The sequence below is a fragment of the Jaculus jaculus genome, chromosome 15 (assembly GCF_020740685.1).
Source record: "Jaculus jaculus isolate mJacJac1 chromosome 15, mJacJac1.mat.Y.cur, whole genome shotgun sequence".
NCBI classification, from domain to species: domain Eukaryota; kingdom Metazoa; phylum Chordata; class Mammalia; order Rodentia; family Dipodidae; genus Jaculus; species Jaculus jaculus.
Window position 1 is genome coordinate 61,519,378 of NC_059116.1, and position 144,179 is coordinate 61,663,556.

Below are 144,179 nucleotides of genomic sequence, written 5' to 3' on the forward strand. Positions count from 1 at the left end.
ACTGGTAATAAGCTTCCAATGAGTCCTTCAGTTCCAACTGATGAGCCTAGCCTATGCAGTGAGTGACTGGCAGCCTGTGACCCTGGCCTTTACCTCCAGCTCTCTAACAGAGAGCCTCTGAGCCCTTCTTAATCTTACTCCCAACCTCACCGGGAACAAGCTCACTTTAACATGAAGCAGCTCATATCCAGAATTTCAATTAAGATAGTCTAAGCTCCTTTATCCTGCAACTGTAAACAGTATCATCCCTCAGAACTGTTCAGTTAAGTTGGCATAAATGAAGGCTCAATGTCAAAAGCAGAACCTGGACACAGAAACTCAACGAGGCAAGGGCAGGTTCTTCTTGTCTGCCACCGCCACACCAAGGCCACCTGTACAAAGGGATGTTTGCTCAGCTCCAGTTTACTGTCTGCCCAAAGCAGGACAAAGCTGTGTGTGTGTCAAATCTGCTTACTTCTCTCAGCAAAGATATATCAAAGCCCAGAAGTGTTACCAGTGTAGTCAAAAACACACAGCTCCTAGGTCCTGTCTGTCTGTCTTTCTGTCTGACTGACTTCTGTCATGCCAGTGGCGATCAGAGTTTCAGACAGCAATGTCAGCACTGCCTTCTGTTCAAAGTGACGATCTCAGGACTCTCACCAAAGCCACAGCATCTGAAACTATAGGGAGTAAGTGGGCTCTCTGTGTTTTCCAAGGTTAAGTCCTCCAGCTATGCACTAGAGTGTGTAAGGACCTCAAACACAATGATGCCTGTTAAAGCAAGGGCTACTGACAACTGGAGAAGAAAGCCACTTCATTTTGAAACTTAAAAAAAGGAGTTGAAAAAGATAGTGTTTGGGTGAGGGCATGGCAGAGAACTTCTACCACTTGGTAAGAGGTGAGAGGTATATAATTACTTAAAGAGTAAAATAGTCTTTTCCATGGTCAATACATAGCATTGAAAAAGATAAGAAAAACATTAGGTTTCCATTTTTACAGAAAAAAAAACTAAATCACAAGTTGTTTTCTCTTATAATAGTTTTGCTAGTTTATTAGTAATGTTGCTTATTCATGAACTTGCCTACTAAAATCCTGTTACAATCTCCATGCATTCTCAGAAATAATAGAAAATACATCTCAGAAAGATCACTCCTGCAAGTGTGCCCTGTTACACAAGATGTGTGAGTTTAGACATTAATTTCCTGCCTGACTCTTTGTTATTTTAAAAACTTTGGAACTTGATCATTTGTTTCCAGTTCTGCTTGCCTGGAACAGACTTCATTTGGTGACTTGTACAGATTAACAGATATGTTACCATAACTTTTAGGCTTCCCAAAATACTACTTCAACGTTGCTGAACTAAAAGGCGAGACTTCTAAGTGGCTTTGTTAGAGACGACTTGTAATTTGACTCACAGTAACAAGGCATAATACAAACCATTCCATTAAAACTACTTTATTACATTTTAATGTAATTTTTGATTATGGCTTATAAATATTACAGAAAAATGCATTATTGACATCAAAAAAGTCACATCTAATTTTATCACAGCAGGTATCTATTTCAAATAATACAAAAAATTCTTATATAAGGAAACTGTATGTTTTGGTTTACTAGCATTAACTTGGAATTTACTAATACTAAACATTTCTGTATTCCATCACAGTGTCAGAAACCAAAAACAAATTTCAGTGAACAAAAATATATGTGTGCAAACAAAATTTGATATGAAATTAATAAGTTAAGACACACTATTTGCTTAAAACAAAAATACCTAATTTACTAATCATGATAGACATAGAAGAAATGAAATGTAACCACAGAAACTCATTTCTGAAGGAGTTTGAGAATCTCAACTTATATCTTTATATTTTGTTCATATACAGCCAATAGTAAGAGAGAAAGCCAGCCGAGGACCAATCCAATATTTTGCAGGAGAAACATCACCCAAGGCTGTCGTGTCTGGACATGAGTCATTTCAGGAAGCTAAAAAAAGAATGAGAAACCCGAATAAGATCCAGATATATTCAACTGCTGGGAAAAACTTGGTGGGAAAGCATGAGAGACTCTGTTATTCAGAACTTAATAACCTTTAAAATTCCCCAAATAGTTACAAAATGTTTAATACCTATTCTTGCCACAAGTTTGAAATGTAAGCTAAATTGAGTGACTTTATCATGGTTCTAAGGACCCTGGTATTGGCAGAAGTCTTAAGATGACACAGCTGTCAGCAGAAATCAAGTTCTTACTTTTGTTTTCAAGAAAAGTATAAATTAGGAACAGATAAGACATGAAAGGTATGATTTTCAATTGCTCTGTTAGGCTTATAAAACTGCTAAATGCACCAGCCATTGCAAAGCATCTATGTTTATTTCTTCTCAGAGATGACCAAGGTCTCAATGACCTTTATAACATTAAAGGCATCATTTTCTAGGACTGTAAGAAACAAGTAGAAATCACTTCATATTTGTCACATGTCATAACTCCACGGAAAGGAATGTGCACTTGGGCATCTTTGTGAAGGTCATTGGCTATTTTTTTTTTTTAGCTTGTATTAGTTCAAATGCCTCACCCTGACAAGGTCAGAGAGAGAATATCACACTACAGTCATTTTTGTTGGTGTATGCACAGGCTCAGTTCAGGTCAACATGGACTGGGGATCTAACTCAGTCTTGGCACCCTGACATCTGGGCCTATCAGGTAACTGCCCTCTGTTGGATGCTTAGCTGTGTCCTTCGACTCCACTAGATGGCAGCTGGGCTAAATGTCATGTGCACCTCTGCCCCCAGTCATGATGGCCAAAGGTCACCTTAGAGATAAAAATCACCTCTTTATCTATTAAATAAAAGGTCCACATGTAGCATCTTCAAAGACTTTGAATTCCTGTAGGGAAGCACTCAAAGGTCTGAGTGCACTTGGAATGGGCATCTCTTCCTCTTAAATACTGTGCTTAGAATGTCATCTCTTCCTATTAAACAGGCAACTCAATGGAATAGGATTTGGATTTCTGTGACTTGCTTACCACAGTGTTGAGTAGTGAGTAGACTAAATGACAAAGCAGAAGCCAGAACTGCTTTCCTGGATAGACAGCCTTCAACCAATTACACACTGCTGTGGTGACTCATGTATTTATTTTTGCCATGCTTAAACATGCAACTAGCGAAACCCCATATGACGGATGCCCTTTGAAAAAACTCTAAAGACTAGGTATAATACATAATCTCATATTTCCAACTTTATACTAAGGTAACTTAGTAAAAGGAAGGTGAAGCATTTAATTCTATTGTACATTTTTAAAAATATTTTTAAAAATTTTTTATTTATTTATTTGAGAGCGACAGACACAGAGAGAAAGACAGGTAGAGGGAGAGAGAGAATGGGCGCGCCAGGGCTTCTAGCCTCTGCAAATGAACTCCAGATGCATGCGCCCCCTTGTGCATCTGGCTAACGTGGGACCTGGGGAACCGAGCCTCGAACTGGGGTCCTTAGGCTTCACAGGCAAGCGCTTAACCGCTAAGCCATCTCTCCAGCCCTAATTCTATTGTACATTTTACATATCATATATTTTCAGTTACATTGAATGTTTAAATTAGATGTAACCATAGCAAGTTCTTCATACAGTTAACTATGGATTTATGATAAACTCTCCTTATGTATTCATACATGGTGAATGAACATCTGTTAGCAACACTATTTGGGTTTTCAGTACCTTGGCTTTAATGTACATCCCTAGTGGATAATGGCAATTTTTACACATCTGGATTACAACATAAAACTAGAGGAGTGGAAATGACAAGAGTATTTCATTAGCTAAGTAAAAGGATGCAAAAACAGAATTTTAGCAAAACAGTCTATCCCAGAGATGTGCAAAGAAGAAAATTCTGTAGACTTATGTCCAAACTTGGAAACCTTAGAGTAGAGAGGTAACTTACTTTTTGTTTGTTTTTTTTCTTTGTTTTTCAAGGTGGGGTCTTATTGTAGCCCCAAGCTGACCTGGAACTCACTTTGTCATCCCAGCTGGCCTGAAACTCACAGGCACGTCTCTACCTCCTCCCAGGGCTGGGATTAAAGGCATGCACCAACAAACCTGGCTAAACATAACTTACTTGTTTTGTTGGTTTGTTTGTTTTTTGAGGTAGGGTCTTACTCTGGTCCAGGCTGTCCTGGAATTAACTATGTAGTCTCAGAGTGGCCTTGAACTCATGGTGATCCTCTTACCTCTGCCTCTTGAGTGCTGGGATTAAAGGTGTGCACCACCACGCCCGGCTATAACTTACTTTTTTAATACCATACTTAACAATTTACTTAGCTCATATCAATATATGGAAAGATACTACCTACACCCAAAGAATTGTTAATTATCCAGAGCTCTTCACTGTCAAATGGACTGTGTTTGTCATCAATTCTGAGTGTGCCTCTGAGGATGTGTGCAGAAAGGTTAGATGGAGAAGTCCCACCCTGAAGGTGATCAGCGTTAACCCATGGGCTGAAGTCCTTGACTGGGTGAGAAGGAGAAAGTGAGATGTCCACCAGCACTCATCTCTCCTGACTGAAGACGCAGTGGAGCCAGGTGCTTCACCCTCCAGTGTTGAGCCTTTCCCACCAAGATGGACTGTAACCGAACAAAGCCTTCCTTCCTTATTTACTTCTGTTGGGTGTTTTGTTTCAGCAATGGAAAAACAAATTTTTTTTAAGCCACAGATAAGAAATCCCTTAAAATGCACCTGAGTAGACACATTACCTGATTTGTCTACAGATAGTGGTCAATGCAAGTTTAATACCTACCCAAGACATAGTTACAGCTACTAGCCACTAAATGGGATTTCTGATTGCATTTAAAAAAAAAATTCGGTAAATGTCTTAAACCACCATTATTTATGATAGTTGTGATCTTAATAAAGCAGAAATTGTAAAGTAAATCTCCATGTGAAAATTGTGAGGAACATGAAAGAACAATGCAGACGAAAGCCCAGGACCGACGTGCAACCACACAGCAGGGAGGACATATCACAAAACGAGAAACACCCTCAGGAGCTGGCACTTGGTCCCACTGTCGTGCATGTCGACAATCAGACTGGCAGCCAGCACGGCGCTCCCGGAGCAGTTCCGCCTGCAGTCAGAACCAGTTCCTTGTTGGTACCACTAAAGACCCTTGGTTGAATGTTTCAGTATTTATATTTGTCTTTCCTAAATGTATATTCTAAGGGAGATCAGAATACTTCTAAGATAAAGTTAACAAAAGAGGGCTGGAGAGATGGCTTAGCAGTTAAGCGCTTGCCTGTGAAGCCTAAGGACCCCGGTTCGAGGCTCGGTTCCCCAGGTCCCACGTTAGCCAGATGCACAAGGGGGCGCACGCGTCTGGAGTTCGTTTGCAGAGGCTGGAAGCCCTGGCGCGCCCATTCTCTCTCTCCCTCTATCTGTCTTTCTCTCTGTGTCTGTCACTCTCAAATAAATAAATAAATAATAAACAAAAAATATTTTTTAAAAAAAGTTAACAAAAGACCTTTTATTATTAAAAATGTGCAATTCAAATGTATGAATTTTTGTCTGGGAAGATAGCTCACTTGGTAAAGTGCTTGATGTGCAAACATGAGGACTTGAGTTTGATCCCCAGAACCAATATTACAAAAACAAAGGTGGGCTTCATGAAGTAAACTTGGAATCCCCGTGCTGGGGAGGTAGATCCTGGGCTCACTGGCTATCCCATCTAGTGTACTTGGCAACCTCCAGGCCATTGAGAAAATGTGTCTCATAAAAGGTGGCTGGGGGCTCTAGAGATGGCTTAGCTGTTAAGGCACTTGCCTGCAAAGCCTAAGGACCCATGTTCAATTCTCCAGATCTCAAGTAAGCCAGATGCATAAAGTGCAAGGTCGCCCATGCCCAATAAGTGGCGCAAGCGCCTTGAGTTTAATTTCAGTGGTTGAGCCTTGACTCACCAATTCTCTCTCTTCCCCACTTCTTCTTCTCTCTCTCTCTAAAATAAAAATTGTCAAAAAAGATGTCTAGTACCAGAGAAGTCTGAAACCCAAGGTTGAACTCTGGCTGCTACATGCACACCCTCCATATATACTTATGAATCCCCCCACATAAGAACACATGCGCTCAATCACACATAAATATAGAAGCTCAATATTAATTATTGAACATACCTGCATATATTAGTTATGAATATAAAATTGTATTCCTAATAGTTTTCTGTCTTGGAAATACACGTCTTTGGCCATGTCTTCAACCATCATTTGTTGAGAAATGATTTACTTCCCTATTCTGACAGCCTGCTTGAGAGGTGATATTATCCTCCTTTCAAGAGGACTACTAAAACCCACTGTGCACATTTAAGTGGGGATATTTTGTATTTGAAAGGCAGAATCATCTTTGATCCTCAGAATGATGAAGAGATCACAGAAATGTACTTTAGAGACTGTCCTAATTTGCATGATCTCCGGCCAGCTGGTCAAACTTGGCCACATTTGTAAGTGGCAGACTGTGTTCTTACTGATGGTACACATCTAGGAACTGAGCCAAGTTGTGTAAGTCACCATTCGCGTAGCAAATCTTCAGGTACTTGTTTGCACCGTGAGCATACACTGTAGCGTTCACCATCACGGCAGGGACAGATTGGCTGCATCTCTGTGGCCCTCCATCAGGCACGAGGCATCAGGGCCCCCAAGGTAACTCATTCAAAGAAGTTAGTTGGATATGTTCAGTGTGGTAACAGATATTACAAACTTTCCTTTTAAGAATTGTTTTTATAACAGACTCAAGGATACCACGTTGGAAACTGTCTCCATGTGACATGATAAATGAGAAAAGTTAGAATAACAAAAATAGAATCTAAAGATGGAGACATTTGAAGAACACCAGAAGTCACAGAGGAGGGGACAGGATGGCTGAAAACTGAGGAGAAACAGAAGAACCATATAGCAAAAGAACTAGCAATTCACAGATCCAGTCAGCATCTCCTCCAAAAGACAAACCAGGCACATGTGTGTGAAAAGAGGCTCAATAGCACTAGCAACAGGGTAAGCCCAAAGTCATTTTAAATCTCAGACCCACGTGTAAGTTTTAGTGACGCACAACTTCTCTGATGGAACCTGTCAGCAGTGGAGATGAGTTATATTTGACCACTCCTCATGTCTCAGAGGTCTGTGGCCAGGTGCCATCCTAAGAAAGATCCTATTATTTAACACTGAGCTGTACTTAAGGCCTGATAAGGAGGAGTCAGTCCATGTATTTTCAGTCATCTGCCACTCTACAATCAAACTGCCACAGCCCAGCTCCACAGGTAGTTGTGGAGATGGAGAGGGCTAGATGCTAACAGGAAAAAAAGTTCAAGCCGTTAGCGGTTTGGCTCAGGCAGTGATGAATAACATGAGTGGTAGTAACCATTCCCTTAATGGGTAGCAGCTGGACCTTTTAGCTGAGACTGACTGCAGAGTCGGATCCCCCTGAGCATGAGGTAGTGGGTGTCCTGGCACAGGGAGCCACCTGTCTGTAGCAAGTACTCTGATATCTATGTGCCATGTGATCCTGCAGCCGCATCACTCCACAGGGTACACAATGCTGAGAGGCTTGAAAGCATAAAGACTGGTCCGCCTATACACCCCTAGTGCCGTGTACTTTCTACACTCCCTACACGCTCAGGAGATGTCCCCTGGCTAGAATGTAAGCCACTAAAGTGTATGCAAACCGAGGAATCTCAAGAACAGGAGACAACCTGCCCAGCCTACAGACTACAGAGCTAAATCCTGCCAACAGAGGCATGCAAAACAGACCTGTGGCTTACAGAACACATCTATGCATGTGGCCCAACACAAAACCATAAACTTACTTAAAACGGTATGATTTGTTTTTGCAATTTTTTGTAACTTAATCATGCAGTTCTTGTGTGAGAATTTTGGAGGTAACAATTCTATGTTGCAAAGATTTGTTGGACACAACTGAATATAAGAGAGAGAAAACTCTGGGAGGCTTCTGGCACACAATTGGTCAGGGTTATAAAAGCCTAAATTGTAGGAAAGTCAAGAGTAGTGTCTTCAATTCCCATTAATCCTCCCCACTTCCCACCTGGCAAGCTGCAACTTACACACCTCAAAAGATGCTCTAAGACATCATTTTCCTCATTTCTGTTTGCCCTTTTTCCTTTTTATAAACTATATTTTGGTAGTATTTTGTCATAAAATTTAAAAATTGTGTGTTTATTTTATTCCTCTTTTGAACATATCTAGTTTTGTTTATACAGTTTACTTTGCTGGGAATCAAAGTTTCTTTTAAATCTCTTTCTCTTTTCTCCTCATCATAATGTTCTTCTGTTCTTCTCTATATTTCTTCCTCATTTTCCTTCCTTTTTGGCTGGGGGGCGTTGAGGTAGGGTTTCACTCTAGTTCAGGCTGACCTAGAATTCACTATGTAGTCTCAGGCTGGCCTTGAACTCACGGCAATCCTTTTAACTCTTCTAATTCTGCCTCCCAAGTGTTGGGATTAAAGGCATGTGCCATCACGCCTGGCTCTTCCTCATTTTCCTACTGAATCTTGCTTCTCTGTTCTTTTCTCCTTTCCCTGCTTTTTCCTTCATTTCACTCATTTACTATTTTGCTTCTACAGTGGATAATTTTTAACTTCATAGTCCTCTCTCTCTCTCTCTCTCTCTCTCCATGTATGTGTATAGATAGATAGATAGATAGATAGATGGCTATGTTCTGATCTAAGGTAGTTTATGGCATCCTCGTCAGCTTGAGTCACGAGTAGATGTCTTCTGTGTCACGTCGTTTTGGTTGCGTTGCTGTCACAGTGGTTGCTTTTCTTCTGAGTGGGGCTGGGGACTGAGCCCACAACTGCTGTCAGGCTGCCTACTCAGAGCATTCTCAAGTGGAACTCAAATTGCACATCAACAGATGTGCAATTACAGCTCAAAAACATAAGAATCACGAGAAAGCAAGACCACATGGTGCTTCAAGAGAAATCATTATTTTTCAGGTAATCCAAAAATATTGTGATGGTTAAAATGACAAAGACATGGAAAACTGACTTCTAAAAATGAATGATTATAACATTAATTGATAAGTTCCTTCAAGGGGAAAACAAATAAGTAAGCAGATAAAGGAATTAAGGAAAAAATTCATAATGTAGCTAAGTAAACAGTTTAGAAGAACTACATAGCAACATGGAGGAAATTTCAGCAAGGAAATTGAGACCTTAAGGGAAAAATATAGAAATATTGGAAATGAAAAAAAAACCAGTCAAATAAAAAGCACAGTGGGAAGCATCACCAATAGACAAGAGCAAACAAACAAACAAAAATATCAGGAATATATGACAAGAGTGAAGAAAAACCATATTCAAACATGAAAATAAACACCCTAATGACAATAATTCTGGAACATGATCAAGTAGTCAAGAAACAACTGAGATAAAACTAAAGCAATGGGGCTGGAGAGATGGCTTAGCAATTAAGGCAATTAAGGCACTTGCCTGCAAAGCCTAAGGACCCAGGTTTGACTCTACCTAAGCCAGACACTCAGGTGATGCAAGCACACAAAGTCACACATGTGCATAAGGTAACACACACATCTGGAGTTCAATTGCAGTGGCTAAGGCCCTGTTATGCCAGTTCTCTCTCTCTCTCTCTCTCTCTCCCCCTCCCTCTCTCTCTCTTGTTTTCTCCTTAAAAAAAAATTATCATTTCTGAGGAGTACAGACAGTAAGCCAAAAAATTTTTAAATAATGAAAATAAAACAACTAAAGATAGTAAATTCTAGCAACTTAAATTAGTAAGAGCTGGAAATATTTTTCAGCAGTTAAAGGTACTTGCTTGCAAAACCTGATGGCCCTTGTTCTATTCAGTATTTATATAAAGCCAGATAATCAAAGTTGCACATGCAAGAGGCCATGGCTGGCATTCCCATCTCTCTCTCTCTCTCTCTTTTCCTCTCTCTCTCCTTTCAAATAAATAAAAGTACTTAGAAAATTGAATTTCATGGGCTGGAGACATGGCTTAGTGGTTAAGGCACTTGTTTGTGAAGCCTAAGGACTCATGTTCCACTCTCCAGGTCTCATGTAAGTCAGATGTAAAAAGTGATACAAGTGTGCAATGTTGCACATGCTCACAAGGGATGCATGCATCTGGATTTTGGTTTCAGTGGCTGAGGCCCTGGGAAGGCCAATTCTTTCTCTCCCTCTCTCTCTTACTCTCTTGCATTAAAAAAGGCTAGTCTCTTGGGCTTGCCTCAAAAAAAATGGATATCACAAAAGTTACCCACATCTAGGAGAAGAAAGAAATATCTAAGTACAAGAGGCATTAAGAATGCCAAATATACATGACCAGACAATAAACTCTCCATGATACATTTTAGCTACAATGCCAAAACTTCAAAATAAGGTATTAAAAGCTGCATGAGAAAAACACCACTTCACTTACACAGACAAACCTATCAGATGAGATCAGGTGCATTCAGGGTGGTGAGGCAATAGACAGACAAACTTGTCACAATACCAGACCACTAGAGGAAATACTAAAAGCCAGGAAATCCGAGAAAGGACACATTCTGAGCCTTGAAAATAAATAATTGTCAAATGAGATTATCTGGCAAATTGTTCTTTAGGAGCAAAGAAAAACTAAAAATATTCCGAGACAAGCACAAAGTAAAGCAATCCATGACCATGAAGCCAGCATTACAAAAGATCCTCAAAGCAACACGATAAAAGGAAGAGGAAGAAAGACAATTTCAATCAGGATAGCACAGGAAAGAGTAAATTTTATTACAGGAATGGATAAACAAAGGTGTACTAGGGAAAAATCAACCACATTCAATTTAATATACCAGCAAATCCCACCAAGAAAATCTTGGGACAAAGTAATTAATAAATGACTGAATCAATGAAGAAACAACTTACCAAGCAAAGGAGTCAGAAAACTCTTCTCAATAATAACCATACATGTAAATAACCTCAGCCACTCAATTAAAAGACATGGATTAGTTCATTTGATTAAACAAGCATGATCTAATCACTTGTTTCTACAATAAACAAACACACAGTGACTGGAAGTGAAAGGATAGAAAATGATACGGTAAGCAAGTGGAAACTAGAAACAATAAGTCGCACATGTATTTCTATGTGTCAAGTTAGATGTTAAGACAAAATTAATCATAAAGGATAAAGAAGGTCACTGTATATGACCAAAGAGAACCACACAAAACACAAATACTGGGCGGGGTACAGCTAGGCACTGGTCCCTGGCTGTGCTCACACATGGAAGATAGGGAAGTGCTGGTTCTCCTGCATGCTCACATGGGGGCAAGGAGGGAACGATCGGATCCCCATACAAGACATGTTGGGGCAGGTTCACGAGCAAGGATCAGCCTGCAATCATGGATTCCAGATGATCTCCACAACATATGACCCAAGCCAGACCAGTAACCAGGGTGATGGCGATCCACCCCAGCAAGTGGGAGCCCTGGTATCTGCTCACCCTGCCTGCTACCAGTAGTCACAGCCAAGCCCGCCACCAGGGACCAGGAAGCAAGTGTCAGAGAGGCAACAGGACCCTGGTCATTGAGTTGGCCAGGCATTCCAGGGCCTCCCTCCCCAGAATTCCCAGGAGAGAGAATACACAACAGAAACCTGGCTCAGGCTCAAGAACACCTGAATAAAGCAATCAAAATAAATATATTGTACAAGAGACTAATTGCACACTCCTGGTAAAACAAGATGACTATCTCAAGATAGGAAAACCCCAGCACAAAACAAAGATTGCAAGACACCAAGCTTAAAGATCCCCACCAAGTACACGTAGCCCTATAATGTAAGCCTCCGTTGCAAACCTAGAGGTAACTCTGGCCATAGAGCCCTCAAAGGAAACTCTGATATGCATATTTAACAGACTTACTGAGGCCATGAATAAAAGAGTGGAAAAATCAGTTGAAAACTTAAGTAAACAACTCACAAAAGGATTTAGAGCAAGGCTGAACAAAGTAAATCAATACAAAGAATTCAAGAATTAACTCAAAGCATAGCTGAAGGAAATGGAAACAAATCAGCAAAAAGAATTCAATACACATCTGAAAAAAATTGAAGACAATAAAAAATAACTTGATAGAAGGATAAAGGAAATGGAGTCAAACCAACAAAAAATGACCTCATGGGCAGTGGAGTAAGCTCAACGAAGACATAATCAAAAGCAGGAATGGACTCCAACGAGCAACAAGCAAAGCTAATCAAGAAATGAAATTGGGGGATTTCCGGTCAAGATGGTGGACTCATGACCACACTAGAGCTCCTGGGGTGATATCACACAAGAATTGTGGGGCTTGAGTTATGGGGGTGACAAGGTGCACAGTCAGGAATGTGGTGATTCCTTGCTTTCATGTAGCCTACTAGCCCCTCTCATGGGGGCAAGGGGTGATCTGTTGTTTGCCTAAGTCTACTCAGGTGGGCAATCCTCTGGTCCACCTTGGCCTACATGCCCTACACCCAGGGTCCAGCCCACAGAGCAGGCACACACAGCATGGGAACAGGGCCCATGTTTCAGCCCCTTCATATCTGTACTGCCCTTGCATGCACCGCTCAGGTTCCCCCGCCTAAAACTACTCAACCCCTGTCTTGCTGCCCCCACACACCAGTCCCCTGCATCCCACACTGACTGCAGTCACCCTTGGGTCATGCCCATGGAGCCCCTGTAAGTCTGCCACACCAGGTGCCTGCTAATCCCCAGAACCTGGGCTGCCAGCATGTGCACTTGGGTTGTGCATACCTGCAAGCTCACGCCTGCAAGTCTAACACCCCTGTCCCCACACATCCTGTACCACTTTGGGTCACCCATACTCACAGCAGCTTTTTCCCATGGCCCTTGTGAGTCTGACACAACCCATACTGTCCACACATGCACTTGGGTGGCACACGCCCCACGCAGCACCCCACACCCTGTTAGTCCACCACACCCCATACCACCACTGATTGCTCCCTTGGGTCACACACACACCCTGGCATAGCCCCCTTGAGTGCCCTGTGAGGTCCCCACAGTCAGCCTCACACCCAGTGCCCTTGGGTCACACACCCCCCAAGAAGGCTGTGCAGGCCCTGCTTGCTACCCCTCCCCCACACACACACCAGGATTTCCACCTCTGATTGCTGGCCACCACCATATACCAACACCCCCAGACTGGCCAGCTCCCTGGTCTGGCCTGGTCTATGAAGCTAAGTGAACTCCACCACCTCCTCACCATCCTGACCCTTCCCAGCAACGACTTGGGGCATTGCATCTGCCCCCAGAAGAGGAGCATAGGAATACCTGGCAACCACTTGCCAGGGAACAAGTGCGTCCACCATAACTTCCCAAAGGGTACAGTAGGGGAGCAAGGGCAGGTGCTACTGGCCCTGAGCCCCATCGGTACATCTGTGGTTGGGCAAACAGATTCCAGACTTCCAACCTCAGGTACGGTATCAGCCACCAACGCAGGGCTGTTTATGCACTCACAATCTTCACAATCTAAACACCCATGGATTCAAAGCCATCCCATTCCTATCCCATTCAAACACAAAGCAGAGCACTCACTGCAGATGCTACAAGGGAAAATTCTTGCTTCCTTCTTAATTAAATAATACTTTCACCCTAAGATGGGCAGACCCAGTGCAAAAACAACAACAGGAGACAACATACTGAGAGATCTCCAACAAGGTTGGATAGTCTTCCAATTTAATACATGTTTGTTTCTGTGACTCAGATTCCAAATAAATCTCTATATTGCAATCGGCTGGACAGGTCCTGTAAGACCTATCACATCTCTAGGTTATTTTATCTTTCACTTTCCTTTTCCATGTCATTGCTCCTAGTTTCTTGCAGCCTGTATTTTGCCTTCATTGCACACTCAAGGTAGCAAAACAGGTAGCATAATAGCATGTTTAGTACAGTTTCAATAAACAAATCTCAACATTGTGGATAAAACAAGAGTTGGGATAAACTACCACTCGCACTCTAGCCAAGCCACAGCTGAAACCACAGGGGAATTGGGGAGTGAGCAAGAGCGCTGCTTCCACGTTGAACCTGATAATCAGCACCAGGGTGAAGGAGACAGACCCCGAGGATACTCAACACCTATCAAAGCAGAGATCCAGAAGTTCCTAAGAGCTCATTGCTGAAGTAAACTTAAAACTCACCCACCATGGCTCAGGGGATTTTGTGGAAGAGGAGGTGGAAAGATTGTAAAAGCTGCAGGTTGAGACATCATGCCCAGAGGCACTACCTGTTCCCTGAAACTACTGACTGCTGCTCCCACGATGCATAAACCACAACTCAATGGGGAATATCTGCAACCCCAATGAGGAGTGTCCCCAGTGGAATGGAGGCAGGGACGAGGGAAAAGAGGGTACCAACACATGATGTATCCATACAAAATATGTTGTTAATAATTACTATAATAGTAATAGTAAATTAAAATTTTAAAAAGAGTTGAGGAAAAGAAAAATGTAAAAGCCATGCCATATCTGCTCTTAGGATATATGGATGAAAGCACAAAGTACTCATACAAAGAGAACTGTATGATCCCAGCATGCCTGGAGAAGAAATTACCCCATTTTCTGTTGCTGCAACTATATACCACATATCGAGCTAATGATATTGCTTTGATTAGCTGTTTATGTCTATGGCTTATTGTGATATTCAGTAGCTAGCATTTGGATTATACCTAAGAACCTATGTGGTAGGAAAAAGTGCTATTGCCTGATTAAGGTTCATTGCCATTGCTTGTGACTGAAAAAATCAAAGTTCAATGTCATGTTTTGGACTCAGTCTCAGAGTGTAAACTGAGCTCTAATTCTTCATAATGAATCACAAAATTATCCATTTCTAGAGTGCTAAGCCCTTTCTTCTAGTAATTTGTTCTGCTGTCTGTTTGGGATTTCTCTGTGCCTGCCCACATGGACAAGATGGAAAGGCTTTAGAGTCACCTCTTCCTTAAGTGTGATGAGAGTGGCTGAAAAGGTTTCCCGTCTGCACAGATTAAGTTTTATCAGCCATAAAAGCTCAGGAGAGGCTTGAGTTTCTCTTTTTACAACCGCATCAGTTAATTTTGTATCCTATAACCAAATTACCTGACAGAATCAACTTCAGCCAAGATTTATTTGAGCTCATGGTTTCAGAGGAGTATCAGTCCATCATGTTGGGGAGGCAGCGAAGCGCTAATGACAGTGACGGTGAGTGGGGAGATAATAGGATGGCAAGCAGAAAGTGGTAGACACTGGAGGCCAGGTGCAGTCTTCAAAGGCCCACCCCCATGAACTACTCCCAGGGACAGGGCCCACATCCTAAAGTTGGGGTTCCAGACTTTGGGCTCCTCTAGGTCACATGGACATGAAGAATTGTCTTGGATCAGGCCCTAATTAAATAATCACTAACAAAAGCTGATAATGTAAAAAAAAAGTCTCTGCATAATGTTCATGATATCAACCACCGTAGACAGTAAAAAATATCGTCACATAATAATTCCTAATTATGTAGTCCCCATTCAGACTCCTTTACCTCATGAAGCAAGTCCCTTGCAATCACTATTAAAGAAAATGAAAATATGTAAGTAATACATCTTCATTGATTTTATATAATTTATTATAAAAGAGAAAACATAAAGGTAGTGGCCTATTTGACATTATATTTCAACTGGAAGTTGAAATTTGAACTTAATGCACTATCTGGTTGGATGGAAGTTGTTGGAATTCTCAGTGAATTCCCAAAGTGCTCATCAGATATTTTACTTCTAATCTTACTCTTATGGTGCTTCATTCTTGAAAATAGTTGCTCACAAAGAGGTGTTGCCAAAAAACCATGACATGACCAGTGTGATTGAGAGGTAAGAGATGCTGTCTTTGGGAAGACAGTTCATATAAAGGTCTAGAAGAGAGACGAGCATCATATTTTCTTGAAGTTGATGTCAGATAAAATTTCTGTGCATATCACTAGAAAATTGGCAAATAATGTATATATGTCAACTGAAAATGGAGTTGCCCATATATAAAAATATTATTTTCCCAGAAACCTTAAAATCTGTTTTCAAATTTGCATCAAACAAAAAGCAAAGCAATGTAGTATTTTTTTTCTTACTTTTCACAAGACTGTGTTTAGCTAATACACTAAAATATATAAAACTGCTTGATCTAATTTGAGCTTTCAATAATTTAATATTCACTGAAATGTGATGATGTGAAACATTGTATTGATAAATTTTCACATTGAAGTTATATATCTAACTTATTTAAATAAGCAGTTAAATCCATTATGTATGCAAAATCTATAAGCCAATTTTGTCTTTTTTGACATTCATACAAAAGATATTGTATATATTCTATGTTTAGGACTATATTTTATTAGTAATAGTATGGGCTTTTCAACACAGATTGCTGTGTGACTCAACAATACCCTGAAATTGGTAGTTTTGTTACCATTAATAAAAAGCCTGTTTTGAATTGGGATTTTGTTGTTGTTGTTGTTTTGTTTTTCGAGGTAGGGTCTCACACTAGTCCAGACTAACCTGGAATTCACTCTGTCATCTCAGGGTAGCCTTGAACTCACAGCGACCCTCCTACCTCTGCCTCCCAAGTGCTGGGATTAAAGGCGTGCACTACCACACCTGGCTTGAATTGGAATTTTTTAAAATTAGTAACTATGCTTTTATTTAAGTAAAACTAACATAGCAATTTTCACGTTTCTTATCAAGCAAAAAGCCAAGGGCCACAGTACTCAATATATCTGTGATGGGTCAAATACAAACACTGGAAATTTTATTTGTCAAATACAGTATATTATTAGAGGCCAAGGCAATTCATATAGCAGAAGATAAATGAAAACTGTCATTTGAAAACAGGGTTATATAAAATAAAGATCACTTCACTGCTGTATACAATTAGGAGAGACAAAACATTACCTGCTTTAAGATTGTATTAAAATTCATACTTACAAAAACAAAATCAAATAAATAATTCACACTTGCGCTTTTTGCTAAAAGTCATGCACTTACATAAATTATTTTATTTATTCACTCATTTGTTTGTTTGTTCATTCATTTTAGTGGTAGGGAATGAACATAGTTCCTCAGGCATGTTAAGCAAGCCTTTCCCATTGAGCAATAGTCTCAGACCAAGACAAATCCCCAACTGTAGAGTCCAACAAAGACAGCTATTAGCTAGTTAGTATCTTAATGAGAAATAGGAAGCTTACATGATGTGTGCTTGCAAATACTCATGGGCATGCACTAGAAGGGTTTTAGAGAGAAGCTAAAAGAAAAGAGATAGTAGCAACAGGAACAAGAGATATCTCATAGGGCTTGTCTTAAAACACAGAGTAATTATGTTTTTACTAAAATAAAAACAACCTAATTCACCAAAGTTAGGTCTGTTAGGTATTATCTCATCCTTAGGGAAATGCAAGTTCAAACAACTTGGAGATTCCATTTCACTCCTTTCAGAATGGCTTAATTCTGACAGAAAACAAATGACAATAAATGCTGGTGAGGGTGCAGATAAAGAAAAGCCCTTCTACACTGTTGCTGGGAATGTAATCTGGTAAAACCATTATGGAAATCAGTGTGGAGGTTCCTGAGAGAGCTAAAAGTAGAACTACCATATGACCCAGCTATAGCACTCCTAGGCATATATCTTAAGGACTCATCTCATTGCTTTAGAGAAACTTGCACATCCATGTTTATTGCTGCTCTATTCACAATAGTTAGGAAATGGAACAAGCCTAGTTACCCTCAACTGATGAATGGATGATGAAGATGTGGTACATTGATACAATGGAGTTCTATTCAGTGATAAAGAAAAATGAAATTATGGAATTTTCAGGGAAATGGATGGATCTGGAAAGGATTATAGTAAGCGAGGTAACCCAGGCCCAGAAAGCCAAGCACTGCATGTTCTCTCTCATATGTGAATCCTAGCTACAAATGTTTGGATTTGTATGTGAGTTGGAATAAAACTCAGTAGCAGGGCTGGAGGGATGGCTTAGCGATTGAGGAGTTTGCCTGCAAAGCCATAGGACCCAGGTTTGCTTCCCCAGGACCCACGTCATCCAGATGCATAAGAGGGTGCAAGCGTCTGGAATTCATTTGCAGTGGCTGGAGGCCCTGGCACACCCATTTTCTCTCTCTCTCTCTTTCTCTATCAAAACAAAATAAATAAATAAATAGTAAAAAATTTTAAAACTCAGTAGCAGAGGATAGTCAGGTATAAAGTGTGGGAGGATACGGGAGGATTTAAGGGGATGGTATTATATATATGCAAGGAGAAGAACAGATTACAGGGGTGGAAAGGCCTAAGTGAGGTCAGAAGAAGAGATTGAGTAAAGGAAAGGTGGGGATAGGGTTAATAAATATCTAAGATGGTATGAATAAGTCATATGGAAACTTACTTTTTTGGACAATGACACACCCAGAAGACATAGATTATTACTAGAAAAGTTTTAGTACCAGGTATGGGATAACTTCCAGTGAGTTGTTAGCCAGGGAGGACCCTGATGCCCCCAAAACATTAGGGCTATTCCTAGGCTCTTGGTTTCCCACCAGGAACAGATGGTAAGACCCTATTATTGAACACTCCACATGCTTGGGCTATCAGGTCACTGAGAAATCCTGCTGGAGCTAAACTGAAAACCATCTCCCTGTAGACCAACTGACAAAAAGCTGGAAAAAGCTACGCTAAATGCAGTTCAATGGGAAAGAGAGAGGTCTCATCAGTGGAGATAAACAACAGTGGACAAAGCAAGTCTTAAGTTTGTCCAGCATAGGGTGCAAAGTGGCATGTCTTTAATGGGGGAAACCAACGGCTCTGGAATTGGACTGGAGGCCCACTCCATGGAAGGGAATACATGACTGATATTAAAAACCTATGATGGGGACTTCTGGCCAAGATGGCGACCGCCTAGCTGCCCTGCAAATCCCAGGGAAAGAAAGGCAAGACATTAAGGGTTTCCTGGGACTTCTTATCAGTGGGAGGGCACAGAGTGGGGGAACAGTGAATTATGGATCCCATGTGGGCAGGTAGACCACCCCAACACCAAGTAGCCTTTGCAACCTGCCACCGCAGCCCTGGTCGCTCCTCCGCAGTTCCGCACCCACCTCAGTTCTGCGACTGCTGGAGGGAACATGTGCCCACCTCCACGGACCTGCAACCCGCCATCATGGTCCCGCACCCTGCCGCTGCGGCTGTGGCTGCGGCTGCACCTGCACCTGCACGCACAGATCAATCCCTGCATGTGGAAGCTTAAACCACTCTGCACACTTGCCCACAATACTGTTCAGTGAGCCCAGTCCCACAGCAATTGCCACACAAGCCCAGAGTGTCTCTCGCTTGCACCAGCTCAGGTGCCCTCTCCTACCTGTCTGCCATGCCCGCCATCATACATTCTCCTGTGGCAGGGGAGCACAGACTGTTTCCAGGACCCAGGGTTGCCAGCCAGAGTTTGGGCTGCTTCAGGGCTTTGTACCTCAGTCCCCCTCTAAACTTGAAGGCAGGCAGCTTTGGCACATTACCGCTTCAGAATTCAGGCAACTTTGGCACCCCTGTCAGGCAGTAGATAGGCGGCTTTGGAAAGTGGGAGCCAAAGCCCAGACTGCCTGACAACTGACAACTGCCCCAGCCTGCCTCAGATTCCCATTGCGCTAGAGCCCAGGCTGATCCAGCCACCTACCTGCCCATACATTGTCATGGGCAGACCACAGCACAAAAGAAATAACATGAAAAATCAAATGCAAGAAAACCCAGTTAGACCACCCAGTCCTACAATGAATGCCTACAAGAAGCAGATCACAACAACCAAACCCAGAGTAGGCACAAAAAACTTCAAAGCCCATGAAAACAGCAACACACATCTACCACCACAGTATGGCAGGAATCAAATCAAATCTCACAGTCATTACCCTAAATAGTAATGGCCTTAATTCACCCACCAAGAGATACAAGCTAACAGGATGGATCAAAAAATTAGACCCCTCAATCTGTTGCCTTCAAGAAACCCACCTCACCACTAAAGACAGACACCTCTTCAGGGTAAAGGGGTGGAAGACAATATTCCAAGCAAATGGGAATAAGAAACAAGCAGGTGTAGCTATATTAATATCAGATAAAATAGACTTCAAACCAAATATAATCAAAAAAGACAAAGAAGCTTATTTCCTACTCATCAAGGGAATGATCCATCAAGAGGATATTACAATCATAAATTTGTATGCACCAAACCTAGGGGCACCACAGTTCATAAAACAAAACCTACTTGACAATAAAACAGAAATAACCACCAACACCATCATAGCTGGGGACTTCAATACACCATTATCAGTAATAGACAAATTATCCAAACAGAAACTCAACAGGGAAGTAAGAGAGCTCAACAAAACCATAGAGCACTTAGACCTAATGGACATCTACAAATCCACAGACTACACATTCTTCTCAGCAGCCCATGGAACATTTTCTAAAATAGACCATATACTGGGTCACAAAGACTGCCTCCACATATTTAGGAAATTGACATAATTCCCTGCATGATATCAGATCACAATGCTATATTGCTAGAAATCAACAACAAAAGACCCACCAAGAATCCCAATGGCACCTGGAAACTGAACAGCACACTTTTAAACAATAAATGGATAGTGGATGAAATAAAAAAAAGGAAGTTGCAAAATTCCTGGAATTGAATGACAATGAGAACACATCATACCAAAACTTATGGGACACAATGAAGGCAGTCCTCAGGTGAAAATTCACAGCACTCAATGCCTTCATAAAAAAGACAGAAAGATCCTAAATCAATAACCTAACCATCCACATAAAGGCACTGGAAAAACAAGAAAAATCCAACCCAAAGAGCTCCAGAAGGAAAGAAATAATTAAAATTAGAGCAGAAATTAATGAATTGGAAACCAAGAAAACAATTAAGACAATTAAAACAAAGAGCTGGTTCTTTGAAAAAAATAAACCAGATTGACAAACCCCTGGCCAATTTGATCAAGCAAAAAAAGGGGGAAGCTCCAAATTAACAAAATTCAAAATGAAAAAGGAGAGAGCACAACAGACATAAGTGAAATTGGGAGAATCATCAGGACTTATCTCAAAAACCTCTACTCCACAAAACTAGATAATGTGGAGGAGATGGATAAATTCCTGGATGCATACCATCTATCAAAGCTAAACTCAGAGCAGATTAATCACCTCAATGAACCCATCACACTCATGGAGATTTAAAAAGTAATAAAAAACCTCCCCAAAAAGAAGAGTCCAGGACCAGATGGCTTCTCGGCTGAATTCTATCAAACCTTCATGGAAGAAATCAAACCAATCTTTCTAAAGCTGTGCCACACAATTGAATAACAGGGAAAGCTACCCAACTCCTTTTATGAAGTGAGTATCACCCTAGTCCCAAAACCAGGCAGAGATGCCACAAGAAAAGAAAACTACTGGCCTATTTCCCTAATGAACTTAGATGCAAAGATCCTGAACAAAATACTCGCAAACCAAATCCAACAACACATCAAAAGCATTATCCACCTTGACCAAGTGGAATTTATCCCAGGAACACAAGGGTGGTTCAACATACAGAAATCTGTCAATGTAATACACCACATAAACAAGGTTAAACATAAAAACCACATGATCATTTCGATAAATGCAGAAAAGGCCTTTGACAAGATACAATATCACTTCATGATCAAAACATTGGAGAGAATTGGCATGGTTGGTTCATATCTTAACATAATAAAGGCAATATACAAAGCTCCAAAGGCCCAAATAATTCTTAATGGAGAGAGACTGGAGGAATTCCCATTAAGATCAGGAACAAGACAGGGTTGTCCTCTCTCACCTCTGCTTTTCAATATAGTACTGGAAGTACTGGCTCAAGCAATAAGACAGGAGAAGGAAATAAAAGGAATACAATTTGGAAAGGAAGAAGTTAAGTTAGCTCTATTTGCTGATGACATGATTGTATATGTAAGAGACCCAAGAGACTCCATCCCAAAACTCCTGAAGGTGATTAACTCCTATAGCAAAGTAACAGGATACAAAATCAATGCACAAAAATCAGTCGCATTCCTATATGCAAATGACAAAGATACAGGGAAAGAAATAAGGGACATAGTCCCATTTTCCATAGCAACAACAACAACAACAAAAAATACCTTGAAATAATGTTAACCAAGGAAATGAAAGATCTATAAGAAGAAAACATAAAATCCCTCAAAAAAGAAATTGAGGAGGACTTGAGAAAATGGAAAGACCTTGCATGCTCCTGGATAGGTAGAATTAACATTGTGAAGATAGCAATCCTACCAAAGGCAATATATAGATTTAATGCAATTCCAATTAAAATCCCTACAGTGTTCTTCACAGAAATAGAAAAAATGATCCCAAAGTTCATATGGAAAGGCAGAAGGCCTTGCATATCCAAACATATCCTCAGCAAAAGAAATACCTCTGGTGGCATCACCATACCTGATCTAAAGCTATATTACAATGCCATAGTAATAAAAACAGCACAGTACTGGCATAAAAACAGGAGTATAGACCAATGGAATGGACTTGAGGACCCAGGCTTTGGGTCAAGCAACTATAGCTACTTGATATTCGACAAAGGCCCAAACAATATAGGCTGGAAAAAAGACAGCATCTTCAACAACTGGTGCTGGACAAACTGGATTACCATGTGCAGGAAACTGAAACTTGATCGACACATTTCACCATGCACTACACTCAAATCCAAATGGATCAAAGACCTCAATATAAGACCAGAAACTCGAATACTACTGGAAGAAAATCTAGGAAGTACTTTCTATGATATAGGAATGGAAAAAGACTTCCTGAACAAAACCCCAGTAGCTCACGATCTTAAACAGTCACTCAACCAATGGGATCACATGAAGCTGAAGAGTTTCTTTACAGACAAGCATACAATAAGCAAAGCCAATAGATTATCCACAGAATGGGAGAAAACACTCACGGGTTATTCAACTGATACAGGCCTAATCTCTAGAACCTACAAAGAACTCAAAAATCTAAACAGTAAGAAGTCAAACACCCCACTCACAAAATGGGGCAAAGAGCTGAACATGCAGTTCACAGAGGAAAAAATACAAAGGGCAAACACACACTTAAGAAAATGTTCATCATCCCTAATCATCAGAGAAATGCAAATTAAAACAACTATGAGATTCCACCTTACCCCAATAAGGATAGCAAACATCAAAAAAAATAAACGAAAATAAATGCTGGCGAGGATGTGGAGGAGTAGGAACACTTACCCACTGTTGGTGGGAATGTAGGATGGTACAACCACTTTGGAGAGCAATATGGAGACTCCTGAAATAGCTGACTATAGAGTTACCAACAGACCTAGTTATTCCCTTACTGGGCATCTACCCTAAAACCTTCAAACCACAGGCCAGAGAGATTTGCTCAACCATGATTGTAGCTGCTCAATTCATAATAGCTTAGAGCTGGATTCAATCCAGATGTCCATCACTATAAGAATGGATAACTAAGATGTGGGATATCTATACAATGGAATTCTACACAGCAGTAAGAAAAAATGATACAAAGAAGTTTGAGGAAAAAATGGGTGAACCTGGAATAGATCATCCTCAGTGAACTTACCCAATCACCGAAAAAAAATCGCCACATAGTCTCACTCATCTACAGCACCTAACCTGAATCTACCCAAGATACCTTACATACCCAGCAAGCATCTCATGGACTACACACTAAGATGGATGGTGAGGGAGGGGAGGGCATAAAAGGGGTGAGAAACACTAATTTAGACCCAAATGGCAATGGTACCATAAAATTCTACTTCCTAGAAGGCAGACCAAATGGTTGAACCCTCACCAGGCCCATATAGGAAACACCTGAAAGACAAGACACTAGAGAGGGTAGGATCAATCTAACCTAAACCTTCAACATCTTACTTCCCTCCTTCTCCCTCTCCCCCCGCCAACTCTTGTATATTAGTTATAGTCTTCCTCATTTTCTTAGTGGGCACTGACCTGTGACTCCCAGGACCAGCATGGGGCTATCATCCACAATGAGCTTTTGATCAGAGAAACCTACAAGGTTTCCTAAAACAATGACAGATTTCTGTCAGAGTACTTGACCCACAGAAGGTTAGTGGTAAGACCCTATTGCTGAAGACACCATATGCAGCTGACACAAAAAATGGAATGGCATGGTTGGAAGCCAAGAGAGAGTCAGTCCCCAGACAGTCAGCATATCTAGTACCAGAAGGTGCTTCACGGGCGACTGGGGGAAATAACCAATATCTGTCCAAGCAACTCATGGTCTAACCTATTTAGCAACAAATAACCAGTTGTAATGCCCACACAAGTGCAATAGTGGCACACAGCCATGGTGGGGAACCAACTGCTCTTGATTTGGCTAACTGATCCCCTCAGTGGTATGAGACCCATAGCTGGAGCTGGGAAACAAGTCAGAATCATATACAAACATAAGCCCTCTCTCCAATATCAAGCTACCATCAATCATGGGCTACAAGAGGGCCTACACCTATTAAACTCTCTATTAAAAAAAAAGTAAGGGTTATTTCATTTGTCCTGGAACTAACTTACTCTCCGTTGGAGAATCTGCTTTTTTTTTTCAGATAGATGCAGATCCTAAGGAGAGAGCCACCCCATCATATCTCAAAAGGGCTCTGGCTGAAACTAAGGAAAATTAGCGAAACAAACAAGGGTGCTGATTTCCTGATGAACCAGACACCAGCACAAGGGGGAAGGAGACCAATACAGAGAAAAATCAACTCCTACCAAATCAGAGAGCCAGAGCCTCAGAGGCCCCCAACACCTTATCATTGAAGCAGACCAAAAATGACCCCAACATGGCTCAGGGAAATTTTGTGGAAGAGGGGGGTGTAAAGAATGTCAGAGTCACATGTTGGATCAGGATATGCAGAGACATTTATCATACCAATAAGTGTGGGCTAACTCCACAAGACATGACCCATATACCTCAACAAGGAGGGGCCAATGGGGAGGGGGTAGGTAATGGATGAGCCTAATAATGGTACCAATGTGCCTGTATTTGCTGAATAGAAAACTAATAAAAAAAATACATTTCCTTAAAATTAAAAAAAAAAAAAAACTATGATGGAGCAAGTCATGAGCCCTAGGGGTATAACACCTGTTGGTGTTTGGCTAAATAACACTAGACTCACCAAACTGCCTGGTAAGCACTTTTCTTAATGTTCATATCCATATACTAATGCTACTCTCATTTTTGGTTAGAGAAGCTTTTCTTTTCAGATGGTAATGACCTCTGGAATGAGTTAAAAAGCACCATACCACTGAGAAGAAGTGACAATGGAGTGCTCAGAACTGAAATATCTCAATAACACCTTCCAAGGAGGTCCAGAGTTCATTGCAGAAGTGGTGGTGGAAAGAATGTAAGAGCCAAAGTAAGGGATAGGACTGCTTACAATACACTCTTCCTGACACATAATGGCCTTGATATCCATGACCTCACAGTGTATGGCACTACCTACACAAGGACCTCATAATAAGAGGAAAAGATGATGACATCAAAATTAAAGAGAACCTGATTGAGAGGGTGAGGGTATATGATGAAGAGTAAAGTTGTGAAGGAGAAAGTTTGGGGGGAGGGAACTATCATGTTTTATTATCTATAATTATGGAAGTTATAAATAAAAACAGTTATCAGTGTTTGGGAGATGGCTCAGCAGTTAAAGACACTTGCTTTCAAAGCCTGCCAACCTGGCTTTGATTCCCCAGATCCCACATAAAGTCAGATGCACAAAATGGTATATGTGTCTAGAATTCATTTGCAAAGGCATGCCCATACACACATTCTCTCTCACTTTCTATCTCTCTTATTCAAATATATATTTTTTATTACTTTTATTTTTGAGAGAGAGAGGGAGACATGTCAGGACTTTCAGCCTGCTGCGAATGAACTCCAGACATATGCACCCCCTTGTTGCGTCTACAGTACTGAACACTTGCATCACTGTGCTCCTAGCTATGTGGGACCTGGAGTTTTGAACATAAATTCAAGCGCCTTAACCACTAAACCATCTCTCCAGCCCTCAAATAAATAATTTTTTAAAAAATTATCAAAATATTATTAAACTGCCTCCATGGTATGATATGTAGTAACAAGTAGTTCATGGGATAATACAAGCTACAAACTGCTCCTCTGAGTGGATTCCACAATAACAGTAACCGGTGGCTTGCATCTTAAGTCTTTATTGTTCACTGCATTTCTGTATTTAAAAAAAATCATTAATATTTCATCTGAGTTGCTTTGTGTAGATTTCTCCCACTGTTGGAATATGAAATTGGAAACTCATTTAGATAAATAGTACATATTGACAAAATAAAATTTCTAAATGTGTGTTTAATTTTTTTCCATAAAAATGTATTTCATATTTGTTGGTAATTATGATTCATACTTCTTACTTTTGTGGAGAAATAATTTTCAATATTAAGGTATATTAATTTCACTGTCTTAAATGGTGTTTTAATACTGACCACTTCTTTATCAGCAAGAGTATTAAGATGATAACAGTTATGCTCATTGTATTCAAGTATTATAAAATATTTGTCTTAGAGAAACTGGTATATAAAAGTTACTTCACATGGATTTTTCAAGCAAAATAGCTCCTTCCTATGAATGGATAATATCTGACATTATACTTAGTTGTTGCCAAACTTCCAGAATGTATGATTTTATAGACTTTCAGATGAGAAAAGTATCATTTTTCAGACCACTTATTAATGGTAGACATTGAATTGAATTGTATATCTGTAGATTTCTCTGAGGTAGAAGAACTCAAACTCAGTAAGATGAAAGAGAGAAAGAGTGACACGAGGGTGGGATGAGGTCAAATGCCTGAGAGCGTGGAGCCCTAGTTGACTCTCACAGTCACATGGTGAGGAGAGGAGAAGAGAGGCTGCAAAGGTTTGCTTCCTGCGGCCAAATTCACTATCATGAAGCTGTTATTATTTATTGAAGTAAAATAATAGTACAAAAGCCCAAACTAAATTATTAATGACCTGTTTTATTGTTTGGATTAAATAATTAAATCTCTTTTTTACACTTTTGCATATTATTTAAAGGCCGATAATCTTAAGTTTGAATTCAAAATACTATTTATCCCCCAGCCTCTCACATGAGAAAAATTAACTGGAAACTGGGAAATACTACAGAAAATGGTCTTATTGTGATGGCACTTCTGGGAAGCACTTTCTGGAAGGAAGTGGACATTAACTGTTCTAAATGAATGATACTTAATTTTGGCTTTTCCTTCCATTGTTTTGTAAAAAGAATAGGTTTGAAGTAATATAAATAGTAGTCTTTAAGAGGTTACATCCCAAAAGAGCATCCAAAACGCAGTGGCATAGGGGAGAGAAAAGATTCAGAAAACATACAAAGGCATGGGAAATAGTTGGGAGGCTGAGGTTGGAAATGGGCACACCATCACTGCTCAGTTCTCAGAAGCCTCTATTCTAGAACCTCCCTCGGATGCCAAGATCTATGGATGCTCAAGACCCTTGTGTAAAGTGGCTCAGCACTTTCATGTAACCTGCACAGTAAATAACTTTATGCTGGATACAACTATATGGGGCATGATTGCTATACTGCTTGTTTAGAGTAGTAACAAGAAAACTGCCAGTACGTGTGCAGTGCAGAATAATGCTTTGGCTACTTTTGCTCAGCAGTTGGCTGATTCATGTGTGTGGAAATGGCAGGTATGAAGGACTGCTCATGTTCTCCACTGATTTGCCGGAAGCTCACATGGAGAGGGCACCTGCACCTTCTTTGGCTTGCTTTCCTCTTCTGTAGGTCAGCTCTATGAGTTTTCACTTCTCTCATACCCACTTGGGTTCTATTAATTGAGTGGACCCTGGGCAATTGTCCAGTTCTCTTGATTCTAGGGAAATCTCTAGTTACATCTGCATTTGGAGTCCCTTGAGGTTGCCACATGCCTGTTGCTATGGAAACAGTCTGCAGAATCTAAAACCATAGGGGAAAAAGTGCCCTAAGATTTGAAATGTGGTTACATCTGCAAAAGTAAGCCTCCATTGGCATAACTCATTTATGTTCTTAAAAATTAATTAATTTATATCATAGTATAAATCATATTAGTTAAAAATAAAGTGTCTCTATCCATGCTGAAGGAACAATACTGTGTGGGATTATCACTTTATGTCCAATTGGGTTTTTTTGGTGGGTGTATAGAGAGGCTGAATATGAGAAATCCTATATACTTTAATTCTGAGAATTTTCTTACAGGGGGTTTTGGATTCTCAGACAGAATGAGATGCCTCTGCATAGCTGTCTCCATTTACAATTAAATGTAAATGTCAGCGAGTAACAAATGATCACAAACTCGTTGCCCTGAAGCAACACAAATTTTCTATCTTATAGTTCTGTATGCCCCAAGTTCAACATAGGTCTTGCTAACCTAAAGCCAATGTGTTGGCATGGCTGTGTTCCCTTCTATATTGTATTAGGTATAAAAATAATATACAGTTGATTGTAACAGACACTAGTTATATTAGTTTTAGATGTTATACACCTGACCCTACCATTTTGTTCCTAAAAGATAGGTTCAAAGGACAACAAAATGTAATTGGTGGGAGTGAGTAGGCCAGAGCTCTAGCTTCCTTCCCCATCTCCTAGTTCCCTGGTCTTGGTACCCCTGCTGCTGGCTTGGGACAAACTGCATGAGTGCTGCCAAAGTAAGCCTTTTGTTCTGGATTCGTGATTGAACAGCCCCTGGGTCCTCAAATCCCTGTTTCCATGAGACAGAGGGTACATGGGACACTGTGGGGGGTGGCCTCATGACCCTGGCTCCCTAGGTCCTGGTTCCTGGTCCCCCAGTCCCTGGTTCCCTTGTGCTAAAGAGTGTGCACATGTGGAGTGAGTAGGACAGAGTCCCAGCTCCCCAGGTTCCTCTGATGCACTTGCAAGCTCCACAGTCTGTGCCTCTGTGGTCACAATCCCACTCTACACCAATCTGGCTCACATTTAAAACAGAACACTCAGTGAAGATCCTACAATGACGAATACTTGCTTCCTCTTCAATAAAATAAGACTTCTCCCTGAGATGGGCACACCACAATGCGAAAAAGAAAGTTAGAAAACTGAGAGATCTTCACTAAGGATTCCTAGTCCCACAATGAAAGCCACCAATAAAATCATACAGAAAACAACAGAAATTGAATCCCAAAATGAAAACACAAAAACATCTCTTGGAGCACTCAGCTTTTGTCACTATACTTATTAATTAAAGAAAACCAGAGAGGCTTCAAAAGAGACATAAATGAATTAAAGGTGATTGAACAAGTAGAGAAACTCAATAACAAGCTGGTTAAGCTTAATGGAGACATGATCAATGCAAGAAAGCATTCTAGGAACCATCAAAAAAATCAGACCTTGAACTGAAATCATACCTCAAAAGAGAGATGGGGACATGATAGAAATAACACAACAGAAAACAAAAATAATATAGAGCTTTTAGAAACATCTATACAACCACTCACAAACAGAGTCACTCATGTGAAAGAAAGAACCTCTCAGTTGGAAAACAAGACAGAAGTTTATCAGGAGTCCAAAAACTGCTAAGTTCAAAAACTCATACAAACAGAATATGAAGGAACTATGGCAAACCCTAAAATAGCCAAACATCTGTATCATGGGTATACATAAGCAGAAAAGAATCCAGGCCAGAGGCAAAGAGAATATATTCAATGACTTTCTTGAAGAAAATATTCCCAATCTCACAAAAGAGAGGCCCACCAAGAAAAAAGAATCTCACAGAACACCAAATACACAGGAACAAAGGAGGAACTCTCCAAGGCACATCATAGATAAAACTCTTAACAATGAAAACAAAAACAGAGTGCTAAAAGGACCAAGAGAGAAACAACTCACTATGTACAAAGGCAGTCCCATCAGAATTACCTCATATTTATCAGTGGAAACCCTGAAAGCCAGAAGGACCTGGAGTGGAACACTTTAAAGTCTAAAAAAATGATGGCTTCCAAGCCAAACTACTGTGTCCATTGAAAGTATCCCTCATAACAGATGGTAAAAGGAAAACTTTCCACGAAAAAAAAAAAAAAAAGAGCTCTTTGATTATATCAACACAAAGCCAAACCTACAGAGAATACTTTAGGGAAAAATCCACACAGAAGAGTCAAATAACCAATCTCCAGAGCCTACAAGAAGAAGATCACAATAACTAAAACTAGAGCAGTCTCAAAAAAAAGACAAAGCCCAGGAAAGCACCAAATCCTGTAAAACACCCCACCATGGCAGGGGTTAAATCAAACCTCACAATTATAATCTTAAACACTAATGACCTTAACTTACCCATCAAAAGACACAAGTTAACAGGGTGGATCAGAAAAGTGGACCCTTCTATCTGATGTCTTTCAGAAACCTGCTTCACCACTAAAGACAGAAACTTCTTCAGGGTAGAATGATGGAAAATGATATCCCAAGCAAATGGAAATAAGAAACAAGCAGATGTTGCTATATTAATATCTGGCAAAATAGACTTCAAACCAAAAGTAATCAAAAAAGACAAAGAAGACTAATTCTTACCCATTAAGGGAATAATCCAACGTGAGAACATCACAATTATAAATCTATATGCACCAAACACAGGTGCACCACAGTTTATTTAACAAAACCTACTTGAAAATAAAAGAGAAATAAACATCATCACCATTATAGTTGAGGACTACAAATGTTCCAGTATCATCACTAGACAAATCATCCAAGCAGAAAATCAACAAGGAAATAATAGAGCTCAACAACACTACAAATCAACTAGACCTAGTGGACAGAACTTTCCATTCAAATTCCATAGAGCACACATTCTTATCAACAGCCATGGAACATTCTCAAAAACAAATCACATAGCTGGGTGTGGTGGTGCACATCTTTAATCCCAGCACTCATGAGGCAGAGGTAGCAGAATCACCATGAGTTCAAGGCCATGCTGAGACTACATAGTGAATTCCCAGTCAGCCTAGACTAGACTGAAACCCTACTTCAAAAAACCGAAAAACAAAAAACTAAATATATATGTGTGTGTGTGTGTGTGTGTGTGTGTGTGTGTGTATACACATATATATATTAGGCTATTAAGCATGCCTCAATAAGTTCAGAAAAATTGATGTAACTTCCTGCAAAATAACAGATCATATTGCTTTAAAACTACAAGTTAAAAATAAGAGTCATCAGAAATTCCACCGGCTCCTGGAGACTTAGCAACACACTTTTAAATAATGAATGACTTGTGGAAGAAATTGCAAAATTCATAGAATTGAATGAAAATGAAAACACAACCTACAAAAATTTATGGGACACAATGAAGGCAGTCCTAAGGGGAAAATCCATAGCAGTGAATGCCAGGTGTCCATCATTGGATGAGTGGATAATGACGTTGTAGTACCTATACACAGTGGAATTCTATTCAGCAGGTTGGTTTTTTTTTTTTTTTTAAGATACAACAAAATTTGTAGGGAAATGGATGGACTTAGAACAGATCATACTCAGGAAACACATGCAATCACAGAAAGACAAGCATGTTCTCACTTGTCTGTTACTTCTAACCTGGACCAGCCTGAGCTGCTGACATATGGAATAAGCAACTTGAGACCTAGACAGTAGGCATGGGAGGGCTTGGGGGGAGGGGAGTGATAGGGTGGGAGGAATAAATATAAAACTAAACCCACAGTAAACTGGTACCATAGAAACCTTTCTCCTTGAAGGTAGACTAGAAGATATACTCCTCAACAGGAGTTTAGGGGGAATGCCAAAAAAGAAGAGCTCTGAAGAGTGTGGTATGAAACCTAACCTTAACAACTTTGGCTCTGACCTCTAACTTGCAGTACCAGAAGTGGGTGCTAACCACACTGAGCTGTTGATAGGAGAGACCCATGAGGTCTGCAAAATAAGACAGGCTTCTGTCAAAGCACTTGATTACCAGTCTGAGGTGAAAGGTAAGACCCTATTGCTGAACACACCATATGCTGCTGGCACAGAACACAGAGAGACCTGGCTGGGATCCAGAAGAATGTTAGTCCCCAGGCAGTTTGCCAGTCTAGCGCTAGAAAGTGCTACATGAACCACTGGGGGAAAGTAGTCAACAACGGTGTGAGCAAGCAGGGGTCTAAGCTGCTCTAAACCAACCAGCCTGACAGGAAGTACACACCAGTGCAGTGGTGGCAGACAGCCTTGCTGGGTAACCAGTGGCTTTCTGATTGGCTTAGAATCTGCTCATTGGAAAGGAACCCATACCTGGCATTTGGAAGCAGGTCTGAATCCTATGGAGACAATGATTATGCTCTCCAATGTCAAGCTCCCATTAGTTCTGGCTAAAAGAGGGGCTACACCCATCTAACGCTCCCTAAATTAATAACATTTATCCAATTTAACCTATGATGACTTTTACTCTCCATTGGAGAATCTCTTTTTCTTTTTCAGAAGGTAGCAGGACCCAAGCAGATAAATCGCCCTTTGCATCTCAGCTAAAGCCCAGGAGAAACCACAGAGGAATTGGGGAGATGAGCAAGAGTGCTTCTTCCATGGTGAGCCAGCCTGACCAGCAGCACCAGGGTGAAGGAGATGGACCCTGAGGATATACATCACATACCAAAGCACAAATCCAGTAAGTGCTGAGGGATCATCACTGAAGTAGACTTAAAACACACCCACCAAGGCCCAAGGAATTTTGTGGAAGAGGAGTGAAAAGTGTAAGAGTCACAAGTTGGGATGTCATGCCCAGAGGCACTACCTCCCCAAAATAACTGATGGCTGCTCCCACAATGCATAACCCACAACCCCATGAGGAATACAAGCAGCCCCACTGAGGAGGGTCCCCTGTGGCATGGGGGCAGGGAAGAGGGCAAAGATGGCACAAACACATGATATATCCATATGCAAATAATAGAGGGAAACAGATGTGACTGTGACAGTAGCAGAAATAGCAGATTCCAATACAAGGAGTTTTTTACCAAAAATTAAAAGGGAAGTATCATCAGGACATATAATATCCATGCTGTGAACTGAAAGTTTGTGCACCCCCCATTTGTTGAAAGCCTAATATCCATTGCAAAGGTATGTGAGTAAAATGTAGAGTCTCCTTCTGAACCCAGCTCTCCTGTAAGCTTTGAGAAAGGCTTTATTTTAGCTCAGTTTGAGAGGGCTCATTTATGATCACTTAACTTCATTTTGGGGTCCATTGTGAAGCTGGACATTATGGCGGGGGGGGCATGTGGAGAGGTCGTTCATCTCCTGGTGGATAGGAAGCAGGAAAGACAGGAAGGGGGCAGGGCAAAGCATGTCCTTAAAAGACATGCCCAAGTGATCCACTTCCTCCAGCCAAGCCTCACTTCCTAAAGTGTCCACTACCTCCAAGAGCGCACCACCAGCTGGGGCACCAAGTATTCAATATATAAAAGCCTGTGGGAAAAAACTTCATATTCAAACCACACCAAGAGTAATTATGTCATGAATTAGGTCCTTGTGGTAGGATGAGCACCTTCATAAGAGACTAGAAATCAAAATTTTCATTCATTGCCTTGCTTCCAACAGCAGGAAGATGCCTGTCTGAAAACCAAGAAAGCCCTTATCGCGGATCAAATCAGCCAGCACCCTGGTGCACTTCTCAGTCTCTAAAACTGTGACACATAATTTTTTTGTTTTAAAGTTCACCTAAGCTATGGTATTTTTGTGATATGAACCCAAACTGGCTAAGAAGATCTTTAAATATGCATTATCAAATGCCAGAAGTTCAAACACATTAAAACAACTTATCAGAAAAATGGGAAGACTCACATGTATAGGCTGATTTTTAATATCAGACATGTAGAGAAAGAAATCAAGGATTAATGTGACAATATGATCCATAATACCAAAAACACCTCATCTAACAACTTACATATTCATGCACCATTCAAATATATGTAGAATCATTTATTCAATCAATAAAACAAGCTTAAAAACATTTCTGTGGACTAAAATAAAATAGGACATACAATTGCTCTAAAAACAAATTTTATTAAAATCAATAACTAAAGGGTATTTAGAAATGTTCCAAACACTGATTAAGCAGCATACTTTGATACAACCCATGCATCAAATATGAGGGGGGGAAAGACATAAGATATTTAAAAACATTTCAAAATGGTTAGTACTGAAACTACAAAGTATGCAATTATGGACTGGGGCTTGCTGTGCAAGCATAAGGTCTTGAGTTTATAGTGTCTGCAATCCTAGTTCTGGGGAGGTGGAAATGGAAGAATCCCAAGGTTCAGTGGTTAGCTAGATCAGGCAAATAGATGAGCTCTGAGTTCAGTGAGAGACCTTGTCTCAAAAATACAGTGGAAAGCAATTAAGGAAGACACTCAATGTCAAACTCTTGCCTTAAAACACATGCACATAAACATACATCTGCACCCAGATGTGCACCACACATATGAACTCATATATACATGTTTGTGCCACACACATACACAAGCAAAGATATATGTAAGAGTCAAATATAGCAGTACTCCAGGAGAAGTTTATAGCTTCAGTTGTGTAATACTGTCCTCCGAGGAAACAGCTACCTTTTCTAGAAGAAGCTAAGATGGCATATGAGAGACTCTCTGGATTGGATCTATTCTTATTTCCCCCATAGAAGAAGGGTGGGGAATGATGGTCTTCACCTGAGATCTCAGGTGAACCTGTGCTGGCTGCATGCAATGCTGCATGAGGTCTCATGTCCTCAAGGGAGGGTAAGCACACCTACCCATCCATGGAAAGGCTGTTATTCAGGCTGGAATGAGACCCTTTATTGTGATGCTTTGGAGTCTCCATACTCCTATCAGTAACCCTTCCCCAGTGCTCTAAAAGAAAGCCAGATAAACTCACTGGTTCACCAAATAAACAATGGTAAGGATCTGCCTTCAGTTCCTGTGGTGTTCTTTGCCTGGGGGAGCAAACACATGTTGCTTTCTTTCCAGAAAATACTTCACACAACACTTGGCACTTGAACAGAGATGCTGACAGAACTAAAGATATGTTTGGGAGGAGGGCATGCAGGGCCCTTGCTCTGGGTAATAGGGTATGCAACCAAGGAGTTGTTGAGGACGGAGCATCAAAGAGAGGGTCTCACTATGGCCATTCCTGCCCATGTGGAGTGTGGTAGTATACTTTCATGTTTTGATGAAGATTGTGTGGGCCCTGCTATGGATATAGTGAAATATGTAACTAAGGCTGAGCCACCTGGAGGTGGTAGCAGTCTTCCTGTAAGTGGTATGGAGTGACATGGCTACCTGATGAATGGGGGCCACCTTATGAATATGGGGATGCTATGGAAGCTGATAAAACTCTAGTGCAAATACTGAAGTCCCCAAGAGTAGCACACAAAGGACAAGGGTATTGGCAAGCTTCGACAGTGGTGGAGTGGTGTCCATTATGAAGTATAATGAGATTTGCACCTGCGGCTAAGGTGGCTGCTCAGAGGAACTTGTTTGTATGAAAGAGAAGTTATGATGGGAAAAGAACATGCAGAGCATCCTCCGCACTAGCCTCTTAATTTGCTGGTAAATGAAATAAAGGGGTAAGATGAAGGTATTTGCTTGCTATTTCTTATGCCTTGAGGGTCAAAGGGGACAGAGAGCACAAATTGGTTTGGTACTACAGAAGCATTCCTGGGATGCAAAAATTTGGAACCCATGGGGAGACTCAGATGAGAAGGAGGGAGAAGCGATGGAAGATACAATCCAGGTCTAATCTCCACTACAAAGGAAGAGAAAATCCACAATTCTCAGGGTGTTAAGAATGGTCCAGAGCCGGAGACTATGGTGATTATGAAATATTCAGCATGTGAACTGCTTGATTAGGGAAAAACATGTACACAAGCAATGAAAGAGCCTCTCCCAGCCTGACTTGTAGACTATGGATATGGGAACACATGGAATCAGCCTCAGTGCTGTGGAGGCAGAGACACAGAGTATAAAGACCCATCACTCCTTAAGGCAAAAGATGTGAAATGGGAATTTGGGGATTCCTTGCCACTGAGACAATACAGAGTTGATGGAGAAATAATGGGCTGGGGCTATATGAACCACTAGAGAAACTTGGTTGTCACTGGCTGAGGTCCCTATGAGTGTCAGGAACTCGATGACTATAGAGGTAAGCATTACTGAGGGAGCTGGGCATGTGGGAGGTGATGTTCGGTACTCCTTTCATGGGACCAGATAGAACTGTGTTCACTGGACAGTTAAGCAAGAAGTTGACTCCGTAGGGACCCTGGGGCTGGAACTGGGCTCTCATGCTTCTGCTGCACCCTCAGGGAAGCATGAGCTTTATGAGGCAGGAGAGGTCCTCATAGATTCAGGTGATCTAGACCAGTGTGTAGGTCAGGGTCATATAGCAATTAAGGACAAGAGAGAGCAACCAGGCAGAGAATCCTGTCCACATTACTTGAAAACAAATGCACCAAGCTGGAGGTCATAAGTTAAAAATGGACAGAAAGCCAAACGCTGTGCTAGTGAGCCTCTGGGAGGCTTGCAAGCCTCAAGGGTCGTCCTCAGAATGTGCATAAATGGTGTGGTGGAGCAGATGAGACAGACGAAGCTTGTCCCACAGGTGGGCAATGATCTCCCCTGAGCAAGCAGTGTGTAGTTCTGTGACAAAGTGTGCGAGGGGTGGACAATTTTCACCTAGCCTGGGGTCTTCACAGCTGCCAGGTGTGGCCAATGAAAGAGAAGTCTCAGTGCCAGCCCAGCCCCTGTCAGACCCGGGGAGCCAGACTGAGCAGTGGGCAAGAGCACAGCCTCACTCCACCCTGGAGGAGTGGGAACTACATAAACAGGCACACCACACCCCTTTGTGGTGTGGGGATACAGAGTGGCCCCAAAACACAGCCAGGAAAAGGGACAGTTTGTGGGAATTATTGTGAACATGGAGAGCTAGGTAAAGTAGTATTTCCCCCCAACATATCTGCCCAAGTATTGCTTTTATCTTTGAGGAAACAATTGATACAAGCAGTGCAATGTTTGCATGCTGCATTGAACCACGCTAATCTTTTTCTGTAGTATCCCCTTAGCTGGTGACTCTGGAGACCAATTGGGACTTTCTTGGTGTGGATAGTGGTAGGCCTGCAGAGATCCTGCCCTCATGCTGGACAAAGGTTTTGTTGAGTGGGTGGTATGATGTTAATATCTTGAGTGTCCAGCAGATTTTAAAATCATGCACACCTGAAGGAACATGGATGGCAAATCAATCCCCATAAGGTGCAATGGCCATGACACAAACCATTGAACCAACAGACCCAACATGTAGAATATTGCAACAGATGAAATCCATTGCTGGGTCCACGGCACTGAAGTGAAGACAGTTGATTCATAAAGGCAGTGGATTGAAACCTGTGTGTCCAAGCCTCTTTCAGGGATGCAAAAGGTCTAACCGGACAAGCGGCATGCAAGCCTGTGGCAAAGTGGGGTGCTGTCACTGGTCTTGTCTTTGATGCGTGCAGCCTGTCTTGAGGCCACTGTCTTTTCATTCCACTGAATTTCCCAACAACTGAACCAATATCCAAGACTCAAAACATTTCTGGGCTAGACAATGGAGATGAAGGAACCTCTCTAGAAAGTGAGGGATTCCTTGGTGCCTCTCCTAGTGCTTCCCTGCCTGCACTAATGGTGAGCAGGCCTTGAGAGGAAGCTCTACGGGACAGGGACAGAGAAACTAGAACCCAGACAGGCCTCTCCCTAATGGCCTGTGCGATCCTGCTCAGCCGTCCATTGCTGGGACAACAGACACTTCCCAAAGCAGCTTATGAAAGGAAGGGCGTTTACTTGAGCACAGTTTCAGGTGACAGCCCATCGTGGCAGGGAGGGCATGGTGTTTAGTCACATTTAGTCCCGCGGCGAGAAAGCAGTGACGAATGCCAGTGCTCAGCCAGTTCTCTTTTTATAACAGCCAGGACCTCAGCCCATGGAAGCCTGCCACCCACAGTTAAGGTGCATCTTCCCACCTCAATTGACCTAATCAGTGGGCATGCACAGACACTAACATAATCTAGGTAGTCCTTCACAGGTGATTCTAGTTCCCGACAAGTTGACAGTCACATGTCCCAAGTGTGAGGTGGGGGTGAGGAGAATCAAGACTGGGTGTGAGAGGACTGAAAAGGTAAGAACCAGTTATGAGCTCAAGACCACTTACTCCTCCATGTGCTGTGTTAAGTCTTTGTCGAGCTCTTGACTGGTTACCACCAGATAGGAACCCTGAGGTAGATAGGACTTAAAAGTAAAAGAGGCTGGAGCACGTGTGAATGGTGGAAGGGGACGCAGTTCATGGACATCATGCTCTGTCAGCGCCATCTTCTGCCCCACCACAGCTGCAGAGACCAGTTGCAGGAAGACATAAAGATTTGTCTTGTCTAGTCCCTTGATTTAGTCCTATGCTTCATTCCTCTCTTCTGTCCTGTGGTTCTCAGTGGGATGGTCTATGACTCCTAGGGAAATGTTCTTGTCATACAAACATGGAAATGTGGAAAAAGAAATGTTCATAGGGACAGCTTTGAGCAATGTGGACAAGAGCTGTAGAAAAAGCCTCTTGCATGCCCTAGGTAAACTACTTTGAGACAAATTTTTAAGCCTCTTCAGAAAGTTCTGCACAATATGCTCCTAGAGAGGGGTTGAATTAATAAAATCACAGTGCTACATCAGCATTGCCTCCTTCTCTGTTTCAATACTTCCCTTTCCTTCTTCTCCTCTTAGGGTCACCTCCCAAATGAACCACTCTCGCATGCCTGAGTCATTCAGAGAAACCCAGCCAAGGGCACTGATCTTCATAACTGAGAGCTGATTTTCTCTGACCACGTAGAACTGCATCACTCTTCCTCCTTTAGAAGTGAGTCTATGAGAGGTGGGTTCAGTGGTCAGTATGGTGAGGACAGAGTCTATGAGCGGATTCAGTGGAAAGCAAAGTCCATGAGGGGTTCAGTGGCAATGGGGTGAAGAGAATCTAATGGGAGACAGGTAGGTGGTGGAAACAAGGGAGGAAGCTTGGCAGATTCGGTGTTCAGGGTACATTATAGACATGTATGAAAATTGTCAATAAACTGAAATGAATAAATAAACAAACAAAATGAGTCTAGCAGCTGACATCCATGGGCTTGGGTAAGGCAACCTCACTTTTAGAGAATTAAGGCTGGCACTTTTCCCTGGGAAAACTTCCTTGTTCGTTGACCTCATTGCCTGTGAACCTATTCTTCCTCTTGTTTGTTCCCAATAGGAATTCAACTTCTTTGAAACAGACAAACCAGGAAAGCATCTAGTCTTCTCACATTGAATCTGCTTTGGTGTACCTGGTGAGTATACAGGATTTAGCAAACAGCTAGTGCCCTAAAATATTCCCCTGCACCCTTCCCTGGCTGCCATTTATTTTCTTTGCTGTTTCACAGTCTTGAAATCATGTTTTTTCTCTTTAAATGACACACTGTTTTCTCTGGCACAGTCCCAAAGTACAGCAACAGTTAAACTTGCTGTTATGTGAAAGAGCTGTATTTGTTTAGAATTCACTCTGGAGGCCGTGAGAGCAAGCGACCTGGATTTTAGGAAGCAGCCCCAGGAAATTCAGAGTATTTTCTTTCCTGTCTTCTTGCCAGGATGCTAGTTTTTCTTTGGCCAGTAGCAATTTGAAATAAGGTCAAAATTTATGCTGGAATCTCTTAGGATATCCACAGACATGCTTTCTTATAAGTAATTGCTAACCCTTATACTGTAAGCAACAGAAACCTTGAGGGGAAACTGACATCTTCAGCTTAGGTTCTATGTAACAAACTGTGCTCTATAATCTTCACAGGTCAATTTTGGAAGGGTAGATTCCATAGCAAAGAAAAGGGATTGATTCTGTCCACATACCTCCATCATTCAGTCTGGATTAAATAACAGAATTTATTTCAAAAGGATCAAGCAAATGTCCCCATCTGACCCATAACGAAAGAAGAAATGGGGGAGGGGACAAGAGGATTAAAAAAGAAACTGAGGACTCGTGGAGACATTTTGAACAATGCCTAATGCCCTCCTCACATCACCTAATGGAGGATGACAGTGTGTCTTTCAAGTCACAAAAGGCTAGAAATCCAGAGAGCTCTCACTGAAAGGAGTGCGGGATTCTCTAACATTGACCTTGGGCTAGGAGAAGACAGTCAGGGTCATAAAAATTGGCTCTACTTTTAGTTTTATTTCCAAAGTTTAAAAATGTTCAGGACATGACCAAAAAGAAAAAAATTCTAAACATGGAAGTGCATTTGGTGTTAAGCTTGCTCACTTGAATCTCCTAATAACTACGGAAAACAGCCAGAGATTCAGACGCATGAAGTTAAAGAAGGTATTTATCGTGAGGGTCCCCTTTCTGAAATCTGCTTTCCGAATGCACTGCTACTCTGTTCTGTCCGCTCTGACCTCAGTGCCTCACCTCCCTTACTCTTACTTCCAGGAGAGCATGTGACTGGTCTGCGCTACACCAGTAGTCAGTCCCCGGTGGCTGGTGCCACCCATTACCATTAGGACTGTTTGTTTTGCTTTATTATCTCCTGGATCTAGGAAATAACATAATTTGTTTCCATTAGATGGACTTAGTCATTAGTATTTCTTTTGTCAATTTACTTCATTGGTAGTTTTCTTATTCCAGCACATGAGAAGGATGAATTATTGAGCTTTTACCCTAAAGCTATTTAAAATGTGAACAAGTCCTACAGAGGGTGACCTTAGAAAAAGAGGTTTATCTTGTAGAGACCAGAATTCAAAAAAAAAAAATTTTTTTTAAAGCCAACATGGAGTGAACTTTCCCAGGTGGAAATCTTCCATAAGAATCCAGAGAATGAAAAGCAGTGATTGAATCATCATTAAAATCAATAAGAACCTCCCCAAAAACATGCTGCAATTCAAGAAACCAAGTGGCTGTCCTGATCTTTCTTCCTCATTTCTCTAGCATGAGAGTTCTCTAGCACTTAAAGATGACATCCTTATGTGAAGAAAATATGATTGGCTAATAAAATCCTACAGCTAAGTTAATGACCAATTTAGTGGAACAATTATAAAATGTGCAAACAAAATGGCTAACAGAACTTTGCCTAATTCAATTGGAGGCAAAGTGTCTGATACACATGCAAAGCTGGGACATAGTAGGCCATTGCCCAATTTTAGACAGTTACAAAAGTTTTGTTCCAGCCAGGCATGGTGGCACACACCTTTAATCCCAGCACTCCAGAGGCAGAGGTAGTAGGATTGCTGTGAGTTTGAGGCCACCCAGAAACTGCATAGTGAATTCCAGGTCAGCCTGGGCTAGAGTGAAAACCTACCTTGCAAAACAAAAACAAAACAAAACAAAACAAAACAAAAAAGAGTTTTATTCCACTCAAATTACTGGAAGCATATTAATATTTTCTGTTTCTCCCATATGTGCCTTCTACCTATAATGTATCTTCTTGGATTACATGGAGTATTTACACACACACACACACACACACAATTTTATTAAGGACAATCTTTGTATGCACACATCATGTGTTGGTACTATCTTTTCCCTCATCCCTGCTCCCATTCCTCTGAGGGCCCTTCTCAGTGGGATTGCTGGTAGTTACCATAGGGTGTGGGTTATGAATTGCAAGAGCAATCAGTCATTGAGGAGGGGGCAGTGTCTCTGGATATTCCCTCCCACCCTGTATCTTTCTGCCCCCTCTTCCACAAAATTCCCTGAGCCAGTGATGGGTGTGATTTAAGTGTGCATTAGTGTTGACTTGGACACTACTATATGAAAGCAAACAGCCTGACAAGATATACACACTTGTGCAATGGTGGCACTTAGCCTAGGTGGGTGACCAATGGCTTTCTGATTGGCTAAGAGATTTTCTCAGTGGAAAGAAGCCCATAGCCAGAACTGGGAACCAGGTCAGAATCCTATGGTGACCAAGATTATGGTTTCCAATGAGAAGCACCTATAGCCATCAAAATCTCTCAACATTAATGATGTTTATCCCCTTTAACCTATGCTGATTTCACTCTCTATTAGAAAATCTATTTTTCTTTTTCAGAAGACAGTGAGAACCAAAGGCAACCAAAATCTATCAAAAAGAGAAGAAAAGATAGCTGATTCCCTGGCAGGATGTGATCCACTCCTCGCACATCAGTCAGGACTCAGGTGAAACCGCAGAGGAGCTGGTGAGATGACGAGAGCGCTGCTTCCATGGCGAGCCTGACATCCCGGCCAGGGTGATGGAGACAGACACTGAGGAGACTCAGATACATTTTAACCTACATTCTTCAATTAGGCTACCTATTTATCTATCCATTTCAATTGCTTTCTCCGTTTTTTTTTCCAATTTGTGTTTGTATTTTCAGTGTGTAAAAACCAAGTAGAAAAGCCACAAAGCTTACCATTTCCACCAAAGCCAAATATAAAAACATCCCAGCTGTCACTGTTAAGATCCAATCTTGGACACAGGGGTCAGTGGACACTGAGAGGCCAATGTAGAGTCCTACAAAGGCAGTGAGAGCACTGAGGCTGTTCATCAGCACAGCAGTCTTAATGGAAAGTCCAGAGCTTAAGAGCACTGCAAAGTCTCCTAGAGTTTTAAGGGGAAAAGAAAGTTTTACTAGATTGAACAGAAGACACCTTTGATAAGCTCAAGTACTACTAGTCAGTTCTTTCCTATATTCCTCTAGAGTTCACAACAGTTGAAGTTTGAAAGGTCTGTTATTTTTCTTTCTCAAATCAGTCTACCAGAGAGGTCTATGACATACTCTCTAGTTCCTGAGATCCAGTTCCTCAGGCATCGTTCAATTTACATAATGCAGAATAAAGTTACCCTCTAGTCCAGGGTTTATAAATAATTTTTTGCCAGAGAATAATGGCATATGGGCTTTGATGACTTACCTATTTATGTCCTACTATGGGTAAAGAGAAAGCTACTAAATCATAAATTTTAAATCACCTCAAAAATTGATTAGAGAAACATGTTTCCCTTCAGCAAATGGTTTTCTGCTTTCAGGGTTAGAGAAAAATGACACCTATCCTTCAGATGATGAAATCTCTATCAGCAAACCCGAAAGTATCATTGTAGCTTTCAAGGACTGAGGAGAGACTGAATAAGGGATAGTATGGGGCTCCATTTCCTAGTTACCATGCATACCTTCAGGAACATGTCTTGATAAACCACACTACCCTGCTATAAGCTGTCATGTGTGACTTGACGTTGAGGCTCAAGTATTGTACTATTATCATAGAAGCTAAACACATAGTCATAAAATTTGGCTGCCTGTTGAGTTAAATTTCAGTGGGCTCAAAAAGGACCTTGGATAAACTATCATATGAAGCATGAGCCAGTAATGATTTGGTGACAGTATTTTGGGGAATGGGCACTGAGCACAAGAGGGCAAGATAGCCCAAGGGCCAACACAGACCTGAAGGTGCTTACCAAGAGCCCTCTCTCTAGGGCATGTGCGTATGCAGTTCCCTCTCTGCTATTTTGAGATCTATTTTAGAAACCTCTAGTCAATCATATCTTGGTTCCTGGGAGGCAGGATTTGAATTACAGGGCTATTATAATTATGCAGAAAAAAGCCTTATGTGTATCTGATCCGGTATGCCTGTCATTTCAATTTTATGCTTAGTTTTACACATTTTGTATAAATCAGGTTGATGAAACCGTGGTTTGGTTTTAATTTAAATGTTATTTTATCTCTTAGGCCCATTTTCTAATATAATGAGTAACATTTTTCTCTTAATATTTTTCCAATATTTAATATGTAGAGCTTTAAAATCTTTGCCAACATCCTTTAAAACGGGATTTCTGTAAATGACTCTCTCTCATAGACAGTTCTCTGGAATCCAGAAAGCATCAGTGATGCCTCTGGGCAAAACAATTAAGGAATCTGGTTGAGTTTGGTGTCAAGGTAGAGGAAATTTTAGTCCATTTCCCATCTATAATTTAAGTATTAATCTTTCAGGTTTACTTTGGAGTAAACAAATGTTGGGAATGTATGAATTTTTTCAATAAGCAGGAAGCAGTCCTTCTAGTGTCAGACTTACCCATTTCATGAGGAACTTCATGACACAAGATGGCAATTGTTGTGGTCAATCCAGACTCAGATGAAGATGAGAAGGCCGCTCCTATCACAAGGCCATCTGCAAAATTGTGCAAGCTATCCCCAACCAGTATCATCACGGCTAACAAGCTAATATCTTTGCCTAGAGAGCCAGATAAAGGTGTGAGAAACATTAGCAGAGAACTACATATATCATGGAATCCTTCAAATTCACCTGACTTTTCCATGTGCCCTTGCTAATGCTGCATCTCATTAAACGATCCCATTTTGTTTCACCTCTGAAAATGCTCATTGTTTTTCTAACTGGCTTGATCAATAGTGGAATAAATCACATGTTGGCATTCACCATTTTATCATTTTATCAGGATATGCCAAAGGATAAAATCAAAATGCTATAACCTCCCCAAATACTAACAGTGCCCTTTCTATGATTGTCTTTTGTAATGGATTTAAAAACTAATTTAAGAACCCTTCTGTCTGCAGAGTATTTGTGTCTTGCATTCATATGTTGAAGCTTACTTTCTGCATGTGCTGGTGTTAAGAAGTAGGGCTTTTGAGAGCTGATTAGATGGTAAAGCTTGAGTCCTCAGAATGGAACTAATGTCCTCATAAAGGTTGCTTTATAAAGGTGCTCCCTTACCCTTTCTGCCATGTGAGAGCACCATGAGAAGGTGGCAGCTATGAACCAGAAAGTGGGCCCTCGCTTCACCTCGATCTTGGACTTCAGCTTCCAGACTGCGGAAAAGAGACTACAAACTACCTAGTGTTATACCAGCCAATAAAATACCAGTAAGGTTGTATTGACCATCCAGCACCACTTTCACGACTTTGATTGCACCATTTCAATCAGCTCCATGTACTTTCTTCCACTGTGTGCTCCTTGCCTTTACTGATGGGACTAATGCCCCTCCTAAACTGTCTTATTTGCTCCCCAACCATCATTGTAACCCATCCACAACCAACCCTTCTATCTCCCAAATTATCTTTTGGACAATAACTCCATGTTCTTGCCTTTCTGCAACATAACTTTAGTACTAGACCAGTTAGCAGTTGAAAAAAATAAAGAGTTTCTATTTTATAGGATTCTGACCTGTTGTGGCATTATGTAAGAAGGAGTTGATAAGATAATTTTGATTATAATTGGGTTGAGATATTTCTATTTTGAGAAACCCAGGTTGTGTATAACAACCCAATCACAGAGCCAAACAACTAATAAACACAAAACACATTTTAAGGATGACCCTTGTTCTGTTGGTAACCTGTCAGATGTTCCAGGTGTTCTGTTTGATGAGACCGGCGTGCTTATGATGGCATGGCCATAGACAAGTATATATTTGATAAGAACAGACATCCGCCAAGTGCCATAGTCTAAAACTTCATTGTTTGGCTTAAAGTATATTGTACAAGAGTGTAAACAATGGTTGTTATTAGTAGAAGTGAATAAACTATTCTGATCATACTACTTATTACAAATAGGAAGGAATAATGTTTGCTTTATACTTCATACATAGTCTAAACCTGAGAGAGATTGTAAGGTAACATGATTTGATATTACCATAAAAAGTAAGTTAATAAAATGACAACCGTGGCCCAGGTTTTTCAGCCTAGAGATAACTATATTGACTGTGTTACAAAGGTGGCCTATGCAATTTATTTCTAAAATACATACTTATTTATAAAAATCAGTGGTAGGACTAATGGATGAGGGATGTGGCTCAGTGGCAGAACACTTGGTTGACATGAAAAAAAGCATAATAGAACTAAAATATCTTTCTTGTAGCTTACTAATTTGTTTCGTCATTAAAAATAGATTTTAGGCAAGTCATAAACACACAGAATAAATATCAAATTATTGAATTCAGAGAGTCCTTGTTGACATTGCCTGGAAATGCTTAGATTCTAACAATAATACTTTTCTTGCCAATTTTCAGCAATAAAATTTCTCTTTTTAAAAAAGTTAAAGTAGGGCTGGAGAGATAGCTTAGCAGTTAAACACTTGCCTGTGAAGCCTAAGGACCCCAGTTCAAGGCTCGATTGCCCAGGTCCCACACTAGCCAGATGCACAAGGGGGTGCAAGCATCTGGAGTGCATTGGCTGGAGGCCCTGGCGCGCCCATTCTCTCTCTCTCTCTCTCTCTCTCTCTCTCTCTCTCTCTCTCTCTTTCTCTCTCTGTCTGTCACTCTTAAATAAATAAATAAATAAAAATAAACAAAATTTAAAGTAATACATTTGAGAGCATTTTAGCTTGCAAACCGTTATGATTTCCTTATATCTATATTTAGTTTTAATACTAAAAGAAGATGTTCAAATATGACATTTTAACAATATATATCCATATAGGAAATAGTATGGGCTATTTTTACTGGTTTTGTTTTAAATTTTAAATTTTATTATCTCTGATTAAGTATTTCTAAATGTCACAATACAAATATGTAACAAACCATGGGACAAATATACATTTTGTATGTAAGCACAAAGGATACACCATGTATATTCTTTAAGATAATTCTAACATTTGGGGAAGATAAGCACTTGCTATTTGTTTAATGTACTCACTACAGAAGTAACTATAATATTTTACTTCCCTTCATGTACCTGGCAGTCACTGGAATTCCACATTTCTGAACTTTCTGAGATTTCCCCACCATAAAATGTGGGTTGGAACTAACATGATTTAGGTTTTGTTTATTTAAATCAGACTGGGGGTAGTATTTTCACATCCTGCCTTTTGAAACATAAATTGAGCTCTACTAATGAGGTAATGTGAGACAAACAATCCCATATTTGAAGCTAATTCAGTATTTTCCTGGAAAGGGGCAGGTAAGCAGCCTAACTTGGGTTTATTCACCAAGCTTGATATCTGAACAATGATGATATAAGGATCAAAAGATTGTCTTAAGACCATTGTTATTCCCTGATCTAGTTTCCACACCCCATACCTACACTGACTTGGCATTTCCTTATTTTCATTTATTTCTCTCAAAAATAAAAACAAAATCAAAAGTCTCATGTAGATTTACCAGGTGCCAAGTATTCTAAATTAATCCTGGAAGACAAAATTTGAAAAGAAAAATATTAAAAATGATCTGAATGCAAAATGGGGCAGAGCATACAATGTATGAATCAAATCAATTTCATGAGCTAACACAGATAAAACACTCAGAGTAGGCATAATTATAATAGCATTTATAATACTAGTAAATGTTTGTTCTGACTAGTGCTTCCATCTCAAGCTGCATAGCAAACTACGTACAAAGAACGTAATTATTCAGTTCATCAGTGTCTAAAGCACAGCACAGCAGAGCTTTAAAATATTTCCATGCTGGTTATTGAACTCAGGACCTTGAAATCCTAGGCAAAGCCCAGTCCACTGAACTCCCTCTCCATGTGTGTGTTGGGGTGGGGGGGTAAGCCGATGCACGGGCTCCATGTGCGTGCATACAGAAGCCAGAGTAGAATGTCAGGTAACTTCACTGTTCTACACTGTTTCTTGAGTCCGAATCCATTGTTGAAACTGGAGCTGAAGCTTTTCAGTTGGACTTGCTCATAATCTAGCTCCAGCAAATCTTTTGTCTCTGTTCCCTTAAGGACTGGGCTTATAGACATGCATGACCATGTCCAAGTTTTTGTGGATATTGGAGACCAAACTCAGGTTCTCACACTTGCACATTAAACATTCTTATCAGCTGAGCCATTTTCCCAAGCCCTCCTGAAAAGAATATAGCATGGATACATGCATGAATGAATGATCTCAAAGAAATTGTTGACACATTAACATTTCTTCAGTTGCCTTATGCTGGAGCTCACTAGCTATATACCCTCTCCAACAGCTGATGTCTTTGTATAATTTGATATTTACTCTTACTTCCTTAGTTGTAAGGGTCTTGAATGAAACAATCCACACCAAGGGTTTTGCACTGTGCCTGGCATATAAGGACTCTTCAATTTATGGTAGCTATTTTTCTAATTGGTCAGCTGATTTATTGTGGTAGAATGGTAATGGTTAATAATGACTCATTAGCATTAAAGCAGTATGAAGATTTTGTTACAAAAGAGCAAATTAAGTGAGAAAAATGGTGTAGTTGTAAGACCAGCTGATGAAAATCAAGCTAAACACAAATTAAAACTACAAATCACATAGGACCATAAGCAAAAAAGACACAGTACTTAAGAGAAATTCCATCCATAGTAATGGAAATCAAGCCAGGGTAGTGACTTATCCCTATAATCCTAGGACTTGGGAAGCTGAGGTAGAAGGATTGCTATGGTGTTTGAGTCCAGCTTGAATTACATAGTAAGTTCCAAGCTAGCCTGGGCTACCACTGGTTTGAATATGAAATGTCTCCCATAAGCTCGTGTGGTTCAATAGTTGGGTCTCTAGCCACTGAGAAAGCTGTGGAACCTTTAAGAGGCAGAGTAGGTCACTGAGGTAGGCCTTAGGTTTTATAGCCTGGCCCTATGTCCTGTCCACCCTCTGCATCTTGGCTGTACATAAAATATGAGCAGCTGCTTCCTGCTTCTAACTCATGCCTTCCCCACATGATGAATGATAAACTTGAACTGTAAGTGGAAATAACCCTTCCTTCTTTAAATTGTTCATGTCAGGTATTTTGTCATGGCAATAAGAAATAAATAATGCAACTACAGAATGAGACTCTACCATCATCCCCCCACCCTCCCGCCATCAAAAAAGAAAAAAATAGAGGAAGTCATTGAAAGAAAAGTGAGTTGTAGACTAGCAGGTGAATGAATCATCATATACCTACTCCTGCTGTCTTAATAACAGTATAATATGCTAGACAGACATTTGTGATGAGTTTTCAAGTGACCATGAAAGAATTTTTACAAGCTAATGGGGTTCTTTTTCAGAAGGTAGTGAGACCCAAGGAGATAAACCACCCCTCACACTTCAGCCAAGGCCCAGGTGAAGCCACAGAGGATCTAGTGTGATGAGGAAGAGTGCTGCTTCCATAGCAAGCCTGATAGTCAGTGCCGGGATAAAGGAGACAGAGGCTGAGGATACTCCACACATACCAAAGCAGAGATCCAGAAGCTACGGACAGCTTTTCACTGAAGTAATCTTAAAACCCACTCACCATAGCTCAGGGAATTTTGCGGAAGAGGAGCCAGAAAGATGTAAGAGCCACAAGTTGAGACATCATACCCACGGACATTGCCCCCTCCCCACTGACTGACTGCTGCTCACACAACTCATAACCCACAACCCCATTCGGAAATCCAGAAACCCCACCAAGGAGGGCCCTCAGTGGGACAGGGGCAGGGGGAGGGAAATGATGGTTCCAACACACAATGTGTCCATACAAAGTATATTCATAATAAAAAAGATAAAATAAAAGTACTAATGGTGTCTCTATAAATCATAGTGAACTAAAATTCAAACATCATAAAACAATAGTTAAAAAGAGCCTTGGTAATCATGTACATAGATACAGTAATTGAAGATTTCAGGAAATTAACATTAAACTACTGGAGAACACATTTTAATGGAGTAAATTTGATATTCCTATGTGACAGACAGATGAGAATAGGCCTTCAAGTCCCTCTCTGATGGTCAGTCAGCAGAGGGTTTATCTCCTTGACTTTTTCCTTTCAGTTTTTTAAAAAATATTCTTTTTAAAATTTATTTATGAGAGAGAAAGAATGGGTGTGTCAAGGCCTCTAACCACTGCAAATGAACTCCAGACACATGAGCCACCTTATGCATCTGGCTTAGGTGGGTTCTGGGGAGTCAAACCTGGTTCCTTAGGCTTCACAGGAAAGCGCCTGAACCACTAAGCAATATCTCCAGCCCTCCTTTCACTTTTCCACACAAAAAAAGTTTGTTGTCTCTATTATAAGTTTTTTTCTCGAAACTTGCTTCCTTTCTGTAATAAATTTTCTTCTTCAAAACTCAGAAAGGAATAGGTCTTTATTAAGATTTTACTACATTTTTATTAATAAAGTAGACAATCAATATGAAATCTGTATGGATTTGACATATTTATTATAAAACAGATATAACCATTTTTGATGGCACTCTGCATTTAAAAATATACATGCTTACAATAGATACTCACGTTTTCTGTTGGAAGAAGTCATACTGTCTATGGGGATTTCGGCTGCCTGTGAGTCTTCTGGGCCTTTCTATCCAAAATAAAATAAATGCTTTGTTAGGCTGAACCTAGAAGCATCTGAGATTTGAGCTGAGTTTTCACAATTCCACATGCAGTTCAAGCTACTGTGTTTCATAAGGTGTTTCGCGGGAAGTAGTGCTGAGAGTCTATGAGCAGAACATCCCTTTACAATATCTTGGGTGAACACAGTGCTTTTAATAGATCAGTATCTTCCATAGAGAGCTGAATATGGGAATACAGATATACATTATGTGAGCCTTTATGAAATACAAAAGTTTAGAAAAGAATGGCTCTTGGCCCAATTTTACACATCTCCTGGAGGATAGGCTGTAGATATAGGATTCATTATAGTCTATAAACAGATGGAGTATTTCTGGATGTAGAAACAAACAAACAAACCTAACTCTTGATTTCATTCATTATGGCACAATTTCCTCTTTTGTTTGCCAGACAGCAAAAGGAGCTTGCCATTTTATACTAAGTAGACTGACAAAAGACAGATTATTCAAAGTTTCCCCCTTTCATATGACTGAGAAGTGGGGCTTTGAAATTACCTTCTATAGTAGAAATTAAAATCTCAATTTCAGAAACTAACTCAGATTCTTAATCTATTTTATAAAGATGGCACTGCTTATCTACTATGAAACATGTCTTTCTGAAGGCATATTCATAAAATTCTATCACTCAAAGTTGTAGAAACTGGCAGAAATTTTATGTAATACTTAGCATCGTTTTATGTGAAATAGATTAAAATTAAGGTTCACAAGTTAAAAATCATACTACCTATTTAAAAGATAGGCTAGTTTGGGAGAAACTAAGGTAAAGTGTTAAGACTGGACCTATAGAAAATACTCATTAGAGTCCCAGAAATCGTGCCTAAAATTGGATGGATCTAGCAACAAAGAAAACCCCTGTGGAACTAATTATATCTTATCTCGAAGTCTAATTATAATTGCAATGATCTACGGTTCTGCTAAAAAGACAGGAATCAAATATTTATGCTTTTTCACACAAAGCCATATACACAGAGGCTAGGAAGAGGCACAGTGAGTAAGATTACTTGTCATGCAAGAATGACAGGACTGAGAAGGTCTGAGTTTGAGCCCCAGCATCCATGTAGAAAGCCACATGTGCCTGTTAGCCCAGTCCTGCCAGCCTGGAGGCAGGAGAATGGCAGAGGAAGGGGCTCACTGGTCAGCCAGTCTCACTGGAAATGACAACTCCAGGTTCCGTGACGGATGGCCCTTTTCAAGGAAGCAATGCAGAAAGTGCTGGAAGAAGACACATGGCTTCTCTGGCCTCCACATGGGGCACATGTATCTTCACATGCATATACTGTGCATACATGTACCACACACCACACATACTGCAAACATGCCTGTCAAAAAGAAAACTATACACTATCACATTGTACAAAGGAACACAGAGGCAAGCATCCAAGTACAACTGTAGACAGAAAGAATTATAAATTTTTCTCCTCTAACCTAATTTCCTGAAAAAATTAGAAATTAACTCAACAAACCAAAAAGTCATATGAATTCGAAAATGCTTTGGATTGATTTTGCAGCTTAAACACAAAAAGAACAATGAATGTGTTACTGTTCTGGAGTGTTCAAGAAGTTCAAAATTCAGTGGATTTTTTTACATGTGTGTTAGGATTGGGACCCTTCACTGAAACAGAGGAGGAAATAAAGCCAATAGTAAAGTGATTTTTTAAAGCTAATCTCACCCCAAAGTTATCTGTCCCTAGGCCACATTTAAGCAATAAATAAAGCTTTGAAACTATGTTGAAGGAACACTTCTTTTCATGTACCCAAGTTAACATGATATCTGTAATCTTCCACGTTTTCTCTTGCCCTGCCAATGTCTCATAAATCACTAACATCTCTTTCTCTGTTAAAAATCTATCCTGGGATTGCAACCCCCAATACCACCAAAGCCATGTGCCCAGCAGGCAAGTACACAATTATATTCCCTTCATATTTGTCTTGTCTTCACATTTTTTTTATTTAAGAACTAGAATAGGAATACTGTCTCAGACTTATTTGGACTTGTAGTTTAGAAGTTTATATGGAAAATTTTGTTGGGAAAAATACAGTAAAGACAAAGGCATTTACTAAGAAATATTTCCTGAGACAGAATTGGTTCTTTCCTGCATAATGAAAGGAACGTGCTAGTCCTAGACAACTAAGCCCTTGCTCATGCTCATTTGCATCATCCTACAAAGGAATTAAGGGTTGTGCATAACCCAAAGGTCAACTAGTTTATGAAAAGTTGTAAACAGAAATATGCAAAGTGACGATGATGCCAATTTGATCCACTGTTTCACAGTGCAGACAGCCGAGACTTGAGTCTGTAGGGGTTGTGTGCCTTCCTCTGTAAACATCTTTGAAGTGCCTGGCAAAGTTTTCCAAACAGTGCTTATTGTGGTCAAGAACAGGCAAGTCAGGAGCAGATTCTACTCATCTATACCTACTGCTTTTCATCTGCTCATCAAGGAAGAAAGAAAAAGGTGTGAGGAAAGAACAAACGGAAATAAAAGGAAACTAGAAAGGAGGCAGGAAAGGGGGAAAAGGAAACAAGATAATCATTTGGAATTCTTTGTATGCTAATAAAAATACTTTTTTGTGATTTGTTAATATTTATTTTTAAAATTTTTTTTTAACTTTTATTAACATTTTCCATGATTATAAAAAAATAAATAAATAAATAAAAAATAAAAATAAATTTTAAAATGTTCAGTGTATTATGGATAAAATAAAAGTATGAAAACTTTTTAAAAGAAATAAGTAGAATGCCTCAGATCAGTAACCTACCAACTGGATAGTTGAGGTAGATTTGCCTCTGCTTGACTGGCTGCTTAACTCGGGATTGAGTGTAAGGTGGTGGGAGTGCCCCACGTGTCCATTTGCCAGTGACTGGCCCTGCTGGATAAGAACAGTTCAAAATTAGTCAGAGGGACTGGAAAGGTGGCTCCATAGTTGAAGCTACTTGATTGCAAAGCTTGTCAGCCCATAGTTCAGTTCCCAAGCTGCTTGCTAGACACATACACAAAAGGCACATGCCTCTGGTGTTTGTTTGCATAGAGACAAGAGGTCCAGATGCACCCATAAAACACACACATACACACACGTGAAAGTAAATAAATATTTTAAAAATATTAGTCACAGGCTGGAAGAACATGGGTGCAGACTTGAACAACTAAGCGTTTTGTTTAGCAATGTTGTGTGGTATAAAATGGTAATGACCATTCAGTAGCTATTGGTGAATATTTCCTAAAATGTCTTACCTTGGGGAAACATCATACATACTTAAAATACTTTAAGGGTGCAACTGCAAAAAGTTCAGTTATGATTAAAAAAGGCTGGAAAAGTTGTAGTTTTTATTTTCTTTTTGCTATATAAAAATTATAGTGACACAAACTTGGAATGTTGATCCTTACTGATAGAGATACAAAGGAATTTTATAACAGAATTTGTAAATTCAAAATAACTTAGAGACAAACGTCCAAGGTCCTTGTAGATTGGGAAGAACTGTGGGCATGGACGCTGCACGTATGCTGTCAGTCACTATGGAAACAGCTACAATGCCACAGAGGGAGTGGAAACCCACAGGGCCCCGGGAATCTGTAAGGAAAGCTGGCCTTGTTGTTAACTTTTGGAGTCCTTTACAAGTAATTACTTCTTTAACCATCTCATCACATATGTAACTTATTTTTCTTGTCCAGTAATGTATAAGAATAGTAGAAAATAATTCATAAATCACACTGCTTTCTATATGCCATCTTTGATGAGGTTTATCCAACATAAGAATAATGAAAGCAATTATTCAAACTAGGAAAAGATTTGCTATAAATCACATTCCTGGGTTTCTTGTTAATATTATTATAAATGCTCTTAAGCATATAAATGCTCTTGAGCAGGTGATATTGTCTATTTTCATATATATCATTGGTGAGAAAAAAATCTAAGACATTGATTAGTAACCAGGACTTTTGGCCCCAAAAGCCTGAAATAATCTGTTTTAAATCAGCCATGAAGGTTAAATAGAAGACTGCAAAAATACATTAATTAGACAGCAACCATTTTCTTTTAATTAATAAGTGTAGGAGCTGGGGAGAATACTCCATGGTTAAGAAGGCTTGTGTAAACCTGAAGGGCTGAGGTGGCCTGAGACTACCAGAGTTTGGTTCTTTAGCGCCCATGTAAACCCCAGAGCAGAGACTGGAGAATTGCTTGGTTCACAAAAATATCAAGCTCTGAAATCAGTGAAAGACCCCATCTTAAGGAAACACTCAGAATAATGATGGAGTGGAGACACTCAGCATTCTCCTCTGGCCTCCTGGCACACATGGGTTAGTGCAACTGCACACACGGGTTAGTGCAACTGCACACACATGTGTATATACTATACACACCACAATAGTACACATGCACAAATTCCAAAGAACACTAATAACTATACTTATGAGAGAGAGACTTGGCAGTCAGAATAATCTGTGTGTTCTTGAAATTAGTGTGCTATCCCTTATATAGATGACTTCGTGAATGTGTCACTACTTTTTTGTAGCATTAGGGATTGAACTCAGGACTTTGTGCTTGCTAAGCACTCTACCACTAAGATACATCCCAATCCTTCTTTTTAGTTGATCTATCTTTTAAGTTATTTATTCATTATTTCATTTATTTTGAGACAGGATTTCCTTTATCACAAGCTGGTCTCAAACTCATTATATAGCAGAGGATATTCTCGAACTCCTGACCCTCTTGCCTCCTTCCAGACTCCCAAGTGCTGGTATTGTAGGGATGTGACACCATGTCCAGCTTATGTGGTAGTAGGGATCAAACTCAGGGTTTCGTGCATTGTAGATATAGCACTCTATCAACTGAGCTGTATGCCCCCTCTCGCTTTCTAAAAATATATTCTTATTTATTTATTTGAGAGAGAGAGGCAAATAGAAAGAGAATGGGCACACCAGGGCCTCTAGCCACTGCAAACTAATTCCAGACACATATGCTACCTTGTGCATCTGGCTTACATGGGTACTGGGGAAACAAACCTGGGTCCTTAGGCCTCACAGGCAAGTGTCTTAACCACTAAGCCATCTCTCCAGCCCTGTGCCCCCTCTCTTATTTAGTGACAGGATCTTACTATGTTGCCCAGGCTGACCTTCAACTAGTGATTCTCCTGCCTCAGCATCCCAAGGATTAAAGGCATATGCCACAATATATGACTTGTGACTACTTTTAAACAAGTACTTTTGAAATAAAAACTAATATTATAAAACTTTGAAGCAAAAGAAAAAGTTAAATTTATACCTTAGAATTTGGTGATACAAGAAGAATAAAACATTTTTCTATCAAGAAAAATCCATGGATACCTCCAATTAACCCCAGTAGCTTCCAAATATAACCTTTGTTTTCATGGAAATGTCCAAATTCTGAAGTTTCCTGCCTATGTAAACCAAGAACCTTAAAAGAAAAAAGAAAGAAAAATTTTAAACGAAAGAAGAAAATAACTTTAATGTCTTGGATATCCAATAGTAGACATAGTGGTTGAATACATCTAGCTTTCATCTATGGATCCCATAACAACAGAAACCACTCAAAACTCAGTTCAGAGCTGGAGAGATGGCTTAGCAGTCACGGCACTTGCCTGCGAAGACTAATGATCTAGGTTAGATTCCCCAGAACCCATGTAAGCCAGATGCACAAAGTAGCACATGCATGAGGAATTTGATTGCAGTGGCTCAAGGCCCTGGCATACCCATTCTATCTGTCTGTCTCCCTTTTTTCTTCCTTCCCATTTGCAAATAAATAAATAAAATGAAATAAAACTCAGTCTGGTGTTGGATGTCACATATTGGTGTCAATATGTCCCAGCATAACTTAATCAGGGTCAAAGAAAACATAACTAAAGATAAATGAGGACTGCAGACAGCTTGCACTAGTGACTAGATTGACACTTAAGCTTTATTTTAGCAAGTGGCTGAGATTTTCACAAATTCTGTCGTAGTTGAAGGCTTTCTCTGGTGTTCTATGTGGATGGCAAGGCTTCATAAGATATCAACATATTTTATATCGGAATACCCTTAATATACTTCATTTGAGGTTTTCCCCATACAAGGCCTATTACAATTAAAATAAACTTTTAATAAGTACTGAGTTACGGGCTGGAGAGATGGCTTAGTGGTTAAGCGCTTGCCTGTGAAGCCTAAGGACCCTGGTTCGAAGCTGGATTCCCCAGGACCCACGTTAGCCAGATGCACAAGGGGGCGCATGCATCTGGAGTTAGTTTGCAGTGGCTGGAAGCCTTGGCGCGCCCATTTTCTCTCTCCCTCTATCTGTCTTTCTCTCTGTCACTCTCAAATAAATAAATTAATTAATTAATTAAAAAAAATAACTACTGAGTTAGGAAATAAATCTACCCAAAAGATAATCCATTCAGTGTTAACTTTATAATCAGCAATACTGATGGTTCTCTCAGACAAAATATACAAGAAGTATAATAAGAATTTTCTTCTAGTTAACTCATTCCACTCAACCCCTTGATTGACTCTATGATTTTTTGTAAGTAGTCATTACATATCCTTTCCAAAAAGATAGCAACTTATAAAACTGGCTTTCAGACTTAGAATGTTCTCAACTTCTAAATATAAACTGTTTATGCAGATATTTATGACTACATGCTCATACATATATGCATGTAGGTATTTATTTTTATGTACATAGACAGTCATTGGTTTTACATACACATATTCAATCAACTGTCAACAAAAATATCAACAAAATTGCATATCTTCTGAACAATTACAGACTTTTCTAAACAATATAATATTACCACTATTTTGCATAACATTTATATTTTGGCTTATTAAAAGTAATGTGGAGATGATTATGCAGGAAGATAAACATAGGGCATATACAAGTTCCATACCATTTTATATAAAGGACATGATCACTTGTGGATTTTTATGTCCTCAGTTCTGGACCCAATTCTGTGGACAGCAATGGGCACTTGCATGTACACAAGTGCATATGCATGTGTAAAAACCAACAGATGACAGATGGTGGCTAATTTGTTTTCTTGGTAGAAACATTCATGTAATGCTTGCACTTATCACTGTTTCATAAAGTACAGAGCACTATATCCCAAAATAAAAGAAAACCCCATGTGATGGTTGACCTATAAAATGTCCCCCATTGCTCATGTGTTTGAATATTTAATCCCCAGTTGGTTGCCTGTTTGTGAAGGTGGTAGAACCTTTAAGAGGTGGAGCCTTACTGGAGCCTTGCTCTAGTGTGTCACTTGGGCCAACCTCAAGATGTTACAGCCCAGCATCTCCTGCTGCTCTGCAGCATCCTGCTTCCTCCCGGTTGGTGTTATGATAGGTGCCGACTTCCTGCTCTACCATGCCTTCCCTTCCGTGACAGTCCTTCACCTCAAAACTGTAAGCCAAAAATGAGTCCTTTCCTTCCTGAAGCTGCTTCTGGTTGGGTGTTTTATCCCAGTGATGAGAAAGTAACTGAAATACCTTACAATCACAGAATAGAGCATGATATATTTATGTTGAACAAATCCAGCTACTTATTAGAGGAAATCACAACAGTGGGATAATTTAGCTTCTGTTCAGACTTTTGGACATCTGTCTCACACGCATTGCCACTGGTCTCTCCAGCTTCCCACCATACTTAGGCTACATCTTTCTTCCAATAACACGTCCTTACCTCTTTTCTCAGCCAAAAACCTGCCTTCTAAATGTCCTGTTGCCAAGCTAATCTTTTCACTTTACCTCTGCAGCATTACCAGGATTACTGCTCCAGCTGTGCACTGCCCCCTAGAAACAGAACCTGGGCTGCCTCCTGCTGTTTCCCAGGATCCAGGGCAGTAAACAACTCTGTAACTACCATGGTGACCTAGAAAGGCTTTTGCCACTGCCTCAAGCCCTTAAATGAGCCCTGAAATATTTCCAGAAAATTAGATTACAAGGGAAGTTAAAACTAATAATGGTTGGTTTTATTTCTCCAATGCTCACTTTGTGATTTTCTGAGTAATGATTGAGCCCCTAGGCAACCACAGTGACCCTGTAGGAAATTGCCAGAGGCTTATGGAAAATTTTAAATCTCTGGCTTTTCAAGAGACAGGGTCATTGGTCCCTGTCACCATCCATTTTAAGAGATTTCACAGGGAAACATAGCCATCTATATAGGGCCTTCTAGAAGCCCGAAATCTTTCAGTACCTCAGGTCTGATTCCTTTCACTTCTGGTAAGGGCAAACCCTCGGATGACTTCAACAAGGGCCAGCTTCCTGCTGCCTATGTTTTTGCCTTAAAAGAAGGAAGGAAGGAAGGAAGGAAGGAAGGAAGGGAGAGGAAGGAAAGAAAGGAAGGATGGATAAAGGAAAGAAATCCAAATGCCCATTAGTTGGGTTACAGAGATCTACTCTGAGGATTCAAATGAAAAGATGTTAGTGATGATATTATGACAGTATTTGTGCAGGGCTGGGGACTAATTAGGAACCCAGGGACCTAGGAAGCCACTGCAACTCTCAGTTCTGAAGTGACTCAGGGAGGGCCGACACTGCTCAGAAGCTCAATGAGAGGATCTGTGGAGGGGACTCCAGCTGCCAGCAGCCAGCCAGAAATCACCTACTTCTGGAGCAGGTGCCAGACCCAGAAAGGAGCTGGAAGAAGCACTCCTGCCTCTCTTTCTCCTTTTCTGGATTTTCCTATGTGTTTCCCATTGGCTGAGACCCAACAAAAGTCTACCCTGCAATGAAGCTGGTAAGATGCAATCTATTGAGGCAGAGAATAGAGCACAGTCAAGTGGAGAAGGGATGTAATTTGGGGGGTGAAGAGACACAGCTAGAGAAAAGCCAGCATCAAATTTCATTGCCCCCTTTATTTTCTGAATTTTTGCATGGGTGTGTATATATGCACATGCATGTGGGTGCATATTAAAGTGCACGTAGAGACCAGGTATGTTCCTCCATCACTCTTTACCTTATTTTTGTTGAGACAAGTCCTCTCACTTTAGACCAAGAGATCACCATTTCAGCTAGTCTAGTTAGCCAGCTTGCTCTGGGGACATCCTGCCTCACCTTTCCAGCATTAGGATTACAGGCAGCAGCCATGCCTACCCAGAGTTACATGACTACCGGGGATCCAAACGAAGTTTCTCACAGTTGTGAAGCAGCACTTTACCAACTGAGCTGTCCCCCTAGTCCCCCAAATATTCTTAATATAAATCTAAATCTGAACATTGTTTATTTCAAGAATAACATCCAAGCCAGGTGTGGTGGTGTTCACCTTTAATCCCAGCACTCTGGAGGCAGAGGTCGGAGGATTGCCTTGAATTTGAGGCTACTCTGAGGCTACATAGTGAATTCCCGGTCAACCTGAACCAAAGTGAGACCTTACCTCAAAAAACAAAAACAAGCAACCAAAACTAATAACATACTAAGGGCTGGAGAGATAGCTTAGTGGTTAATTGCTTGCCTGAGAAGCCTAAGGACCCCGGTTCCATGCTCGGTTCTCTAGGACCCACGTTAGCCAGATGCACAAGGGGGAGCACGCGCCCGCACGCGTTTGCAGTGGCTGGAAGCCCTGGCGTGCCCATTCTCTCTCTCTCTCTCTCTCTCTCTCTCTCTCTCTCTCTCTCTCTCTCTACCTCTTTCTCTCTCTCTGTTACTCTCAAATAAATAAATAAGAATGAACAACAACAACAACAAAAATTAAATAATAACATACTAAGAATGTCTGCACATGTCTACTACAAGTACATTTTTGCCCCGAGGCAAACACTAGCCACTATGTATTTATTCACTGAAATCATATGAAAATTTTGCATAAATGTCACTAATAGTTACATGCAAGATAAATTATACATTGTCTATTTAAAATGGAACCAGGTTACCTGAGGGATCAGGTGAAACAGAGCATCTCCCGAGAGAGTCCCAACAGCCAAGCCCACGAACAGCTGTAAAATGAGGCTGTAGTTCTCCTCGCAGCTGTGGAACAGGACCAGTGCTGTGCCAAGCATGGAGCTCAGGGTGAGAAGTGTCACAGCCGCTGTGCTGTATCCATATTCTAGACAAAGGAGAGGAGCAAAGGGTCAACACCCACTCATGCCTCAGCTAGTGACAATGCCAAAGACATTTTTCACAATAATGATTGATAGGGACACACCATTGTTTTATAAGTTTAATGTGGGATACAGGATTTTCCGAATTTTAATATGACCACAAGGAGGCAGTATTGAAAGTGGGCCTTCAGGCGGCAGTGAGGTCATGCGGGCTCTGTCTCCAGGAGTGGGAGTGGGACCCTGACAAGGGGCTACAGAAGACACTCTTGTTGCTCCATCAGGCGGAGCAACAGTGAGAGGTACCAGCTATGAAGCGGGGAGAAGACCAACGCCACACATAGAGTCTACTGGCACCTGGAGTTTGGACTTCTCAGCCTCCAGAACCATAAGAGACAAATTCTTGCCTTTTATAGTATTCTAATACAGTAAGCATGAAAACAAGGCATAACACTTGGCACAGGTGGGAAAAATGTCAATAAAAACATTAAAAAATACAAAATGGGGCTGAGGAGATGGTTCGGTGATTAACCCTTTCTACACTAGCATGAGGTCCCCAGAAGACTTGAGAAACAACTAGGCTTCAATTCCCAAGAGCCAAATAAACAGCTGGCCATGGCCACATGCATCTGTATCTCTAGTCCTATAGACCCAAGAATTGTCAGTGCTCACAAAAAAAAAGAAAGAAAGAAAGAAAGAAAGAAAGAAAGAAAGAAAGAAAGAAAGAAAGAAGGAAAGAAGGAAAGAAAGAAAGAAGAAAGAGGCAAGCTCTTGGGTCAGTGAGAGACTGGGCCTCACATTACTATGGGTAGAAGAGTGAAGGACTGGCCTCCACTCCTTAGCACCTGCCCCACCCAGCTGAAGGTGAGAGCATGGTGGGGGGAGGTGCATGGTACGAAAATGTGCATATACCACACACACACAATAAATAAGTAATAAAAATAACAAGAAAAAAACACTTGACCTTTCTGCTTAAATGTATATCTCCAATTTAGAGTGGCAACAGCTATGGACAGATGTCAGTAAGACTCCCACCTACTTACCCTTTAAACCTTCAAAAAGCAAGGCAGTGGGGAGGAAGAAGACGCTCAGAGCAGCCTTGTCAGAGGCCCACGTTTGTGAGTGAAATGAGTACTCACATCAGCAGAACTATCTTCCAAAGCCTTCCCCAAACCACTGTTCACTTAAGTGATGATTATTCTCAGTGACTAAACTGGTGAAAATTGACCCATGAAGGTGAGGTGTTGATTATATAAATTTGAACAGTCTACACTTTGGATTTGCATAACAATTTTAATAATCCTTGAAATTGATTTTATGTTTATAGGCTCCCAGGCATTGTTTCAATATTCAAAAAAAGTAAGACTTGAAGATTCTTTGAAAAGTAAACTTACATGAAAAGAAAACCAAGGAGGAAAGGGAAGATATCCATCAACACCAGGAAGAAATGCCTTTCAGATCAAATATAATTGAGATTGAGTTGTTCACACCCTCATTTCATTGCAAACATTAGAGCAAATGATTTGTTTTGTTCCATTTAGAAATTACTATCAAATCGCTAGTGACCATAGATGTGCTGTATAAAGCAAATAGCCCACTTATCATAATGCTTTAATCCCATTGCAGTCTTAAAAAGCATATCCTCTCAAAGTTTGTTATAATAAAAAATGTTCCGTTTTCATCATACCTGTATTGTACTAGTAGGTTCACCCTTCATATGAGGTCATTTTAATGACTCAACTATTAACATGACAGTGGGCTTATGATTCTACGAGGATCTTTGTGACACACGGATATAATATTATAACACGGACTATGCTAAAATGAAGTGGGAACTTGTCAAATTCTAATTCTGCCACCTCCCCTCTTCTGCCTTTTCACTACAATAGAACCTCTTAGAAATGATCTAGGTGGATGAAAATGTGAAGCTGTTCTTCAATAGGTCCAGAATTTCAGTTTTGAAAGCTAAAAAATTTCTAGAGATTTTTGCATAATAATGTGAATATATATATAACTTCTGAACCCCCTAAACAAGCATGATTAAGCAGATATCACTGCTTTGTAAAGAAAGCTACTTGGGAAGTAGAAATTGCTTAACATCACATGGCACCTGGGGATGGAAGACAGGACTTAACTATGCATTTCAGATTCTAATACTGATGGTTTCTCTGTTCTATCTGTCTCAACTGCAGAGTTTTAAGTTACTCCATGATCAACACAAGCATAAGGGATAAAATTAATTTACATAAGTTATGAACAAAATATAAAACATTCATTGAAAATAGATAGGCATGGTGGTACATGCTTATAATCTCAGCACTTGAGAGGCTAAGTCAGGACAATCATGAGTTCCAGGCCATCCTTGGCTACATAGCAAGATTCTAACGTAACAGCAGCAAAAACAATAAAATTTGATGAAAAACTAGTACAGGACACTTGACACAAGGACACTGGGATCAGCTCACTTGGCCTTGACTTTCAACTTCAACACTTTCCAAGTATGTGTCTTTGTGTCACTCACTTGACATAGATCAATGTGCCTCAATGCCCTCATAGTAAAATGGGGACCGTAATGATTCCTACCTTTGCATCACTGGGAAGATTAAATGAGTTGTATGTGTGAAATGCTTAGAGTACCTGATATATAGGGACTGTCCAGGGCTCACTATCATTACTACATTTATCGTGGACATCAGCTTTCTAATGAGGAACCTAGACTTACTTTCCAAAGTGCTGGGGGAAACCTTTGCTTGTTGGTCCCTAGGCAGCTGGCAAGAGCAGCTGAGTAATTGCTGGATGATTCCTGGGCACAGCTGCTTAAAGTCTTCCTTAGAAATGGTTGAGTGCTGATTCCGTAGAAATATCTCCACCAACTCCCTAGCAGAGAAGCAAGTCTGCATGGAGAAATCACATGATTAAAAGCATCACCCTTGAGCCAGATGCAACACCACCTATCACCTGAGGATCCAGAACTCGATGGACCGAGAACAGTGGGGCATGAAGCCATCATCACAGCTACCTGTGCCCATTCCCAACTATCTATGCTCATTAACCTTTTGCTATCATTCAAGAGTTATTTGAAAACCTCCAAAGTTTGCAATCCTTCACTTTTATTCTGAATATAATTTCAAATTCCTTGCACACATTTCTCTTTTCTGTAAAGACAACCTGTTTTGTAATGTGTTGAAATAAAACCAGCAACCTTCAAAAGTTTGAATGTTTTTGTTGATTTTTTCAATGGGAGAAATTTTGTGTTCACAAAACCATGACTTCATATGATAAATAAGAGCTCTGTGGCAATGAGACCATGACCTTCCGTACTCTAACTGAGGGAGCCTGTGTTGGTGACACATACTTTCAAAAGCAATTAAAAGTCGCATTTGAAAAGTGATGTTATGAGGATTAGGGATGTGGCTGAATGAATGAAACACTCATTACTCAAGCCTGAGTATTGGAGACCACCATGAACAGCTAGAACCCATGGTGAGACAAGAGGTGGAAACAGGAGGCTTTCCTGGATCTCAGGGTTAGCATAGCAAAGAAAGAATTTAGAGAAACTCTGACTCAAACAAGGTGGACAGACAAGGACTGCCTCTCTCCATGAAAAGGACAGAAATCATTTTTGACTGACTACCTAGTTTACATAAAATTTTATATTTTTCTCATTATATAGGCATACTTATAAGATATGAAATTCATAAATAAATATAGCATGTTTAAAAATTGCCCTAAAACATTTTTCCATCTGAAGAGTAAAATTCTGACATCATATTCATCAACACTTACAACTTAAAAGTTTTAATATGTAAATAAGAATGAACTGTGGGTTTCATCATGAATGACTTCTATTGAAAGAAGAGCCAGTCCAAAGCAATGCTTCTGTGAACTTCAACTGCAATCAATAAAGCATTTTTAGAGAAATCAATGATTTACAAGGCTGGTCCAATTTGTTATGGTGGAGAATATAAAGATTTTCATCAAAGATGTTAACCAGCAAATAGTGATCACAAATTACTGCTTTTACTCTCCCACATTAAAACCTTTGGAGATAACCCCATGGGTAAGAAAGCTTTATTATTTGCCAGGCATGGTGGCTCATGCCTTTAATCCCAGCACTCGGGAGGCAGAGGTGGGAGGATCACTATGAGTTCAAGGCCACCCTGAGACTACATAGTGAATTCCAGGTCAGCCTGAGCTAGAGTGAGATCCTACAGCAAAAAAAAAAAAAAAAAAAAAAAAAAAAAAAAAAAAAAAAGCTTTATTATGACCAGGAAATTTCTGCATCCATGAAACAGAAGCCACTCAAACCAGAAAACCAATACGAGACTTCAATAAAAAGGCATAAGCAAAGCTGAAGAGGTAGCTTAGTGGTTAAGCGCTTGCCAGTGAAGCCTAAGTTTGAGGCTCAATTCCACAGGATCCATGTAAGCCAGATGCGCAAGGTGGCACTTGCATCTGGAGTTCGTTTGCAGTGGCTGGAGGCCCTGGCACATCCATTTTCTCTCTATCTGCTTCTTCCTCTCTCTGTCTGTCACTCTCAAATAAATAAAAACAAACAACAACAAAAAAGGCACAAAGAATCCAGGGATTGAAGGAAATCCTAACACTTCATAAGGAACCACAACCCAAACTGGAAAATCAGAACCAAATAGGGGTAATCCAGCCTGACCTTGAACACCAAGCATGTTTTTTCCTTTCTGTTTAACTCTGCATCCATTTCCTTTTACAGTTTATCTCTCTCATTTAGTAAGCACATAAGTAAGTGTCTACTCTGAAGTGACCTTTCAGTCAAGAACCTAAGAGTCAATTGAACCTTTCGATCCCAAAACAGATTTCCTTGGTCTTGCGTTAGGCATCCGTCTGGATGGATTAGCTCTGCCCACACATAACAGTACGGAATAGGTTTCTTATAAAGAAATTGAGTGAGAACTCCAGGAATGATAGATGTAGAGATATGCACTAGAGAGACTGAGACAGGAAGGAGTGTCTTGAGTCCAAGGCCAGTCTGGGCTACATAATGAGACCCTGAATCAGAAGATGAGGTTGGGGTATAGCTCAGTGGTAGAGCCCTGACCTAGCATTGCAAGGCTCTAGGTTAGAGCTGCAACACTGAGGAGAGAAAGCACTCTGAAAAAATTCTTCAATAAAGCATCAATAAAAGCTCAAACTTACAGCATTCTCCTTCCGTCAAAATGATGTGTATCTCACACTATTTTCTTTACATTATTTGTTACTGGTAGAAATAATTACTTCATCTGTAAAATGCTGACAAACAGAAAGGAAGACTAGGAACGAGCTTTGAAGGAGGCACTTGTGAAGTGAATATTCCTGCTGGAAAACTCCTGAGGAGGAAGTAGGAGTCAGGAGGCATACAACGGCAGAGTGCCGTGCATCCTCCCCGGCTCCGTGTCAAGACGTTGGATAGGTTCTAGTTTTAGAACACTTCCTCAAAGAGGAAGGTGAGTCTACCATAGTTACCACGCCCTTGGTCTTCACTTGCTGCTCTGGGTCACCCAGGACATTATTTTATCTTTCTTTGAAGTCACTAACACAAAAGTATTTACTTATTATGAAATTTTAAATATGATTTTTTAATACAGAGAAGTGAGTGACCAATAATCTTTAGAACATCTTTACTCCTTTTGCATAAAAATTCAATATACACTTATACTTGTGGCTATATCATCAGGTTTCAATGAAAGTTTTCAAATGTGCTCTAAACTTGTTAGTCTTTAATTTTGAGAATTATTCTTATTAAAAGAGATCATTTAGATCCACTCTCAGGGGTTCTTATTCAGTATGTTCTGGTGTGTAATCTAATAAATTGTTTTGGTTTTTTGAAATATGAAATGTTTTATTTATTTATTTTCAAGGAAAGAGAATGGGTGCCGCAGGGTCTCCTGCCTCTGCAAATGCTCTCCAGATGGGAGCGCCTCTTTGTGCATCTGGCTTTACGTGAGTTCTGGTGAATCAAACCCACGCCATGAGGCTTTGCAAGGAAGCTCTTTGAACTACTGATCCATCTCTCCAGCATGAGTCACCACACCTGGCTATGAGCTGCATTTCTAATGAATTCCCAAGTGATACTGATGTGCCTGGCTTGAGACAAAACGTGGGAAAGCATTGGTTCGAGTCACGTGGGCAGTGTCCTCAGAAGTGGTGACTAGTGCTCAGATCCCATAAGAGCCACCACAAAAGTGACAAGTTCAGACAGAGAGGAATAATTGCAGAAGAGATTGTTTTATTTTTGCATAGCCAGCACAAACCATGATTACTAAAGTTCTTATGAAATGTGTTTCTTAAGTAATCTTTAAATTTTAAGAAGGTTACTTTTCTTTCTTAAAATATTTCTTAATATATTATTTTAAATATATAGGGGTTTTATAAGGTAAATTTATTCCTTTCCCAAGTGTTGACACTGAAAAAATTATTTAAAGAGACTTCACAAAGATCAATTTGTCACCTTCAGTTGATTATAAGTATGATATGAAAAAAATCAACTCTAATACATATGGGTTTACTGGAAAAATTAATAGAACCCGATTTTTGTTTGGCAGGAATGGTGAAGGGAACCACATGCAGGATCTCACCCATGTGAGGCAGGTGCTCCACCGCTGCCTGCGCCCCATACCCACACGCTAGGGTGCTCTGTAACTGCACTGCCTCCACAGCCCAGGCCTTGGCTTCTTCAAACATATTGCACTTTGCAACATAGGATGCCATGCAGCCCTGCATTTATTATGTATGAACATAACATCCAACATTGTTAGGGAACATTAAGAATATCTCTTAAGACACGAATCATGTTCCACAGTAGTATTGCTTGTTTAACATACAAACAACAAAAGAATTAACAATTTAAACCATTTTCCAAGCAATAATATAATTGGTAAGAGCAAAGAATGCTATCAGACAACCTACATACATATCCCTGGTTTCTGTAAAGTTAGCCAATTATTTATTAGCGCCAAGACTTATCAATAGGATTCAATACAAAGTATCCTTAGATAATTGTATCAATATTAATATGATAATGCAAGTAAAATGCTTAGTACATAACTATTCAATAAATAAGCCATTACCATAGAACAGTAAGTATAACTTCTGAATATTATTAATGATTTTTAATGCCCTCCCAGAAAAAGCATATATGGTCAAAGTGAGCAATGCTGAGCTCATTAAGATTAAAAGATTTGTTTCCTAATGGGTTTCCCTTGACTCTAATGTGCTACATACGTAACTACAGAATTTCTGCTGATGAATTGACCGTAGTGCCTCTTTTGGAAAAGAAATGCCAGATACTCAGGAACAGGAAGACTGCAAAGCTGCCTAACTGGACTAGACTTGAATTTAGTGAGACCCTTTCTTGAAATTGTATGTATGTATATATGTTGCAAGAGATGTAGCTCAATGGTAACTCTATATTTAATTCCCAGTACTACCAAAGAGATAGAGAGAGAACCCTGAGGTAGACCAGAGAGTAATATACTGTGAAATACAATTTTAAGAAATACAGATAGAGTTATGTTCATAGGCTTGCTTTTCACCATTCCTCAGAAACCTCAGTGCCATCTATTGCGTAAATACGTTTCTATTGATCACAGCCGTAAATTTAAAGTGCTAGTCACCACTGTGATTATGTGCATTTTGGTCACAGCCCTAGATTTAAAGGTCTCACCATTGTGATTATGTGTTGTTTAAATCCTTGTCCTCTCCTTAAGGGCTGGCCCTATTGTTTGACGCTGCATTCTTCAAGCTCGGGATATGACTAATATATTAAAACCTAGATATATGTTTCCTAATTAATTATTCATGCATGCATTTAACATAGACCCAAGAGAGAAAAGATCGATGTGTATCATTCTCTTAAATATCATGCCCTTATTTTTATATCTGCAAAAATATGCTTATAGGAAACTAAAACCATGCACATGAAATAGTTTTGTTTTAAGAAAGTACATGCTAGCTTCATAAGTTTTTCTTTGTGTTTGTGTGTGTGTGTGTGTGTGTGTGTGTGGCTTATGTGGTATTTGCACATGTGTGTGCCCACACAGTGCCCATGTGCTTGCCCTTGGCAGGGGAAGCAGGAATGCTTGCCTGCAGGGGCTTCCACAGAGCTCCATAGTTCTGCTCACTCTCATTTTGAATCCAAGTCTCTCACTGATGCAGGAGCTTGGTGTTTTCTATGAGCCTGGGTGATGCCCTGCTTCCTGTTCCCCTTTTCTGGACTGGGGTTACAGACACATATGACCATGCCAAGCTGTTGACCTGGGATATGGAGATTCAAATTTGAGGACCTCATGCTTGTTTGGGAAGATCTCTTAACCACTGAGCCTGTAATGGAATGTTCATGTTCCTTTAACAATAGCAAATGATGGTATAAAAAAGAAAACAGTGGAAATACCTGATCCCAGGCAACTGGAAGATGATCGCCTGATGTTCTGTCTGTAAATGCTGATGGATCAGCGTGCTCCCAGTCATGGATGGGTATGTTGCTTTGTGTCCTTTGAAATTGATGCATTTTATCCTCTTTAACACAGATGCTTTTGGTCCACAGTGTGTTGAGGAGTTGTTCAAGTTCTAAAATTTTCATATAAAATCTGATATCATATAGACTAGGCAAATCACCTTCAAAATAATCATGACTTCACATGGCTGAAGAAAAACTTTAAATTTTTTAATTTAGTGACAACTTCTATACAAAACCATGATATTTCCCTTCCCTACCCCACTTGCCCCTTCACAACTCCACTCTCCCTCATATCCTCCCCCTCAGTTACCCTCTTTTATTTTCATGTCATCAACTTTTTCTCCTATTATAAGGGTATTGCTAGGTATTGTGAAGTCATGGATATTGAGGCCAATTTTTGTCTGGACAGTTATATTGTAAGCAGATGTACCCTTCCTTTGGCTATACATTCTTTCTACCACCTCTTCCATAATGGAGCCCAAGCCTTGGAGGGTGTGATAGAGATGGAGAATTATTTTTTTTTTAATGTGGTGTGTTGGGGGAGGGGAATGCTCCTGTACACAGCACATGCACTGTTACAGCAGAGGACAAGTCTTGAGGCAGTCCCGCCTTCCACCTCACTGGAGGCAGTTTCTTTGTTTGCCACTCCATTTGGGAGATTCTGAAAAATTCTCCTTTCTCAGCTTCCCTTCTCTCCATAGGTGCTGTGATTACAGAAACCCACCATAGCATCTGGCTTTTACATGAAGTATAGGATCCAAACTTAGATACTCAGAGTTGTAGAGCAAGTGTGTTCTCTGCTGAGCTATCTCCCCAGGTAACAAGCAAAGACTTGTTAAATGGTAAAGTTAGTTCTAATGAAAAAACAAAATTTATCTTGGACAAAACTAAAGAGTATCTACAGTTTACATAGGTATCAATTTCCTCACAAGCTTGGATAAATGAGTGATGAGCCAATCTCTCCAGGGTGTTCTTACCATTTTTATATCCTAATTCTAAAATGAGCAGCCCAAACAATGGGCATGCATTCCATTGAGCCAACTATTCTCCTTTCTATAAAACATAAAATTAAAGAAGAAAGTAGCCTAATTTTTAGGAAACTTGTTTCTTTAACACAGTTACAACCTTAGTGGATCAACTATTTGGTGAAAGTAGTTAAATCAATCAAAATTTTCTCTTCTGTCCATATGAAGAAAACAAAAGGAAGTAAAAGTGAGCTGAATTATAGAGACAAAGTAGAACTCGTGTTCTGATGCTAGCAGGGACGGCTGTGTGCTCATAGATGGCAATTAAGTTTCCCTCAATGTGACTCCAGGCTTTCAAAAGGATTGATGCAAGGAGTAATTAAATGTACTATAAATTCTATGGATTTACTCATCTTCACACTTACACATTAAATGTCTTAGAATTTTCCTAAACATTGTAATAGTTATAAGAAAAATTACAAAGTAATCTTATTGTGAATAACTAGCTTTCACAAGAAAGCAATTATGAGATTTTCATATAATCTGAAATATGTGGCCCACAGTTAGGAAAAGGTCAGTCAAAAAAAAAAAATCACTGAGTATTAGACCATGTCTTCAAAAGAGCTATAAAAATATGTCAAGAAATTAGAGGAAATCATATTTTAAAACTTAAAGAAAAGTATGAGAATTAAAAAATTGCCTAAATATAATTTTTAATAATAAAATCAAGGTTATAGAAAAATTGCAGTGGAAATTCTGGACTTGGAAGATACAACAGAAACAAACAAAAAAAAATCATTAAAACAAAATCACTAAGTAACATGTGAGGAGGCAGAAGACAAAAATCACAGAACATATAGCCTGACAGAAAGAATCCATCCTGAAAAACAGATTGAGAAAAGAACTGGAAGAAGTCTCAGAGACACAAAATGAAAAAATCATTTTGAAAGCAGCATGATTAAATCACTCATCAGATGCTGGAGACCATTAATATAAATATAAATTATAAATTATTATAAATAGTGGCTGACTTCCCAACTGAACAACAGAGACCAAAAAGTAGAATGAGTCCCATACCACTGAGGGGATCAGTTAGCCAAATCAAGAGCAGTTGGTTCCCCACCATGGCTGTGTGCCACTATTGCACTTGTGTGGGCATCACACCAGGTTATTTGTTGCTAAGTAGGCTAGACCATGAGTTGCTTGGACAGATATTGGTCATTTTCCCCCAGTCGCCCATGTAGCACATTCTGGCACTAGATGCGCTGACTGTCTGGGGACTGACTGTCTTCTAGCTTCCAGCCATGCCATTCCATTTTATGTGTCAACCACATAAGGTGTCTTCAGCAATAGGGTCTTACCACTAACCTTTGGTGGGTCATCAAGTACTCTGACAGAAATCTATCTTTCTTTTAGGAAACCTTGTAGGTCTCTCTGATCAAAAGCTCATTGTGGAATATAGCCACATGCTGGTACTAGGAGTTAAAGGTTAGTGCCCACTAAGAAAAGGAAGAAAAAGATAACTAATATAAAAGAGTTAGAGAGGAGAGAGGGGGAGAGAGAGAAGCTGTAGAAGATTAAGGTCAGTCTTCATCATACCCTCTCCAGTGTCTTGTGGCTCAGGTGTTCCCTCTAAGGGCCTGGTGAAGGTTCAGCCATTTAGTCTGCCTTTTAGGATGTAGAATTTTATGGTACCATTGCCATTTGGGTGTAGATTTGTGTTTTCCACCTTGCCCTCTCCTCCCTCCCCACCCACCCTATTGTCTATTCCACGAGAAGCTCGCTGGTTATGTAAGGCATCTTGGGTAGATTCAGGTTAGATGCTCTAGATGAGTGAGATTATGAGGCAATTTTCTTTCTGTGGACCCAGAGGCCCCCAACACCTCATCACTGAAGCAGACCAAAAATGAACCCAACATGGCTCAGGGAAATTTTGTGGAAGAAGGGGCAGAAAGAATGTCAGAGCCACATGTTGGGTCATGATATGCAGAAACATTTATCCTACCCATAGCTGTGGGCGTTAGAGTAACTCCAGAATGCATAACCCATATATCTCAACAAGGAGGGGTCAGGATGAGGGGGTAGGACATGGATGAGCCTAACAATGGCACCAAATTGACTGTATTCACTGAGTACAAAACTAATTAATAAAACTAAAAAATTAAAAAAATTTTAAAAGTAGAATGATATAGTCAAAGAATTGGAAGAAGAAAAATAGTCAGTTACTTATACCCAGCAAAAGAATCTCTCAAAATGAATTTTTTTTAATTTTTTTTATTTATTTGAGAGAGACAGACACAGAGAGAAAGACAGGTTGAGGGAGAGAGAGAGAATGGGCCCACCAGGGCTTCCAGCCTCTGCAAACGAACTCCAGATGCGTGTGCCCCCTTGTACATCTGGCTAACGTGGGACCTGGGGAACCGAGCCTCGAACTGGGGTCCTTAGGCTTCACAGGCAAGTGCTTAACCGCTAAGCCATCTCTCCAGCCCTCAAAATGAATTTTAAAACAATTCTTGGAGAACAATAAATGTAAGAATACATTGCTAACAGACCAGTATTATGAGAAGTATAGAACAAAGTTCTTTCAGTTGGAAAGAAATGACCTGAACTTCCCCATGGGTCAATTTTCCATTTTGGTCAAGTTCATAATTAGAAATAAAAATTATTATAAATATGAGACTATGACTTGATGTAAGGCTCAATAAATACATTTGATTCATTTACTTTCTAAATATAATGAGACTACAAGCTTTTCCTTCAAACTCAGAAACATGGCTACCAATACCTCTTAGTACTAACTAACATTATATTACAATTACTAACCAAAGCAAGTAATGAAAAAAGACAAAACTGTATCAAAAGATTATCCAATGATGTATCTAGAACTACTAAGATGTTCAATGTAAAACCAAGTTACAAAATTAATCTATAAAAGCCAGTGGTTTTCCTACGTACAACCAACTTGAAGATCCAGTCAGGGCTGGGGACATGGATCAGTAGTTAAAAGTGCTTGCTACCAAGCCTGTGACTTGCGTTCAGAGTCCCAGAACCTGCATGGAGCTGAACAAAAGCAGCACAAGTGTCCGTTATCACAATGCCCACGGCAACGGGAGACAGAGTTAGGAGAGTTCCAAAGCTCCAAGGCCAGCTAGTCTGCTACTCACAGTGGTAAACAACAGGAGAGACCCTGACTCAAATGAGGGGAAAGAGAACCGAGCACCCCAAGGGTGTTGTCTGTCAGTTCTCTACAGACACGCCACAGCACATGTGTACACACACATACACACACACACACACACACACACAGATAAAATGAAAGATCTCATAGAAGATGGCCCATAATAAAGATAAGTGCCTATGTATAAATGTAAAAAAAAAAGTCTAAAATCTGTTAATAAAAATTGAGAAAAAATAAAAAGTAAAATAAAATATACAACAAAGTGATTATAAGTAAGACAGTATGCATTATCATATTAACAGATATTGACAAATAAAATAGAATAGAAAATAATGAAATTGAGTCAATTGAATTTAGAAATCTATTTTCTTATATAAAAACAGTATCTCAAATCATAGCCACATGTACCAAATAGAGAAGTGAGTTAGTTCTCCTGGAAACTCTAACTCTCTGTATTTTGCTCTACATCTGCAATTCCATCACTGCACAAATAGGCCAAGTTCATGTTTCTGCCTCATCACTGCATAGACTTCACAGTATGTTTGCCCTAGAAATCCATCTTATCTACATGCCAAGATAAAATGGTATTGACAACATAACTGAATAAATTCACTCACCAAAATGTTCCAGCCTCTGAAGCCGGGTGTGTGTGGTGGCACATACCTTTAATCCCAGCACTTAGGAGGCAGAGGTAGGAGGATCGCCATGAGTTCAAGGCCACCCTGAGACTACATAGTGAATTCCAGGTCAGCCAGAGCTAGAGTGAGACCCTACCTCAAAAAATCAAAAACAACAACAACAACAAAATGTTCCAGCCTCTGTTTTGAAACAACTTATCAGGCAGATATGATTGAGGAATGAAGCTCATGAAAAGCACCCTTCCTTACCTGCTACGTGAAGGGTGTTGGTACTATTCAAGAAGCTGAAAATATACTCTGTAAAATAGTCTGGCAAAGGCAAACTTCTCCCCAGACAAACCCCTTGGAGTGACAAAGCCAGGATGGTGACAGCCAGCTGAGGAAGAGTCTTTTCACCAGCACCATCATTGCTCAGTATTCCAGATCTTCTCTGTAACATCTCAGCATCCATACACTGAAACCAGATGAGTAAGACATCCTTAGGACTCCTCATCTCAAAATGAGGAATTTTTAGCCACCATGCTCATGATTGAAGTCCTTAGAGTATAGTCAAGGATGCCCATCTTCTATTCAAGATCTGGGGGTAGTGAAGAGCTCTGAACATGGCTGTGCACCTTTACTGTGGACTGAGCAAACAGAAGAAAGGGCACTAGGTATTCACTCAGGAAGATGAAGCAGAGTTACTTAGACACTTGAAAGTGAAGGAATGTTTATATTCTGGTCTTTGAGTTTGACAGGATCAGGACATTAAGGCATAAAGCTACTTCTCTTAGGAGCAAGTTGAGGCTCACTGAGAATGACCACTATGGGCTGGACCTAACATAGTCAAGCCCTGTGTAGATCAAGACCTGGCAATGAAGGCCAGATATGTGGCTCATACCTGTAATCCTAGCTCTCAGGAGGCTGAGTTTCCCAAAGTGGGAGTTGGTAGAGATAAGTATGTAAGCAGACCTGTATCCATGTGACACAAATGAAAAACCACACAACGGATGCTGTCATGAGCAATGTTTTATTCTTTCACTTTTAAATATATATTTTTTTTATTTATTTGAGAGAGAGAATGGGGACGCCAGGGTCTCCAGCCACTGCAAAAGAATTCCAGACGCATGTGCCCCCTTGTGCATCTGGCTTACGTGGGTTCTAGAAAGTCAAACTGGGATCCTTTGACTTTGTAGGTAAATGCCTTAACCGCTAAGCCTTCTCTCCAGCCCTGAGCAATTTTTTTTAAAAGCTATTTCTTCAGTGAAATACCTACTGATAAATTCATCTCTCAATTTGTTCATGGCTTCTTCCCTAACCAGAAGGTCTCGAGGCTTTTTGCCCTCTACCATCTCCTTGGATATGGATCAGAAAGCCTTGAGTCACAGCTACTCAGGAGAAGAAACTCCGCTGTCACCTGGCCTGCCTGTCCAGCCACCCACCTAGCTTCTGGCTAAAAGTCACCTTCAATTAGTCATTCCATTTCCATTTGAAATTTTAAATCAAGTCATTTGTCACACCAGAGTTAAAAAATCAGAAATACTTACCTCTCTTAGAAGTTCGTCAATGTTTTGGGAGTTAAGTGACAAAAAAAAAAAAAAACAACTCTGACACTCATCTTAATAGCGGTACCAGTTACCTCTTCTTACCTGGCTCCTGGGTGTGTCAAAGTACTGTCTGGTAAAAGCCAAGATGTCTTCTATTTCATGCTGTGAAAGGAAATGGGAGTCTTCATCCCGCCTGAGACTCAGAAGGCTCTGCAGGTAAAATGCGTACTCTCTATGACTCATGTTGAGCTTTGCAGAACAGATCTCTTCCTGGTGAATAATGTAGTAGAGGAGGAGAAGACAAACTCTTTGGACCACCTCCTCTCCAAGCTGATCTTCAAAGTCTCCCCCAGCGATGAGTAACAGTGCATCTGGTTCCAAACACTGTGAGGAAGAGGGAGGGAGAAAGAATCAACAAATACTTCCAGAATCACAATCACCCTAGGATCTCCACTACTAATATTGTATGAATATAAGGAAAAAGTAGCCAGACCCAATAGCTACACACAAATGACAGAGTCATTATAAAGCTTTTATATGACAATGTTGTCCTCCTATAAACTTCTGTGATTTTTTTTACTAATCCATCAAACTGACAACCTCCTTGCTTCCCTCATTTCTCAGATCTTAAAGTTGCACCCTTTATGGAGGCCTTCCTAAGACCTCCAAGCTATGTTCTCAGCATAATGCTTTTCTACAGAAATATCATAAAAGTCAAATATGTCTTTGAAATCTTTTAGAAGCCCACATTTTTAAAAGTAAAAATAGGGCTGGAGAGATGGCTTAGCGGTTAAGCACTTGCTTGTGAAGCCTAAGGACCCTGGTTCAAGGCTCAACTCCCCAGGACCCACATTAGCCAGATGCACAAAGGGGCGCACGCGCCTGGAGTTTGTTTGCAGTGGCGGGAAGCCCTGGAGCACCCATTCTCTCTCTCTCTCTCTCTCTCTCTCTCTCTCTCTCACCCCCACCCCGTCTTTCTCTTGTCACTCAAATAAATAAACAAAAAAAAAATTTAAAAAAAAAAAGTAAAAATAGGTAAAATTAATTTGAATATGTGACAAAAATTATAGATCTAAGATACAATAATTTGAGCATGGAATCAAAGTCTAAAACTGACTGAGATATTTAATATTCTTTTTGTAGCACTAGGCCTTTGAAATCTAGTGTGTATTTTACACTTACCAGAAGAGCTCAGTTCTGACAAGTCATATACAGCTGTGCTGAACAGCAAGTCTCAAGAACATATCACAGTTGCATTTCCTTCATGGCACTATATTATAAGATCAGTTTGCTGACATTTCTTATGTTTCACCCTAATGACTACAAAAGGTCGTTCGAGCAGGTTTTATCCATTTTGTGCAGGTCTACTATCAGCATATAGCACAAAATAGCATTAGGGGATGTAAGGGGCTGGAGAGATGGCTGAGTTTAAGACGGTTGCCTGCAAAGCTTGATGACCCCAATTCAGTTCCTCAGTATCCACTAAAGCCAGATGTACAAAGAGGCACATGTCTCTGGAATTCATCTGCAGCAACTAGAGGTCCTGATGTGCCCACTCTTTCTGTCTGCCTCTCTCCTCTCTATCTCTTTCTGCTTATGAATAAATAAAAATACTTTTAGAGAGATGTAAGCATTCAGTGAGTAAATTGCCTCTGGCCTCTACTATTCTTACCTAAGAGACTTAATAAAAATGCTTTATTTCATAAGCAACGCACAAATTTAGATCCTATAAGGGGGCATATTTTAAGGGGACTGGGATAAGAAGAGAAAGAGAGAGAGAGAGAAAATGGGGGCGCAGGGCCTCCAGCCACTGCAAAAGAACTCCAGATGCGTGCGTCCCCTTGTGCATCTGCCTAACGTGAGTCCTGGGGAGTCGAGCCTTGAACCAGGGTCCTTAGGCTTCACAGGCAAGCACTTAACTGCTAAGTCATCTCTCCAGCCCTACTTTCTTATTTTAACAAATATTATTCATTTATTTATTTGAAAGAGTGTGTGAGGGAGAAACAGGTACATAGAGTGAGAGAGGTAATGGGCACGCCAGGGCATCTGGCCATTGCAAATGAACTCCAGGTGCATGTGCCACCTTGAGCATCTGGCTTTTTATGTGTACTGGAGAATTGAACTTAGGTCCTCGAGGCTTGCAAGCAAGCACCTTAACAACTTACCAGTCTCTCAAGCCCCAGCAAAGCTACTTTCTTCAGAGACTGTAAAGGTATTTTCTTAATATCTGAGAAGCAATTCCATTACCCAGCAACAGAAACATAAGTATGCCTGTCCTGAGTCACAGACAGACTTACCCCACTGTGGAGATAATATACTTCACGTTACTTCAAGCTATTCTCAGAGCTGAAACTTTTGGAGGTTCTAATTCCATGACTGCCATGCGACCTGCTAGGTACCATATGTTCCATACTATATGCATCCGGAAGAAACAGATACCCCCATCTGCAAAGGAGGCATACTTTGCAACGCCACACATAGTTCAGTCCTTCCTGAATCAAGATCAAGGGATGGAGAACTATATAGCAAACAGAAATACCAGACTTCAGTGAAGACCAGTTTTCTTTATTAAATGTTTTTTATTTGAGTGTGTGTGTGTGTGTGTGTGTGTGTGTGTGTGTGTGTGTGTGTGTGTGTGTATGGTGAACTAGGGCCCTTTGCTGCTGCAAACAAACTCCAGATGCATGTGCACCTTTGTATATCTGGCTTTACATGGGTACTGGGGAATTAAACCCAGTCTGTGAGGCTTTACAAGCAAGTTCCTTTAAAACCAAGCTGTCTCTCCAGCCCAGAACCAATTTTCAGGGTGAATATTGGGCTCCCCTCTGAAGCCACGGCAGTACTTTTGTTCTCCATAGGCATCTCTCATCCCCAGGATATTCATTGGAACTTTTTTTTTTTTTTTTTTTAGTTTTTCGAGGTAGGGTCTCACTCTGGTCCAGGCTGACCTGGAATTCACTATGGTGTCTCAGGGTAGCCTTGAACTCATAGTGATCCTCCTACCTCTGCCTCCTGAATGCTGGGATTAAATGGCACTTCTTAATAGGATTGATTCTAAGATACAAAGAAGAAAGAAGTGACTTGGCTGAAACCAAAATGTAATGAAGCTATTATGAGTCCCAAATAACCTTCTGAAGTTTTATTTCTAGCAGTGTCAGCTGTGATTTATTAGCAGCTGTGTGCCCAACATTGGGCTAAGCACCTTATACATACTAAGATGTTTCCAAAGTATGTTCTACCTGATGCTGGAAACTATTTAGCATAATTACTTTTGATACTGTAAATTCTACTGTAATTAGAAAAACTATTCTCAACCTATATAATAATTCTCCAAACAGTTCCCCATAATATAAGGCATATAAACTATTAATTGTGCAATTACTTAATGCTTAATAAATTAATGGGTACAAGTATGAGCTATAATTCCCCTTTTATTAAAACGTGTTTTCATAATACAAATGAAACCAAGATTGGAAGAGAAATTTGCTTGAAGCTACATGGCTAGTGAGTCTTAAATCCCGTATGGCCAATGACTGACCTTATTCTCTTATTCCTTTCCTTTGTACCATAGATAGCATAAACTAGGTATGCATTTGACAGGCAGACCTTTCAACAAATAATTTTCTGTTTTTCCTATTTGGTAGGCATAAGAGTCAAATAAGATGGAAGAGAATTGATAAGTCACTAACATTAGTCAGAATGAGAAAGAAGACGAGTGAGCAGGTCAGTGGGAAGAGCCATGTCAACATCAGGACTGGGAGAGTCACGAGGCCCCAGAACCATGTGCATGTAAGCCAGGGTTTGATCAATGAGCACACAAATGCTTCATGCTTTCTAAGATGCATGAGTCTCCTGTCCCTTCCTGATCAGTTTTCAATATTTAAAGCCAGGGTACATGGCAGGAGACAGTAGGGAATAGGATATCCACCAATATGGTAAAAATAGATGTTCCAGATAGGTAAATAATACAAAGCATACTACTCAGTTTCTTGTTGATGGAAGAGTTTAAATCAGTTATGAAAACATCTTATTTTACATTTCATTCACACTCAGCCTTTGCTCTAACTTTTTGAGACCCAATAAAATAAAATATTGCTATGTTTCAAATGAGCATGAGCTAAATATTTGCTTCATTGTATGAGGTTTGAATCATCAAAGGGGGACAGAAGGTGGTGAGTTGAGGAAAGACAGCTGGAGGAAGCACCACAAGAAGTAAGAGAATATAAACTCCCGCTCTGGTCATGGTTATGACACAAAGCACTGTGCCTGTGATATGGGAGGCCTGCAAATTTTCAATTCATCACCACTGAATTTATTTTTCTTTTCAAAGATTTTGGTAGTTAGCACAGTTGTGTTTGGGAAAGGATGTTTAGTGAAATTTTGCAAACATTGCCACCCCATAGGCATCAAGACCCGTCCAAAGCTACACCTGGTGAGATGACTCTTAATTAAAGAAGAAGAGACTCATTCAGCAATGAATAATACACTGATTTCCCCTTAAATCATAGCAGGTGGTTGCGCACACTTGAAAAGGTAGGAAGCAAACATAGATTCAAGGATTAGTTACAACTTCTACAGGAATAAAAATGGGCAAAAGATTACTTAAAATTCAAGCAAAAATCCCACTTCAAAGCTATATTCGCTACTCAGACACTGAATCCAAATCAAATTGCCTTTCAGCTATATCAGTCAGTTTTGTGTAAGCCAGGTGAATGCTGCAGTGGCCAAAAGCAATATGACCTCTTCCTTTATCCAAAGACAGTTGTCAGCAAAATAAACCAGACTCAGAAAGTAGCAAACCCCTTTCTTTAAATAGATGATGATATATAGATTAGATAGATAGATAAACAGAGATAGATGATAGATTATTTAGATAAACAGATAAATGATTGATAGATACACAATAAACAGATAGATAGATGATAGATATAGAATTGATAGATGATAGGTAGATGACAAATAGATGGATGACATAGATAAATGATAGATACATAGATTAGATAGATAGATAATAGATAAAGAGATGATAAATCGAGAGATGATAGATCAAGGATAGATAGATAGGTAGACAGATAGATAGATGTAGGTAGATGACAGATAGACAGATGATAGATGACAGATCAATATATATTTAGATAGATTAGGTAGATAGATGATAGACAGATAGATATGAGATTGAGATGACAGAGATATAATATAGAAAGAGGCTATTTAGGGAAAAGAAGAGGATGGGGGAAGGTCACAAGAAGTACTAGTGGGAAAATATGGTCAAAATATGGGCTATACTTAAATTAAATGTCATTATTCAACCTAGTTTTATAATAAATTTATGGCAATTTTAAAAACTTTGTTGCTATCTACAAGAGAAACTTTAGAAAATTTAGTCCACAAAATGTTTAAAATAATTTAGACACAATGGTAAATCCACTGTCTTCTTTTTTCTTTTTACTTTTTTTAAAGATTTATTTTTTTATTTATTGAAGACAGAGGGAGAGAGACACACAGAGAGTGATAGTGGGCGCACCAGGGCCTCCAGCACTGCAAACGAGCTCCAGACGCGCGCACCACCATGTGCATCTGGCTTACTTGAGACCTGGGGAGTCAAACATGCCTCCTTAGGCTTTGTAGGCATGTGTCTTACCTGCTAAGCCATCTCTCCAGCCCCCCCTTTTTTTTTTTTTTTACTTTTTTTGCAGACGGAGAGAGAGAGAAGAGAGACAGAGAGAATAGGCACAGCAGGGCCTCCAGCCACTGCAAACAAGCCCCAGATGCATGTTTCACTTTGTGCATCTGGCTTCACATAGATACTAGAGAACGGAACTTGGGTCGCTAGCTTTGTAGGCAAGTACCTTAACTGCTAAGCCATCTCTCCAGCCCCCAATGTTCTCTTTTAAATCCTTGAATTGTTTATGAGGTTATAGGATTTTTTTGTTTGTTTGTTTTCAAGATAGGGTCTCTTATGGCCACGCTAGCACCAAACTTTCTAGGTAAATGAAGATGGCCCTCCTGAGCCTCCTGCCTGCACTTCCCAAAGCTAGGGTTAGAGATGGCCACCACCATGTTGGGCTTAAAGATATATTTTTTAATGAATAACACTTGGCTGTAAAGCATAAGGAAATTATATTCCTTCCTTTCCCAGATAAACAAAGAGGTCAGAGGATGTTCACTGGCTGATGGCAACACCAGTTCTTAAAGAGCCTGCACTAGATTTGGTAACTTTTCTAACAACAACAACAACAAAATTCTTCCATGAATGAGCTCAAATAAACTATTTAAATATGAATATTAAAGTCAGGACAAATGAATCAAAATTTGGACCAGGTATGAACTAAAAAGAGAGTACCTTACAGCCATGGTCCTCTGCCTTGAAATTGTCTGAGAATTTAGTTAAAATCCCAAGCATCTGGGAGAGTCAGTGGGAACTATGAGGACAGGCAGGAAGGTATTTCTGAGAAATGCCACTGTTCTGGACATCCTGGAAAGATTAGACATTGCTACAAGGAAAGGAAGCAGAAGGAAATGGAGAAGTGCCAGCACTTGAACCGTGCCCAGATCAGGCGTATATGCCACGTGCTCACACAGTGATGGCTGTCAAGTGACTCTACCTCAAGCACAGGATCAGGAAGTGAGGCTCAGTATGACCCCCCAGCTAGAAGGTGCTACAACAGGGCTTTACCCCCTCAAAGAACCCATGTAGGCTCATGTTCTCACTATGACTGAAGTGCAACTTACATTTGGGGAGTTACTTAATCTCTCACTAAGTCCACTAAACCCTATTCTAGGACCAGGAAGATGGCTCAATTGGAAAAATGTTTGCTGTGAAACCACAGGGACCTGTGTCTGGATACCCAGCACCCACCGAAATTCCAGGCACGGTGGTGTGTGCCTGTAACCTTAGTTCTTGAGAAGCAAAAACCAGAAGACCCTGGTCAAGCTGCCTAGCTACACCAGCCAAATCTGTGAGCTCCGGATTCAGTGAGAGAGCCTGCCGGGGGAAATACGATGGAGAGCAGCTGAGGAAAACACCAGTGCCAGCCTCTGGCCTCCAAACGTCCATACACACACATGCACATGTGCATACACACACCACACACACCTACATTCTTAAAAATACAATAAAATTAATTTACAAAATTTAATCTCATTTTTAAAAGAATAGAAAAGGTCAAGGTCAGGCTCAAACCACCCATTGGATTTATTTTAACTGCCCAGTGTTCTCATATACCTCAGACATATTTTTTTAATTCCATTTTTTACCTAACCGAAATGTGGGAACATTGGTTTTCTTTCTTACAAACTCAAGACAGCTACTTCTCTACTTTTTTTTTTTTTTTTTTTTTTACCAACATTGAGAGATCTGAGCATGCTCTCTTTCTCTCCCTCTCTCCCTCTGTCCCTCTATCCCTCTCTGTCTCTCTCCACCACAGAATGTCTAACATGAGCCTTGCCTGTCAACAACACATCTTAAATGTTAAAAGAGACTCACAACAAGCCAAATTTCTGTACTTTGGGTCAGAACCCAAGTGCCTGTGACATGAAGAGAACTGAGTTTTCATTGGCTTTTCCTGAAGTTCCAGGGCCGCGTCTGGAGATCCTCTTAGATGGAGGATTCAGTGGATTGGGACAGGAACAGGTGAACCTGAGTCACCTTGGTTTCACCTCAATTTCTTTCCCAGAAAAAAAAAAATGCAGCCACCAGAAGGAAAAACCGTTATACTGAGTATTGCAAATCCTGGAAATAGAAATAATTCAAGTGGAAGCCAAACTGGCCAAACTTTCATTAATGTCACAGAAAGCAATAAGCACAAAGCCAGCCCATCCCTCTCCAGCCTTTGCCTGCTTACATTCATCCTAGCAAAACATTCAACCAGCCTTAATAAGGCTCTTCATGTCATTAAAGGAGAACACTGCCCTGAAGCAAATTCTCAGAGGACATTAATAAGATATGTCTCTTGGCTATTTCCAGTGGGATGTCTTCTGTTGCTATCTATATCTATTAATGTCATCACAGACAAGTTGCCTATTATAACACATTTCCTCTGGGAACCACTAAACATTTTAATAATTGTGGAATTATTTATCATTCACAAAGAGCAGAGAAGAATTTTGTCTGTGAGCAAGACCCCTTCTGACATGAGAGAAAAAAGAAAACATTTGGCCAGGAAATGTTCACCCACTCTTACCCTACAACTATGCATGGTTGAGAAAGTCTGCCAAAATTTATTCTAGAAGTAGTTACGAGCTTCTGTTTTGCTTATTTACTTGCATTTTCATTTATCTATGTATTTGTAGGTTTTCCTTTAAAATTTTATCAGTCTGGAGGGGCTTAATGAAGCGGGATTTTATCACATGTTCTTTCAGTCATTTTAAGACACAGGCTGTCCCCATGTGCTGCCGCACGAAGCCCCTCCTGTGACGCTCACATACTCTAATGTCGGGGATCCATAGCTCTCGCTGACTTCACGAATGTTTTTTATTATTATTAAATTCCATGTTTAGCAACTTGAATCCCAGTTTGGGGAGATTAGATGCCTATATGGGGATTTTGTGACACCTGCCCAGCTGATTCAGATGTACAGGTGAGGTACGGGTTCACATTGTAAGCTAAGACAAGGCTATGAAATGGGCCTCAGGAGCCATGGGTCAAATTTGGCTTCTAAATGTACCATTTATTCCACCCCATGCCCCAGCTCTAAATAATCCAATCATTACCCCCACCAATCGTTATTAGCAAAAAGCACTCAGGAATGGAATGTTAGAGAAATATCAGGTTACTATGAGTGTCCACAGAAAATAACATCTATCTAACAAACATCACACATGCTTGCTGCAGGCTCCAATGAAGGATTAGAAAGTCAGAAATAAGAAAGGACTGACTGACAGTTTATGCTAGCAAGTAAGTATATCTAGCAAAGCAGAAAGCTTAAGTGTTACCCTTCCAATGAAAATGGCAATGTCTGATCTTGAATTGACTTGTCTGCAGAATGCTGAATGACTGGTTGTATCCCACTTACTGAAGTTATTTAGCTACATTTTATTCCCACTTGTTTTTGAAAGTTGTGCATTTCCAATGTCCTGACATTTTCTTGCTCCCTTTGAACATGCCTTGCTACCTGATCCCATTTTTATCACTGACCAGTTTGCATTCTTCTTGCACTCTGTTCGCTCTCCGTGGACACCCAGCCATCTCCAGCAGGGCTTTGATAAGGCCTCTTGAATTGCCGATGGACGAGTAGTTACCAGCAGAGAGAGCCTGCAGGACTTCTGCCAGCTGACCTGGAGGCACAGGGCTCCCGTATTCTTGGGAGGAGGGTTTGTCTGTCTCAGTGGAGGGGATGGGGATGAGAAAAAACAGTAGAACCCAAACTACTGACAGCTCTGTCCAGAAGTACATGTCTGCTCGTCCTTTCCCTCGAGTTGGCTTTGGATGGGGATATGTGAGTGGCTATGTGCACGATACTTGTAAGCAGAGGAATTTCTGTGGTAGAGAGGGAAAATAAAGACCTCAATTATTGTGACTGCAACATGTTTGAAAGGACTCACTAATTGGGTAGCTAAGCTGATTTGCAGTGTCAACAACAGGGGTTCTGTAAATAGCTTATAATCCCCAAAAACAGACAGGAAAGGTCCCCATACAGAGCAGCCAGGAAGCTTGTGCTGTTGCCTCTACCTGAAGTAAGTAGAGTCAAGAGTTAAAAGGAGAAAATCTCTCCTTTTGTCTGCAGGTGATACATACTATAGGCCAAGGTTTTCACCTCATCCCATCGCAAAGAACTCCATGAGACTGGTTACCCAAATCACTGAAGTTATTGAATAAAAGTGAAGAGAAAAATAACGTCTAGTGGATTACCAGTACAATGTTCAGTTAGAAGGTTTTAAACAAGGCAAAGTACTGGAAAAAATAGTAGTATTCAGGAAATATTGGCTACTTTTTAACTTAAAGAAAACCAGGATTTCATGACCCTAGGAACAGTGATTAATTCACTCATTCACCAGTCATTGGAAGGATGGAAGATGACTTTAAATTCAGTCACAATTTTTGGAGAAACAAAAACTCTCTTCAATTGGTTGCATAAGGAATGCAAAATGTTAGGAGTATCTTATGTCAGATCCTGGGCCAGAGATGAGCTAATGACAACCTTGGTCATAAATAACAAGATACTAGGATTATTTTCATAGCTTCAAGAAAAGGAAAACAACTTTCAGATTCTTATGTTAGCATTTAAAAAATGAGAGGATGACATGAACATTATTAAACCCAGGGCTTACCTTAAGAAAGATAAATGATTATTTATCTCAAGCTCCACAGCCTTTTAAATCTCAGAGAGTATTCTGTCGTTTCAAAGTCCTCTGTTTTTAAAATTCCTTGACTGTGCTCTGGGAACCAGAAAGGATTATTTCAACCCAGAGAAGTTTCCAGTTGCTATGGAGAGGGCTACTCTGAAGGTAAAAATGGAGGTGGATAAAAGTAGGAACTTTGAAAGATCTTTAGGATAATCAAATAAATGTGGTAAAGGAATTTGTCTTTTGCCATCCATATTTAACCACATACTTTAGAATTGTCCACAGTTATGTTTTCCCCCTTGCAGAGTTTTGTAAACACAGTGTTAGATCAAGATTTTTTTCTTTCCAGCTGATAATTGCTTTATTCAGACCTATGCCAGGAATTTCTTGGAAAAAAGGGGTTCTTTAGAACTTTGTCTCAGAAGGTGCAGAAGTTTAAGATATCTAAGGGTTGCATAAATAGATTTTCAAAAAAAAAAGAATTTGTTGAGGAAATAAATACATAACTAGAGAAATAAGTGCATGCATGTGGGGAATTTTAATTAGCTGCACAGATTATGTTCCAGATTGGAGGAGTGGGTCTTTGGTAGGCTTAATTACATTAGAGTCTTTCAGATCCTGCAAAATATAGCCTCTCAGTAAATTACTAGGGAATACATGACTTAAGGTCCAAATAAGACAGTAAATTTTACATAAGACAAGAGAAGTTAAAACTTATGATTCAAAGTTAATGGAAGATATGCAAATAATGTAGAGTGTACAGCCACCCAAAGTGATTCCAAAGACAATGGGAAGAGATGTGTGTGTGTGTGTGTGTGTGTGTTGTGGGTACATAAGTGAGACAAGGGAAACTAGGAAAGAAAGAGGAGGGTCTCTTCAATCACAAACTGAGTATGAAACAGGAACAGAAAGGTAGGATACTTCCCAAACAATGTTGATAGCAGTGATAGACTATTGGAAGGGAAATGATCCCTGAAACAACAGTATTCTTTCTTTCTCTCTTCCTCTTTCTCTATTATTATTGACAACTTCTATACTTACAGACAACAAACCATGATATTTCCCTCCCCTCCCCCACTTTCCCTCTCACAGCTCTGCTCTCCATCACATCCCCTCCCTCTCTCTGTTAGTCTCTCTGTTATTTTGATGTCAGCATCTTTTTCTCCTATTATGAAGTTCCTGTGTAGGTATTGCTAGGCACTGTGAGGTCATGGATATTGAGGCCAATTTTTGTCTGGACAGTTGTATGTGGTACCCTTCCTTTGGCTCTTACATTCTTTCTGCAACATCTTTCGCAATGGACCCTGAACCTTACAAGATGTGATAGAGATATTTCAGTACTGGATACTCCTCCGTTCCTTCTTCTCAGCACTATGTTGGCTTGTGGGTCATCCCAGTGATCATTGCCTTCTGAAAAGAGAAGCTTCTCTAACCAGAAGTGAGAGTAGCATTAATGTATGAATATGAACATTAAGTATAGTGCTTTCAGGGCAATTTGGTGAGAGTAATATACACATTTATTCAGAGAAGTGCAGGCTTTATACCCCTAAGGCTCATGAGCATCCCTGACATAGGCTTTTGATTAGGTTTTCAGTACCAGGCATGTATTTCCTCCCATACTGCAGGCCTTCAGTCCAATTCAAGAACAGTTGGTTTTCCCCGGAGCAGACATGCCACTATTGTACTCATTCAGTCATATGGCCTATGTGGCCAAACTTGAGGCTTCCAGTGTCCACTGTTTTCACCACTGATGACTTCTGTCTCCCACAGAGCTGCATGCAGTGCAGCTTTTTCAAGCTGTCAGTTGACTGATCTACAGGGAGAAAGTTTTCAGCTCAGCCCCAGCTTGATTTCTCAGTGACCTTGCCTCTCAGGCATGTGAAGTCTTCAACAATAGGGTCTTACCATCTGTTTCTCAAGGGACACCAAGGACCTCAGCGACAGCCTGTAATATTTTGGAGACAACAGGGACCTCCCTGGCCAACAACTCACTGGAAGGTATCCCATCCCTGGTACTGAAGATTTTCTAGTGACAATCTATGGTTTCTGGATGTACCATTATTCAAAAAAGTAGTTTTTCATATGCCTTATTCAGAATATCTTGATTTTTGATTGACCCTCCCCCACCCTTCTTTTACCTAATCTTTTCCCCTGGCCTTTCCCCTCCCTGTAATTTATTCTTCTACTTACATATATATAATACCATCACCTTGAGTCCCTCCTTCTCCTCCCTTCCTTATAGCCTTTTTCTAGTCTACTAGTCTCTGCTACCAATTTTTGGTACCAGCTCACATACAAGTTTATACATTTTTAGCTAGGATCCACATATGGATAGAGAACATGTGACATCTGGCTTTCTGGGCCTGGGTTACCTCACTTAGTATAATCCTTTCCAGATCCATCCATTTTCCTTAAAATTTCATAACTTCATTTTTCTTTTCTGCTGAATAGAACTCTGTTGTATGAATGTGCCCCATCTTTATTATCCATTCATCTGTTGAGGGACATATAGGCTTCTTCTATTCCCTAGCTATTGTGAACAGAGCAGCAATAAACATGGCTGTGCAAGTATCTCTAAGGTAGTGAAAAGAGTCATTAGGATATATGCCTAAGAGTGCTATAGCTGGATGTGGTAAATTATTTTAGCTGTCTCAAGAAACTCCACAATGGCTGTACCAGATTACATTCTCACCGACACTGTAGAAGGGCTCCCCTTTTTCTGCATCCTGGCCAACATTTATTGCCATTTATTTTCTTGATGGTAGCCATTCTGACAGGAATGAGATAGAATCTCAAATTAGTTTTAATTTGCATTTCCCTGATGGCTAAGGATGTAGAACACTTTTTTAGAATTTTATATGCCATCTGTACTTCTTCCAATGAGAACTCTCTATTTAGTTCTGTAGCCCATTTTCTAATAGGGTTGTTTGATTGCTTATTGTTTTGTTTTTTAGGTTCTTTGTATATTCTGGATATTAATCCTCTGTCAGATAAATAGCTGACAAAGATTTTCTCCCATTCTGTAGATTGTCTGTTTGCTCTATTCACAGTGTCCTTTGCTATACAAAAGCTTTGTAATTTCATGAGATCCAGTGGTTGATTAGTGGTTTTATTTCCTGAGCAATTGGGGTTATATTGAGAAAGTCATTGCCTATGACAATATGTTGAAGATTTTCTCCTACGTTTTCCTCTGGTAATTTCAGAGTTTCAGGTCTGATATTAAGGTCCCTGATCCACTTGGACTTGATTGTTGTGCATGGAGAAAGACAAGGATCTGTTTTCATCCTTCTACATACAGATATCCAATTTTCCTAGTACTACTTATTGAAGAGGCTGTCTTTTCTCCAATGAATATTTTTGGCATTTTGTATCTGCCTGGATTAACATCTGTGTCCTCTATTCTGTTCCATTGATCTATGTGCCAGTCTTTTCTTTTCTGTTTTGTTACAATGGCTTTGTAATATAGCTTAAAATTGGGTATGGTGATACAACCAGCCTTATTTTTGTTGCTCAAAATTGTTTTGGCTATTAGAAGGTTTGTGCTTCTGATTTAACTTTAAGATTGTTTTTTCTATATATGTGAAAAATGTCATTGGGATTTAAATGGGATTGCATTAAATGTGTAGATTGTTTTTGGTAAGATTGACATTTTCACAGTATTGATTCTTCCAATCCAATAACAAAAGATGTTTTTCCATTTACTTATGTCTTTTGCAATTTCTCATTTGAGTGTTTTAAAGTTATCATTCTAGAGATCTGTCACTTCATTGGTTAAGTTTATTTCAAGGTGCTTTTTTTTTTTTTTGAGTCAGTTGTGAATGGGAGACATTCCCTGATTTCATCCTTCGCATATTCCTTTTATTTCTTTGAGTATAGATAAAATCATTTTTTAAATCTTTGTCAGGCATTTCATTTAAATCAGTCTCATTGGTGATCATTTCTGATGGATTTATAGTTTTTAGTGGGATTGTATTGTCTTGATTCTTTGTGATGCTTGTAATATAATGTAGCAACTTTGGCAACCTGAATTGATTTGATGCTTGGGTTTTCTACTTATTTGCAGTATTCTTAGATGTGGCAATCCAACTTTATATACTTTCATGGAATGAGTTTAAGGTGTCAAATGTAGTTCTTGTACTGCAATCCAACTGCATAAGTAATCCTAGGTGTTTGGTTTGCCTGTTAAGTAAGTATTCTAGTGAACTGGTTGGAACAATTTACTGGCAAATTCTAAACTTCAACTGAGCACTATACACAATCAATAAAAACCAGCACAAAGTATATAAAAGTGTGGGAATTAAAACAAACAGTCTTATACAGCCAAAATCCCTAAGGGTGTGTGTTGCTCTATACCCTTAATCCTGTCAGATAGGAGTTAGAGAATTTTGTTCTAAATTGGGTTCCAGATCAGCCTGAATTGGAATCACACCCTGCCCCCAATAATGGCAGAAGCAAAAAATCTGAAAGCATCAAAGGCAACAATATCCAATATCCAAATAGAGCTTAATTGAAAATGGCAAAGCCAGCCAAGAATATGTAACCCACAACCTGCCCTGACATGAAAGAATAGATTAGAACTTCCAATGCAGGCCTATGTACTGTTTTTTGTTTACTTGCTTGTTTGGTTTTTGGCTTATCAAGGTAGGGTCTCACTCTGGTCCAGGCTGACCTGGAATTAACTAGTAGTCTCAAAATGGCCTCAAACTCTTGATGATCCTCCTACCTCTGCCTCCTGAGTGCTGGGATTAAAGGCGTGGGCCGCCATGCCTGGCTTGCTTTGTTTATTTTTTTTTTTTTTGTCAGTTGCACTCATTACCCTTTGGGGTAGCTTCCAACCTCACAATTGCTGAGCACCAAGATCAATCCCTCTGTGTTGTCCTATGGAGGTGGAGTTCTGACCAGCTGTGCTGCCGCTGGGGGCTGAATGCCGGGGGTTCACTGTTCTTATGGTTGGGGGAGGGGAGAGTGCAGAAGCCTGGAGTTGCTCACGCAGTGCCGCCTGTGTCCCTTTCAGTAGCTCCTTAGCTGATCTCAGCTGTCTTTCCTTCAGACTTCCCGACTTTACAAGGAGGCTGATGAGGTTGGAACATCCCCTTGTTTGGTTTCTGCTGGGTGCGGCTGCTCAGGCTTGGCACCTGGCCGGCAGTGGGTGGCGGGTGCATGGGTCGCACGGGTGGGGGCGCAAGCACCGCAGAGGGATTCCTGCCATTTTCCTCCTTTCTGGTGGATCTTCCTCTCTTCTGTTTTTCTGCTGTGGTTTTGCTTAAATTCCTCCCTAGGCTGGTTTGGCATGGCTCCTATGCTATCACCTCACCCAGAAGTCTCCAGTGTTCTCTTAATCAGCTCTTATGTGCTTAGATTTATCTCAGCTATGAAGGAAAAAGACTGGGGATTTTCTCAGGAACACCATGGTGCAATCACCTGAGTGTGAGATCATCAAAGAAGCAGGGGTTAGTCCAAAGTGAAGACCTTTAAGCTGAGGATCCCACTGATGAAGGAAGGGCAGGATGCACTGCACTAAACTCACTGCAGGCACCACCCCTGGCTGCCCCTGCAGCAGGACTCACTTGAGTATCATGCATGGGTCTGACCTTAGTCAATCTCAATGACTTGTTTAGGAGATTACTAAAGAAGTAATTCAATACCTATGCAAAAAAAAATTTATTGTATTTGACTGATTCTTATAAGTACCTTGCTTTGCAATTCCCTTCACACCTAGCTGAGTTCTAAGGAGTAGATCCTCAGATCTTTCAAGCACCACAGTGTAATCTGTCCCATTACTGCAAAATTAGATTTGTTCTGGCCTGTGTTCCCAGAGCAGGGGCCCTGCTGGGCATTGTGACCTGCTTCCTGATTCCCTTTATGGCAGCCTCCAGCCTGAAACTCCTACATGGTCTCAGGTTATGGCTCAGGAATGGAGCTTCACCCATTATACATTCAACCAGTCCCTTTCCCCAAAGCCCAACTGTTTTCAGAGAAAAAGATCAAAATACAGTATGTACATGTATAAAATTGTCAAAAAATTAATTACAAAGCAAAAAAATAATCTAAAGTAGACCTTTCACATAAATATACTTTTAGGCTCACTTCTTTTATAACACTTGCTAACAATGTATTATTCTTTCTCTTAACTGTTTTCTGAGAGTTAGTTTTTCTTTCATCACTGTGACAGAGAAAATACTTGAGGTAAAGGATTTATCTTGGCTCACAGTTTCAGAGGTTTTAATCCATGCATGCTTGGTTCCGTTGCTTCTGGAAAATGTGTAGCATCCAGTACTATGTGCTGGTGGATAGGCACTTACCTCGTGGTGGACAAGAAGCAAAGAGAGAGAAAGAATAGACCAGGGACAAAACAGACCCTTCAAAGGCCCACTCCTATGACCTAATTCCTCCAACCATCCCCCATATCATAATAGCCCATTCAGTTAGGACTCATCAATGGATTAATATAAAAATGAAGTCAACATCTTCATGATCCAACCACCCCTTAATGGTCCCCAGCTGGAGACCAAGCCCTCAATATCTGAACCTTTGTGTCCATTTCAAAAGAAACTAGTCTTACATGTATCTCTCTTTGTGACACAGTAAAAATTACTATATTTCCAACACTTATAAAAATTCCAGTTATGTTCAATTTAGCCTTTTGAGTTGTCTTTGATTTGGAATCTGACAGAATGACAAAAGTAACCATACTTTTTCAGTGACTCTCCAAAAATATTTTTCTTCTTCATATAAAATATATACATGATCATAAATTTAAAACCTGGAAAAAGTAATTGCTAAGTACAGTTAAAAAAGAAAAAGGTGGGATGGAGAACTGACTCATCAGTTTAGATACTTGCCTACAAAGCCTAACAACCAGAGTTTGATTCCCCAGTACCCACACAAAAGCCAGATGCACAAAGTGGTGCTTATATCTGGAGTCCTTTTACAGTGGATGGAGGCCCTGATACGCCCTTTCTCTGTCTGGTTGCAAATAAATAAATAAAATTATTTTTTAAAAAGGAAAGATAATCTCTCCACAAAAAAAATAAAAGAGATTTTCTGGTCTTTTCTCTTAATTATTTTAACACAATTGAAAACATACGAGTAATTTTGTTGTTCACTGTTTTCTATTTATAATACTGTCTCATTCTTATTAGATGTGAGTCTGTCCTATTACTCAATTCAGAAGCCCACTTTTCCAATTGTGAAGATGAAAGATGTCATTTGTGTCATTCCTAGTTTCCGTCCATGGATGTTTGAGTAAGACTAATAAACCTCATGTCTGTGACAGTATTTTCAAGCGTTCTACTCATTTAGGCCAAATATTAACACTTGTACAGCTTGAAGCAGCAATCATCTTTTAATGGTACATTTCTTTTTATTTATTTATTACTATTAACAACATACTTTGCATGGATACCTCATGTGTTGGTACCCTCTTTTCCCTCGCCCCTGCCCCCGCTCTGCTGGGGACCCTCCTTAGTGAGGTTGCAGGTATTCCCCATGGGATTGTGGGTTGTGCCTTTGTGGGAATAACAGTCAGGTTTTTTTGGAGTTGGGGAGGAAATGCTTCTGGGAATAATGTCTCAACCTGTGGCTCTTACAATCTTTCTGGCCCTTCTTCCAAATTCCCTGAGCCATGGTGTGTGAGTTTTAAGTCTACTTCAGTGATGAGCTCTTAGAAGCCTCTGGATCTCTACTTTGGTAGGTGTTCAGTGTCATCAGAATCTGTCTACTTCACCCTGGTGCTGATTACCAGGTTCAGGATGGAAGCAGCACTCTTGCTCGTCTCCCCAGTTCCTGTGTGGATTCAGCTGTGGCTTGGCTGAAGTGCAAAGGGTAGTTTATCTCCATGGATCTCTCTATACCTTTCAAAAAAGAAAAACAGATTCTCCAACTGAGAGTGAAGTCAGCACAATTTAAATGTGATAAGCATTATTAATTTAGGGAGAATCTTATGTCTGTAACTAACCCCTAGTTTAGCCAAAGACTAATGAGAGCTTGACACTGAAGAGGATAATCCTTGTCTCTATAGGTTTCCAATTCCAAATATGGATTCCTTTTCATTGACTGGATCTCATAGCCAATCATAAGGCTATTGGTTACCCACCAAGGCTGTGGGCCAGTATTTCAATGATGTATTGAGCAAATATATCTGTAGTGAAGCATGAAGCATTTAGGATGAATGCTCATTAAGGGAATGACTGGGTCTGTTGGTAACTCTATATTAAGCCTTTTCAGGAATCTCCACATTGTTTTCCATAGTGGTTGTACACATTTACATTCCCACCAACAATGAACGAGGGTTCTTCATTCCCCACATCCTTGCCTGTGTCTGTTATTGTTTGATTTTTTTAATGATTGTCATCCTTACTGGAGTAAGGTGGAATCTTATAATTGTTTAAATTTGCATTACCCTAGTGGCTAGGGATGCTGATCATTGTCTTAAGTGTGTTACCATTTGTATTTCTTCCTCTGAGAACTCCCTATTCAGTTCTCTGCCCTATTTTTTGAGTGGGTTGTTTGATTTTTTTTATTGTTTAGCTTTTGAGTTCTTTGTAGATTCAGACATTAGGCCTCTGTCAGTGGTATAGCTGGTAAAAATTTTCTCCCATTCTGTGAGGAATCTATTGGCTCTCATTATGGCATGTTTGTCTATGCAAAGAAAGCTTTTTAGCTTCATGAAATACCACTGGTTGAGTGATTGTATAATTTGCTGGGCTCCTGAGATACTGTTCAGGAAGTCTTTCCCCACTCCTATATTATAGTGGAGAGTTCCTCCTATTTTTTTTCTTCCAGTAGGAGAAGACTAGCATGTCTTATATTGAGGTCTTTAATCAACTTGGACTTGATTTTTGTTTATTGTGTGATGCTTGGGTCTACTTTTATTTTTCTACATATGGTTAGCCAATTTTCCAGCACTATTTGATGAAGATAATTTCTTATTTCCATTCTATATCATTGGTACCTTAGTAAAAGATCAATTAGCTATAGTTACTTGACCTGAGGTCTGGGTCTTCAATTCTGTTCCATTGGTCTACATTTCTGTTTTTATGCCAGAGCCATGCTGTTTTGTGACTATGGCTTTGTAATATAGCTTTAGAATGGGTATAGTGATACCTCTAGAAGTGTTTCTTTTGATGAGCATATGTTTGGCTATCCAAGGGCAGCTGCCATCCATATGAATTTTGACATCATTTTTTCTATCTCTGTGAAGAATGATGCTGGCTTGTTGTTGTTGTTGTTGTTTCAAGGTAGGGTCTCACTGTAGCTCAGGCTGACCTGGAATTCGCTATGTAGTCTCAGGCTGACCTCAAACTCACAGCAATCCTCCTACATCTGCTTCCCAAGTGCTGGTATTAAAGGCATGCACCACCACACCCAGCTGATGCTGGTATTTTTATTGGTAGTCCATTAAATCTATATATTGCTTTTGATAAAATTACCATCTTCACAATATTAATTCTACCTATCTAAGAACATGGGAGGTCTTTACATCTTCTGAAGTGCTCCTTTATTTATTTATTGAGTTTTTTTATGTTTTCATTATAAAGATCTTTCACATCCTTTGTTAGTGCTATTCCAAAGTATTTAGGGGGTTTGTTGCTATTGAAAATGGGACAGACTCACTGATTTATTTCTTTGTTTATTTGTCCTTTGCATATAGAAAGGCTACTGATTTTTTGTGTTGATTTTGTATCCTGCCACTTTATTGAAGGAATTAATCACCTTTGGGAGTTTTGAGATGGAAACTTTTTCATCACTTATATATAGGATTATATCATCTGCAGCTATGGCTAACTTGACTTCTTCCTTTACAATTTGTATCCCTTTTATTTCTTTTTCATGTCCTATTGCTTGGGCTAGGACTTCTAGTACTATGTTGAAGAGCTCCTCTGTCTTGTGCCCAATTTCAATGGAAACTCCTTGAGTATTTCTCCATTAAATACTATTTGGGCTTATGTATTTTATATGTAGCCTTTATTGTGTTGAAATTTAAAAACTCCATGCCTAATCTCTCCAGCATTTTCATCACAAAATGATGTTGTATTTTGTCAAAAGCCTTTGCTGCATCAATTGAGACAGTCGTGTGGTTCTTACAATCAAGTTTATTTATGTGGAGTATTATGTTGACTGATTTCCTTATGTTGAACCATCCCTCCATCCCTGGGATGAAGCCTACTTGAACAAGGTGAATAATGCTTTTGTGTGTTATTGAATTTGGTTTGCAAGGATTTTGTTCAGGATCTTTGCATCTAAATTCATCAGGGATTTAGGCCTGTTATTTTTTTTTCTTGTATTTCTATCTGGTTTTGGTATTAGGGTGATTATAGCTTCATAAAAAGAATTGAGAAGCCTTCCCTACCATCTGATTATGTGAAACAATTTGAGAAAAGTTGGTTTCTGTTCTTCAATAAGATTTGATAGAATTAGGCTTAGAAGCCATCTGGTCCTGGACTTTTCTTCTTGGGGAAGGTTTTGATTACTTTTACTTTTTCAATCTTGATTGATATCATAGATTAGTTTAGGATATTAAGCTGTTTTGAGTTCAGTTTTGGTAGGTGGTATGTGGCTAGAAATTCATTCTTTTTTCCAGATTACCCAATTTTATGAAATAGAGGAATAGAGGGTTTGAAAGTAAGTCCTGATGATTCTTCCGGTTTCATTGATGCCTGTTGTGGCCTTGACTTTTTCATTTCTGATTTTGTTAATTTGAGACTTTTTTTTCCACTTGATCAAATTTGCTAGTTTATCAATCTTGTTTATTTTTTCAAAGAACCAGCTCTTCATTTTGATTTTCTTAATCATTTTCTTAGTTTCTAATTCATTAATTTCTGCCTTGGTGTTAATTATGTCTTTCCATCTGGAGCAATTAGGGTTGTATTCTTTTTTTCCAACCCTTTAGGTTATTCATTTTGGATCTCTCCATGTTTGTTATAAAGGCATTTAGCACTGTGAATTTTCCCCTTAGGGCTGCCTTTTTGTGCCCCATAAGTTTTGGTAAGTTATGTTTTCATTATCATTCAATTCTAGAAATTTTACAATTTTTTTATTTCTTCCAGAACCCATTAATTTTTTTAAAGTGTATAGTTCAGTCTCCAGGAAATGGTGGATTTCCTGATGTGTCTCTTGTTAATTTCTAACTTTAAAACATTATGATCTGATACGATGCAGGAAGCCATTTCAATTTTCCTGAATTCATGGAGGCATGCTTTATTGCCTAATATATGGTCTATTTTGGAGAAGGTTCAATGGGCTACTGAGAAGAATATGTATTCTCTGGAAATGGAGTGGAAAGTTCTGTAGATGTCTGTTAGGTCTAGTTGGTCTATGTTGTTGTTGAGCTCTGTTATTTCCCTGTTGATTTTCTGCTTGGATGATCTGACTATTGGTGATAGTGGAGTATTGAAGTCCCCAGTTATGATGTTGTTGGTATTTATTTATGTTTTGGTGTCACATAGGATTTGTTTAACAAAGTGTGGTGCTCCTGTGTTTGGTGCATATAGATTTATGATTGTGATGTCTTCATGTTGCATCATTCCCTTGATGAGTAAGAAGTGGACTTCTGTTTCGTTTTTGATTACTTTTGGTTTGAAGTTTACTTTATCAGATATTAATATAGCAACACCTGCTTTTTTCTTATTTCCATTTGCTTGGAATATCATTTTCCATCCTTTCACCCTGAGGAAGTGTTTGTCTTTAGTGGTGAGGTGGGTTTCTTGAAGACAGCAGATAGAAGGGTCCATTTTTTCTAATCCACCCTATTAGCTTGTGTCTTATGATGGGTGTGAGTGAGTTACAACCATTAATATTTAAGACTGTAACTCTGAGGTTCAAATTGTTCCTGCTATGATAGGGTGCTTTATGGGGTTTGGTGTTTCCTTGTGCCTTGTACATTTTGGAGCCTTCTTTAGTTTTGGTTATTGTGATCTTCTTGTATGTGCTTAAGATTGGTTGTTTGACTCTTCTGTGTGGAGTATTCCCTGAAGTATTCTCTGTAAGTTGGACTTTGTGTTCAAATCATCATAGAGTTGACTTTTTCATAGACTGTTTTCCTTTCACCATCTATTATGAACATTTAAAGAGAAGCAAGTGTTTGTTCCTGTAGGATCTTCAGTAAGTGTTCTGTTTTAAATGTGAACCAGATTGATGAATAATGACATTGTAACTGCAGATATGTAGACTGAGGAGAGTGCAAGGGAATGATCCTGGGGACCTGGGAGTTCAGGCCTACTCCATCCAGTGGCCCATACTCTTCAGTACAAGGGGACCAGAGGTTAGGGACCCAGTTGCTAGGAATCTGGGGAGCCAGGAGCAAGAGGTCAGGTCCCACAGTGGTGGGCTCACCCTCTGGCTCAGGGAAATAGGGATGTGGTTACCTAGGAGAGGACAATCAAGAAACCAAAGGCATGCTTCCACAGCATACAAGCAAGGGCCAGGCAGCCCCAAGCCAACAGCAAGGAATTTGGAGGTGGGCAGAGCAAGGGGCTTTCTTCTGCAGGAAGCTCGCAGAGTCCAGGCAGCTCCAGGCTGGCAGCAGGGAAACTGGGAGGTGGGGAAGGAAACGGGAGCTCTGACCTACTCACTCCACAGTGCACCCTCTGTATCAGGGGATCTGGGAGTTGAAGATCCAGAGCCACCTAATCAGGAAGCAATATTTCTTTCTTTCTTTTTTTTTTTTTTACCTCTTAAATGCCGTCCACTGCCAACATTCACTAGAGCTGAACCAGTGGGAGCCACCCCATCTTCACCTTTGCACCTCCAGAACTAGAAACTAAATAAACTGTTTAGAATGTAAATTTACCCAGCCTCAGGCATGACTTAATAAGTCTACTAATACATTCAAACATACTTTCATTCTACAAACCAAAACCATTTCCCATTTTTAGGATATTTTAAGAAAAACAAAAGGACACTATCTTTTGCATTATTCTGTTAAGAGTAACACTTTTGCATTGATGTATCCATCCCGTTATGTCACTTATACTAAAATCCTTATCTTTCTAACTGCAAAACTAAGAACTTTTTAAAAATTTTTGGACACAATATTTCCAAGAACAAGGTTACAATGTTATGTTGTGGCATTGACAATCAAACAAATTGCTCAAAGTTTACTCTTCAGTGGATTTTAGTCTTCATATATATAACAAAAAATCCTTTCAGAGCTGGGAGTGGTGGCACACAATTTTAATCTCAGCACTGGGGAGGTAGAGGTAGGAGGATTGCTGTGAGTTCTATGTTAGCCTGAGTCTACATAGTGAATTCCAGGTCAGCATGAGCTACAGTGAGATCCTACCTCAAAAAAAAAAGAAGGGCTGGAGAGATGGCTTAGTGGTTAAGCGCTTGCCTGTGAAGCCTAAGGATCCCAGTTCAAGGCTTGGTTCCCCAGGTGCACAGCCAGATGCACAAGGGGGCGCACGCGTCTGGAGTTCGTTTGCAGAGGCTGGAAGCCCTGGTGCACCCATTCTCTCTCTCCCTCTGTCTTTCTCTCTGTGTCTATTGCTCTCAAACAAATAAATAAAAAATGGACAAAAATTTTTTTAAATAAGAAAAAGAAAAAAGGAATCCTTTCAATACTTTTGCAGTTGATAGGCAAAATTTATTATAGTAAACTGTTTTTAAACATTTATATGTGTTGTTATAGCTAGGTGGTATATATCTGTGACTCCAGCACTTGGAAAAGAGGGTTGAGATTTCAAGGCCAGCCTGGGCTATATAGCAACACCCAGTCTTGGAGAACAAGGAAACAATATAACACCTACAAACAAAAAACAAAAGTAGAGCTGGGTGTGGTGGCTCGCACCTTTAATCCCAGCACTCGGGAGGCAGAAGTAGGAGGATTGCCATGAGTTCAAGTCCACCCTGAGACTATATAGTGAATTCCAGGTCAGCCTGAGCTAGAATGAGACCCTACCTTGAAAAACAAAAACAATAGATAGATAGATGATAGATAGATAGATAGATAGATAGATAGATAGATAGATAGATAACTGTTACATGTATTCATCACAAAACATTGGACATCTATAAAGAATTAATTATGGCTATCCATGGATGGTAGAAACATATGGGATTTTTGCTTCTATTTCTTATACTTTTCAATTTTTCTCATTTAAAAAGTATGACATTTTAGGGCTGGAGAGACAGCTTAGCGGTTAAGCGGTTGCCTGTGAAGCCTAAGGACCCCCTGTTGGAGGCTAGATTCTCTAGGACCCATGTTAGCCAGATGCACAAGGGGGAGCACACGTCTGGAGTTCATTTGCAGTGGCTGGAAGCCCTGGCTTGCCCATTCTCTCTCTCTCTCTCTCTCTCTCTCTCTCTCCCTCTTTATCTATCTGTCTCTCTCAAATAAATAAATAACAATAAAAAGTGTGCCATTTTACATATCTAGAAAAATCTTTAAAAAAGAAAATTGGACTAAGTTAATGGTTTTTCTTTCAATAAAATAATTTGTTTTAACCTCAAAAGTCTTCTTTTTGGAGAAATTTTTAGCATGCACTATAATATACAAACCTAGGGAAAGCAATTACATTTAGAAGGTATTTTGTACTCTTTGTGGAATTCCAGTAGGGTCAAGTATACTTTGAAACAAAATTTGAACCTGACCTTAGATCAGGCCTGGACAATAGTAGGAGTGTGACAGACCTGAACAAAGAGTTCTGGCTCTAAGTAGGACTAGTGAAGGATCCTGGAGCTCTTCATGCTTAAAACAGAAATGTCACCTGTCATCCTCATGGCCCTTTGGTGTCTGACACATCTGTATTCTTAGTAAATGATGCTATCACATTGCAAGCCACATAGCATCATGCTGGAAACCCGATCTTCTCAAGCCCTCTCGATGGCTCCTCCTCCAAGCCATCTGAACTTGCTTCCGGGAGGGTTGCCAGATTCTGGTATTCATGCTATTGTCACAGGCTGCAAAACTCTATTCTCCCCCAAACTTCCGAATCCACAGGGTTGTTTGTTTGTTTGTTCATTTCAAGACACAGCTGAAATACTTTACTATAGAAAACCTTCCCTGGCTCCCTGGCAGTGGGAGAGCCCTGCTCTGTGGTTGCGGGCTTTGTCTTAGGCTGCTGCTCATGGTGTGTTGGTAGACATGGAGCATCTGCCCGCGCTCTTCAGCAGGCTGGGCTGTCAATCATCTTTCTGTCCTTGGTGACTGGTGCTGTAGCTGACAACATCCATGACTGGAAAATGGTGACCATTAGACTCTAGCTTAACCCCAGCAGACATAGATTCATACAAGTTTTCAGTAGAAATAAATCAAAATTTTGGCTCCTACCACTAAATGTAGCATCAAAGGGTGTTTATGAGTGAATGAAATTCCTGATTTGAGAGGAAGGGTAATGGAAAATGAAAAGGCACAACACTTCCCTTGAGTTCTGGAGATGAGCAAAAGCATTACAACATGAAAATAAACACATCTCAAGTCATCCCAGAAGGTGTTACAATGTAAGCCACTGCAGAAATCAAAATCAGCTTCCAGTCACTTGGTTAAACCCAGCTAGCTAATAGCCAAGAAACCCATTGCTTTTTCCAAACATCTAACTTAATTTATACTGCTGAGGGAGTCAGTGTTATAGGTAGTCTTAATTTGAAACTTAACTGGATTAAAATATGACAGGACTGGTGAAACCTATGTCTACTTCCAGAGAAAACTAACATATGGGATGGTGACTGGAGTGCAGGGAAGACCCGCCATGCATGACGGTGGTGCCTTTCAAGCGGTGGACTGTCCTAGAGCTGAAGCGAAGTGAGGGGAAGACAGAGGGACCTGAAGACCCCTTTCTTCTCTCAGTTAGCATGGCCATCCTCTACTATTACTGCCACATGCTGACATCTGACTCCAGCTTCTTGGGCTTCTCAATGTAAACTCAATACCAATAATTGAACAAAGAACTTCCAGACGTTCAGTCATTTCCTGGATTGTGAACCTGATTCTCGGCCTCTCAAGTATGCCCAGAGCCACTGATGTATTATCCAGCCCCTATAGTGAAAGCCAATCCTACACACACACACACACACACACACACATATAGAGGGAGAGAGAGAGAGAGAACCCTGTTCAATACAGAGTAGCAAAGGCACATGAGAGGAACAAGTCTTCCCTTTATTTTCTGTCATCAACTTCATTCTAAGTATGAGCCTCAGGGAGATTGGTTGGAAAGCAATGCTTTCCCTAAGGTGGGACCGAAGTCATAGGTCCAACCACAGAAAAGCCGTGTAGTGAGGAGCAAGACCCCCTCCTTGAGAAGAAGCTTCTTGTCCTGAGTCCTGTGGTATGCTTTTGTTTATTGCCTGAACTATTTCCTCTGTGCATGCAGGGCTCAGCAAGAAACAAGGCACTTGAACTGAGATCTTGTCATCCTGGTTCCTGCTTCAGTACCATGAGTTAGACTGTAGTCCTAGGTGGACACATACGTATGTGCTGGTAAAATGTCCTTTGTCCCTTTCTCTCTTTATAAATATTCTTTCTTCTCTCATCTTAAATACCCCTGACAACTCTCTCTGATGAAATGGGCTCTTATGAAAGGCAGAAGGATATAAAATAAATTTTTAAAAAATCATGAAGATTCTATCTGCTGGTTTGGAATGTGGAAGAAAATATAGGGTTTTTTTGTTTTTTTTTTTTAATTTTTTTTGGTTTATTTTTATTTATTTATTTGAGAGCAACAGAGAAAGAGGCAGAGAGAGAGGGAGAGAGAGAGAGAGAGAATGGGTGCGCCAGGGCTTCCAGCCACTGCTGACGAATTCCAGATGAGTGCACTCCCTTGTGCATCTGGCTAACGTGGGTCCTGGGGAATCGAGCCTTGAACTGGGGTCCTTAGGCTTCACAGGCAAGCGCTTAACCGCTAAGCCATCTCTCCAGCCCTTTTTTTTTTCTGATAGGTAGTCCTAGAATGGTTATCTTTATTACTTACTAAAGAAATTGCTCCTTGAACAAATCTTTAATTCAACATATAACAACTTAATTCAGCAAATGCATTCTGAGCCTACTACATGAAAATGATGATTATGGCTTTGTGAAAAGTGAGATCTATGGCATCAAGGTCATGTTCCCTATGTGCTGGATCTGGTGACAGATGCTAATCTCTACCTTGAACAATCCTAGGACAGGTTTGGGGGATGTCTGCTCTGAGCATGTGCAAGAGAAATTTCTCAGCTCTGACAAAGCATAGAGATTAGGGTTTCATTTTTAGTGGATTATATACAATGAGGAAAAATAATTCTATCTGGGAATTTCTCTTCTAATAAAACTTTGCAAAAGCAAGAGAAGAATAAAAAGATAATGCTAAGTAGGGATTTGTAAAGACTTGGAGGCTAGAGATACAGAAGTATTGCCTTAACCTGTGTGATACTATTTTATTCATTCTGGGCTTTTTCACTGTGCATGTGTCTTCCTTTCTACATTCTTCCATAACCACTCTCCAATACCCAGTTATCAATTCCTGTGACCTCTGACCCATTCCATCAATGTTCAGTTTGTACTTCATGTTCCCATAGTCCCTACTATGCACCTTCATGGTTTACTATAACTTACCATTATCACATGCCTTTCAGTAAAATTTATTTGGACCATAGCTTGTTTAAATTCTGCCATGCAGGGAGGGGCAATGTCTGAAAGTGTTATATGACCAATGTTCACATAGTACCTGGCAAATAGTTGGTGCTCAACAAGAACTTGATAAGTATTGTAGTCAGCTCTAAATTGCTGAGGCAAACATCCAACCAGACACAGTTTATGGGAGAAAGGGGTTTGTTTCAGGCTGAAGATCCAGAGGAAGTTCTATCCATGCCAGAAGAAACCGGCTACCTTAGCAGAGAGATATCACCAACAGCCAGCAAACACCAAAAGCAGCAAGCAAGCATAAACGATCAGAGCTCGAATTTCTCTCCACACACCAGTGGGCTGGAGTTCAGATCTGTCCCAAAATGCACCATAGGTACAGATGCCAGAACTCAGCCCAGGTGACACCTCTTCTGGCTGAGTGACTGAAGGTACAAGTCACAAGTTTAATGTTAATGAAACACCTGCATCTATGGGGACGTACATTAACACTGTCACATTCAAACATCCTCAGTGAGTGAATGGAAAACTTAATTAATGATCCAGAGGAGGGAACACTGATTACAATGGATGCTTTGTCAGTGGGTAAAAGGATGGGGGACATTCTTCAGGCCAGAAGAGAAGAGGACTAGCTTGAAATAATGGCTCACTGAAAATACAAAAAGATGATCAAGTGTTGAATTCAGAAAATGGTGACAAAATGAACCAACTCCTCATCTCTCATGATACTTCAAGTCCTTCTTTCCTGGAAAGAAAATGAAGCAAGAATCTTGACCTTAATTTCTGGATGCATGAGGCCAGTGTGGGCAAAAGATGACTGTGTTGTGTGTGTGTGTGTGTGTGTGTGTGTGTGTGTGTGTGTAAGGCTCTATCCTGGAAGAAGAAAGAGGAGAGAGAGGAAGGGGCAAGGACAGAATCAAAGACTAATATGAAATTATGAAAGGATAAAGGTAGAGATAAAATTGAAAATAGCACCAAAAAATTAGTTTCTGTAACTGAAGGACATAAACTTCCAGGTTAAAAAAGGTAACAAATTCTGTCATTATAAAATTCTTCAATACTTGAAATTAGGATCAGATCCCAGTAACTTACAAAGAGAAAAAGCTGGCCATCTATAAAAGATAACTGAATTTTAAAGAAGCTGACCTCAGAAACAACTCTAAATATTGAGAGATGGAGTTATTTTTCCAAATTCTTAAACAAATCAACTCATAAGAAGAGAGGCAGGATACTACAATGAAATTTTCTACAAAATGAAAGCAAGTTTAAGGCATTGCCTTATTTGTTTGAATTAGGTAACGTGAATGACTGCATATAGGAATAAATTTTATGAATGCTCCTTTAAAAAAGAAGGAAATAAAAAAATGGATAAAGAAAATTTCCTTTGGAGCTAAATCTAAAAATTATATAAGAAAGAAAATGTCAACCTTTAACTAAATAACTCCAGATTTAAAAAAAAAAAAACTGTGATAAGCAGTGAATACTGATACACAAAGAATAGCAATGCAGCTATGCTTTTAAGAAATACCTCAAAGAATAAACTTACTTTGGAAAGATTTATTTTGGTTCATAGTTTCAAAGGGTTGAGTTGATTCCGGCTAACATACTATGGCGGAAAGAGAAGTTCATGAGGAGGAGATGGAGGCAGAACAGAGAAGTCCATGAGGTGGAGATGAGACAGAGCAGAGAAGTCCATGAGGTAGAGAGTGAGGAAGAGCAGAGAAGTCAATGAGGTGGAGATTGAGGCAGAGCAGAGAAGTTCATGAGGTCGAGATTGAGAAAGAGCAGAGAAGTCCATGAGGTGGAGATTGAGGCATAGCAGAGAAATCCATGAGGTGGAGAGAGAGGCAGAGCAGAGAGGTCGATGAGGTGGAGAGTGAGGCAGAGCAGAGAAGTTCATGAGGTGGAGAGTGAGGCAGAGCAGAGAAGTCCATGAGGTGGAGAGTGAGGCAGAACAGAGAAGTTCATAAGATGGAGATTGAGAAAGAGCAGAGGAGTCCATGACGTGGAGATTGAGGCATAGAAGAGAAGTTCATGAGGTAGAGATTGAGAAAGAGCAGAGAAGTTCACAAGGTGGAGACTGAGAAAGAGCAGAGAAGTCCATGACGTTGAGATTGAGGCAGAGCAGAGAAATTCATGATGGAGAGATTGAGAAAGAGCAGAGGGGTAAATGAGGTGGAGAGAGGCAGAGCAGAGAAGTTCATGAGGTGGAGATTGAGAAAGAGGAGAGAAATTCATGAGGTGGAGAGTGACGCAGAGCAGAGAAGTCAATGAGGTGGAGATTGAGGCAGAGCAGAGAAATCCATGAGGTGGAGAGTGAGGCAGAGCAGAGAAGTCCATGAGGTGGAGATTGAGGGAGAGCAGAGAATTCCATGAGGTGGAGATTGAGGCAGAGCAGAGAAATCCATGAGGTGGAGAGTGAGGCACAGCAGAGAAGTCCATGAGGTGGAGATTGAAACAGAGCAGAGAAGTTCATGAGATGGAGAGTGAGGCAAAGCAGAAAATTCCATGAGGTGGAGATTGAGGCAGAGAAGAGAAGTACATGAGGTGGAGATTGACAAAGAGCAGAGAAGTTTATGAGGTGGAGAGTGAGGGAGAGCAGAGAAGTCCATTAGGTGGAGAGTGAAGCAGAGCAGAGAAGTCCATGACGTGGGGAGTGAGGCAGAGCAGAGATGTCCATGAGGTGGAGATTGAGACAGAGCAGAGAAAGCCATGAGGTGGAGAGTGAGGCAGAGCAGAGAAGTTCATGAGGTGGAGAGTGAGGCAGAGCAGACAGTTCCATGACATGGAGATTGAGGCATAGCAGAGAAATTCATGAGTTGGAGAGTGGTGCAGAGCAGAGAAGTCCATGAGGTGGAGAGTGAGGCAGAGCAGAGAAATTCATGAGGTAGAGAGTGCGGAAGAGCAGATAAGTCCATGAGGTGGAGAGTGAGAAAGAGCATGGAAGTACATGAGATGGAGAGTGAGGCCGAGCAGACAAGTCCAAGAGGTGGAGAGTGAGGTAGAGCAGAGAAGTCCATGAGGATGAGAGTGAGGTAGAGGAGAGAAGTCCATGAGGTGGAGATTGAGGCAGAGCAGAGTAATCCATGAGGTGGAGAGTGAGGCAGAGCAGAGAAGTCAATGAGGTGGATAGTGAGAAAGAGCAGAGAAGTCCAAGAAGTGGAGAGTGAGGGACAGCAGAGAAGTCCATGAGGTGGAGAGTGAAGCAGAGCAGAGACGTCCATGAGGTGGACATTGAGAAAGAGGAGAGAAGTCCATATCATGGAGATTGAGGTGGAGCAGAGAAGTTCATGATGTAGAGATTGAGAAAGAGCAGAGAGGTAAATCAGGTTGAGAGAAGCAGAGCAGAGAAGTTCATGAGGTGGAGATTGAGAAAGAGCAGAGAAATTCATGAGGTGGAGAGTGAGGCACAGCAGAGAAGTTCATGAGGTGGAGAGTGACGCAGAGCAGAGAACTAAATGAGGTGGAGATTGAGGCAGAGCAGAGAAATCCATGAGGTGGAGAGTGAGGCAGAGCACAGAAGGCCATGAGGTGGAGATTGAGGCAGAGCAGAAAAGTTCATGAGGTGGAGAGTGACGCAGAGCAGAGAAGTCAATGAGGTGGAGATTGAGGCAGAGCAGAGAAATCCATGAGGTGGAGAGTTAGGCAGAACAGAGAAGTCGATGAGGTGGAGAGTGAGGCAGAGCAGAGAAGTCCATGAGGTGGAGAATGAGGCAGAACAGAGAAGTTCATAAGATGGAGATTGAGAAAGAGCAGAGGAGTCCATGATGTGGAGATTGAGGCATAGAAGAGAAGTTCATGAGGTAGAGATTGAGAAAGAGCAGAGAAGTCCATGACGTGGAGATTGATGCAGAGCAGAGAAATTCATGATGTAGAGATTGAGAAAGAGCAGAGCGGTAAATGAGGTGGAGAGAGGCAGAGCAGAGAAGTTCAGGAGTAGGAGATTGAGAAAGAGGAGAGAAATTCATGAGGTGGAGAGTGACACAGAGCAGAGAAGTCAATGAGGTGGAGATTGAGGCAGAGCAGAGAAATCCATGAGGTGGAGAGTGAGGCAGAGCAGAGAAGTCCATGAGGTGGAGGTTGAGGCAGAGCAGAAAAGTTCATGAGGTGGAGAGTGACGCAGAGCACAGAAGTCAATGAGGTGGAGATTGAGGCAGAGCAGAGAAATCCATGAGGTGGAGAGTTAGGCAGAACAGAGAAGTCGATGAGGTGGAGAGTGAGGCAGAGCAGAGAAGTCCATGAGGTGGAGAGTGAGGCAAAACAGAGAAGTTCATAAGATGGAGATTGAGAAAGACCAGAGGAGTACATGACGTGGAAATTGAGGCACAGCAGAGAAATTCATGATGTAGAGATTGAGAAAGAGCAGAGCGGTAAATGAGGTGGAGAGAGGCAGAGCAGAGAAGTTCATGAGATGGAGATTGAGAAAGAGGAGAGAAATTCATTAGGTGGAGAGTGACGCAGAGCAGAGAAGTCAATGAGGTGGTGATTGAGGCAGAGCAGAGAAATCCATGAGGTGGAGAGTGAGGCAGAGCAGAGAAGTCAATGAGGTGGAGATTGAGGGAGAGCAGAAAAGTTCAAAAGGTGGAGAGTGACGCAGAGCAGAGAAGTCAATGAGGTGGAGATTGAAGCAGAGCAGAGAAATGCATGAGGTGGAGAGTGAGGCAGAGCAGAAAAGTCCATGAGGTGGAGAATGAGAAAGAGTAGGGAAGTACATGAGGTGGAGAATGAGGCCGAGCAGGGAAGTCCAAGAAGTGGAGAGTGAGGTAGTGCAGAGAAGTCCATGAGGTGGAGATTGTGGCAGAGCAGAGAAGTTCATGAGATGGAGAGTGAGGCAAAGCAGAGAATTCCATGAGGTGGAGTTTGTGGCAGAGAAGAGAAGTACATGAGGTGGAGATTGACAAAGAGCAGAGAAGTTTATGAGGTGGAGAATAGGGACAGAAAAGAAGTCCATTAGGTGGAGAGTGAAGCAGAGCAGAGAAGTCCATGATGTGGGGAGTGAGGCAGAGCAGAGATGTCCATGAGGTGGAGATTGAGACAGAGCAGAGAAAGCCATGAGGTGGAAAGTGAGGCAGAGCAGAGAAGTTCATGAGGTGGAGAGTGAGGCAGAGCAGACAGTTCCATGACATGGAGATTGAGGCAGAGCAGAGAAGTTCATGAGGAGGAGAGTGAGGCATAGCAGAGAAATTCATGAGTTGGAGAGTGAGGGAGAGCAAAGAAGTTCATGAGGTGGAGATTGAGAAAGAGCAGAGAAGTCCATGAGGTGGAGATTGAGGCAGAGCAGAGAAGTTCAGGAAGTCAAGATTGAGAAAGAGCAGAGAAGTCCATCAGGTGGAGATTGAGGCAGAGCAGAGAAGCTCATGAGGTGGAGATTGACAAAGAACAGAGAAGTTCACGAGGTGGAGAGTGAGGCTGCGCAGAGAAGTCAATGAGGTGGAGAGTGAGGCTGAGCAGAGAAGTCAATGAGGTGGAGAGTGAGACAGAGCAGAGAAGTCCAAGAGGTGGAGAGTGAGGGAGAGCAGAGAAGTCCATGAGGTGGAGAGTGAGGCAGAGCAGAGAAGTCCATGACGTGGAGAGTGAGGCAGAGCAGAGATGTCCATGAGGTGGATATTGAGACAGAGCAGAGAAATCCATGAGGTGGAGAGTGAGACAGAGCAGAGAAGTCGATGAGGTGGAGAGTGAGGCAGAGCAGAGAAGTTCATGAGGTGCAGAGTGAGGCACAGCACAGAAGTCCATGAGGTGGAGTGTGAGAAAGAGCAGGGAAGTACATGAGGTGGAGAGTGAGGCAGAGCAGAAAAGTCGATGAGGTGGAAAGTGAGGCAGAGCAGAGAAGTCCATGAGGTGTAGATTGAGGCAGAGCAGAAAAGTTCATGAGGTGGAGTTGTGGCAGAGCAGAGAAGTCCATGAGGTGAAGAGTGAGGCAGAGCAGAGAAGTCCATGAGGTGGAGAGTGAAAAAGAGCAGGGAAGTACATGAGGTGGAGAGTGAGGCCAAGCACAGTAGTCCGATACGTGGAGAGTGAGGTAGAGCAGAGAAGTCCATGAGGTGGAGAGTGAGGCAGAGCAGAGAAGTCAATGAGGTGGAGAGTGAGGCAGAGCAGAGAAGTCCATGAGGTGGAGAGTGAGGCAGAGCAGAGGAGTCCATGAGGTGGAGAGTGAGAAAGAGCAAGGAGGTACATGAGGAGGAGTGTGAGGCCGAGCACAGAAGTATAAGAGGTGGAGAGTGAGGTAGAGCAGAGAAGTCCATGAGGTGGAGATTGAGGCAGAGCAGAGAAGTCCATGAGGTGGAGAATGAGGCAGAGCAGAGAAGTTCATGAAGTGGATATTGAGAAAGAGCAGAGAAATTCATGAGGTGGAGAGTGAGGCAGAGCAGAGAAGTCCATGAGGTGGAGAGTGAGACAGAGCAGAGAAGTCGATGAGGTGGAGAGTGATGCAGAGCAGAGAAGTCCATGAGGTGGAGAGTGAGGTAGAGCAGAGAAGTTCATGAGAAGGAGATTGAGGCAGAACAGAGAAGTTCATGAGGTGGAGATTGACAAAGAGCAGCGAAGGTCATGAGGTGGAGCGTGAGGTGGAGCGTGAGGCAGAGCAGAGAAGTCCATGACGTGGAGAGTGAGGCAAAGCAGAGAGGTTCATGAGGTTGAGATTGAGGCAGAGCAGAGAAGTCCATGAGATGGAGATTGAGGGTGAGCAGAGAACTCCATGAGGTAGAGAGTGAGAGTTAGCAGAGAACTCCATGAGGTGGAGAGTGAGGCAGAGCAAAGAAGTCCATGAGGTGGAGACACAGACAGAGCACAGAAATCCATGAGGTGGAGAGTGAGGTAGAGCAGAAATTCCATGAGGTGGAGATTGAGGCAGAGCAGAGAAGTTCATGAGGTCGAGATTGAGAAAGAGCAGAGAAGTCCATGAGGTGGAGATTGAGGCATAGCAGAGAAATCCATGAGGTGGAGAGAGAGGCAGAGCAGAGAGGTCGATGAGGTGGAGAGTGAGGCAGAGCAGAGAAGTTCATGAGGTGGAGAGTGAGGCAGAGCAGAGAAGTCCATGAGGTGGAGAGTGAGGCAGAACAGAGAAGTTCATAAGATGGAGATTGAGAAAGAGCAGAGGAGTCCATGACGTGGAGATTGAGGCATAGAAGAGAAGTTCATGAGGTAGAGATTGAGAAAGAGCAGAGAAGTTCACAAGGTGGAGACTGAGAAAGAGCAGAGAAGTCCATGACGTTGAGATTGAGGCAGAGCAGAGAAATTCATGATGGAGAGATTGAGAAAGAGCAGAGGGGTAAATGAGGTGGAGAGAGGCAGAGCAGAGAAGTTCATGAGGTGGAGATTGAGAAAGAGGAGAGAAATTCATGAGGTGGAGAGTGACGCAGAGCAGAGAAGTCAATGAGGTGGAGATTGAGGCAGAGCAGAGAAATCCATGAGGTGGAGAGTGAGGCAGAGCAGAGAAGTCCATGAGGTGGAGATTGAGGGAGAGCAGAGAATTCCATGAGGTGGAGATTGAGGCAGAGCAGAGAAATCCATGAGGTGGAGAGTGAGGCACAGCAGAGAAGTCCATGAGGTGGAGATTGAAACAGAGCAGAGAAGTTCATGAGATGGAGAGTGAGGCAAAGCAGAAAATTCCATGAGGTGGAGATTGAGGCAGAGAAGAGAAGTACATGAGGTGGAGATTGACAAAGAGGAGAGAAGTTTATGAGGTGGAGAGTGAGGGACAGCAGAGAAGTCCATTAGGTGGAGAGTGAAGCAGAGCAGAGAAGTCCATGACGTGGGGAGTGAGGCAGAGCAGAGATGTCCATGAGGTGGAGATTGAGACAGAGCAGAGAAAGCCATGAGGTGGAGAGTGAGGCAGAGCAGAGAAGTTCATGAGGTGGAGAGTGAGGCAGAGCAGACAGTTCCATGACATGGAGATTGAGGCATAGCAGAGAAATTCATGAGTTGGAGAGTGGTGCAGAGCAGAGAAGTCCATGAGGTGGAGAGTGAGGCAGAGCAGAGAAATTCATGAGGTAGAGAGTGCGGAAGAGCAGATAAGTCCATGAGGTGGAGAGTGAGAAAGAGCATGGAAGTACATGAGATGGAGAGTGAGGCCGAGCAGACAAGTCCAAGAGGTGGAGAGTGAGGTAGAGCAGAGAAGTCCATGAGGATGAGAGTGAGGTAGAGGAGAGAAGTCCATGAGGTGGAGATTGAGGCAGAGCAGAGTAATCCATGAGGTGGAGAGTGAGGCAGAGCAGAGAAGTCAATGAGGTGGATAGTGAGAAAGAGCAGAGAAGTCCAAGAAGTGGAGAGTGAGGGACAGCAGAGAAGTCCATGAGGTGGAGAGTGAAGCAGAGCAGAGACGTCCATGAGGTGGACATTGAGAAAGAGGAGAGAAGTCCATATCATGGAGATTGAGGTGGAGCAGAGAAGTTCATGATGTAGAGATTGAGAAAGAGCAGAGAGGTAAATCAGGTTGAGAGAAGCAGAGCAGAGAATTTCATGAGGTGGAGATTGAGAAAGAGCAGAGAAATTCATGAGGTGGAGAGTGAGGCACAGCAGAGAAGTTCATGAGGTGGAGAGTGACGCAGAGCAGAGAACTAAATGAGGTGGAGATTGAGGCAGAGCAGAGAAATCCATGAGGTGGAGAGTGAGGCAGAGCACAGAAGGCCATGAGGTGGAGATTGAGGCAGAGCAGAAAAGTTCATGAGGTGGAGAGTGACGCAGAGCAGAGAAGTCAATGAGGTGGAGATTGAGGCAGAGCAGAGAAATCCATGAGGTGGAGAGTTAGGCAGAACAGAGAAAGTCGATGAGGTGGAGAGTGAGGCAGAGCAGAGAAGTCCATGAGGTGGAGAATGAGGCAGAACAGAGAAGTTCATAAGATGGAGATTGAGAAAGAGCAGAGGAGTCCATGATGTGGAGATTGAGGCATAGAAGAGAAGTTCATGAGGTAGAGATTGAGAAAGAGCAGAGAAGTCCATGACGTGGAGATTGATGCAGAGCAGAGAAATTCATGATGTAGAGATTGAGAAAGAGCAGAGCGGTAAATGAGGTGGAGAGAGGCAGAGCAGAGAAGTTCAGGAGTAGGAGATTGAGAAAGAGGAGAGAAATTCATGAGGTGGAGAGTGACACAGAGCAGAGAAGTCAATGAGGTGGAGATTGAGGCAGAGCAGAGAAATCCATGAGGTGGAGAGTGAGGCAGAGCAGAGAAGTCCATGAGGTGGAGGTTGAGGCAGAGCAGAAAAGTTCATGAGGTGGAGAGTGACGCAGAGCACAGAAGTCAATGAGGTGGAGATTGAGGCAGAGCAGAGAAATCCATGAGGTGGAGAGTTAGGCAGAACAGAGAAGTCGATGAGGTGGAGAGTGAGGCAGAGCAGAGAAGTCCATGAGGTGGAGAGTGAGGCAAAACAGAGAAGTTCATAAGATGGAGATTGAGAAAGACCAGAGGAGTACATGACGTGGAAATTGAGGCACAGCAGAGAAATTCATGATGTAGAGATTGAGAAAGAGCAGAGCGGTAAATGAGGTGGAGAGAGGCAGAGCAGAGAAGTTCATGAGATGGAGATTGAGAAAGAGGAGAGAAATTCATTAGGTGGAGAGTGACGCAGAGCAGAGAAGTCAATGAGGTGGTGATTGAGGCAGAGCAGAGAAATCCATGAGGTGGAGAGTGAGGCAGAGCAGAGAAGTCAATGAGGTGGAGATTGAGGGAGAGCAGAAAAGTTCAAAAGGTGGAGAGTGACGCAGAGCAGAGAAGTCAATGAGGTGGAGATTGAAGCAGAGCAGAGAAATGCATGAGGTGGAGAGTGAGGCAGAGCAGAAAAGTCCATGAGGTGGAGAATGAGAAAGAGTAGGGAAGTACATGAGGTGGAGAATGAGGCCGAGCAGGGAAGTCCAAGAAGTGGAGAGTGAGGTAGTGCAGAGAAGTCCATGAGGTGGAGATTGTGGCAGAGCAGAGAAGTTCATGAGATGGAGAGTGAGGCAAAGCAGAGAATTCCATGAGGTGGAGTTTGTGGCAGAGAAGAGAAGTACATGAGGTGGAGATTGACAAAGAGCAGAGAAGTTTATGAGGTGGAGAATAGGGACAGAAAAGAAGTCCATTAGGTGGAGAGTGAAGCAGAGCAGAGAAGTCCATGATGTGGGGAGTGAGGCAGAGCAGAGATGTCCATGAGGTGGAGATTGAGACAGAGCAGAGAAAGCCATGAGGTGGAAAGTGAGGCAGAGCAGAGAAGTTCATGAGGTGGAGAGTGAGGCAGAGCAGACAGTTCCATGACATGGAGATTGAGGCAGAGCAGAGAAGTTCATGAGGAGGAGAGTGAGGCATAGCAGAGAAATTCATGAGTTGGAGAGTGAGGGAGAGCAAAGAAGTTCATGAGGTGGAGATTGAGAAAGAGCAGAGAAGTCCATGAGGTGGAGATTGAGGCAGAGCAGAGAAGTTCAGGAAGTCAAGATTGAGAAAGAGCAGAGAAGTCCATCAGGTGGAGATTGAGGCAGAGCAGAGAAGCTCATGAGGTGGAGATTGACAAAGAACAGAGAAGTTCACGAGGTGGAGAGTGAGGCTGCGCAGAGAAGTCAATGAGGTGGAGAGTGAGGCTGAGCAGAGAAGTCAATGAGGTGGAGAGTGAGACAGAGCAGAGAAGTCCAAGAGGTGGAGAGTGAGGGAGAGCAGAGAAGTCCATGAGGTGGAGAGTGAGGCAGAGCAGAGAAGTCCATGACGTGGAGAGTGAGGCAGAGCAGAGATGTCCATGAGGTGGATATTGAGACAGAGCAGAGAAATCCATGAGGTGGAGAGTGAGACAGAGCAGAGAAGTCGATGAGGTGGAGAGTGAGGCAGAGCAGAGAAGTTCATGAGGTGCAGAGTGAGGCACAGCACAGAAGTCCATGAGGTGGAGTGTGAGAAAGAGCAGGGAAGTACATGAGGTGGAGAGTGAGGCAGAGCAGAAAAGTCGATGAGGTGGAAAGTGAGGCAGAGCAGAGAAGTCCATGAGGTGTAGATTGAGGCAGAGCAGAAAAGTTCATGAGGTGGAGTTGTGGCAGAGCAGAGAAGTCCATGAGGTGAAGAGTGAGGCAGAGCAGAGAAGTCCATGAGGTGGAGAGTGAAAAAGAGCAGGGAAGTACATGAGGTGGAGAGTGAGGCCAAGCACAGTAGTCCGATACGTGGAGAGTGAGGTAGAGCAGAGAAGTCCATGAGGTGGAGAGTGAGGCAGAGCAGAGAAGTCAATGAGGTGGAGAGTGAGGCAGAGCAGAGAAGTCCATGAGGTGGAGAGTGAGGCAGAGCAGAGGAGTCCATGAGGTGGAGAGTGAGAAAGAGCAAGGAGGTACATGAGGAGGAGTGTGAGGCCGAGCACAGAAGTATAAGAGGTGGAGAGTGAGGTAGAGCAGAGAAGTCCATGAGGTGGAGATTGAGGCAGAGCAGAGAAGTCCATGAGGTGGAGAATGAGGCAGAGCAGAGAAGTTCATGAAGTGGATATTGAGAAAGAGCAGAGAAATTCATGAGGTGGAGAGTGAGGCAGAGCAGAGAAGTCCATGAGGTGGAGAGTGAGACAGAGCAGAGAAGTCGATGAGGTGGAGAGTGATGCAGAGCAGAGAAGTCCATGAGGTGGAGAGTGAGGTAGAGCAGAGAAGTTCATGAGAAGGAGATTGAGGCAGAACAGAGAAGTTCATGAGGTGGAGATTGACAAAGAGCAGCGAAGGTCATGAGGTGGAGCGTGAGGTGGAGCGTGAGGCAGAGCAGAGAAGTCCATGACGTGGAGAGTGAGGCAAAGCAGAGAGGTTCATGAGGTTGAGATTGAGGCAGAGCAGAGAAGTCCATGAGATGGAGATTGAGGGTGAGCAGAGAACTCCATGAGGTAGAGAGTGAGAGTTAGCAGAGAACTCCATGAGGTGGAGAGTGAGGCAGAGCAAAGAAGTCCATGAGGTGGAGACACAGACAGAGCACAGAAATCCATGAGGTGGAGAGTGAGGTAGAGCAGAAATTCCATGAGGTGGAGATTGAGGCAGAGTAGAGAAGTTCATGAGGTGGATATTGAGAAAGAGCAGAGAAGTTCATGAGGTGGAGAGTGAGACAGAACAGAGAAGTTCATGAGGTGGAGATTGAGAAAGAGCAGAGAAGTCCATGAGGTGGAGAGTGAGGCAGAGCAGAGAATTCCATGACTTGGAGAGTGAGGCAGAGCAAAGATGTCCATGAGGTGGACGTTGAGACAGAGCAGAGAAATCCACGAGGTAGAGAGTGAGGGAGAGCAGAGAAGTTCATGAAGTGGAGATTGAGAAAGAGCAGAAAATTCCATGACGTGGAGATTGAGACACAGCAGAGAAGTCCATAAGGTGGAGATTGAGACAGAGCAGAGAAATCAGTGTGTTGGACAGTGAGGCAGAGCAGAGCAGTTCATGAGGTGGAGAGTTAGACAGTGAAGAAAAGTTCATGAGGTGGAGAGTGATGCAGAGCAGAGAAGTTCATGAGGTGGGGAGTGAGGCATAGCAGAGAAGTCCATGACATGGAGATTGAGACAGAGCAGAGAAGTCAATGAGGTGGAGATTGAGGCAGAGCAGAGAAATCCATGAGGTGGAGAGTGAGGCAGACCAGAGTAGTCGATGATGTGGAGAGTGAGGCAGAGCAGAGAAGTCCATGAAGTGGAGATTGAGGCAGAGCAGAAAACTCCATGAGGTGGATTGTGAGGAACAGCACAGAAGTCGATGAGGTGGAGAGTGAGGCAGAGCAGAGAAGTCCATGAAGTGGAGATTGAGGCAGAGCAGAAAAATTCATGAGGTGGAGAGTGACGTAGAGCAGAGAAGTCAATTAGATGGAGATTGAGACAGAGCAGGGAAATCCATGAGGTGGAGAGTGAGGCAGAGCAGAGAAGTCGGAGAGGTGTAGAGTGAGGCAGAGCAGAGAAGTCCATGAGGTGGTGAGGTAGAGCAGAGAAGTCCATGAGGTGGAGATTGAGGCAGAGCAGAGAAGTTCATCAGGTGGATATTGAGAAAGAGCAGAGAAGTTCATGAGGTGGAGAGTGAGAAAGAACAGAGAAGTTCATGATGTGGAGAGTGAGGCAGAGCAAAGATGCCCATAAGTGAACATTAAGACTGAGCAGAGAAATCCATGAGGTAGAGAGTGAGTCAGAGCAGAGAAGTTCATGATGTGGAGATTGAGAAAGAGCAGAGACCTCCATGACGTGGAGATTGAGGCAGAGCAGATATGTTCATGATGTAGAGATTGAGAAAGAGCAGAGAGGTAAATGAGGTGGAGAGAGGCAGTGCAGAGAAGTTCATGATGTGGAGATTGAGAAAGAGGAGAGAAATTCATGAGGTTGAGAGTGAGGCAGAGTAGAGGAGTTCATGACGTGGAGAGTGGGGCAGAACAGAGAAGTCCATGAGGTGGATAGTAAGGTAGAGCAGAGAAGTCCATGAGGTGGAGATTGAGGCAGAGCAGAGAAGTTCATAAGGTGGATATTGAGAAAGAGCAGAGAAGTTCATGAGGTGGAGTGTGAGGCAGAGCAGAGAAGTCCATGAGGTGGATATTGAGGCAGAGCAGAAAAATTCATGAGGTGGAGAGTGATGTAGAGCAAAGAAGCCAATTAGATGGAGATTGAGGCAGAGCCGAGAAATCCATGAGGTGTAGACTGAGGCAGAGCAGAGAAGTCGATGAGGTGGAGAGTTAGGCAGAGCAGAGAAGTCCATGTTGTGGAGAGTGAGGAAGAGCAGAGAAGTCCTTCAGGTGGAGATTGAGGCAGAGCAGAGAAGTCCATCTGGCGGAGAGTGAGGCAGAGCAGAGAGGTTCATGAGGTGGAGATTACGACAGAGCAGAGAAGTCCATGAGATGGAGAGTGAGGCAGAGTAGACAATTCCATGAGGTGGATATTGAGGCAGAGCAGAGAAGTCCATGAGATGGAGAGTGAGGCAGAGCAGAGAAGTCCATATGGTGGAGGTTGAGGCAGAGCAGAGAATTCCATGAGGTGGAGAGTGTAGCAGAACAGAGAAGTCCATTAGATGGAGAGTGAGACATAGCAGAAAAGTACATGACGTGGAGACTGAGAGAGAGCAGAGAAGTCCATGAGGTGGAGATTGAGGCAGAGCAGAGAAGTCCATGATATGGAGAGTGAGACATAGCAGAGAAGTCCATGAGGTGGAGAGTGAGGTACAGCAGATAAGTCCATGAGGTAGAGATTGAGGCAGACCAGAGAAGTTTATGAGGTGGATATTGAGAAAGAGCAGAGAAGTTCATGAGGTGGAGAGTGAGACAGAGCAGAGAAGTCCATGAGTTGGAGAGTGAGACATAGCAGAAAAGTCCATGAGCTGGAGAGTGAGGCAGAGCACAGCAGTTGATGAGGTGGAGTGTGAGGCAGAGCAGAGAAGTCCATGAGGTGGAGATTGAGGAAGAGCAGAAAAATTCATGAGGTGGAGAGTGATGTAGAGCAGAGAAGCCAATTAGATGGAGATTGAGGCATAGCCGAGAAATCTTTGAGGTGTAGAGCGAGACAGAGCAGAGAAGTCGATGAGGTGGAGAGTGAGGCAGAGCAGAGAAGTACATGGGGTGGAGAATGATTTAGAGCACAGAAGTCCATGAGGTGGAGAATGAGGCAGAGCAGAGAAGTTCATGAGGTGGATATTGAGAAAGAGCAGAGAAGTTCATGAGGTGGAGAGTGAGACAGAGCAGAGAAGTCCATGAGTTGGAGAGTGAGACATAGCAGAGAAGTCCATGAGGTGGAGAGTGAGGCAGAGCACAGAAGTCGATGAGGTGGAGTGTGAGGCAGAGGAGAGAAGTCCATGAGGTGGAGATTGAGGCAGAGCAGGAAAATTCATGAGGTGGAGAGTGACGTAGGGCAGAGAAGTCAACTAGATGGAGATTGAGGCAGAGCCAAGAAATTCATGTGGTGGAAAGTGAGGCAGACCAGAGAAGTCGATGAGGTGGAGAGTGAGGCAGAGCAGAGAAGTCCATGAGGTGGAGAGTGAGTTCGAGCAGAGAAGTCCATGAGGTGGAGATTGAGGCAGAGCAGAGAAGTTCATGAGGTGGATATTGAGAAAGAGCAGAGAAGTCCATGAGGTGGAGAGGTAGTTGGAGCAGAGAAGACCATGAGGCGGAGAGTGAGGCAGAGCAGAGAAGTTCATCAGGTGGAGATTGAGAAAGAGCAGAGAAATTCATGAGGTTGAGAGTGAGGCAGAGCAGAGAAGTTCATGACGTGGATAGTAGGGCAGAGCAGAGAAGTCCATGAGGTGGAGAGTGAGGTAGAGCAGAGAAGTCCATGAGGTGGAGATTGCGGCAGAGCAGAAAAGTTCATGAGGTGTAGAGTGACGCAGAGCAGAGAAGTCAATGAAGTCGAGATTGACACAGAGCAGAGAAATCCATGAGGTGGAGAGTGAGGCAGACCACAGAAGTCGATGAGGTGGAGAGTGAGGCAGAGCAGAGAAGTCCATGAAGTGGAGATTGAGGCAGAGCAGGAACATTCATGAGGTGGAGAGTGACGTAGAGCAGAGAAGTCAATTAGATGGAGATTGAGACAGAGCAGAGAAATCCATGAGGTGGTGAGTGAGGCAGAGCAGAGAAGTAGATGAGGTGGAGAGTGAGGCAGAGCAGAGAAGTCCATGAGGTGGTGAGGTAGAGCAGCGAAGTCCATGAGGTGGAGATTGAGGCAGAGCAGAGAAGTTCATCAGGTGGATATTGAGAAAGAGCAGAGAAGTCCATGAGGTGGAGACTGAGGTAGAGCAGAGAAGTTTATGAGGTCGAGATTGAGGCAGAGCTGAGAAGTTCGTGAGGTGGAGAGTGAGACAGAACAGAGAAGTCCATGAGGTGGAGAGTGAGACAGAGCCGAGAAGTCCATAAGGTGGAGAGTGAGACATAGCAGAGAAGTCCATGAGGTGGAGAGTGAGGGAGAGCAGAGAAGGCCAATAGATGGAGAGTGAAGCAGAGCAGAGTAGTCCATGATGTGGAGAGTGAGGCAGAGCAAAGATGTCCATGAGGTGCACATTGAGACAGAGCCGAGAAATCCATGACGTGGAGATTGAGGCGGAGCAGGGAAGATCATGATGTAGAGATTGAGAAGGAGCAGAGAGGTAAATGAGGTGGAGAGAGGCAGTGTAGAGAAGTTCATGAGGTGGAGATTGAGAAAGAGCAGAGATGTCCATGAGGTGGAGAGTGAGGCAGAGCACAGAAGTCGATGAGGTGGAGTGTGAGGCAGAGGAGAGAAGTCCATGTGGTGGAGATGGAGGCAGAGCAGAAAAATTCATGAGGTGGAGAGTGACGTAGAGCAGAGAAGTCAATTAGATGGAGATTGAGGCAGAGCCGAGAAATCCATGAGGTGGAGAGTGAGGCAGAGCAGAGAAGTCGATGAGGTGGAGAGTGAGGCAGAGGAGAGAAGTCCATGAGGTGGAGAGTGAGTTAGAGCAGAGAAGACCATGAGGTGGAGAGTGAGGCAGAGCAGAGAAGTCCATTAGGTGGAGAGTGAGATAGAGCAGAGATGTACATGAGGTGGAGCATGAGGTAGAGCATAGAAGTCCATGAGGTGGAGATTGAGGCAGAGCAGAGAAGTTCATCAGGTTGATATTGAGAAAGAGCAGAGAAGTTCATGAGGTGGAGAGAGAGACAGAACAGAGACGTTCATGAGGTGGAGATTGAGAAAGAGCAGAGAAGTCCATGATATAGAGATTGAGGCGGAGCAGAGAAGTTCGTGATGTAGAGATTGAGAAAGAGTAGAGAGGTAAATGAGGTGGAGAGAGGCAGAGCAGATAAGTTCATCAGGTGGAGATTGAGAAGGAGCAGAGAAATTCATGAGGTTGAGAGTGAGGCAGAGCAGAGAAGTTCATGACGTGGAGAGTGGGGCAGAGCAGAGAAGTCCATAGGGTGGAGAGTGAGGTAGAGCAGAGAAGTCCATAAGGTGGAGATTGAGGCAGAGCAGAAAAGTTCATGAGGTGTAGAGTGACGCAGAGCAGAGAAGTCAATGAAGTGGAGATTGACGCAGAGCAGAGAAATCCATGAGGTGGAGAGTGAGGCAGACCACAGAAGTCGATGAGGTGGAGAGTGAGGCAGAGTAGAGAAGTCCATGAAGTGGAGATTGAGGCAGAGCAGGAAAATTCATGAGGTTGAGAGTGACGTAGAGCAGAGAAGTCAATTAGATGGAGATTGAGACCGAGCAGAGAAATCCATGAGGTGGAGAGTGAGGCAGAGCAGAGAAGTCCATGACGTGGAGAGTGAGGCAGAGCAAAGATGTCCATGAAGTGGACATTGAGACAGAGCAGAGAAATCCATGAGGTACACAGAGAGGCAGAGCAGAGTAGTTCATGAGGTGGAGATTGACAAATAGCAGAGAAGTCCATGACGTGGAGATTGAGGCAGAGTAAAGAAGTTCAGGATGTAGAGATTGAGAAAGAGCAGAGAGGTAAATGAGGTGGAGAGAGGCAGAGCAGAGAAGTTCATGAGTTTAGATTGAGAAAGAGGAGAGAAATTCATGAGGTTGAGAGTGAGGCAGAGCAGAGAAGTCCATGTTGTGGAGAGTGAGGAAGAGCAGAGAAGTCCTTCAGGTGGAGATTGAGGCAGAGCAGAGAAGTCCATCTGGCGGAGAGTGAGGCAGAGCAGAGAGGTTCATGAGGTGGAGATTACGACAGAGCAGAGAAGTCCATGAGATGGAGAGTGAGGCAGAGCAGAGAAGTCCATATGGTGGAGGTTGAGGCAGAGCAGAGAATTCCATGAGGTGGAGAGTGTAGCAGAGCAGAGAAGTCCATTAGATGGAGAGTGAGGCATAGCAGAAAAGTACTTGAAGTGGAGACTGAGACAGAGCAGAGAAGTCCATGAGGTGGAGATTGAGGCAGAGCAGAGAAGTCCATGATATGGAGAGTGAGACATAGCAGAGAAGTCCATGAGGTGGAGAGTGAGGTACAGCAGATAAGTCCATGAGGTAGAGATTGAGGCAGAGCAGAGAAGTCAATGAGGTGGAGATTGAGGCAGAGCAGAGAAATCCATAAGGTGGAGAGTGAGGCAGAGCAGAAAAGTCCATGAGGTGGAGATTGAGGCAGACCTGAAAACTTCATGAGGTGGAGATTGAGAAAGAGCAGAGAAGTCCATGATATGGAGATTGAGGCGGACCAGACAAGTTCATGATGTAGAGATTGATAAAGAGCAGACAGGTAAATGAGGTGGAGAGAGGCAGAGCAGAGAAGTTATTGAGTTGGAGATTGAGAAAGAGCAGAGAAATTCATGAGTTTGAGAGTGAGGCAGAGCAGAGAAGTTCATGACGTAGAGAGTGGGGCAGAGCAGAGAAGTCCATGACGTGGAGAGTGAGGTAGAGCAGAGAAGACCATGAGGTGGAGATTGAGGCAGAGCATAGAAGTTGATGAGGTGGATATTGAGAAAGAGCAGAGAAGTTCATGAGGTAGAGAGTGAAACAGAGCAGAGAAGTTCATGAGGTGGAGAGTAAGGGAGAGCAGAGAAGTCCATGAGTTGGAGAGTGAGGAAGAGCAGAGAAGTCCATGACGTGTAGAGAGAGGCAGAGCAAAGATATCCATGAGTTGGACATTGAGACAGAGCAGAGAAATCCATGAGGTAGAGAGTGAGGCAGACCAGAGAAGTTCATGAGGTGGAGATGGAGAGAGAGCAGAGAAGTCCATGACCTGGAGATTGAGGCAGAATAGAGAAGTTCAGGATGTAGAGATTGAGAAAGACCAGAGAGGTAAATGAGGTGGAGAGAGGCAGTGCAGGGAAGTTCATGAGGTTGAGATTGAGAAAGTGCAGAGAAATTCATGAGGTTGAGAGTGAGGCAGAGCAGAGAAGTCCATGAGGTGGAGAGTGGGCCAGAGCAGAGAAGTCCATGTTGTGGAGAGTGAGGAAGAGCAGAGAAGTCCTTGAGGTGGAGATTGAGGCAGAGCAGAGAAGTCCATCTGACGGAGAGTGAGGCAGAGCAGAGAGGTTCATGAGGTGGAGATTACGGCAGAGCAGAGAAGTCCATGAGATGGAGAGTGAGGCAGAGTAGACAATTCCATGAGGTGGATATTGAGGCAGAGCCGAGAAGTCCATGAGATGGAGAGTGAGGCATAGCAGAGAAGTCCATGTGGTGGATGTTGAGGCAGAGCAGAGAAGTCCATGAGGTGGAGAGTGTAGCAGAGCAGAGAAGTCCATTAGATGGAGAGTGAGGCATAGCAGAAAAGTACATGAGCTGGAGTGTGAGGCAGAGCAGAGAAGTCCATGAGGTGGAGATTGAGGCAGAGCACAGAAGTCCATGATATGGAGAGTGAGACATAGCAGAGAAGTCCATGAGGTGGAGAGTGAGGGTGAGCAGAGAACTCCATGAGGTGGAGAGTGAGGGTTAGCAGAGAACTCCATGATGTGGAGAGTGAGGGAGAGCAGAGAAGTCCATGAGGTGGAGAGTGAGGCAGAGAAGAGAAGTCCATGACGTGGAGAGTAAGGCAGAGCAAAGATGCCCATGAGGTGGACATTGAGACAGAGCAGAGAAATCCATGAGGTACAGAGAGAGGCATAGCAGAGTAGTTCATGAGGTGGAGAGTGAGAAAGAACAGAGAAGTCCATGAGGTGGAGTGTGAGGTAGAGCAGAGAAGTCCATGAGTTGGAGAGTGAGACACAGCAGAGAAGTCCATGAGGTGGAGAGTGAGGTACAGCAGATAAGTCCATGAGGTGGGGATTGAGGCAGACCAGAGAAGTTTATGAGGTTGAAATTGAGAAAGAGCAGAGAAGTTCATGAGGTGGAGAGTGAGACAGAGCAGAGAAGTCCATGAGGTGGAGAGTGAGGCAGAGCAGAGAAGTCCATGACGTGGAGTGTGAGGCAGAGCAGAGAAGTCCATGAGGTGGAGATTGAGGCAGAGCAGAAAAATTCATGAGGTGGAGAGTGATGTAGAGCAAAGAAGCCAATTAGATGGAGATTGAGGCAGAGCCGAGAAATCCATGAGGTGTAGAGTGAGGCAGAGCAGAGAAGTCCATGAGGTGGAGATTGAGGCAGAGCAGAAAAATTCATGAGGTGGAGAGTGATGTAGAGCAAAGAAGCCAATTAGATGGAGATTGAGGCAGAGCCGAGAAATCCATGAGGTGTAGAGTGAGGCAGAGCAGAGAAGTCGATGAGGTGGAGAGTTAGGCAGAGCAGAGAAGTCCATGTTGTGGAGAGTGAGGAAGAGCAGAGAAGTCCTTCAGGTGGAGATTGAGGCAGAGCAAAGAAGTCCATCTGGCGGAGAGTGAGGCAGAGCAGAGAGGTTCATGAGGTGGAGATTATGGCAGAGCAGAGAAATCCATGAGATGGAGAGTGAGGCAGAGTAGACAATTCCAAGGTGGATATTGAGGCAGAGCAGAGAAGTCCATGAGATGGAGAGTGAGGCAGAGCAGAGAAGTCCATATGGTGGAGGTTGAGGCAGAGCAGAGAATTCCATGAGGTGGAGAGTGTAGCAGAACAGAGAAGTCCATTAGATGGAGAGTGAGGCATAGCAGAAAAGTACATGACGTGGAGACTGAGAGAGAGCAGAGAAGTCCATGAGGTGGAGATTGAGGCAGAGCAGAGAAGTCCATGATATGGAGAGTGAGACATAGCAGAGAAGTCCATGAGGTGGAGAGTGAGGTACAGCAGATAAGTCCATGAGGTAGAGATTGAGGCAGACCAGAGAAGTTTATGAGGTGGATATTGAGAAAGAGCAGAGAAGTTCATGAGGTGGAGAGTGAGACAGAGCAGAGAAGTCCATGAGTTGGAGAGTGAGACATAGCAGAAAAGTCCATGAGCTGGAGAGTGAGGCAGAGCACAGAAGTTGTTGAGGTGGAGTGTGAGGCAGAGCAGAGAAGTCCATGAGGTGGAGATTGAGGAAGAGCAGAAAAATTCATGAGGTTGAGAGTGACGTAGAGCAGAGAAGCCAATTAGATGGAGATTGAGGCATAGCCGAGAAATCTTTGAGGTGTAGAGCGAGGCAGAGCAGAGAAGTCGATGAGGTGGAGAGTGTGGCAGAGCAGAGAAGTACATGGGGTGGAGAGTGATTAGAGCACAGAAGTCCATGAGGTGGAGAATGAGGCAGAGCAGAGAAGTTCATGAGGTGGATATTGAGAAAGAGCAGAGAAGTTCATGAGATGGAGAGTGAGACAGAGCAGAGAAGTCCATGAGTTGGAGAGTGAGACATAGCAGAGAAGTCCATGAGGTGGAGAGTGAGGCAGAACAGAGAAGTCGATGAGGTGGAGAGTTAGGCAGAGCAGAGAAGTCCATGTTGTGGAGAGTGAGGAAGAGCAGAGAAGTCCTTCAGGTGGAGATTGAGGCAGAGCAGAGAAGTCCATCTGGCGGAATGTGAGGCAGAGCAGAGAGGTTCATGAGGTGGAGATTATGGCAGAGCAGAGAAGTCCATGAGATGGAGAGTGAGGCAGAGTAGACAATTCCATGAGGTGGATATTGAGGCAGAGCAGAGAAGTCCATGAGATGGAGAGTGAGGCAGAGCAGAGAAGTCCATATGGTGGAGGTTGAAGCAGAGCAGAGAATTCCATGAGGTGGAGAGTGTAGCAGAACAGAGAAGTCCATTAGATGGAGAGTGAGGCATAGCAGAAAAGTACATGACGTGGAGACTGAGAGAGAGCAGAGAAGTCCATGAGGTGGAGATTGAGGCAGAGCAGAGAAGTCCATGATATGGAGAGTGAGACATAGCAGAGAAGTCCATGAGGTGGAGAGTGAGGTACAGCAGATAAGTCCATGAGGTAGAGATTGAGGCAGACCAGAGAAGTTTATGAGGTGGATATTGAGAAAGAGCAGAGAAGTTCATGAGGTGGAGAGTGAGACAGAGCAGAGAAGTCCATGAGTTGGAGAGTGAGACATAGCAGAAAAGTCCATGAGCTGGAGAGTGAGGCAGAGCACAGAAGTTGATGAGGTGGAGTGTGAGGCAGAGCAGAGAAGTCCATGAGGTGGAGATTGAGGAAGAGCAGAAAAATTCATGAGGTGGAGAGTGACGTAGAGCAGAGAAGCCAATTAGATGGAGATTGAGGCATAGCCGAGAAATCTTTGAGGTGTAGAGCGAGGCAGAGCAGAGAAGTCGATGAGGTGGAGAGTGAGGCAGAGCAGAGAAGTACATGGGGTGGAGAGTGAGTTAGAGCACAGAAGTCCATGAGGTGGAGAATGAGGCAGAGCAGAGAAGTTCATGAGGTGGATATTGAGAAAGAGCAGAGAAGTTCATGAGGTGGAGAGTGAGACAGAGCAGAGAAGTCCATGAGTTGGAGAGTGAGACATAGCAGAGAAGTCCATGAGGTGGAGAGTGAGGCAGAGCACAGAAGTCGATGAGGTGGAGTGTGAGGCAGAGGAGAGAAGTCCATGAGGTGGAGATTGAGGCAGAGCAGGAAAATTCATGAGGTGGAGAGTGACGTAGGGCAGAGAAGTCAATTAGATGGAGATTGAGGCAGAGCCAAGAAATTCATGTGGTGGAAAGTGAGGCAGACCAGAGAAGTCGATGAGGTGGAGAGTGAGGCAGAGCAGAGAAGTCCATGAGGTGGAGAGTGAGTTCGAGCAGAGAAGTCCATGAGGTGGAGATTGAGGCAGAGCAGAGAAGTTCATGAGGTGGATATTGAGAAAGAGCAGAGAAGTCCATGAGGTGGAGCGGTAGTTGGAGCAGAGAAGACCATGAGGTGGAGAGTGAGGCAGAGCAGAGAAGTTCATCAGGTGGAGATTGAGAAAGAGCAGAGAAATTCATGAGGTTGAGAGTGAGGCAGAGCAGAGAAGTTCATGACGTGGATAGTAGGGCAGAGCAGAGAAGTCCATGAGGTGGAGAGTGAGGTAGAGCAGAGAAGTCCATGAGGTGGAGATTGCGGCAGAGCAGAAAAGTTCATGAGGTGTAGAGTGACGCAGAGCAGAGAAGTCAATGAAGTGGAGATTGAAACAGAGCAGAGAAATCCATGAGGTGGAGAGTGAGGCAGACCACAGAAGTCGATGAGGTGGAGAGTGAGGCAAAGCAGAGAAGTCCATGAAGTGGAGATTGAGGCAGAGCAGGAACATTCATGAGGTGGAGAGTGACGTAGAGCAGAGAAGTCAATTAGATGGAGATTGAGACAGAGCAGAGAAATCCATGAGGTGGTGAGTGAGGCAGAGCAGAGAAGTCGATGAGGTGGAGAGTGAGGCAGAGCAGAGAAGTCCATGAGGTGGTGAGGTAGAGCAGCGAAGTCCATGAGGTGGAGATTGAGGCAGAGCAGAGAAGTTCATCAGGTGGATATTGAGAAAGAGCAGAGAAGTCCATGAGGTGGAGACTGAGGTATAGCAGAGAAGTTCATGAGGTGGAGATTGAGGCAGAGCAGAGAAGTTCGTGAGGTGGAGAGTGAGACAGAACAGAGAAGTCCATGAGGTGGAGAGTGAGACAGAGCCGAGAAGTCCATAAGGTGGAGAGTGAGACATAGCAGAGAAGTCCATGAGGTGGAGAGTGAGGGAGAGCAGAGAAGTCCAATAGATGGAGAGTGAAGCAGAGCAGAGAAGTCCATGATGTGGAGAGTGAGGCAGAGCAAAGATGTCCATGAGGTGCACATTGAGACAGAGCAGAGAAATCCATGACGTGGAGATTGAGGCGGAGCAGAGAAGATCATGATGTAGAGATTGAGAAGGAGCAGAGAGGTAAATGAGGTGGAGAGAGGCAGTGTAGAGAAGTTCATGAGGTGGAGATTGAGGAAGAGCAGAGAAGTCCATGAGGTGGAGAGTGAGGCAGAGCACAGAAGTCGATGAGGTGGAGTGTGAGGCAGAGGAGAGAAGTCCATGAGGTGGAGATGGAGGCAGAGCAGAAAAATTCATGAGGTGGAGAGTGACGTAGAGCAGAGAAGTCAATTAGATGGAGATTGAGGCAGAGCCGAGAAATCCATGAGGTGGAGAGTGAGGCAGATCAGAGAAGTCGATGAGGTGGAGAGTGAGGCAGAGGAGAGAAGTCCATGAGGTGGAGAGTGAGTTAGAGCAGAGAAGACCATGAGGTGGAGAGTGAGGCAGAGCAGAGAAGTCCATGAGGTGGAGAGTGAGATAGAGCAGAGATGTACATGAGGTGGAGCATGAGGTAGAGCATAGAAGTCCATGAGGTGGAGATTGAGGCAGAGCAGAGAAGTTCATCAGGTTGATATTGAGAAAGAGCAGAGAAGTTCATGAGGTGGAGAGAGAGACAGAACAGAGACGTTCATGAGGTGGAGATTGAGAAAGAGCAGAGAAGTCCATGATATAGAGATTGAGGCGGAGCAGAGAAGTTCGTGATGTAGAGATTGAGAAAGAGTAGAGAGGTAAATGAGGTGGAGAGAGGCAGAGCAGATAAGTTCATCAGGTGGAGATTGAGAAGGAGCAGAGAAATTCATGAGGTTGAGAGTGAGGCAGAGCAGAGAAGTTCATGACGTGGAGAGTGGGGCAGAGCAGAGAAGTCCATAGGGTGGAGAGTGAGGTAGAGCAGAGAAGTCCATAAGGTGGAGATTGAGGCAGAGCAGAAAAGTTCATGAGGTGTAGAGTGACGCAGAGCAGAGAAGTCAATGAAGTGGAGATTGACGCAGAGCAGAGAAATCCATGAGGTGGAGAGTGAGGCAGACCACAGAAGTCGATGAGGTGGAGAGTGAGGCAGAGTAGAGAAGTCCATGAAGTGGAGATTGAGGCAGAGCAGGAAAATTCATGAGGTTGAGAGTGACGTAGAGCAGAGAAGTCAATTAGATGGAGATTGAGACCGAGCAGAGAAATCCATGAGGTGGAGAGTGAGGCAGAGCAGAGAAGTCCATGACGTGGAGAGTGAGGCAGAGCAAAGATGTCCATGAAGTGGACATTGAGACAGAGCAGAGAAATCCATGAGGTACACAGAGAGGCAGAGCAGAGTAGTTCATGAGGTGGAGATTGACAAATAGCAGAGAAGTCCATGACGTGGAGATTGAGGCAGAGTAAAGAAGTTCAGGATGTAGAGATTAAGAAAGAGCAGAGAGGTAAATGAGGTGGAGAGAGGCAGAGCAGAGAAGTTCATGAGTTTAGATTGAGAAAGAGGAGAGAAATTCATGAGGTTGAGAGTGAGGCAGAGCAGAGAAGTCCATGTTGTGGAGAGTGAGGAAGAGCAGAGAAGTCCTTCAGGTGGAGATTGAGGCAGAGCAGAGAAGTCCATCTGGCGGAGAGTGAGGCAGAGCAGAGAGGTTCATGAGGTGGAGATTACGACAGAGCAGAGAAGTCCATGAGATGGAGAGTGAGGCAGAGTAGACAATTCCATGAGGTGGATATTGAGGCAGAGCAGAGAAGTCCATGAGATGGAGAGTGAGGCAGAGCAGAGAAGTCCATATGGTGGAGGTTGAGGCAGAGCAGAGAATTCCATGAGGTGGAGAGTGTAGCAGAGCAGAGAAGTCCATTAGATGGAGAGTGAGGCATAGCAGAAAAGTACATGACGTGGAGACTGAGACAGAGCAGAGAAGTCCATGAGGTGGAGATTGAGGCAGAGCAGAGAAGTCCATGATATGGAGAGTGAGACATAGCAGAGAAGTCCATGAGGAGGATAGTGAGGTACAGCAGATAAGTCCATGAGGTAGAGATTGAGGCAGACCAGAGAAGTTTATGAGGTGGATATTGAGAAAGAGCAGAGAAGTTCATGAGGTGGAGAGTGAGACAGAGCAGAGAAGTCCATGAGTTGGAGAGTGAGACATAGCAGAAAAGTCCATGAGCTGGAGAGTGAGGCAGAGCACAGAAGTTGATGAGGTGGAGTGTGAGGCAGAGGAGAGAAGTCCATGAGGTGGAGATTGAGGCAGAGCAGAAAAATTCATGAGGTGGAGAGTGACGTAGGGCAGAGAAGTCAATTAGATGGAGATTGAGGCAGAGCCAAGAAATTCATGTGGTGGAGAGTGAGGCAGAGCAGAGAAGTCGATGAGGTGGAGAGTGAGGCAGAGCAGAGAAGTCCATGAGGTGGAGAGTGAGTTCGAGCAGAGAAGTCCATGAGGTGGAGAGTGAGGCAGAGCAGAGAAGTCCATGACGTGGAGAGTGAGGCAGAGCAAAGATGTCCATGAAGTGGACATTGAGACAGAGCAGAGAAATCCATGAGGTACACAGAGAGGCAGAGCAGAGTAGTTCATGAGGTGGAGATTGACAAATAGCAGAGAAGTCCATGACGTGGAGATTGAGGCAGAGTAAAGAAGTTCAGGATGTAGAGATTGAGAAAGAGCAGAGAGGTAAATGAGGTGGAGAGAGGCAGAGCAGAGAAGTTCATGAGTTTAGATTGAGAAAGAGGAGAGAAATTCATGAGGTTGAGAGTGAGGCAGAGCAGAGAAGTCCATGTTGTGGAGAGTGAGGAAGAGCAGAGAAGTCCTTCAGGTGGAGATTGAGGCAGAGCAGAGAAGTCCATCTGGCGGAGAGTGAGGCAGAGTAGAGAGGTTCATGAGGTGGAGATTACGACAGAGCAGAGAAGTCCATGAGATGGAGAGTGAGGCAGAGTAGACAATTCCATGAGGTGGATATTGAGGCAGAGCAGAGAAGTCCATGAGATGGAGAGTGAGGCAGAGCAGAGAAGTCCATATGCTGGAGGTTGAGGCAGAGCAGAGAATTCCATGAGGTGGAGAGTGTAGCAGAGCAGAGAAGTCCATTAGATGGAGAGTGAGGCATAGCAGAAAAGTACATGACGTGGAGACTGAGACAGAGCAGAGAAGTCCATGAGGTGGAGATTGAGTCAGAGCAGAGAAGTCCATGATATGGAGAGTGAGACATAGCAGAGAAGTCCATGAGGAGGATAGTGAGGTACAGCAGATAAGTCCATGAGGTAGAGATTGAGGCAGACCAGAGAAGTCCATGAGGTGGAGACTGAGAAAGAGCAGAGAAGTTCATGAGGTGGAGAGTGAGACAGAGCAGAGAAGTCCATGAGTTGGAGAGTGAGACATAGCAGAAAAGTCCATGAGCTGGAGAGTGAGGCAGAGCACAGAAGTTGATGAGGTGGAGTGTGAGGCAGAGGAGAGAAGTCCATGAGGTGGAGATTGAGGCAGAGCAGAAAAATTCATGAGGTGGAGAGTGACGTAGGGCAGAGAAGTCAATTAGATGGAGATTGAGGCAGAGCCAAGAAATTCATTTGGAGGAGAGTGAGGCAGAGCAGAGAAGTCGATGAGGTGGAGAGTGAGGCAGAGCAGAGAAGTCCATGAGGTGGAGAGTGAGTTAGAGCAGAGAAGTCCATGAGGTGGAGATTGAGGCAGAGCAGAGAATTTCATGAGGTGGATATTGAGAAAGAATAGAGAAGTTCATGAGGTGGAGAGTGAGGCAGAGCAGAGAAGTCGATGAGGTGGAGAGTGAGGCAGAGGAGAGAAGTCCATGAAGTGGAGAGTTAGTTAGAACAGAGAAGACCATGAGGTGGAGAGTGAGGCAGAGCAGAGAAGTCCATGAGGTGGAGAGTGAGATAGAGCAGAGATGTACATGAGGTGGAGCAGGAGATAGAGCATAGAAGTCCATGAGGTGGAGATTGAGGCAGAGCAGATAAGTTCATCAGGTGGAGATTGAGAAAGAGCAGAGAAATTCATGAGGTTGAGAGTGAGGCAGAGCAGAGAAGTTCATGACGTGGAGAGTGGGGCAGAGCAGAGAAGTACATGAGGTGGAGATTGAGGCAGAGCAGAAAAGTTCATGAGGTGTAGAGTGACGCAGAGCAGAGAAGTCAATGAAGTGGAGATTGACACAGAGCAGAGAAATCCATGAGGTGGAGAGTTAGGCAGACCACAGAAGTCGATGAGGTGGAGAGTGAGGCAGAGCAGAGAAGTCCATGAAGTGGAGATTGAGGCAGAGCAGGAAAATTCATGAGGTTGAGAGTGAGGCAGAGCAGAGAAGTTCATGACGTGGAGAGTGGGGCAGAGCAGAGAAGTCCATAGGGTGGAGAGTGAGGTAGAGCAGAGAAGTCCATAAGGTGGAGATTGAGGCAGAGCAGAAAAGTTCATGAGGTGTAGAGTGACGCAGAGCAGAGAAGTCAATGAAGTGGAGATTGACACAGAGCAGAGAAATCCATGAGGTAGAGAGTGAGGCAGACCACAGAAGTCGATGAGGTGGAGAGTGAGGCAAAGCAGAGAAGTCCATGAAGTGGAGATTGAGGCAGAGCAGGAAAATTCATGAGGTGGAGAGTGACGTAGACAGAGAAGTCAATTAGATGGAGATTGAGACAGAGCAGAGAAATCCATGAGGTGGAGAGTGAGGCAGAGCAGAGAAGTCCATGAGGTGGAGAGTGAGATAGAGCAGAGATGTACATGAGGTGGAGCATGAGATAGAGCATAGAAGTCCATGAGGTGGAGATTGAGGCAGAGCAGATAAGTTCATCAGGTGGAGATTGAGAAAGAGCAGAGAAATTCATGAGGTTGAGAGTGAGGCAGAGCAGAGAAGTTCATGACGTGGAGAGTGGGGCGATTGAGGCAGAGCAGATAAGATCATCAGGTGGAGATTGAGAAAGAGCAGAGAAATTCATGAGGTTGAGAGTGAGGCAGAGCAGAGAAGTTCATGACGTGGAGAGTGGGACAGAGCAGAGAAGTCCATGAGGTGGAGAGTGAGGTAGAGCAGAGAAGTCCATGAGGTGGAGATTGAGGCAGAGCAGAAAAGTTCATGAGGTGTAGAGTGACGCAGAGCAGAGAAGTCAATGAAGTGGAGATTGACACAGAGCAGAGAAATCCATGAGGTGGAGAGTGAGGCAGACCACAGAAGTCGATGAGGTGGAGAGTGAGGCAGAGCAGAGAAGTCCATGAAGTGGAGATTGAGGCAGAGCAGGAAAATTCATGAGGTTGAGAGTGAGGCAGAGCAGAGAAGTTCATGACGTGGAGAGTGGGGCAGAGCAGAGAAGTCCATGAGGTGGAGAGTGAGGTAGAGCAGAGAAGTCCATGAGGTGGAGATTGAGGCAGAGCAGAAATGTTCATGAGGTGTAGAGTGACGCAGAGCAGAGAAGTCAATGAAGTGGAGATTGACACAGAGCAGAGAAATCCATGAGGTGGAGAGTGAGGCAGACCACAGAAGTCGATGAGGTGGAGAGTGAGGCAGAGCAGAGAAGTCCATGAAGTGGAGATTGAGGCAGAGCAGGAAAATTCATGAGGTTGAGAGTGACGTAGAGCAGAGAAGTCAATTAGATGGAGATTGAGACCGAGCAGAGAAATCCATGAGGTGGAGAGTGAGGCAGAGCAGAGAAGTCCATGACGTGGAGAGTGAGGCAGAGCAAAGATGTCCATGAGGTGGACATTGAGACAGAGCAGAGAAATCCATGAGGTACAGAGAGAGGCAGAGCAGAGTAGTTCATGAGGTGGAGATTGACAAATAGCAGAGAAGTCCATGACGTGGAGATTGAGGCGGAGTAAAGAAATTCAGGATGTAGAGATTGAGAAAGAGCAGGGAGGTAAATGAGGTGGAGAGAGGCAGAGCAGAGAAGTTCATCAGGTGGAGATTGAGAAGGAGCAGAGAAATTCATGAGGTTGAGAGTGAGGCAGAGCAGAGAAGTCCATGTTGTGGAGAGTGAGGAGGAGCAGAGAAGTCCATGTTGCCTTGTGGAGAGTGAGGAAGAGCAGAGAAGTCCTTCAGGTGGAGATTGAGGCAGAGCAGAGAAGTCCATGTGTTGGAGAGTGAGGCAGAGTAGACAATTCCATGAGGTGGAATATGAGGCAGAGCAGAGAAGTTCATGAGGTGGAGAGTGAGGCATAGCAGAGAAGTCCATGTGGTGGAGGTTGAGGCAGAGCAGAGAAGTCCATGAGGTGGAGAGTGTAGCAGAGCAGACAAGTCCATTAGATGGAGAGTGAGGCATAGCAGAGAAGTCCATGACGTGGAGATTGAGACAGAGCAGAGAAGTCCAAGAGGTGGAGATTGTGACAGAGCAGAGAAATCAGGGAAGTGGAGAGTGAGGCAGAGCAGAGAAGTTCATGAGGTGGAGAGTGAGAAAGAACAGAGAAGTCCATGAGGTGGAGAGTGAGGCAGAGCACAGAAGTCGATGAGGTGTAGTGTGAGGCAGAGAAGAGAAGTCCATGAGGTGGAGATTGAGGCAGAGCAGAAAAATTCATGAGGTGGAGAGTGACGTAGAGCAGAGAAGTCAATTATATGGAGATTGGGGCAGAGCTGAGAAATCCATGAGGTGGAGAGTGAAGCAGAGCAGAGAAGTCGATGAGGTGGAGAGTGAGGCAGAGCAGAGAAGTCCATGAGGTGGAGAGTGAGTTAGAGCAGAGAAATCCATGAGGTGGAGATTGAGGCAGAGCAGAGAATTTCATGAGATGGATATTGAGAAAGAGCAGAGAAGTTCATGAGGTGGAGAGTGAGGCAGAGCAGAGAAGTCGATGAGGTGGAGAGTGAGGCAGAGGAGAGAAGTCCATGAGGTCGAGAGTGAGTTAGAGCAGAGAAGACCATGAGGTGGAGAGTGAGATAGAGCAGAGATGTACATGAGGTGAAGCATGAGGTAGAGCATAGAAGTCCATGAGGTGGAGATTGAGGCAGAGCAGAGAAGTTCATCAGGTGGATACTGAGAAAGAGCAGAGAAGTTCATGAGTTGGAGAGAGAGACAGAACAGAGACCTTCATGAGGTGGAGATTGAGAAAGAGCAGAGAAGTCCATGATATAGAGATTGAGGCGGAGCAGAGAAGTTCGTGATGTAGAGATTGAGAAAGAGTAGAGAGGTAAATGAGGTGGAGAGAGGCAGAGCAGATAAGTTCATCAGGTGGAGATTGAGAAGGAGCAGAGAAAATCATGAGGTTGAGAGTGAGGCAGAACAGAGAAGTTCATGACGTGGAGAGTGGGGCAGAGCAGAGAAGTCCATAGGGTGGAGAGTGAGGTAGAGCAGAGAAGTCCATGAGGTGGAGATTGAGGCAGAGCAGAAAAGTTCATGAGGTGTAGAGTGACGCAGAGCAGAGAAGTCAATGAAGTGGAGATTGACGCAGAGCAGAGAAATCCATGAGATGGAGAGTGAGACAGAGCACAGAAGTCGATGAGGTGGAGAGTGAGACAGAGCAGAGAAGTCCATGAAGTGGAGAGTGAGGCAGAGCAAAGATGTCCATGAGGTGGACATTGAGACAGAGCAGAGAAATCCATGAGGTACAGAGAGAGGCAGAGCAGAGTAGTTCATGAGGTGGAGATTGACAAATAGCAGAGAAGTCCATGACGTGGAGATTGAGGCGGAGTAAAGAAGTTCAGGATGTAGAGATTGAGAAAGAGCAGAGGGGTAAATGAGGTGGAGAGAGGCAGAGCAGAGAAGTTCATGAGTTTAGATTGAGAAAGAGGAGAGAAATTCATGAGGTTGAGAGTGAGGCAGAGCAGAGAAGTCCATGTTGTGGAGAGTGAGGAAGAGCAGAGAAGTCCTTCAGGTGGAGATTGAGGCAGAGCAGAGAAGTCCATCTGGCGGAGAGTGAGGCAGAGAGGAGAGGTTCATGAGGTGGAGATTATGGCAGAGCAGAGAAGTCCATGAGATGGAGAGTGAGGCAGACTAGACAATTCCATGAGGTGGATATTGAGGCAGAGCAGAGAAGTCCATGAGATGGAGAGTGAGGCAGAGCAGAGAAGTCCATATGGTGGAGGTTGAGGCTGAGCAGAGAATTCCATGAGGTGGAGAGTGTAGCAGAACAGAGAAGTCCATTAGATGGAGAGTGAGGCATAGCAGAAAAGTACATGACGTGGAGACTGAGAGAGAGCAGAGAAGTCCATGAGGTGGAGATTGAGGCAGAGCAGAGAAGTCCATGATATGGAGAGTGAGACATAGCAGAGAAGTCCATGAGGTGGAGAGTGAGGTACAGCAGATAAGTCCATGAGGTAGAGATTGAGGCAGACCAGAGAAGTTTATGAGGTGGATATTGAGAAAGAGCACAGAAGTTCATGAGGTGGAGAGTGAGACAGAGCAGAGAAGTCCATGAGTTGGAGAGTGAGGCAGAGCACAGAAGTTGATGAGGTGGAGTGTGAGGCAGAGCAGAGAAGTCCATGAGGTGGAAATTGAGGCAGAGCAGAAAAATTCATGAGGTGGAGAGTGACGTAGAGCAGAGAAGCCAATTAGATGGAGATTGAGACATAGCCGAGAAATCTTTGAGGTGTAGAGCGAGGCAGAGAAGAGAAGTCGATGAGGTGGAGAGTGAAGCAGAGCAGAGAAGTCCATGGGGTGGAGAGTGAGTTAGACCAGAGAAGTCCATGAGGTGGAGATTGAGGCAGAGCAGTGAAGTTTATGAGGTGGATATTGAGAAAGAGCAGAGAAGTTCATGAGGTGGAGAGTGAGACATAGCAGAGAAGTCCATGAGTTGGAGAGTGAGACATAGCAGAAAAGTCCATGAGGTGGAGAGTGCGGCAGAGCACAGAAGTCGATGAGGTGCAGTGTGAGGCAGAGGAGAGAAGTCCAAGAGGTGGAGATTGAGGCAGAGCAGAAAAATTCATGAGGTGGAGAGTGACGTAGGGCAGAGAAATCAATTAGATGGAGATTGAGGCAGAGCCAAGAAATTCATGTGGTGGAGAGTGAGGCAGAGCAGAGATGTCGATGAGGTGGAGAGTGAGGCAGAGCAGAGAAGTCCATGAGGTGGAGAGTGAGTTCGAGCAGAGAAGTCCATGAGGTGGAGATTGAAGCAGAGCAGAGAATTTCATGAGGTGGATATTGAGAAAGAGCAGAGAAGTTCATGAAGTGGAGAGTGAGGCAGAGCAGAGAAGTCGATGAGGTGCAGAGTGAGGCAGAGGAGAGAAGTCCATGAGGTGGAGAGTTAGTTAGAGCAGAGAAGACCATGAGGTGGAGAGTGAGGCAGAGCAGAGAAGTCCATGAGGTGGAGAGTGAGATAAACCAGAGATGTACATGAGGTGGATCATGAGATAGAGCATAGAACTCCATGAGGTGGAGATTGAGGCAGAGCAGATAAGTTCATCAGGTGGAGATTGAGAAAGAGCAGAGAAATTCATGAGGTTGAGAGTGAGGCAGAGCAGAGAAGTCCATGAGGTGGAGTGTGAGGCAGAGCACAGAAGTCGATGAGGTGGAGAGTGAGGCAGAGAAGAGAAGTCCATGAGGTGGAGAGTGAGGTAGAGCAGAGAAGTCCATGAGGTGGAGATTGAGGCAGAGCAGAAAAGTTCATGAGGTGGAGAGTGAGGCAGAGCATAGAAGTCGATGAGGTGGAGAATGAGGCAGAGCAGAGAAGTCCATGAAGTGGAGATTGAGGCAGAGCAGGAACATTCATGAGATGGAGAGTGACGTAGAGCAGAGAATCAATTAGATGGAGATTGAGACAGAGCAGAGAAATCCATGAGGTGGAGAGTGAAGCAGAGCAGAGAAGTCGATGAGGTGGAGAGTGAGGCAGAGCAGAGAAGTCCATGAGGTGGTGAGGTAGAGCAGCGAAGTCCATGAGGTGGAGATTGAGGCAGAGCAGAGAAGTTCATCAGGTGGATATTGAGAAAGAGCAGAGAAGTCCATGAGGTGGAGAGTGAGATAGAGCAGAGAAGTCCAGGAGGTGGAGCGTGAGGTAGAACAGAGAAATCCATGAGGTGGAGATTGAGGTAGAGCAGAGAAGTTCTTGAGGTGGAGATTGAGGCAGAGCAGAGATGTTCGTGAGGTGGAGAGTGAGACAAAATAGAGAAGTCCATGAGGTGGAGTTTGAGACAGAGCCGAGAAGTCCATAAGGTGGAGAGTGAGACATAGCAGAGAAGTCCATGAGGTGGAGAGTGAGGGAGAGCAGAGATGTCCAATAGATGGAGAGTGAAGCAGAGCAGAGAAGTCCATGATGTGGAGAGTGAGGCAGAGCAAAGATGTCCATGAGGTGCACATTGAGACAGAGCAGAGAAATCCATGACGGGGAGATTGAGGCGTAGCAGAGAAGTTCATGATGTAGAGATTGAGAAGGAGCAGAGAGGTAAATGAGGTGGAGAGAGGCAGTGTAGAGAAGTTCATGAGGTGGATATTGAGAAAGAGCAGAGAAGTCCATGAGGTGGAGAGTGAGGCAGAGCACAGAAGTCGAAGAGGTGGAGTGTGAGGCAAAGGAGAGAAGTCCATGAGGTGGAGATGGAGGCAGAGCAGAAAAATTCATGAGGTGGAGAGTGACGTAGAGCAGAGAAGTCAATTAGATGGAGATTGAGGCAGAGCTGAGAAATACATGAGGTGGAGATTGAGGCAGAGCAGAGAAGTCCATGAGGTGGAGAGTGAGTTCGAGCAGAGAAGTATATGAGGTGGAGATTGAGGAAGAGCAGAGAATTTCATGAGGTGGATATTGAGAAAGAGCAGAGAAATTCATGAGGTGGAGAGTGAGGCAGAGCAGAGAAGTCGATGAGGTGGAGAGTGAGGCAGAGGAGAGAAGTCCATGAGGTGGAGAGTGAATTAGAGCAGAGAAGACCATGAGGTGGAGAGTGAGGCAGAGCAGAGAAGTCCATGAGGTGGAGAGAGAGATAGAGCAGAGATGTACATGAGGTGGAGCATGAGGGAGAGCATAGAAGTCCATGAGGTGGAGATTGAGGCAGAGAAGAGAAGTTCATCAGGTTGATATTGAGAAAGAGCAGAGAAGTTCATGAGGTGGAGAGAGAGACAGAACAGAGACGTTCATGAGGTGGAGATTGAGAAAGAGCAGAGAAGTCCATGATATAGAGATTGAGGCGGAGCAGAGAAGTTCGTGATGTAGAGATTGAGAAAGAGTAGAGAGGTAAATGAGGTGGAGAGAGGCAGAGCAGATAAGTTCATCAGGTGGAAATTGAGAAGGAGCAGGGAAATTCATGAGGTTGATAGTGAGGTAGAGCAGAGAAGTTCATGACCTGGAGAATGGGGCAGAGCAGAGAAGTCCACAGGGAGGAGAGTGAGGTAGAGCAGAGAAGTCCATAAGGTGGAGATTGAGGCAGAGCAGAAAAGTTCATGAGGTGTACAGTGACGCAGAGCAGAGAAGTCAATGAAGTGGAGATTGACGCAGAGCAGAGAAATCCATGAGGTGGAGAGTGAGGCAGACCACAGAAGTCGATGAGGTGGAGAGTGAGGCAGAGCAGAGAAGTCCATGAAGTGGAGATTGAGGCAGAGCAGGAAAATTCATGAGGTTGAGAGTGACGTAGAGCAGAGAAGTCAATTAGATGGAGATTGAGACCGAGCAGAGGAATCCATGAGGTGGAGAATGAGACAGAGCAGAGAAGTTCATGACGTGCAGAGTGAGGCAGAGCAAAGATGTCCATGAGGTGGACATTGAGACAGAGCAGAGAAATCCATGAGGTACAGAGAGAGGCAGAGCAGAGTAGTTCATGAGGTGGAGATTGACAAATAGCAGAGAATTCCATGACGTGGAGATTGAGGCAGAGTAAAGAAGTTCAGGATGTAGAGATTGAGAAAGAGCAGAGAGGTAAATGAGGTGGAGAGAGGCAGAGCAGAGAAGTTCATGAGTTTAGATTGAGAAAGAGGAGAGAAATTCGAGAGGTTGAGTATGAGGCAGAGTAGAGAAGTCCATGTTGTGGAGAGTGAGGAAGAGCAGAGAAGTCCTTCAGGTGGAGATTGAGGCAGAGCAGAGAAGTCCATCTGGCGGAGAGTGAGGCAGAGCAGAGAGGTTCATGAGGTGGAGATTGAGGCAGAGCAGAAAAATTCATGAGTTGGAGAGTGACGTAGAGCAGAGAAGCCAATTAGATGGAGATTGAGACATAGCCGAGAAATCTTTGAGGTGTAGAGCGAGGCAGAGCAGAGAAGTCGATGAGGTGGAGAGTGAGGCAGAGCAGAGAAGTCCATGGGGTGGAGAGTGAGTTAGAGCAGAGAAGTCCATGAGGTGGAGTTTGAGGCAGAGCAGAGAAGTTCATGAGGTGGATATTGAGAAAGAGCAGAGAAGTTCATGAGGTGGAGAGTGAGACAGAGCAGAGAAGTCCATGAGTTGGAGAGTGAGACATAGCAGAGAAGTCCATGAGGTGGAGAGTGAGGCAGAGCACAAAAGTCGATGAGGTGCAGTGTGAGGCAGAGGAGAGAAGTCCATGAGGTGGAGATTGAGGCAGAGCAGAAAAATTCATGAGGTGGAGAGTGACGTAGGTCAGAGATATCAATTAGATGGAGATTGAGGCAGAGCCAAGAAATTCTTGTGGTGGAGAGTGAGGCAGAGCAGAGAAGTTGATGAGGTGGAGAGTGAGGCAGAGCAGAGAAGTCCATGAGGTGGAGAGTGAGTTCGAGCAGAGAAGTCCATGAGGTGGAGATTGAGGCAGAGCAGAGAATTTCATGAGGTGGATATTGAGAAAGAGCAAAGAAGTTCATGAGGTGGAGAGTGAGGCAGAGCAGAGAAGTCGATGAGGTGGAGAGTGAGGCAGAGAAGAGAAGTCCATGACTTGGAGAGTTAGTTAGAGCAGAGAAGACCATGAGGTGGAGAGTGAGGCAGAGCAGAGAAGTCCATGAGGTGGAGAGTGAGGGAGAGCAGAGAAGTCCAATAGATGGAGAGTGAAGCAGAGCAGAGAAGTCCATGATGTGGAGAGTGAGGCAGAGCAAAGATGTCCATGAGGTGCACATTGCAACAGAGCAGAGAAATCCATGACGTGGAGATTGAGGCGGAGCAGAGAAGTTCATGATGTAGAGATGGAGAAGGAGCAGAGAGGTAAATGTGGTGGAGAGAGGCAGTGTAGAGAAGTTCATGAGGTGGAGATTGAGAAAGAGCAGAGAAGTCCATGAGGTGGAGAGTGAGGCAGAGCACAGAAGTCGATGAGGTGGAGTGTGAGGCAAAGGAGAGAAGTCCATGAGGTGGAGATGGAGGCAGAGCAGAAAAATTCATGAGGTGGAGAGTGACGTAGAGCAGAGAAGTCAATTAGATGGAGATTGAGGCAGAGCCGAGAAATACATGAGGTGGAGAGTGAGGCAGAGCAGAGAAGTCGATGAGGTGGAGAGTGAGGCAGAGCAGAGAAGTCCATGAGGTGGAGAGTGAGTTCGAGCAGAGAAGTCCATGAGGTGGAGATTGAGGCAGAGCAGAGAATTTCATGAGGTGGATATTGAGAAAGAGCAGAGAAGTTCATGAGGTGGAGAGTGAGGCAGAGCAGAGAAGTCGATGAGGTGGAGAGTGAGGCAGAGGAGAGAAGTCCATGAGGTGGAGAGTGAATTAGAGCAGAGAAGACCATGAGGTGGAGCGTGAGGCAGAGCAGAGAAGTCCATGAGGTGGAGAGTGAGATAAAGCAGAGATGTACATGAGGTGGAGCATGAGGTAGAGCATAGAAGTCCATGAGGTGGAGATTGAGGCAGAGAAGAGCAGTTCATCAGGTGGATATTGAGAAAGAGCAGAGAAGTTCATAAGGTGGAGAGAGAGACAGAACAGAGACGTTCATGAAGTGGAGATTGAGAAAGAGTAGAGAGGTAAATGAGGTGGAGAGAGGCAGAGAAGATAAGTTCATCAGGTGGAAATTGAGAAGGAGCAGGGAAATTCATGAGGTTGAGAGTGAGGCAGAGCAGAGAAGTCCATAAGGTGGAGATTGAGGCAGAGCAGAAAAGTTCATGAGGTATAGAGTGACACAGATTAAAGAAGTCAATGAAGTGGAGATTGACACAGAGCAGAGAAATCCATGAGGTGGAGAGTGAGGCAGACCACAGAAGTCGATGAGGTGGAGAGTGAGGCAGAGCAGAGAAGTCCATGATATTGAGATTGAGGCGGAACAGAGAAGTTCGTGATGTAGAGATTGAGAAAGAGTAGAGAGGTAAATGAGGTGGAGAGAGGCAGAGCAGATAAGTTCATCAGGTGGAAATTGAGAAGGAGCAGGGAAATTCATGACGTTGAGAGTGAGGCAGAGCAGAGAAGTTCATGACGTGGAGAATGGGGCAGAGCAGAGAAGTCCACAGGGTGGAGAGTGAGGTAGAGCAGAGAAGTCCATAAGGTGGAGATTGAGGCAGAGCAGAAAAGTTCATGAGGTGTAGAGTGACGCAGAGTAGAGAAGTCAATGAAGTGGAGATTGACGCAGAGCAGAGAAATCCATGAGGTGGAGAGTGAGGCAGACCACAGAAGTCGATGAGGTGGAGAGTGAGGCAGAGCAGAGAAGTCTATGAAGTGGAGATTGAGGCAGAGCAGGAAAATTCATGAGGTTGAGAGTGACGTAGAGCAGAGAAGTCAATTAGATGGAGATTGAGACCGAGCACAGAAATCCATGAGGTGGAGAGTGAGGCAGAGTAGAGAAGTCCATGACGTGGAGAGTGAGGCAGAGCAAAGATGTCCATGAGGTGGACATTGAGACAGAGCAGAGAAATCCATGAGGTACAGAGAGAGGCAGAGCAGAGTAGTTCATGAGGTGGAGATTGACAAATAGCAGAGAAGTCCATGACGGGGAGATTGAGGCGGAGTAAAGAAGTTCAGGATGTATAGATTGAGAAAGAGCAGAGAGGTAAATGAGGTGGAGAGAGGCAGAGCAGAGAAGTTCATGAGTTTAGATTGAGAAAGAGGAGAGAAATTCAAGAGGTTGAGAATGAGGCAGAGTAGAGAAGTCCATGTTGTGGAGAGTGAGGAAGAGCAGAGAAGTCCTTCAGGTGGAGATTGAGGCAGAGCAGAGAAGTCCATCTGGCGGAGAGTGAGGCAGAGCAGAGAGGTTCATGAGGTGGAGATTGAGGCAGAGCAGAAAAATTCATGAGGTGGAGAGTGACGTAGAGCAGAGAAGCCAGTTAGATGGAGATTGTGACATAGCCGAGAAATCTTTGAGGTGTAGAGCGAGGCAGAGCAGAGAAGTCGATGAGGTGGAGAGTGAGGCAGAGCAGAGAAGTCCATGGGGTGGAGAGTGAGTTAGAGCAGAGAAGTCCATGAGGTGGAGTTTGAGGCAGAGCAGAGAAGTTCATGAGGTGGATATTGAGAAAGAGCATAGAAGTTCATGAGGTGGAGAGTGAGACAGAGCAGAGAAGTCCATGAGTTGGAGAGTGAGACATAGCAGAGAAGTCCATGAGGTGGAGAGTGAGGCAGAGCACAGAAGTCGATGAGGTGCAGTGTGAGGCAGAGGAGAGAAGTCCATGAGGTGGAGATTGAGGCAGAGCAGAAAAATTCATGAGGTGGAGAGTGACGTAGGTCAGAGATATCAATTAGATGGAGATTGAGGCAGAGCCAAGAAATTCATGTGGTGGAGAGTGAGGCAGAGCAGAGAAGTCGATGAGGTGGAGAGTGAGGCAGAGCAGAGAAGTCCATGAGGTGGAGAGTGAGTTCGAGCAGAGAAGTCCATGAGGTGGAGATTGAGGTAGAGCAGAGAATTTCATGAGGTGGATATTGAGAAAGAGCAAAGAAGTTCATGAGGTGGAGAGTGAGGCAGAGCAGAGAAGTCGATGAGGTGTAGAGTGAGGCAGAGAAGAGAAGTCCATGAGGTGGAGAGTTAGTTAGAGCAGAGAAGACCATGAGGTGGAGAGTAAGGCAGAGCAGAGAAGTCCATGATGTGGAGTGTGAGATAGAGCAGAGATGTACATGAGGTGGAGCATGAGAAAGAGCATAGAAGTCCATGAGGTGGAGATTGAGGCAGAGCAGATAAGTTCATCAGGTGGAGTTGAGAAAGAGCAGAGAAATTCATGAGGTTGAGAGTGAGGCAGAGCAGAGAAGTTCATGACGTGAAGAGTGGGGCAGAGCAGAGAAGTCCATGAGGTGGAGAGTGAGGTAGAGCTGAGAAGTCCATGAGGTGGAGTGAGGCAGAGCAGAAAAGTTCATGAGGTGTAGAGTGACGGAGAGCAGAGAAGTCAATGAAGTAGAGATTGACGCAGTGCAGAGAAATCCATGAGGTGGAGAGTGAGGCAGAGCACAGAAGTCGATGAGGTGGAGTGAGGCAGAGCAGAGAAGTCCATGAAGTGGAGATTGAGGCAGAGCAGGAACATTCATGAGATGGAGAGTGACATAGAGCAGAGAAGTCAATTAGATGGAGATTGAGACAGAGCAGAGAAATCCATGAGGTGGAGTGTGAGGCAGAGGAGAGAAGTCCATGAGGTGGAGATGGAGGCAGAGCAGAAAAATTCATGAGGTGGAGAGTGACGTAGAGCAGAGAAGTCAATTAGATGGAGATTGAGGCAGAGCCGAGAAATACATGAGGTGGAGAGTGAGGCAGAGCAGAGAAGTCGATGAGGTGGAGAGTGAGGCAGAGCAGAGAAGTCCATGAGGTGGAGAGTGAGTTCGAGCAGAGAAGTCCATGAGGTGGAGATTGAGGCAGAGCAGAGAATTTCATGAGGTGGATATTGAGAAAGAGCAGAGAAGTTCATGAGGTGGAGAGTGACGCAGAGCAGAGAAGTCGATGAGGTGGAGAGTGAGGCAGAGGAGAGAAGTCCATGAGGTGGAGAGTGAATTAGAGCAGAGAAGACCATGAGGTGGAGAGTGAGGCAGAGCAGAGAAGTCCATGAGGTGGAGAGTGAGATAAAGCAGAGATGTACATGAGGTGGAGCATGAGGTAGAGCATAGAAGTCCATGAGGTGGAGATTGAGGCAGAGAAGAGAAATTCATCAGGTGGATATTGAGAAAGAGCAGAGAAGTTCATAAGGTGGAGAGAGAGACAGAACAGAGACGTTCATGAGGTGGAGATTGAGAAAGAGTAGAGAGGTAAATGAGGTGGAGAGAGGCAGAGCAGATAAGTTCATCAGGTGGAAATTGAGAAGGAGCAGGGAAATTCATGAGGTTGAGAGTGAGGCAGAGCAGAGAAGTCCATAAGGTGGAGATTGAGGCAGAGCAGAAAAGTTCATGAGGTGTAGAGTGACGCAGATTAGAGAAGTCAATGAAGTGGAGATTGACGCAGAGCAGAGAAATCCATGAGGTGGAGAGTGAGGCAGACCACAGAAGTCGATGAGGTGGAGAGTGAGGCAGAGCAGAGAAGTCCATGAAGTGGAGATTGAGGCAGAGCAGGAAAATTCATGACGTTGAGAGTGACGTAGAGCAGAGAAGTCAATTAGATGGAGATTGAGACCGAGCAGAGGAATCCATGAGGTGGAGAATGAGACAGAGCAGAGAAGTTCATGACGTGTAGAGTGAGGCAGAGCAAAGATGTCCATGAGGTGGACATTGAGACAGAGCAGAGAAATCCATGAGGTACAGAGAGAGGCAGAGCAGAGTAGTTCATGAGGTGGAGATTGACAAATAGCAGAGAAATCCATGACGTGGAGATTGAGGAGGAGTAAAGAAGTTCAGGTTGTAGAGATTGAGAAAGAGCAGAGAGGTAAATGAGGTGGAGAGAGGCAGAGCAGAGAAGTTCATTAGTTTAGATTGAGAAAGAGGAGGGAAATTCATGAGGTTGAGAGTGAGGCAGAGCAGTGAAGCCCATGTTGTGGAGAGTGAGGAAGAGCAGAGAAGTCCTTCAGGTGGAGATTGTGGCAGAGCAGAGAAGTCCATCTGGCGGAGAGTGAGGCAGAGCAGAGAGGTTCATGAGGTGGAGAGTACGGCAGAGCAGAGAAGTCCATGAGATGGAGAGTGAGGCAGAGTAGACAATTCCATGAGGTGGATATTGAGGCAGAGCAGAGAAGTCCATGAGATGGAGAGTGAGGCAGAGCAGAGAAGTCCATATGGTGGAGGTTGAGGCAGAGCAGAGAA

At 42.6% G+C, this 144,179-nt stretch overlaps 1 protein-coding gene across 3 annotated transcripts; it reads right to left on the minus strand.

The window, feature by feature from the left end:
- Positions 1 to 1,806: 1,806 nt before the first annotated feature.
- Slc39a12 (solute carrier family 39 member 12) lies at positions 1,807 to 85,454 on the minus strand. 3 transcript variants are annotated; one of them, XM_004668402.3, is made up of 13 exons: positions 85,369 to 85,454; positions 84,236 to 84,577; positions 75,202 to 75,483; positions 73,823 to 74,027; positions 68,727 to 68,902; positions 63,045 to 63,216; positions 60,158 to 60,330; positions 55,561 to 55,713; positions 53,059 to 53,166; positions 50,186 to 50,252; positions 44,092 to 44,250; positions 42,438 to 42,625; positions 1,807 to 1,965 (listed from the first exon to the last, which is right to left on the minus strand). In XM_004668402.3, exons 2-13 carry the CDS (start codon positions 84,491 to 84,493, stop codon positions 1,837 to 1,839), a joined length of 2,070 nt encoding a protein of 689 aa, XP_004668459.3. In that variant the 5' UTR covers positions 84,494 to 84,577; positions 85,369 to 85,454; the 3' UTR covers positions 1,807 to 1,836. The 3 variants fall into 3 exon arrangements, with proteins under 3 accessions (XP_004668459.3, XP_044991183.1, XP_004668457.2); XM_045135248.1 differs by having other exon boundaries at positions 44,092 to 44,187; positions 53,059 to 53,169; XM_004668400.2 differs by having other exon boundaries at positions 53,059 to 53,169.
- Positions 85,455 to 144,179: the final 58,725 nt, after the last annotated feature.

Coding starts and splice junctions, on each gene's coding strand:
- Slc39a12 (XM_004668400.2), bottom strand. CDS start 84,493: ATGTACTTCTGGACAGAGCTGTCAGTAGTTTGGGTTCTACTGTTTTTT. Junction 68,903..73,822: donor CAACACCCTTCACGTAGCAG/GTAAGGAAGGGT, acceptor TGAAAATTTTAG/AACTTGAACAACTCCTCAAC. Junction 63,217..68,726: donor TTCCAGTTGCCTGGGATCAG/GTATTTCCACTG, acceptor TTCTCCATGCAG/ACTTGCTTCTCTGCTAGGGA.